Genomic DNA, 137,310 nt, shown 5'->3' with positions numbered 1-137,310 from the left:
AGCTAACTGGTTTCTCGTGTGAAAGAGTGGTCCTCAACTTTTTTTCCACCGCGGAACATAATTTTTGCGAACGAGCTAGCAGTGTTGTGGGGGGAGCTGGCACTTGTTGCTAATGCTAACAGCTAGCTGCTAGCCACTGACGTCGGAGAGTTGCGTTGTGTTGTACAATGACGGCGTAATTAACTAGCGGTTTGTTAGCATCCTAAATAAGCAAGTGAATATGATTTCAAGAGTCCAAGTCTGGTTTTAGGCCCAGGGGAGCTCGACTGTTTTTGAAAGGTCAGATCTGTGTTTTGCGTCTCTAAAGCAGTGTGAACATTCAGATTTCTTTTTTTTTTTTTTTTTTTTTTGTCAAACAAAAGCGACACCTGTTCGCCGCCCGTCTTTGACTGACAGCTGTTTTATTACTCGTCACTCTGGGAGCAGCAACGGTGGCGGCAGCAGTAGCATTAGCATTAGCCGCGTTGCCCTCGCGGAATAAACGAGATGGCAACTGTTATCACCAGTGTGATCCTGACAGTGCCAGACAGACGCTAGGGAAATAGTGAAAAAAAAAAAAAAAACGGTGGCGTGGGCGTTTGCGTTTCCCAGGGCGGTGCGCTGAATAAATAACAAAGCATATCAACCCGCCGCTGTTCCCAAGGTGACCTCACATCACGTTGCGCGCTGGACTAATTCCAAAAAAACGTCTCTCTCTTCCTCTTCAAATCAGACCCTTACGTGAAGGCCTCACTGATCTGCGACGGTCGCCGGCTGAAGAAGAGAAAGACGTCCATCAAGAAAAACACGCTGAATCCAACCTACAACGAGGCGCTGGTGTTCGACATTCCCAACGAGAACATCGAGAGCGTGTCCATCGTCATCGCCGTGATGGACTACGACTGGTGAGCCTCGTCCTTGAGCCGGTCGGACCCGCCCAGCATGAGTAGTCGTCACGACTTTTTTCTTTTTTTTTCTCGACCATCAGCATCGGTCACAACGAGGTGATAGGAATGTGCCGTGTTGGCAGCGATGCCGACGGTCCGGGGAGGGAGCACTGGACCGCCATGTTGGCCAATCCACGCAAGCCAATAGAGCACTGGCATCAGCTGGTTGAGGTAACACGCGCGCGCACACCCCCACACACACACACACACACACTTGTTGAAACAGCATTTGAAGTGAACACCTAAGCCTGACCGAGCCCTTTGGCATGATCCTGCACCGTAACCCAGTGCTTCTCAATTATTTTATGTCACGCCCCCCCCAGCAAGAAGAAAACAATTCGCGCCCCCACCGCACCACCCCTCTCCACCGCAACTATAAATAACAGCATTTTCGTTGCAAAACAAACATACACTATCAATACTCGCTGTGCACAAAAGGCAATGAGAGCACCACTGCCATCTACTGGAGTGGATGTGCAATTGCACTTTAATGTAGCACGATGGGGGGGGGGGAAAGCATGTTCCCCAGGGTCACACGCCCCCCCCGCCCCCCAGCATCGCACCCAAGGTGGCCCCGCCCCCGCTATTTGAGAAGCACTGTTGTAACCTAACCTTACCCTGAGTTGTAAATATTGAATTCCCTCTGGGCAGGAAAAAGCAATCGGTACGTTTGTGTCGACGAAGGAGGAAGCGTCACCGTCCTCCAAGCCGCACATCGTGGTGGACAGTCCTCACTCCGATTAAACGGGTCAGTTGTGTATTCGCTTCTTCTTTTTTTTTTTTTTTTTTTACTATTCTTCAGGCTGCCTGTTGTCGAGCGGAATGAGAGACGAAAACGGGTCAAGTGTGTAAAAGCTGAAGCTGGCAGCGCGCGTGTCGACAAAAAGCTTGTCATATTTGGGCGCTCTCAGGCTTATCATTTGGTGTTACACGCCTTATGCAAGTTCTTCCCATTTTCTTGAGTGGACACCAACTGCATTGGCAGAACAAGGACACGATTAACTTGACTCGTGTAAGATCAAGCGAGTTTAGGTTTGTGGTCTTGGGTTTTGGCTTCTAGTGCTTCGGGGGTGATGAAGGAATGAGTTGGATGATTTTGAGTTTGTGTTCAAATTAAGGGTCAAGTATGTAAAAGCTTGCGTGCACTGAAGAGTCTGTCAGATGTGGGCGCTCTCCGAAGCTCTTATGCAATGCCTCAAAGCTTTTTTTTTTTTTCTCCCCTACCCAGTAAACTGCCCGTTGTCGGCGGCCTAATTCTTCTTCATTTCCTCTTTTCTTTTTCCTCAGGTCCACGCCGTCTCTCCACCTCCAGACTTTTTTCCTTTTTCTCTCCTCTCATCTGTGAATACATCTTTTTTTTTTTCCATCAAAGAGAGACTTGCAGATACACTCGACGTTTTTTTTTTTTTTTGTGCTTCTGCGCAAATCTGTCGACGGAAAAATAAATAAATAAATAACACCACCACGCAGCAGCGGAGACAAACACGCCAACTCACAGTCGGTTTGCTGTATATGCGTAGTTGATATGTAGTATTTGATCTAGGAGGTGTGTGATGTGATAAACTCTTAAAAGTACATTTAAAAAAAAAAAAAAGATGAAGCCATCCTCAAGCGGTCACCTGGAGCAGGACTGAAGCTTGTGTACGGACTCTCAGAGAAGAAGACCGTATCACACAAGGTAGCGGGACCTGCTGGATTCACCGGGCCTTCCCTGCCTTTAATGCGCCCGATGCGGACCCCAGAAGGGAGGAGGACCAACGTGGTCTTCATTGATGTCAAAGGAGCCAGGACAGGACAGGACAGGACTGACTGTAGCCTGAGCATGTTACCTTGTGTCTGTCTTCTTCACGTTTCCAGTCGTCATCATGGCTTCTTCTTTTATCATTCTCGGGATTGAGCCTTGTGAAATTTTGTACCAAGAATGTGAGGGACGACCAAAAACTGTCAGACTTTGCCTTGGCGGATGCCTCCCCCCCCCCTCCTCCCAAAAAAAAAAAAAAAGGACTTTTCTTTGGATTTTTCCTTTAGAATCATCGAATCACACGTGACACGTCTGTGTTACTTTTTATGTGTGCGTTTCCGTGTTTGTTAGTGTGTGTGTTTTGTATTTGTGTGTGGGGGTGTGTGTGTGTGTGTGTGTGTGCGTATGCCTGTGTGTCCTTGTGGACTTCTGTGATCATTGCCCCCCCTCCCCCTCCCCCTCCCACTACCTCCTTGTCCTCCTGTCTTTACTTCCCCAAAATTCCACAAGCCCTGCCTCACATCATCACAAGGAGCCACATTGTTATGCGAACGCAATCCGAATGGCGGAACTTGGACTGCAGAAGTACTCGAGGGTTACGGTCGGGCTTTGAGTTGCAACTTGCTCAACTCCACGAAGAATTTTTGTCCCCATATGAATTCCATAGTTTAGGGTTAGTGCCTCGGCTTCTGTGGAGGCTAAAAGTTCAACTCCATCAAGGATTGCAAGTTGTTGCAAAGCAGCTCAAAAGTTGTTCCATTGGGGATACAGTTTCGGGGTTAGTTTAACACCACTCCGGTGTTGTGTTTCCACAAATTTTCATGGGTAAGGGTTTTTAGGTTCAGACACCACGGCTATATTTTCCCACATAAATCCCAAAGATTCAGGGCTTGTGGAGCTTTCCGGCAAAGAGCAGACGGTTAAATTGACTTCACTTGTTATCAGCAACTTTGTGTCTTGGGGACAACTTAGTGAGACGATAGTATCCATCTGTCATATAATCGCTGGAAGGAAGGGAGCTCTCGAAGGGGACGAGAGCCACCGAGTGCTGGAGTATTTCTCTGCAATAGTCTTTCAGGGATACTGATTTGGTGCAAAAGTATTGGGACACACCTAAATTCTCACCAGAATTAAACTAAAACTAAAATGCAGTGAAACTACTTTTGTGAACACCAAGTGTAGGCTTTTTCTGTGAACGTGCTACGCTCAACTGTCAATCAAATTCCGGTAAAAAAGATGGTGTGCTCAAGTTGAATTGGGACAGATGGAGTTGCTTTTAAAATTCAGTAAAACCGCTCACCTGACTGATCTTGCAGTCGGTGTAACGGCGCGCTTTCTCTCACCACGTCATGAAACCCTTCTGGCCCCTCACCCGCTTTCCTCCTCCCGGTGTCGTGTAACTCTGTCGTGCTTCGCTGTTCTGTGTGTTGTGCGAAAACCCCCGGGCGATGGCAACAAACAAAAAAATAACAACGGAATCGTTAGGTTTTTGATTCATCTGGTAAATGAAATGGATGTAAGTGTGAGTGTGCGTCATGTGACTTGTAGATCCGAATAGAAAAGTTATCGATCCGGCGGTCCCAGGGCTCCATGACGCGCCCCCTCTCGCTTCCTCTCGTCAGCTCATTTTCGACCCCACTTACTCATCACCACCACTCTGCCACCTACTTTTAAGAGCCCCCCCCCCTTCTTCCTCATCCATCTATTTCATGACTCATCTTTCCCGATCCTCCATTTTGGCCCCCACCCTGGCTGTCTTGTGGTGTTGTGAATGGTCGCGATGGAGGTCTGCATGCTCCTCAATTAACACGAATGATGTCAACTCGATGCAAAATGACATAAGCAACGCTCAGAGCTATAAAAAAAAAAGAAAGAAAAGAAAATGATGAACTCGTTACTAATACAACTAACGACGAAAATGATGATACACGGGGCAAATGTGTGTTTTCTCTCTGTGTCAGAATTAAGCTGCGTATTTATCAATTGGGATTGTTTTTTAAATAAAAAGGGTTTATTCACGAGTATGTTTTTTTTTTTTAAGCCGGGGAGCGATTGTTTCAGTCCGGGAAGAGTGAAGCAATGCTGTTGGAAATAAAAGATATGTATCATGTAGCCAGCTGGCGTCTATGGCTTCTTTTGACATGCGTGTGCGATGTGTTTGCTGCGGCACACAGCAACAAACGCACAGAGAAGACGAGAAGAAGATAACGCAATAAAGATTATGTAACGTAGAAGATGGCAGACAGTGAAGGCCATATTTTTTTGTTGTATTTTCCTTCTAGTATTTTTTGTCAGATTTTTTTTTTGGGGGGTGTATTTTTCAATGTACTATTTTGTCTGTTTTCCTTTTTGTTGTATTTTCACCTCATATTTTTGTATTTGTTTCGTCATGTTTTTTTATTTATCTGCTTATTTTTAGTTTTTTTGGTCATTGTTATTTTTTATTTTTTTAAATTGTTTTGGATTTTTCAGTTAATATTTCTTCTATATTTTTCCATTTAATGTCTTGTTTTTTGTTGTACTTTTATATTTAGTATTTTTGTATGTTTTTCCAATATGTGTGTAATTTTCATTCGTTTTTGTATAAAATATTTTTTTATATTAATGGGTAATTTTAGCTAATATTTTGTAATATCTGAAATGTATATGATCTATTTTTTACTTCTATTAGTGCAGTGTATTTAGCATCTATTTTTCCATCTAATATTTCAGTATATTTTTAATCAATATTAGGACTGTAATTGTTTTTTTAACATTGTCATATAGTTTTTGAAAAAATTCTATATTATCATCAATGTTTTTGTGTTATTTTCTGATATTTTGCCTGTCATATTTTTCTCCTATTTTCTTAATATTTTTTTTTTCCTAGTTGTGCCTTCACATATGCTTATTTTTACACCCTAATATTTTAGTTATTTTCTAATTGAGCCTTTTTTTTTTTGCATAATGTTTGAAGATTTTTTTTTTCCCAGCCCGTCTGTGCCTCTGGCTTCTGTCAGCACACCTCCAGTCCATATAAAATGTGTAGGATGCTGCCTGAAAAGGAGCACTGAGCGTATAGACCACGCATCTATATTTGTCTACCTGCATCGACCAAATGTACTCTGCATTAAGTCTGCGGTATGTAATTATTCAGTCACTTAGCCATGAATTCTTTATCTTAGCTGCATTTATTTTGCCCAAATGCAAAATGGAGCACGGCTTGACTTCTTTGCCTCCATCTGGACCCCCCCCCCAAACCCTTGATAGGATCCGTCATGTAGTCGTTTATCTCCTCCTTGAGCTGAAGATGGCCACGAGGAAGAAGAGCAATCTGGAAGGATGGCGGAAGATGACGATGAGGGGGGGGGCTGTGTGTGAGTGTGTGGGACAGAGCTGGATATAGACACACACAAACACGCACACGCACATACATGACGATGCACCACCCGAGAAGAAATATGATGGGGGGGTGAGGGTGTTATGAGGGGGTTAGCGTCTCCATGGCAACGCTCCCACCATCGAGAAGAGGGCAAAATAATCATTTAGTCACGAAGACATTTAACTCAGAAATATCTAAAATTTGCATTTTTTTTTTTACAAATAGTCTGTAGTTTTCAGTGAACATTGATGTAGAGTTTAAAAATTTTACTTTTGTTTATGGTCTTTTCCAACTGTTATACTTCATGTCATTTTTTCAGTATCAGGTTTGTTTTCAGCTATTTTTCAAAATACTTTTCACCAATATTTTGTCATTCACTGCCACAAATGTGTTTAATATTTTAGATTTCTATATTGTTTTATAAATATTTTTCTTTTACGATTTATCTATAATCTATCTGTGTAATATTTAATCGTTCTTTTGCGCCGTGTTAAAGTATGTTTTTTCTTTCTTAGATTATTCAGTGAGGTTGTTTTTCTGTCTGTTTTCCCCAAATATATTAGGGTTATGATTTTCTATTTTTCACGTCCCAGTAATATGTTTCTTTATTGTTTCCCAACATTTTTGTATTACTTTCTAACATTTTCGTTGTACGTTTTGTGTGGGACACGCGTGTATATAGACCCATTTATCACACACACACACTCACACACACACACACACGACGACCACAACTCACCCGCTCCAGAAGAAAAACGCGAAGGGAGGGGACGAGGAGGGTTGGCGTCTCCATGGCAACGCTCCCACCGTGCAGAAGAGAAAAAAAATCATTTAGTGGGAAAGACATTTGACTCAGTTCAGTGAGCTGAGAGAAGAGAGAGGGGGGAGTTGGTGCGAGGGTGTCTTGGTGGGGGTGCGAGGTGTTTCGACAACATACAGCGCGGATTAAGGCGCTGACAGGCCAGTCATTAGCCGCTAATGCTAATGTAGCTCATTAGCATAACAAGAGCAATGAATCACAGCCTGATGCTGCGACATTGCACGGAGCTTTGCCAATTACGTAACACAAAAAAATAAAAAAACATCCGTTCAAAGTCAAACCATGCAGGCCGCACTTGAAGATGAGTTTTAGCGTTATTGGCGCTCACTCACACAAGTTAGCCACTGATTAAAATGAAGTAAAACTACTGAGTTGCTGAAGATGCCAAATAGGAGGGCGTTTTGCGAGCTGTCCCACCATGCACAAAATTGAACTTTTTTTATAACTGAAATGTTACGGCTGTATATTCCTGCTCTATGGTTAGCAGTACTCATCGCTGACGCTGGTGACGCGAATGCAGGTGAATCGACTTGTGGTGCTGTCCCGCGATGATTACCTGTTGTGAACGCACCATCTGGCCCTCAGCATCCCATCTGGGCAGCGACGCCGCGGAGATGATTTGTCTCCATCACTGCGAGACCACATGACCGCCGTTTATCATCAGGTGTGTGATGCTTTGGTGGCTGGGCGCTGCAACATCAAAGACGCAAGAGAAAGAATAGCCAAATTGTTAAAAAAATAAATAAATAAATACGCAATACAACAGAGCTGTAAACAACTCAATTTTTTTCCACATCCCAACCTTGTATTGATTTGTTACATCCTCGTCTTCGCTCCACGTGTGGTGAAGCTTTATTTAATTCCGAAGAACTTGCATCTTAGCGCTACACAATTTCCAAGTAGCTTGCTCATCACTGAGACTGCGATTGATATTTTACGTCCTAATATGGTGTAATGTAATGTGTATTGATGAACGGACTTTAAATTCCCTGGTGGAGGCAGTAAACAAACTCCTCAACCCTCAAAGCCTCTTGAGTGTCAGAAATAATTTTTGAACAAGTGCAGATATTTGCTGACATCTACTGGACGATGTAGCGAGGGAGAAAAGTTTGCGGAAACTAAAATGTCCGCTAGGGGGCGGCAGAGACAGCATACCACCCCAAAATGGCGGACAAAGAAGAGCATAGACCTACGTCACTTCACCTTAGTGCTCCGCCACTTCCCTTGAAAGTACAACAAAGCGCTTCTATTAGCCATGCTGTGACAAGTCCGAGTCACGTTTTTTGGGTTATTTACTTCGTTTTTGAGTAATCCAAAAGCTTCATCTCCAGCCTGATTTATATGGCCAAAGGTTGTCATGTTGTGAAGGGACGGACGGACATTTTGGTTTGACTCGCGTGAGTTTAAACAAATCGGCGCCTGGCTAATGGCTACTATCAGTCAAGCATTTGCGTTGTTTCTCTATGTACTTTCGCTTTCAATTTGTCCATCTATGCCGCCTTTTTTTATGCGATAAGAGTTATAATAACGATCATGTGTTGTAGTTATTTTTGTAGCTATTTTTATTTATTTTTTGCCAACAGTGTCCGAAGCCAAATGCTGTCAAAGTTTTTTGTTGACATGACGTCACGGTCAATTCCCACAGTTGTTCAAGATACCTGCAAACCTTTAAGATCGTATCAAGAATATGAATGCAACTGGAGTTGATGCATTTGATGGTCCTCATGTGCGCAGGTCCACGGTGTCCCTCATGGAGGCTTCCACCAAGCCGGGCAGCAACCAAGTGGCTGATGTGGTCTTTGTCATTGAGGGCACAGCCAACTTGGGGCCATATTTTGAATCCCTCAGGAAGAATTATGTACTTCCAGCTATTGAGTAAGGCCATCATGAATAACGTTTTGTAGACCTTTATAAATAGAAGAACATAATTCATGCAATGCATGTGTTCCTGCAGGTATTTCAATGGAGGACCACCAGCGGAAACAGACTTTGGAGGCGATGTGAGTGTTTCTGCATTACCTTTTGGCAGTGTGATCATTTACTGTTCATCTACGGCTAAAATTACCACAGTCGCATTATAGCGGACATGGCCATTAGAGTAGTTTGCTCCAAGTTAAATATTTTCATGTCTTTCCTCTCTAAAATTAAATTTATTATTTAATCAAACATGTTGCCTTGGCTGGCTTTAGTGGTGATGAGTAATGGCTTTAGTTCTGTAATACGCTAGTATACTTTTGAAAACAAGACAACTTGGTGTTTTTGTAGTTTCTCCCCGATAAGAAAGAGAGGGAATTGTTTGAGCAAACAAACAACAATCATAAGCATACAGTTGTCGCTCATGCTTTTTTTTTTTCCTTCCACTTTTTCCTCCAGTACGGAGGGACTCAGTACGGCCTGGTGGTTTTCAACACGGTGGACTGCGCCCCCGAATCGTACGTCCAGTGTCACGCTCCCACCAGCTCGGCCTTCGAGTTTGTCTCCTGGATTGACAGCATCCAGTGAGTCCACTCTTTTTGCCACGCACGTGCTGTATATGTAAAAATGAGGGATCTCAAGTGTTCCCTTACTTTTCTACACAGATTCATGGGCGGAGGAGCGGAGAGTTGTAGTCTGATTGCGGAAGGCCTCTCAGTAGCCTTGCAGCTGTTTGATGACTTCAAGAAGATGCGGGAACAAATGTGAGACGCTTCATACACATTGTCTGGTTGCATACAGGCGGCAGCTACATAAAAATACAATCATAACTAAAAGAATAAGTAAATGAATTTATTAGTAACTTCCATGATGGTCATTTATACTCTACGGCGTCACTTTTCTTCTCCCATCACCAGAGGTCAGACACACAAAGTGTGCGTCCTGCTGTGTAACTCTCCGCCGTACTTGCTTCCTGCCGTGGAGAGTGTCAGCTACACGGGCTGCACTGCTGACAATCTGGTCAAAATCATCCGAGATGTGAGTTGTCCCAAACACTTGCAAATGTTGGCGTGTGAGCTATTTTTCACCTTAACGTTTTCTTTGCCAGAGAGGAATCCATTTCTCGGTGGTGGCGCCAAGGAAGCTGCCCGCCCTGAGATCTCTATTTGAGCGGGCGTCTCCAGTGGGGGGTGTTGTGGAGCCCCATCCAGACTACAGCCAAGACATGGTGCTGGTCAGGGGCATTTCACTGCCTGGTAGGTCATGCACGTGACAAAGTTGTATTTTTTAATTTTTATTTTTATATACGAGATATGTCATGACTTGAGTCAGTTACTGTTCCAGACCATTTATTTTTATTTTGTATTTCTCCGTTAAGTCAGGGGTGGGCAAACTTTTTCATTGGTGGTCCACAATGGGTTCTAAAATTTGACAGAGGTGCCGCACCAGGAGCAGACGGATGGAGTGTTTTGGTAACCTCACCTCATTGTAGAAAAAAAATACATTTAATTTGAAATGAAAGTGAACAAAATCATTACAACAATATATATGTCTTTGAAAAACCACAGTATTTAGAAATTATTCATTTAATGTTTTTCAAGTTCGGCGGGTCGGATTAAAACGACTAACGGGCCGCATGTGGCCCCCGGGCCATAGTTTGCCCACACCTGCGTGAATAATTTTTTATTTTTTATTTATTTATTTATTTTTCCCAATTTTTCTCAGTGTCGTCCGCCGGAGGTCCCGGGCCCCTGAAGCCTGTCCTTCCACCTCAGCCGCTGACTGTCAATCAGCCTCTGGTTGGGGGCCCCCAGGCGCCTCCCCCCATGAGCGCTACGCATCCTTATCAGGTGCACAGCCAGCGTCCAGCATCGGCAGTCTTAATTCACTGCGTTTTGCGTTTGGCCGCCGTTCAGCCGGGGCGAAAATATTTGACGCAGCTTTGTCTTCCTTTTTAATCCGCACGCCGACAGAATCCACCCACCATGACTGCTGCTCAGGTGGCTGCACAGATGGTTGTAGAGGCAGCCAAAGGCCAGAAGAACCGATGTGAGTTGCCAGCTGACTGTGTGTGTGTGTGTTTGCCAAGTTTCCACTTGTTTTGTCTTGTCTTGTTCTTGTTTGTGTGCTTGCTATTTAGAGGATATTCTCACCAAGAGTTTCACGCAAGAGCTGTTAATGCACGGGACTTTGCGAGTGATTATTAACATTGCAGAGACAGAATTTTTATTTTATTTTTTTTAAATCTCATTCAACAGGACAACATAAGACATGATTCAAAGGGATTTTTTTTCTTACAATTAAAAAAAAAAAAAATCAGAGACAGAAAAAAAAAAACATATGTATTCCACAATACAAAATCAATTCCAAGGGCTTTCCGAAATGAATTTTTAAAAAGATTTTTTAACTCTGTCCTGCAAACAAGCGCAATTCCTCTCATAAGTGAACAACTGTACCAGACTTTCCAACATGGCAAATTAAAATGACGAACGACGTGTTTTCCCGCTCTCCTCCAGTCGCGGGAATGGTCAGTGCGGGCTCGCCGTTTGCCGGCCAGCCGTCCATGCCGTCGCTGTCGGGGGTGAAGCTCAACCAGCCCAACATCTCCACCGTCACCACGGCCGCTCACCCCATGATGCCGCAGCAGCCGGGCGCCCCCAACCAGCAGCAGCAGGCGGTGCCGCCTCCCGGACAGCCGCCGCCCAATCAGCAGCCTCAGCCACCCACTCAGCAGCAGCCGGCGCCCAACCAGTCCACGCCGCCCACGGCACAACCCAACATGGTACAGATTTTAAACAAGTCTGTGTCCACATTGATGTATTTACGTTTGGATGTGGGAAACTTTTTTTTTTTTTTAAGTCGGGTGTGCAGGCTCCGCAAGGGAACCCCAATCCGATGGGGCAGCAACAGGTCATGGCCAACAAGATTGTGGCGTGGAGCGGCGTGCTGGAGTGGCAGGAGGTAAATCATTTTGAGGGCTTTATTTTATTTTATTTTTTAAGAGCTCAAAGTCACGGCAACCGCACACTATTGTCAACTTCACCGTCCGTCACTGGGGTGATTGCTCATTGTTCCTGAAGATGAACGGCGGCTTTCCTAGTGGGAAGTTGTCATGTTTTTTTTCTTCTTCCATTAAGACCCCCCCTCCCAAGTCCATTTGTTGTAATCGACACATGTGATTGAGGTCATGGCAGCGCTGTGTCCTCACAGGATGGACTACCGGGAGTGTCTTTTTTAGGATGAGATTATTTCCACGCCGTCGCTTCAGTGTCAACACCGTTAGGAAAGCTGCCTGTCTTGGAGGGAAAACTTGCAGAGCTCACAAGTCGCCACAAGAGCAAAGTTGGATCGACAATTAAGTGTCTTTAAATTCTTACAGATCAGGAAGGGGGAAATTAAGTAACATTCTTCATATTTTTGTATTAATTTAATAACAGGCAAAAGGCATAACATTAAAGAAAGTTCCAATAACAACTTTTAACTTTTAAATCTCTAAAAGCCCCCAATACTCGTGATCGATAATCAATACTCATTTAGTGAGTTGTATTTGCAAAACGTTGATCAAATTGTAAAGAACTATACAACAATATATTGACTCGTCCTAAAAATGAGCCGACTTCTCACGTAGAGCCAAAATAGAACGTGTCGGCGATGTTCCTCGTCGAATTACCTCGTGAAATGTTTCACCTCGTGACTTCGCAGGTGTTAGAAGAAGGGGAAAAAAAATTGTGTTTGAGTTGGACTGCGGCTTGCTCATGTTTTCTTTCTCTTGCAGAAGCCCAAAGCCTCGTCCATGGATTCGGCCACCAATCTGACCCGCTCTCTGCCGTGCCAAGTGCAGGTTAACCAGGGCGAGAACCTGTGAGTGGACCGCTTGCTCTTTGGCCACTTTTTTGTTTGTCGCTTACGCGTTTGTCTCCACAGGAACACGGACCAATGGCCGCAGAAGCTCATCATGCAGCTGATCCCTCAACAACTTTTGGTGAGCTGCTTTATTTTCAAATTGTTCTGTTGACTGCTTTGTGTTTTTTTTCACCACTTGTCTCTCTCTCTCTCTTTCTCTCTCTCGCTCGCTCTCTGTCTCTCTCTCTCTCTGTCGCTCTCTCTCCCTCCACAGACGACGTTGGGTCCTCTGTTCAGGAACTCTCGCATGGTTCAGTTTCTCTTCACCAACAAGGACATGGAGTCTCTCAAAGGCCTCTACCGCATTATGGCCAACGGTTTTGTAAGTTTCAAGATGTGTCTGAAAAAATAAAAAATAACGCTATAATATTGAATTAAAAAATAAATAAATCATCATACAATAATATAAAAAAAAAAGAATTGACATTTTTTGCCACATCTTTCGCCTTAATTCAATGGATATTCAGAAACATTTGCTTTCCACCGTATTCGGCTAAGCTTTTCTCCTTCTGCTACCAGGCCGGCTGCGTCCACTTCCCGCACACCACGTCGCCGTGCGAGGTGCGCGTCCTCATGTTGCTCTACTCGTCCAAGAAGCGCATCTTCATGGGCCTCATCCCCAACGACCAGAGCGGCTTCGTCAACGGCATCCGGCAAGTCATCACCAACCACAAACAGATCCAGAGTCACCGCGCGGTGAGTGTTAAAAGGGAGGCGCGAGGGGAGGGCGGGGGCGGTGCTCCGTTGGAGCAGAATGATAACGATGATGAGGAGGAGTTGACGTCGAGGAGCGCCGGGGGAGTTGACTGGTGTTCAAGCCGCATCGCTATTGACGTTTCATTCAGCGCAGGCTGCATTCCTGCAAGAGGCTAATGGCACTCGTGTTAGCTCAGTGACACAAGTGCTCATCATCAACCTCTCTGACTAATACAAAACTCTAAATTCTTTCTTTACGAGGCTATTTGTGCTCGTGTTTGGTTTTCAAGTGGTATTGTTTTTGTAAACACCCGATTTTTCACAGTGTGAAGGGGGAAAAGGCCAGCAGAAATGTCAGCCCTATTTTTATTTCTTTATTTTAATAATATATTTTTTTAAGAAAAATAAATGTAAAGACTCTGAATTTCGATATCAGTATCTAAATACATAATGTGATTTCCTTTATTCAAATCAGCAGTTAGGCATCACTGTTGTGTAGTTCAGTTGGATTTGGTCTGCTATAGAGCGCCTCATTGTTGGCAACGCCTCCGTGCACAAGACGGGGGAATTTTTTTATTTTATTTTTATTTATTTTATTTTCTTTTGCAAAGTCCAACTTGACAGCCAGAGTTTGGATAGAGTTTCAGGGCTGTCATTTCTGCTTTAGAGGGTCTCGTTGACCATCATGACTGGCGCAGATATTTTCCAGGCACCTGAGGCTTTAAGCACATATCTTTGCACCTCAAATATTTAGGCATAAGAAAGATGCTTGATGAAGTAGAATCAATTTAGCAGAGTCATGTAAGACTTGATTGATTTGACAGTTGAGCGGGTGTGGTTTCAGCCCATTCAGGGGACATGCACGCAGTGTTCCAGAGCGGTGAGAATGGCTTGATTTTTTTTTTTCACAATTTTGAGGGCTTGTATATGTCATGGAAATGTTGCATCAATTGGAACAAAACGTTACATTCCATTTTTTATGAGCCCCGGAATGTACCAAAATGCCCCAAAAACGGACTCTTCCTACCGAAACGGCAGCCCTGTTGCGTTTTCTCTAGCAAGGTTTGAAGGTCTAATAAACGGTTAAACAGTGCGTGTGAAGCCCAGTCGTGTAGTTGAGCAATGTTGAAAATGATAAGATTAGACAAAGCTAAAGTTGGACTGCCATGAATAATAGAGAGCTGGTAGCACAGATGTCACATATATTACATGAGACATGCCGTACACGCAGTGTGCCAATCTGCAGGGATGCAAGCACCGCCCCTTTCCTCCCCCCACCCCCCAATGGAGGTAAAACCACTTTTTCTGCTGCCTCTCACTGGAAAGTGAAGCCTGGCGCCGGGAATTTGTGACAAAAGCTTGATTTTGGTCCTCATCAGCGACCCTTTCTATGGTCTCACACTGCCTGCTCATTTGGATTGTGTGTTTGTGTGTGTGTTTTTTTTTGGGCTGCTGGTAATTTTGTGCGATATTATTGCTCAATTGAAACCACTTGTTCTAGTTGCGTGTGGGCAGAGCTTGGCAGCCAAATGCGAGGACTTGCCTTAAAACGCCAAACTCAAAGAAGTCATATACGGTGTCAGTTGCTGACAAAATGTTTCCCTGAGCAACATAAAATTTGTTCGCCGTAGCGGTCGTGAGTAAGCCCACAAAAATGCCTGGCCGATTTTTGTTATCACTTTTCAAATTCAATGAAATTGGGGTACGACTTCAATCAAGAATAAAAAAAAAAAAAAAAGTGGTATTGAAAAGGAAATAATACAAAAACTATACTGAGACTAGATTAAAATGTGCATTGCAAATAGCAGTGAGTAATATTTGTGTTTCAAGGCACCACTGTCAATGGAATCTTAGCCACGAACCCCCCAAAAAAAATAAAAAATTGAGCGTGTTGACTGAGCCATGTTGTACCGCAGTCTAACTCACGATACAGTATTATCCCGATTCTATTTGTATTGCTTGCTGGAAACGGTTGTTGTTTAGTCATCCTGCTAATTTTACATCCGGACAAAGTGCGTGTGCGTCTTGAACATTTAGAGGCAGAAGAACGCATAAAACAATTATGATCCTCCCCACCCTCTCTCTCTCTCCCGCCGCCTCTTGTGTATCATCACATATTCAGTGTTGCATCGCTAATAAAGGGCGCCACGGCAGCAGCAATCTTGAGGCATAATTAAAATTTCAATTTGCACACAGTCACCGGGATGGGCTCGATGGGACCACACGCTCCTCATAAAGCGTGATGCGTTTCCCTGGAAAGTGTGTCTGACATCCCGGGGCCGCCACTTTAGGATCTCCGCATCTTCTCGCATGTTCGCACTGCGCCGCCATGATTTGTGAGGCTCGCGCAGTAGAGCCCCCCCCCCCCGCATCATCTGACATGCTCGTTCATCATGTCGTCACATCTAAATTGCTTTCCTCTTCCTCTTTCTCCTCTTGTTCTGCTGGATGGAACGCGTTCAATTAGTTGAAATAATGACACTTTTAGGACTAATAACTGTCTGGCTTGATAGATGGCGGAATAACTTGCATAAATCTGCTACATCCTCCCGCATTACCTTTTAATGTCATAAAAGTACAAGACTTAATTAGGAATTTAGATTCCGCTTGAATTTTGCCGGGAAAATGTAAGAAAAAGCTTTGATTCTCCACACCAGCAGGTGGCAGTGTGTACGCTCTCGGGCCAACATGCTTTTGCATTTGAAAAATGGAATGTTTGACAAGTGCAGGTGTCAAGGAACTCATTTTTATTTTTCTTTATTTGCATATTTATTCAAATAAATATTGTAATATATGATTAAACTATTTTTGCTTTTTATTTTTTTGTCAATTTTTCATGTAATTTAAAAAAATATATATATATTTTTTAAATGCATTTTTACATTGATTTTGAGTGTTAAAAGCACAAAAAATCCAGAGTATTTTAGCTTGAATTCAGGTAAAAATGTGATAACTACGAAGTATCTTACAGATGATGATATGATGACTTTACTGTTCTGACAGTTGGGCGTCGGCGGCGGTCCGATGCAGCCCGGTCAAGTCCCCCCCAACCAGAACTTCCTCAACCGCCCCCCCGGCCCCATCCCCGTCTCCCACGGCAACGTGCAGCAGCAGGTCGGTGACAACAACAACAACAGCAGCAACAACACACAATCACACACACACTGCCTGGTGCTGCTGACTTGCGTGCATGTAGTCCTGCTCGCCTCCTTTAATGAACTCTTTGGTTCTTCTCCAAAACACCGCCAACACCCTTCCTGCTCCTACTCCTACTTCCTCTCCTCCTTCTCCTCCTCTTCTTCCTCCTGTCCAGTCGGTGGTGGTGGGCATGCCCCCGGTTAGTCAGGTCACTATGATGGAGGAGCAGCAGAGACAGAACAACATGGTGAGCGATTCTTACATGGACAGTTCATGTGATGTGTGCTAAGACATTTTGACAAGCTCATACGCACTTTCTCTTAAACTTTGGTGTCTTGCGATACAAGAGACCCGACTAATTAATCTTTCTAAAGCTGCATGCCAACACGCTTAATGTGCTCCTACTGAATAAATTATTGGCATACATGTATTCATAGAAAATATTCATAGTGACTTGTCTTTGTGCGCGAGTGACAAACAAGCGCCCGTAAAGAGCCGGCGGGTGTGACTCACACTTGTGAACTTTGACCTCAGATGAGCATGAGAGCCGCTGGGCCAAACAGCCAGCAGCCGCCCGTCAGCGGGGCGCCGCCCAATCAGGTGACGCAAGGTGGCCAGGCTCCGCCCCAGGGGCCTATCCTGCGCTTGGCCAACCCGGGGGCCAACCCGCAACTGCGCAGTCTTCTCCTCAGCCAGCAGCAGCCGGTAAGAATGCAGCCTGACGTTCGGCATGCCCGCCTGGGACCTTGGTGGCGGTTCAACTTTGTCATTCCCCCCCGCCCTTCTCACAGCAGGGGGGGGTGTCCCACATGCCCGGGATGATGTCGCACCAGGGACTCGGCCAGCAGATGGTCCACTCGGCTCCCGGAGCGGGCGCTCAAATGCAGGCGCAGTGGAGGCAACCCATGCCAGGTTGGACGCATTCAGTAAAAAATTCTTTCGTTCAATATCACATTCAAGCTGGGCGAGACCCTGTTCCGCGCGTCCTCATTGGAAATTCTACTTGACGAATAAATACGTTTGCGGCACTAAAAGATAGGAGTCGGGTTGACGAATACAACACATCCATTACAGTCTACAGTGGTTGACTTCTTTTTACATTTGCCTGGTAGGTAGGAATGTTAACATTTTAGGAGGACTCTTTTTTTTGTGTTGGAGGCTTGTAAATGTTACATTTTTACATTTGATTTCATTAAAATGACAAACTTGGTCCTTATTTGTGCGCAGGTCAGATGCTGATGTCTGGAGCTCAGCGGGGGGCGGTACCGCAACCCGGGATGCCCCAAGTCTCCAGCGTCATGGAGGACGAAATCCTCATGGACCTCATTTAAGGGAACTTTGGGAGCGGGTCAAATCCTGGACTTGTGTTGCCGCTTTTTGGACTCTTTTGTATTTATATTTCTTCGCAGACCTTGGACATAATTACCGAACAAATGACAAGATAGACGGGAGTTTGCGTGAAGCTAACGTTGGTCTGGTTAGATCTCACGCACACATACATGGACACACAGGAAGTAGTCGTAGTGACGCATCAGTAAACATGGCTAGGTGTTTAACAATTAATTTGACAAAATAAACACAGTCCGCTGTCTGCTTTTTTTTTCCTGTTTGCAGCCAAACTGTGTCAGCGTGTTAATTTTAACCGCTCCAATATGTCGCCCCCTCCCGCTTGGCACAGCCGTCACTTGTGGCCAAGTAGTCCTACCAGATGGCGTCGCTCGGCCGCCAATAGGGCCAACCAGGAAGTGACGTCGCCGTCCGTCACCTGGGGAGATGGTTGCTTGGATACGGCGACAGTGGGCTCTTGTTTTTGCCACTCGTGGCTTGCTTATCTTTTTCTTATTTTCTTTCCCTCCTTCCTCCCTTACTTAGATGGACATTCGGCCCCCTCACTTAGTTGACTTCTTCAAGCGCCCTTACTAGTGCCCGTTCACTAAGACCACCCACCTCGATCTCTTCACCCGCTACTATTTACCTAACTGGGCTCATTATCCCCCCTCCCCCCTCCACTACCTTTCACTAAATGTCCTTTACTAAGTACGCTTCACTAGGGAGCGGTAACGAGGCCCGCTTCACTGAATACCCCTTCGTAGGATCCTGTCACGAGACCCCCGGCACTAAGGCCCCCTCATTAGGCCCTCCTTACTCCGTCCCCCTTCACTTGGCCTCTTCATTGGGCTGTTTCTCATCCCTCGACCAGCGGCAGGTCCCTCGGAGTCCGTCTCGCCGTCGCTCCCGCCTACCTCCCTCTGTCTCGCCACCTCCGTCTTTCTGCCCCCGTCGCTATTAGCGGCTGCGTGTGCACTCCTACGCTCTGCTACGGCGCCAAACATTGTTGTCTAAGGCCCCCATTTTACAGTGCACGTACAGTTAAAAGCAGGTACCTACGGTTTCTAGTGTCGGGTTCCGGGTCTGCATGCCATGTTGCCGTCACTTAGTTCTGAAATTGAAGGGATTGGACTCCTTAATCCAGTTTCTTGTTATCCCCCCCCTTGATCACTGATAACGAGACGTCGACAGTTGGGGAGGTTAAAACGTCATTATCTTTGTGTCATTTTGAGAGCTAATATCGGCCGGTCCTATTGACAGTACCCAACTACCTGTGCATTGGTCGGGTCCGAACGGCAAAGAAATTGGACCGGTTGCCAGGGCAATTTTCCCTCTCCTGAGGTGGTAGCAGTGGTGCGACGGCAGCTGATTGAAAGGTGATAGCACAAATCAGGGACATGGGAGTGAGGTTGAACTCATGACGCTCACTTCTCCCGCCCAAATGTTTTATACATGATACTAGTGTGAGTTGTATCATCTGCTGCAAAGTTTTGTACATCCACCGTTGCCCCTTTCAACCTGCTCATCCAAGATGGCTTTTCCTGCATTGCTGGCGACTTCCGAGACAATTTCAGAGGTGAATAGGGGAAAGCCGGGCCGGGAAGTGTAAAGTTTTCTCGCCCTGTTGTTACTGTTTCACTACTATTTCAGAATCCTGCTCACTGTATAGCCCCTTTCACACTGACTGTCAAATGCCTTTGTACCTTTCACACAAAACAGCCAAATATAGAAATTCTGGATTTGGGCAGTGTGAAGGGAATTATACAGAGGGCAAGGTCACACTCAAGAGTTTGAATGGGGGGGGGTTGAAGTTGACCCGGCCGTGTGAAATGTTGGAAAGCCTGGACGACGTTCACGGTGTGAACAGGAAGCTTAACGTCTGAGACTCACTTCTTCCACCCTGTATTTTATGTCCAAGAAACTTGTGTTTATCCGACCTAATGTTCTGATTTGTAGATGTTGCTGCGTGAAATCCCAGCAATACCCCTCCCTGACTGACTCCTGTGTGAAAGGCAGAGGCTGATGGGCTCTAAAATGCCACCCGAGGCGCTTCCAGCCTAACGCCGGCGGCCATCTTTACCCAGTCCCATGCGGTATGTGCGTGTATGTGTGTATTTGTGCGTTAAAGGCTCTGCAGCACAAACAGGAAGAGGAGGGGACCTTGGTGAAAGGGGGTGGGGTGCTTATTTAAATAATGAGGCGTGGAGGGAGGGGTGTCGAGTCAGGGTGGGAGGTAGAGTGACAAGAGAGGAGGGAGACATCCGGAATGACCATAATACACACAGTGAAGTAGGGAGGAGGGAGTGTGTGTGAAAGGCAGGGGATGTTGGGGGGTGGGATCTCCACTGCACTGTTGTGTGACTGGAAATTTAATAGCAGCCACACTGAGGGAGCCACTAAACAAGCTGCTGCTGTGTGTGAGCCATCATAACGACGACGGAACCTCACTGCAGACTGCGTGTAAAGGCGGCTTGTGAAAAGAGTGTGTGTGTGTGTGTGGGGGGGGGGGGGGTTGGGGGGATTCTTGGCTAATAAGCAATTACATATTGCTCATTAAGTGCACGAGGGGCGCATGCAGCAGCCATCACGTGTTCAAACAGGAGAACAGGTTGCTCGTCCTGTTGCTACGTGGATAGCGACACGTAATAAAACCGATCCGCTCTTGAGCCGCTTGGCATCTGTGTTGCGTGGAAGGAAGCCCGCCAATCGGTGGAACCAGTCAGCTGCCCAGTAGAAGTTGTCGTCGTAGTTATTGGCCGGTGGTGGAATAGCAGTTTGCATTCCATGCAACGCAGATGTGAAGCACTTGGCACATCTGTGCATGGAGTCCTTCCTCCAGTGTGTGTGTGTTTAAGCAAACGTGTGTGTCTGTGAATGCATGCCAGTGAGTGTGTGTGTATACGAGTGTGTGTGATAGAGTGAGTGTGTTGGGCGTGAGTAATTGAGTGAGAGTGTGAACACGCAACCCTATGAGAGAGTGAGTGAGTGTGTGTGAGAGTGAACACGAGTGTGTGCGCACGCTGCACCGAGTGCGCGTGGGCGTTGCCACGGCGACCGCTCCGGTAAGCGACGTGACGCAACCCGCGGAACATGTGCGTGGGAATCGAACACTTTCACGCCGTCGCGAATAATCTTCATCAGTCTTAACCACCACTTGCTCGTCGTTGTGCCGTTCAGGGATCTCACGTGCGTGCCGCAATCCTCATCATCATCATCGTCATCGTCATCATCCTCACGGGAGAAAGAGATTGAAGGCGAAGGTGGAGAGAGAGAGCGAGAGAGAGGGAGGGTGGTGGAGGAAGACGTCCTCCCATTCGGCGAGCACTCTGCAGAGGAGCACGTCGCCGCCGCTGCCGTGAGAGCGCTCAGTGCAGGATGCGTCTTTTCCCGCCGGCATTGTCGTCATCGTCCGCCTCCTCTCTCGCCAAGGTGAGTCGCTTCCGTCCGTCCGCCTATCCGTCCTTTCGTCCATCCTTCCTTCTGAGGACGGATGCCGTCCCCCCCCTTCCCCCCCCCCCAAACACTTGTGAGCGCGCGTGTGAGGGCTTTGGTCCCACACTTGCTATTTTGCGCATCCCGCACCCGCGCCGTCCCGGCATGAACGTCCAAGAATGAATGTTGCGTGCGCGTCTGTGCGTGCGTGCGTGTGATTAAGTGTACGTGAGTGTGTGCGCGCGCGCGCATTTGTTTGTGATTGTGTTTTTGTGAGGGCGTGGGTGAGTGCATGTGAGTTTGTGTATATTTGTGAGGGGGTGCGGGTGTGTATGTGAGAGACAGTGAATATTTTTGTGGTGTGATGTGTGTATGAGACTGAAAAGTGTGTTTATTGGAGAGATAGATTTGTGTGTCTGTTTATCCAGAGTGTGTGTTGGGGTGTTTATATGATGCATGTGTGTGTTTTTTCTTGTTCGTGTGTGAATTGTGTGAGGTGATGCAGGTGTGTGTGCGTGTGTGTGAGAGATTGTATGAGTGTGTGTTTGTTGGTGTTTGGTTAGTGTAGTCTGCGTGTGTGTGTGTGTCTGAATATTGATGTACACGCGTGTTGGAAAGTGCGCGTGTGTGAGTAACTGATTTGCATACTTTCAATTCAACAGATTCAACCCCCCGCCCCTCCCACCTCCCAATGTAGTGTGGTGGTCTCACCTTGAGAGCCCCCGCCCCTTCCCTGCCGTCACCCATTAATGGCACTTGTTTGCGCCGCTAATCCGTTTCCCGGCTCGCCTCCGCCGTGATGATCGCAGGAAATTGCGCAGGCACCTTGCGGGGCTGCTGCGTGTGCGCTGGCTTAACTGTGTGAGTCAGTCGGAGGACCACCACCCCACCGTCAACCCCCCCCCCGCACCCCCATTTCCCCTCCTCCCCGGTGGAGAACAAGGAGCAGATAGATGAGGGCTTACGAAGGAATACTGTGTCTTAATGGGGGCATTGGGGTGGGTGAAAGGGGGCACTGGTGCGAGATTCTGTAAAATAGCAGGGGGGTGGGGGGGGTTATTACGTGATGTGGCGATGCAGAAAAATCACCTGGATATAAAAGTCTTAAGGATTTTTGATTTGTATCGATGGCAGCCGCGATTCGGAGCATGTGGCATCACATGCAAATGTCCTCATTGTGCCTCGTTTATGAGGCCCATTTCACGCCGACTGGAATTTAACGCCCTTTTCGTAGATTTGCTGTTCGGTGGTAACAGCAGCAACACGAAATGGGCCAGTCGAAGTTGCCGGATTTGGAGTTATCAGATTGCCCCTCTCACACTGCCAATCAGAGTACGCTTTTCCCCCCAAATCAATGTCCTGTGTGAAAGGGGGCTCACACGGAATGGGGGTGTCAAAGTCGCCGGCTTCGGATGTAGTAACAGATTAGCCCCTTTCTTACTGTCCTTCAGTCATCTTTTCTGTCATCAAGATGTGGATGTCGCTCCACCAAGGTGCCGGCCTACGAGTTAATATCAGATAAACCCCTTTCACACCACCATTCAAAATCCCCCTTTTCCCCATGTTGCCTTTCAGTTTGAAGGGGACCCATGTGGAACGGAACAAATCTGTTGTTGTAGCCCCTTTCTGGCTGTCACTCAGCCTTTTTCTCAATTGTTATTTTGTGTGTGCTAATTTTCCTGCTTTTGGGGGTAGTATCATTGATTGTCAAAATTTCTTGTGTTGATGTTCTGCATGAAAGGCTCCAAGTCAACTCAGATTTTTTTTTTTTTTATGGCTTTTGAGGTCGGATGAGACAGCCCCTTCCTGCCTGTCAAAATGATCTTTTTCTGAGTCATTATTTTGTGTGAAAGGTATCGCGACAAACTGCGCAGTTGTCAAATCAGCCCTTGAGTTTTTCGCCTCCCATGGTACGCTGCATCACATTTCCCCTTTCCCGCTGTCGATGCGGATCTTCTTGAAGTGTAGTTGAAGTCAGGCTGCCTGACTTGCGAGGGACATTTCGCTCCGACATTAGGATGCGAAGCGAGTATCACTTGGCCTAAATTTGGTGTGTGTGTGCGTGTGTACTGTACAGGACGTGAATGCGCGTGCGCCGCTCCAGCCAGCAGCAGAGGGGCCGAGATTATGGATGGCGGAAAAAGTGCCGTAATCAGGGCGGGCGGGCGAGCGAGAGGCCTGATGTCTTCATTGGGCGGCCGAGCGCTTTGATTGATGCCGACGGAAAACACGACAGCATGAGAGCGAGACTTTGTCTTTCGAGATTCGAAAAGAGGCGTTGATTAAGTTTTTAGTTTTAGTTTTTTTTTTTTTACGTATAATGGAGTCTCTGAGAACTAAAGTGGGAGTTAATTCCTCTTGCCCAATTTTTACAATTATTTAGGCATTTTGTATTTTTACCATATTGGATATAGTATTTTTTTTTAACTTTTTTTTTTTCATTTGACCTTTTAGGTTTTTTTTGAAAAGGTGTTCTACAAACTCTAATCTATTACAAAGGTCAACAAATGTTTAAATTTTTAATCTCAGATGCAAGTCAACTTTTCTAGATGTTTAATTTTGGGTGCTGATAGGAATCTGCCCTCGTATAATAATAATATAATATTTTTTTTACTTGTTTCGTAGTATTTATGGAGGCAGGGTTAGCTTCAGCAACAGTTTTTTTTTTTTTTTTTTAACCGGAAACATCATAGCTTTAAAATGACACGGTATGGTAAAAAATAGATTTTGTGCATAGTTTTATAGGTCAAAGTTCAAAAGAAAAAAAAATTGACAACGATGCTCATTGTTTTCGGGGTCAGTGACGCCATACGAGCCGCCCCGTCGTTCCCCCGGTGGTCCCGTCGGTCCCTGCTGCTTTGCGTGTCAACATTGACGCTGTGGATGGCGAGTCGCCGAGCGCACCGCTGCCGCCGCCGCCGCCGCCGCCGCCGCCGCTTGTGAGTCAACCTGCTCGCTTTCCCAAGCGCCCGGGGCGCAGTGCGGGAGCACTGTCGCACCAGATAAGACCTAATCTGGGTGCTGATGTCACGAGAGGGGCGGGGGGTGGGGGCGTGTTTGGGGGTTCGGTTTGATGTATGCACGCTTTGGACCATTACTCTCCGTTTGTTGCACAAGTCGCCGGACGCGGGGCGGGCTCAGTGTTGACTCAGTGACGTTGCTTTATTTACACGTTTTGCCCCGTTTGCACTTTTCTCCCGCAGCGCCGGTGAAGGCGTCCAAGCTCCAATTTGGCTGCTTTGTGTTCTCGCTTCTTCTTCTTCTTCTTGCGCGGCCATCTTGGAAATGGGATGTGGCCCAGTGTTGCACTGAGGAATCAGGAAAGCTAAAAAAAAAAAAAATTGGGGAATTAACCTTGTCAGCAACATCTCGTGTTGTCAGTGCCTCATTTTGGAGGCGGAATAACGGCGCCGCAAGATGGCGAGTGGTTACCGTGGCAACCGCCGACAGCTTCCATTTTGCACACGGGCAGGCGTGTAGCGAGGAGGTGTGGAAGCGGCCGAGGAAGCGAGGAACGAACGCATGCCGCCACATAACCTTCTCCCGCCGTCTTCCACTTGTCGCCGGCTGCGTCGCCGTGGCAACCTCCATCATCCCGCAGTCTCGGGGCCACGTCCTCACACGGGGCCCATGTCGATCCGGTCGCACATTAGTCAGCGCGTCAATCATCTGGGAAGAGGTCGACCGAGATTGACGCGTACGCGACCCAGCGCCATTTGTTGCTTGTTGGGGCGGCCGCTTCGTTCGGTACGCAGTTGGACATTCTTTACGAACATATTCAAGTGGATTTTTTTGTTTAGTTTTTTTTTTCTTTTTTGCTTACTGTTCAGTTTTTTGGGGGGCGTACTTGGCTTTTTATTTTGCACAAAAGGCATGTCATTAAAACCTCCAAAAACAGTAACGAAAGAAAAATGTTTTGTTTTACTTTACATTTTTTAGATGATTTTTTTTTTTTAGTTTTTGCTGTTTTTTTCTTTTTATTTACATTTTTTACATTTACTTAATTTTCTATTTTACTACCCTCTTTACTTATTACCGTTTCTTTTTATTGTGTGCTTTTTCTTTTATTAATGTGACTTTTTTCTGTTGAACTTTTAACTTATTTTTCCTTTTTTATTTTACAATTTATTTCAAGGTTTTAAATCTTGGTATTACTTTTCATTTTCCGTGTTATTTTCCTTTTTTGATACCATTTATTCAATTTGATAATTTCTCATCATAAAAAATGTTTCTTTTTCCTTTTCGTTCTCTTTTTTATGTTTACCTTTTACTTTGCTGGCGCTTTTTTGGTTGTTTTGTTTTATGTTTTAATTAATTTGATTTGTTTTAATATTTTATTTGCTGTTGTATTTTCACTTTTTAATTTGAAAAGTATATTTAGTTGTTTTTCAATTAAATATTTTTATTTTAAGCAGCTATTTTTTTTTTCTAAATTAAAATTTTTAAATGTTTTTTTTTTTTTAGCTTTTCTTTTTACTTCCTGTTCTTTTTCTCCTTTTGCTCTTACTGGCTGCAGCTTTCTTTTACTTTTTCTCAAGATGCAAAATCTTGAGCATTTTATGTTCATTGTTTTGCTTGTTACCTTTGACTTTTTTCTTTTTTCCTTTATTTATTTATTTTTTAAGTGCTTTCAGCTGATCTTGTTTCTTTCCACCAGTGTGCGTCTTTCATGTTATTGCACGACATAGTATATATAGTGTATATGAATATTTATAACTTTGTGCGACCCTCATTCCAAATGTGTAAAATGCTGATTTCTTCTCGCATTACATTTCATTTCCATATTTGCATACTTGTTCTTCCCTCGGTATCGAAGTGTTTTGTCTTATTTGATTTTTTTTTTTTTTTTTTTCTTAAGCACATTTGTTTGTGCTTGACCTCGACTTGGACTTTGGCATTGAGGCACTTGCAACTGGCGCCGTTTGTTTGAGTGTCTTTTTTTTTTTTTTCTTTTTTTTCCCTCACGTGATCGCCGGAGGCCCGCGTGCGTCTTTTCAGCAACTTTTGCATATTTCATGTGGAAAACAACAAAGACTGCTGCGCTTCTTTATGTCGTTGATTTCAATGGCACTCACGTTATCATTGCGTGCACGCACACGTGCGCGCGGCGAGAGCAGAGTGCACGTGCGTTTGCGTGAACGGTATTGATGTTTGGTCCCGGAGGGGCTTTTCTTGTGCGGGATATGTTAAAAAGCTTCTGCGGGAGCGCCAAGCGTCGTTAACGTCACATGAAAGATTTGTTTTGGATTTTGCTGAGAGTCTGGGAAAATGAGACGGGACGCTTTGGGCACACTTGAGCCTCGCTGGAGTTGAGTTACTTTTTTGGTCTTCTTGCTCGTTTTCCCTCACCTTTAGCCTCTCATCGTCTTTGTTGTCCTCAACTTTGACCTTTGTCGTCTACCTCTCAATTTTATTCCGTTTATTTATTTTATTTACTTATTTGGGGCCCTCTAATCCTTTTTGCTCTCGTTCTTGCCTTAAATCAGAGCGTCTGCGAGTTTCCCCCCTTTTTCATATTTCAAACCCCCGCCCCCGATCAAAGTCAATTTTGCCTGGCGGTTATAGTCAAGGGTTTGAAATGTTTATAAGGGCGAGCCGTCGGAGGCCGTCGATGTTCCAACGTGGACCATTTTGCACAGCGAAAGCCAGAGAGGATTGGGAAATTGTAACTCGCCGAAAAAAGTGGCGCTACTTGTCACGTTTTTCATAATTGTGGCGTATCGATTCGAATCTTTATTGGGCTTCAATCGGATTGGAATTGGAGTGAATTTTGTCATTGGAGGGTTTTTAATTAGATCTTAAGTGCATCGAGTCCTAATCGTTCATGGGCTCATAATTGGAGCGGACGCTATCGTATCGTATTTGTCGCGAATCAGATCGTCAATGGAGTGGATCATATCTGACGTGAATCGTATCGTATTGTGGAATTGGGATTGTATCACGTTGATTGAAATTGTCATTTCAGTGCCTCGTATCCTAAGTGAAGTAAATGAAATGGTCACGCTTAGAGCGTTTGCGATCATATTACAAGTGAAGCGTATCATATCTGATTGTAATTGGAGCAAATCCTCTTTTAATCGGAGCGTATCCTATCATAACTGGAGTGATTGCGCTTTCATTTCAACAAGTCGCTTCATGTTTACATTTGTGAACTCACGTCAGACCAGTTTTTCCCACCACACGAAAATCAATCAAAATGATTAACGATGCATCATCGATTGGATATTTTACAGTTGCGTATAAAGCCAACTCCCCGAGGGGGCCGTCTGGTTTTCCACATTTCAGCCTGTCGATAACGAGCCGGCGAGCCTGAGAAAAGTCGGCTCGGCGCAGATGGCGTGCGGCGCCCGGCGAGTCCCGAGCGCCGCCCCAAGGGGACGGCGAGACGGAATCGGACTTGAGCGGACGCCGTTGCGCTCGATCGGGCACGATATGTCACAATATATTTCATTATGTCACAATATGTCACAATATCTGCTATTATGGTCAGAGTCACTCCGATTAATATGAAACCGATCCTCGTTTATTGCACTTGTGCAACTGCAATTCATTTCAACTCCGATGCAGAATGATTCGATTCAATCCGGTTATAACGAGATGTGATTCAATTCACTCAAATTTTATTAGCTATGACCCATTCCTCTTGGGACATCATTAAGTTCATTATTGATGCAATACGATTCTCTTCAATTTCGATTCGATAGGATTTCCTTCAATTTCGATGTAATACGATTCACTTCAATTTAAAACCCGATATGTGAGCCATTTGTCGTGCATCCACTCCGATTAAAATCTGGTTCAATTCACTCCAGTTACGATGCTTTTTTTTTTCGCAACGATTCGCTCCTGTTATGAGGCGATTAGGTTCACTCGAATTACGGTGCGTTTCTACAAATTTATGTTACGATTTTGAATTTATTCCAACTATGGTGCGTTTCTCAATCACTCCAATTATAATCCAGTATTCACTCCAATCACGGTGTATTTCTCCTGAAGTAGCATATTATTCCCTCCAACTTTACTTTCGATTGACTTCAAATTACGGCTGCACTGCGACAGAACTCAGTCAAATTACAATATGACTCTCTCCAATTACGATATGATTCTCTTCCGTTCGGAGCCAAGCCACAATGTGCGGCAGTATATCACAATAGGAGGCAATATGTCACACTCTATGACATTATGTCACAATATGTGGCACATTGTGGCACGGCTGCCAGCCGCTGATTGAATCCATCCACTCCATCCATTAACGTTTTATTAAAATGCGTTTAGCGGCGCGCTCGCTCTGACATGATGGATTCCATCACGCCATTTTAATCAATACCACCATTGATTCGCCGCACACGCGCACGTACACACAGGAAGTGGCTCTCAACTCGCTCTTAATGGAGACTTTTAATATGTCACAGATTAAGACTGCTAATGTGTGGTGGACTGAGCGCACCAGATAAGGGTACAGCGGCTAACTGGTCGAGCGGAAGCTAACGTCACCGTCTCCCTTGTCGCTCGGTGTTCCTTCTTGTTAAACATCACAAACAGATGCCAAGCTGCACTCGGGCTATGTAAGGACACACGGAAGCGTAGCAATCACCCCCTCGCGATGCCTCACTGCCACTCCAGAGCTAGCTATAGCATCCACTTTTTTGCTACGCGACCTGCTATGCTAGCACTTAGCGAAAAATACAAGGAAACAAGTGCCGCCTTTGCTTCAGCTAGCCTCTAGCTACGCAAGGAAGCAACTGACGACATTGTCCTGCCGACACCTTGCCGCTAGCGACACCATTGCTACGTTATTGCTATACATAAATAAAAGACAAGAACACAAAGAACCAAGTGCTAAAGTCGCCTGCTACGCCATCACTCCATCGTTAGCTACATCGTCGCTATGCAAGGACGCCAGGAAGTGACTGATGCCGTTGCCCCGCGGTTTCCTTGCTGCTAGCTAAGATATTGCTTCACCGCTACAAGCGTAACAAAAATCCCTTTGAAACAGAAAGTCAGTTTTGGTTTTAAAAGAGCCAAGTGTGTCGAATCAGACCGAATCGAATTGTTAATCGAAATTGAATGTTTTTTTTATTTGACTGATATATCTTTGAAGTAAATGCTACATTTACATTAGCCTGCTCACAAGTTTGTTCATATTGTAAACTGAAAAGAAATTCATTGCATCGCGCCCTCTCGTTGTGTGCCGTCCCTTATCGAATTGAACATTCTTAAACAAATAAACCGACGAGCAAACGATTGGCTCTGTCATCGACTCAAAAAATGTCGTTGTCCTGCCGCTGCTCCCCTTTTTGAACGTTGTCGCAAAAATGTTCATGTCATTCTAAAGTGAACAGCCCCCTTTTGGTGCGCCGTTCAGTCGCCAAGTACGTGTGGCGAAGGTGCTGGTGTTGGCGCTGAAGTCATTTCTGTCTAATCTTTTCTATCACCTCCACCTCGCCGTAGCGCCTCGCTGCATGTCGCTTCCCGGGAGGTTTATCCAGGTATTCCCGCCTTAGTCGAGCGCGGATGACGGATTTGGGTCCTCGTTCACGCTCGACTGGAAGAAGAAGGAAAAAAAAAAAAAAAATCAAAGGCTTCACCTGCAGCGCGTTCTGACGAGCGGAGCGGAACGACTCGCTCGCCGTGGTTCTTTCTGGTGATTCACACGTCCGGTAGACAAAGCGTCAAAGTCTATCGGTGTCATCGCGACGCCGCTTCATCATTTTGGCCGAGGTTACGACGGCACTTTTCACACTCGCGCCTTTCACATGGACGCACGTTGGTCTCAAAATGAGTGGGGAGGACTCCGTCGCTTTCATGACACCAATAAAGTGATATGATGCGACTCCGTCCATTTGCGGTCAAATTCATTTCAATTACAATGCAACGTTATTCACTTTAATTATAAAAAAATAAAATTCGCACCAATTTTGATGCAATCAAACTCCGATACAATTAATTTTTGATTACAGAACAATTTTGATATCATACAATACGATTTTTCCAATTTCTGCCACAATTCGATCCACTTCAATTAGAATCAAACATAAATTGATTGACTCATTTCAATAATTTACCATTTATTTTATTTGCCGTGTCAAACGATTCACTCCAATTCCGATTCAATTCCCTCCAATTCGTTGCGATACGATCGACTGCAAGTAGAATGGATTCCAATTACGATGCAAGTCGTCATGTAGCGCCTTGTAATCTCGACTTTAGCGGCGCATTTGCTCTTCAGGAAGTCAAATCCTGGAGCCGGGATCAAGCACTTGCAGACAACTTTTAACCTCCTCCAGCCGACACATTGCCCATTAAACATTTAGCTCGTGTGCGATAAGGAATTCCTGTCATGCATCCAAAGATATAAAATATGTCAGCGTGCATTACGGGCCGCACGCTAAACACGCTAGCGCATGTGCGCAACATCTGGAATATTTCACTGAGATTTAAGAAAAAAAAAAAAAAAAACGTTAGGGAGCGCGAGGAAGGGAGAAAACGCTACGGAGCAGAACGTCTGTAGGCCGGGGGGCGTGTTGGGAATAACGGGAAGTGAAGTGCCTACATTTCCCCCGCTCACAACATCCAAACATCAAATTCACTGTGTCATGCGCCTGCTGGATGCTCTGCTAAATGTCACAGTTTAACGTGGTGTCCTCAAACGCACCAACAAACACAAAAGAAATATTTGCAATCGAGTGCTCAGGGGATTTTGGAACTGGGGGTGATGACGAGCAAGCGTCTAAAAAAATATGAAACAGATATTTAGAACACAAAAAAAAAAAAAAATTGTGGAAATCTTATTTGAAATCATGGCTGACAGATGTAGTATTTGTGGTGAAAGTCCGAAAATAATTTTGAGTTTACGTTTGGCTCGATTTAGGATAAAGATTTTTTTTTTTTGTTTCTTAATTAATTTTTTAATCCTGTTTCTGAACCCCAAAACAGGCGCTGCTCGGCTATCGGTTCCTTTGGACCGCACCCAGGTCACAATTCCATACTGTAAAAAAGGAGGTGTTATCTTAAAAAAATAATAATAAGTAGCTATTTCCAAGGATATTTATGTTTATTCAAATTCACTTGAGAATGTGTTATAAGACATATCTTGTTCAGATGAAAACAAGGCACAAACTTCTCCTGAAAATTCTTCTACAGAAATTGCCAATTCTGCGGTCATGTCGGTGAAAACCAAATCTGCGCTCATTCAAAAGCATTGGAATTTGCATCGTCATTATTTCATTTGTGAGGGATTATTTTTTATTTAAAAACTTGTTTTCATTCGATTAAAATCTGCCTGCTGAGACAAAGGTTCGACCTAGCTAGCTAGCTGTGGTGCCATTTTTAGCAGTGGCGGCGACATCGCTAGTAGCGTTGGTGTCGCTAATAGAGGCGTCGGAGCAAGCTTGGGCAGCATCGAACTGCGGTGGCGTTGCTAACTCGCAATATTTCACTAATTGAAAATAATGACTTTATCCTCCCCCCCGTTCCCCCGCCCACCACTCGTAACAAGCTCCAATGTTGTCTTCGTAGCGACACCCGACAACATTGTCATTTGCGGTCGCGACGCTGGTATGATGATGTTCAGGCCGTGTAGTTTGTACAAGCCTGTGTTTGGGCTGCTAATGAGCGGTGGCGGGGGGGGGGGGGAAGTTAACGGGGGTTCGGTGGGAGCGCTGCAGTGGGGATACAGCTGGATGGAGGCTGAATAGGGTTACCATGGCAACTGTTGGCGAACATTTGAATGCACAGCGAGCCGGAGCAAAGCTAGGAGAGGAAGCTGCTCTGTGTGTGTGTGTGCGTGTCGGCGTGCGGGGGTGTGTGTGTGTGTGTGTGTCAAAGGGTTAATGTGTGACATGGTAGCAGGTTAATGTCTCATCAAAGTGCAAGGTCACTGCGGTGGCTACTCGGCAGCCGCTGGACACTGCGGGGGGGGGGTTTGGCTTATGGTGGTCTACTCTCATATATATGTATTTATTTACTGATAGAGGGGTGTGGGGGTGCGTGTGTGTGTGTGTGTGTGAGATGCAGCAGTATCTTGATTCTAACGAGTTGTTCACCGGGAACAAAACGGCAGTAATTAGGACATTGCGATATCATCGATAGCACTATGTGGGATTTTATTTTTTTTTTCTACCGTGCTGCCCACCAAGTGTTGACGCGTACATCTGTCCGTCTTATATATAACGCTGCAGAGCAAAAATATCGATACCTGACAACATGTATCAAAACAGTATCATAAATATTTGATATTGATATTTTAGTGTTGGCAGTACTTGGAGAAAGTCGACCTGGTCATTGGGAAAGTACCGATACCGGGTGTCGATACTGTACCAATATCATACAGTAGATCACCAGAACAGAATGCTGATATCATGAAATATGATTATTGATCACACCAAAGTTCCCTCTGCCAACCTCTGGAACAACCATTTTTCACTTTCTCATTCCCCCCCCCCTCCCTCCTTCTTATTAATATTCAAAAATCTTCTTCTTCTCTTTCTCTTGTTAATCTCTCTCTCTATTTATACCATCTCTTTATCCCTCATCATCCTTTCACTCCCGCTTCATGTTCACCCCCCTCCCTCCTTCGTCTTCCTCCTCTGCAGCTGCTCAGTATTCATCCATTACGCCGTTGATAATTCCTTTTTTTTCGCGTGTCTTCCTTCCCTTCCATCCATCAGATGAATAATCCTTCACTCCTTCCTCACCTGGTCGTGTCATTAAAGTCTTCGTCGTTCATGAAAAATGTCGAGTAAAATGTGCCTGCGCCTGTTGCGGGTGGGCCTGCACAGGCATTTTGCATCCGGGACGCTAACGCACGCGGTTAGCTTAGCTGTAACGCAGACTGCAGGAAGGCGGGCGGGCGTCTTTCCCGAGGCTACGAATTAGCATTTTAGCTTCCTTTTGTGTTTGTGGTTTGTCGGCGGCGTCGTTGCTTAAGGCTGCAAAGGAGGCCGTGATTAAGAAAGGAGAGTGGGATGTTTTTATTGGAAATGTGTTTGTTATTAAGAAATGTGCTTCGGTTCAGTTTGCTACCATTTGGTTGGAATCTGTTCAGTTTGAATCAATTTGACTCAGTTTGATTCGCTTCTGCTCGTCCACTTTGGTTTGGCTCAGATTATTTCTGGGCAGTTCACTCCAATTTTGTTCACGGGATTTCTTTTGTGTTCAGATTGGTTGGGTGCAATTTAGTTCAGTTCGGTTCTGTTCTTTTGAGTTCAGTTTTCTTTCTTTAGCTCAGTTCGTCTTGATTCACTTCATTTATTTATTTATTTTTACATTTCTGTTCCGTTCTCTCAATTCGAATGTGTTCAGTTTGGAACAGTCTGGTTCTGTTCCCATTCAATTTGGATCCGTAAGGATTGGTTCCCTTTGTACTTCAGTTCTGTTCTGTTCAGTTCAATTCATTCGCTTTGATTCTGTTGACTTCTGTTCACTTTTGTTCAGTTCGATTCACTTCAGTTCTTTGCGGTTCATTTTACTTTTTCTTCCCATTTGTATATGTCACCATTTCCAGGAACAAAAGATTTTGAAGCCCATCACCCTTCCTCATTCAATCAAAGCAGCGTGACTTTCGAATTTGTTGGGCTTGGTGGAAGTCTGCCAAGAACAATTTCATGTGTTCGACACAATAGTTATGGACGATCTCGCTCTTTGATACGCTCTAAATGTCTGCGTTGTTTATTGTGTCGAAGGAAACGCCTTTGATACGCTCTCTTCTTCCTCTTCTTTGTTGTTCCTCCGTGGTGACTCCCGGGCTTTATGTTCCCCCGAACAACTCAAGCGACGAGGAAGAAAGGGAATAACATCTGCTTATTTGCGTCATTGAGAGTCGCCCCCCCCCCCCTAAAAAACTTGCCAATTTCGAATCAGGGTCTGAAAATGGTCCTTGAGGCTTTTGTGTCTGTTTTGTTTTGATGGGGATGTCCGATGAATTCCTTGTCAATTGGAGAAACTCATGTAAGGGCCTGATTTATTTATTTATTTATTTTTTTTCTCCTCCCAACATCGCAGCATTTGCGACGGAATGACAAAGGTTGTGTCAAACCAAAATGACTGACTTCCACTTCCATTTCGGGCACGGGTCCTTGAGACTTTGTTGTGCATCCATTTATATTTGAAGGGGGCCACTTAATTTCACGCCTATCGCTGATGCTGGTGTCAGGCGCCATTTATTTATTTATTTATTTGTCACTGTCTCAGTTGATAATAAGAGAAATTGTCCAAGATGAAAAAAAAAATGTCCAAACTTGCTATTCAATTTATTTATTTATTTATTTATTTATTATTGGTGCATTTCTGTCTGCCGACTTTCATGTCTCATCGGTAAACTTTCCCGAGGCGTAGCGGCAAATTTGCCCCAAATTGCCAATGGCTGACTTGTTCAGTTTTTGGCATGGGTCTCTTTGAGACTTTATCTTTATTTGTGCATTCTGTGATGACAGACATGTCTACTCAATTTCATATCATCGGTGAAATGGGTCGTGGATGATAATTCCGTTTTTGCCTTCCAGGAAGCCGAGTAAATAAAATGGATCATTGACGTCTTTAGCCGTCAATGGCAGTCAATGAGTTAATCTTCGCTAAATTGTTAACCTTCTTCTTCTTGTCTTTGTTGTTTATCCTCAGTGACTCTCCCGTCTTTGTGTCCTCCCCAAACGAGCATTGGCAGAAAGGGAATAACGTCTGCTTATCTGCGTCGCTCTATGCTCCCACGGCAAGCGAGAGAAGAAGCGCAGAGATCGGCAGCGGCGCCAAGGCGGCAGAGCAGCGATGTGGGATTAAGGAGTGGCGGATTGGGATCAAGGAGTGCGGCGGGATCCCCCAGAGGCTTTTCCGGACACGTGGGCCGCACCTTCGGATCGCAGCGCCGGGTCATGACCCAGTTGCCATGCGCATCGCCACGCTGACCTGCCTTCCCGGCCCTTCTTCCCCCTTCCTCTTGGCGTTGCTCTACTTCCTGTCGGCGCTGGTGGTGTTGGTCACCTCGTCCTTGTCCTCGTGCCCGGACCACTGCACCTGCTCCAACCAGGCCAGCCGCGTCATCTGCACCCGCCAGAGCCTGGACGACGTCCCCGACAGCATCTCCGTCAACACCAGATACCTCAACCTGCAGGAGAACGCCATACAGGTGAGCGGGCGTGGCGTGGTGCCTTCAAGGACACGCCCCAAACGTAGCGTTCATGAGCGAACGCTCCAAAAATCCTGAAAGGTTTTGTCTCGTCATCTGGCGATATAATGTCGGGTGTTGCGTTCAGGGACCGTCGGAAATCGTAACGTTTCTCACCCAAGTGCGTGATTGGTCCAAATTTCCTCGCCAGCTCGCTGGCACGTAAAAATGCGCCACCGACTTGAGTTTATCAAATATTCCCTTCGTTCTCCGGCAGCTTAAATATCTTTTATGCATTATTCCAGCTTTACTTTTCCGTCTGTTCTCTCGTCTCAAGTGCCGTTTGAAAAAGCCAACATTGACAAGTTGATCCTAAAATCCCAAACTGGATTGGACTGCTTCAAAGTCTTTTTTTTTTTTTTCGTTGTCGTGTATACCGCGTGTGTTTCGTTTACAGTCGAGCGCATAAAAATGCTCCCCCGGGAGAAATATGCGTGCCACTTATTGACTAGCGGCGATAAACAACAACGTCAGACATGTTCCAATTAAGAGTTTATATATTACCTATCGACTCACAAACGGCTCACTTTTGCTCACCCGCTTGTTTGCAAACCATGCAGATAATTTCAATTACAAACCGGCTCGGGTTTACGAGAGAAGTAATTACAAACACGTCGGCGTGGAGAAAAAAATTAATAAAATTGTGATTTATGATGATAGCTTGCCGTTTCAAGTTGTAGTACCGACTTATTCCTCGGGAGGCAGCAGTGAGCTCAGGCATTCTAACTGGAACATGTCCACCAAATTTGAGTCAGGCGGACAAATATTCATTTTCGGTGAATCCTTCTCACTAACTCCTTTAATGTCGGCAAAAACGAGGTCTCATGGTGCTTCCGACATTGACGTCCCATTTTCTTCTTTGCAACTTCTTCAGGGACTTCAACAAGCTGCCGCATGCACACCAAAAAAAATAAAAAATATTTCAAAAACCCACAATATTAGTTTTCCTTTGGAGCGGATACATTCCGATTCGCTCACTCGTATCCCGCAGCTCCTCTTGAAATGATTAAAAAAATCTAAAAATGTTATAACTCCTGAAGTCATCCTAGATTCTCCGGCTTATTTTTTTTTTTTTCTTTGCTTGGCTGAGGACCCTCGCGGTGAAGCCTTGACAGCTTCCACCCCCTCGCTAACACACCCCACCAACCCTCTAAAAAGCCCCCAACACCTCCCTCCCACTTCCTGCTCTACATTTGGAGGCGGAGGTGGCTCAATTCCAGGAGTGTGTATGTGCGTGTGTGTGTGTGTGTGTGTGTGTCACAGCAACCCTCACACACACACACACCGAAACCCCCCAAAGTGGAACACAATCCGTTCTGTAACGGCGCTTTATGACAAATCCTTGAAATGATCATGCAACGTTGATGCCACACTGTGTGCAACCTCCATTAGGTGGCACAAGCAAAAAAAATAATTGTTCCCGGCAATTTTGCCTTCATTTGGGAAAATTCGCTTACGAGGAGTTTGTCAAAGTCCACTTCCTGGAATTGACCTCCAATGGCTGCTTTCAAAGGAATTGTCGAACATGTTACTAAATTCAGGCCGTGGTTCCTTCAGAGTTTTTCGTGATTGACACAGATTTGAAGACGCTAGTGTGGGGCAGAGTTGTTAAAAGTAATTGATTAATCGACAAGTAATCGATTCTAAAATCGTAAAAAATCTTAAAAACGTTCAGCCTAGAAACCGTAATTCGGTATGTGTTGTCATCTTACAGGTCATCAAGTCGGATACTTTCAAGCACCTGCGGCATCTGGAAATCCTCCAGCTCTCCAAGAACCAGATCCGTCAGATCGAAGTCGGCGCGTTCAATGGCCTCCCCAACCTCAACACGCTGGAGCTCTTCGACAACCGCCTCACGCTGGTGCCGTCGCACGCCTTCGAGTACCTCAGCAAGCTGCGCGAGCTGTGGCTGCGCAACAACCCCATCGAGACGCTGCCGGGCTACGCCTTCCACCGCGTGCCCTCGCTGCGCCGGCTGGATCTGGGTGAACTCAAGAAGCTGGACTTTATCTCGGACGCTGCCTTCGTGGGCCTGGTCAACCTGCGTTACCTGAACTTGGGAATGTGCGGACTCAAGGACATCCCTAAATTGACGGCCCTCGTGCGGCTAGAGGAGCTCGAGCTGTCGGGGAACCGCCTGGAGATCATCCGTCCCGGGTCCTTCCAGGGTTTGGTTTCGCTCCGGAAGCTCTGGCTCATGCACTCACAGGTGTCGGTCATTGAACGCAATGCCTTCGATGATTTGAAAAACCTGGAGGAGCTCAACCTGTCCCACAATTCCTTACACTCTCTACCGCATGATCTTTTCACGCCGCTGCACCAGCTGGAGCGGGTGCATTTGAACCACAATCCGTGGGTGTGCAACTGCGACGTGCTGTGGCTCAGCTGGTGGCTGAAGGAGACGGTGCCCAGCAACACCACCTGTTGCGCCCGCTGCCATGCGCCCCCCTTCCTCAAGGGAAAATACATCGGCGAGCTGGACCAGAGCCACTTCACCTGCTACGCACCCGTCATCGTGGAGCCGCCCACCGACCTCAACGTCACCGAGGGCATGGCGGCCGAGCTCAAGTGCCGCACCAGTACCTCCACCACGTCGGTCAACTGGATCACGCCCAACGGTACTCTGATGACCCACGGCTCGTACCGGGTGCGGATCTCTGTGCTGCACGACGGCACGCTCAACTTCACCAATGTCACCCTGCGAGATACGGGCCAGTACACCTGCATGGTGACCAACGCGGCCGGAAACACCACGGCCACCGCCGTGCTCAACGTCACTGCCGCGGACGTCAGCGTTAACTACACCTACTTCACGACGGTCACGGTGGAAAGCGTGGAGACGCCAGGAGAAGAAGAGTCTGCACTGGTGGCTATTAACGAGACCTTTATCCGAGTCCTCCCGGTGCCAACACCCTCGGGGCATCTGTGGCCAGACAACATCCCAACTACGGCCTCCTCACTCTCCATCGACTGGTCCTCGCCCCGCGCTACCCGGCCCACCTTCACTGTGCCCATCACAGAGCCGGGCTTCTCCGGCCTTGACGACGTGATGAAGACCACCAAGATCATCATCGGCTGCTTTGTGGCCATAACCTTCATGGCAGCTGTGATGTTAGTGGTCTTCTACAAGCTGAGGAAGCAGCACCAGCTCCACAAGCACCACGGCCCCGCACGGGCCATCGAGATCATCAACGTGGAGGACGAGCTGGGCGGAGGGGCCGGCGGCCGCAGTGGCGGAGGCGGCATCTCAGGGGGCTGCGCCTTGACGCAAAGCAGCGGAATCGGGGGTGGCCAGAGTCTGAGGCGGCACCACTCGGACGTTGTCACCCTGCCACACCTGACCCGTTCAGAGCACCTCAACTACTACAAGACGCACCACTTTGGCAACAACATGGTGGGACTGGGTGTCAACAACAACAACAACCCGCTGCCTTGCTCCCAGAACATGACCATGTCTTGCTCCCAAGTGCCCAGCTCCATGGGCGGTGGCCTGGGGACCTGTGGCACCCTGCCCACCCCGGTCCCGCTACCCCAGCTGAGCCTGCATAGCTCCCTCAAGGGCCTCATGGCCAAGGGGCAGAACGAGCCTCTGCTTTTTAAGAGTGGTTCCAAGGAGAATGTGCAAGAGACTCAAATCTGAGGGAACCTGCGAGACCCCCCCCCCCCCCCCCTGTAGCCTCACATCGTCGTGGAAGGTGGGGGGGCGTCATCCCTGGACGACAGCCCCCCCCCTCCACCTCATCGAGCACACGCTCCCACCCACATTCAGGTGACAAGCAGCTCTAGTTATTGCCAAAGTCCCAAGTCGAGCCAACTGAATGGACGTTGCATCTTTTGTGGATTATTTCTACGGACCAGCCGGGCGGTCGGAATAACGGGATGCGTCTCCACTTGGCTTCATGGACAAACCAGAGCTATAAAAAAAAAAAGATGAGAAAAAAAGAACATGAAGTACTTGATATTATTATATATAAACGGTAAATATATTTTCACTGGAAGAAATAAATTATAAAGAATCTTTACGGAGCCGCCAACGTAGAAAGTGTGAAGAATATATTTAAACATTCTCCCAAAAAAAAAAAAAAAAAAAAAAATCATTGTCCTTGTCAAGATGGCCGCTGGATTAATCTATTTTCTTTTTCTAGCCAGGCCTGTTTTTGGGGGGGCAGCGCTCACACCAACAGGGTCAGCGGCGGTGTGCTGTGTAGCATCAACAACAATAATAATGATAATAATCATAATAATAATAATGATGATAACAATAATAAGCGTTTTAAGCTCACAGTGTACATATTCCCAAAAGGCTGCTCGCTACTCACCATCTTTGGATTCACATGTTAGCGTTAGCATTAGCATTGTTATTTTCACACTGTTGGCTTTTTTTTTTCTTTTTTTTTGTACACTCGAGGGTCTTTTTTAATGGACAAAAAAAATGGCAGCAGGAGCAAAACATCAGGATTGGAACATTTTGGAAGGATTACTTCACTCGCCAACGGCGGTTTTCCGAAGGTAAGCGGCACTCGTCAGTGGGACAAAAAAAAATAAAAACTGACTTTTTTTCTTTCTAAAAAAAAAAAAATAATTAAAAAAATGGACAAATCAATGAAAAAATATAGAAACGTCTAGATCTCTTTTAAAAGAAAAAAAGAAAATATTACGATGATGATGATGATGATTGAGTGTTATTTTTTTTCATTTTGGTTTTTTTTTCTTAATTTTTTTAAAAGTGTTCACTTTATTCTTGTACTCTTCTTGTTCTTGTTCTTCTAATTAGATAATTCCACGGGTTCTAATTATGGCGACAATGTTCTGTTATAGCCCAGGTAACTTTGGAAATTAAAAAAAAAAACTGGCACACAAAGTAGCGGCAGCTGGATTCTCGTGGCTGCTTTCTTCTTGATTTTTTTTATTTGAGTTTTTTTTTTTTTTTAAATATATATAATTTCATGTGCAATGTTTGTTGTTTTTATGGCATCAGCAAAAAAATGCTTGACAAATTAGCTCAGCCCGTCTCGCGAGCAAACCTGCTTCAGATCGAGTTCTGCTCGATTTCGGACATGACTTTTTATGTCTGCCTTGTCACGATTGACCTTTTTTTTTTTTTTTAAACATTCACGGAGGGAATTCTCCTGGAATTACTTTCCAAAAACATTCACCTTTTTTTTTTTTTTTAAACATTGGCTGTTTTTCATGTTTTTTTTTTGTTTTTTTTAGCATGGCAGCAAAGGCCTGAAAGTCAGCATCTTGTCGCCAAGACGACGCGCTAACAAACTCCGCCGCATCGACCTCACCCGCTGCCCATCCCCCTTCCAAATCCTCCTCCTCCTCCTCCTCCTCCTCCTCCTCCTCCGCCGCCACCGCCGCCATCATCATCATTATCATCATCATCAGGTCTCCTTGGCAACTGTTGCTGCTGCGACAGTCCTCATCAAGGTGTCTCCATTCGCTCCATCAACTCTGCAATAGACTCCTAAGCCCGCCCCCGCTGACCGCTGATTGGCTCACATCGCTGCTTGTTTGTGGCTTTGCGGTGACGGCCATTTTTTAGCACCGTCTTGTGCAACACACACACACACACACCCGCGCCGCATCAACTATTAGCATATTGCCCTCAACTTATTCGCATATTCTTGCATTTGTATCGGAGAAAAAGCAAAATTTTCCCCACAATGCATCAGGATGGCAAGAGTGTATGTTTGTGATTCCTTTTTTTTTTTTTTTTTTCATTTTAATTTTTTTAATTTGATTTCTCCCAATTTCAAATTTAGCATCCAAACATAAATATTTTCATTTAATTTGTCTAAAATACAAAGAAAATATTTGGTTGTTAAAAAAATAAAAATAAATACATAAAAAAATTGCAGCTATGCATTTTTCATAACGTGAAGTCATGCATGTTCCACAGTGTTTTGCAATTTTTTTTTTTTTTTTTGTGCGTGTGTGTGTGTGTGTGCCACTGGGTCAACAAACACCCTGATAAGCCGCTATCCTCATCATCATCTTCATCTTCATGGTCACATTTGATGCTCGTGGATGTTTCTCTTCACTAATGACAGTCAGCTGATGCAAACTGACGCTCGCGTTTGTCATCTCACACACTAACTTCCTGGTTGATTTATTCATGACGACGTGGGGGTGTGTGAACTTTGTCGGAGGAGTGTTGTCAGCAGAGGTCACCGCAAAGCTGTCACCTCACTTCCTGCCAAGGTGTCCTCCATTAGTGAAGGGACGACCGTCGCCTAGTTACCGGGCGCCGGCGGCAACCGCATGTCCGTGCTGGTCGTCTTGTCAGCTTGGTGGCGGCTGGCTCGCGTGTGTGTGTGTGTGTGTGTGTGGTGAATTGTTGCTAGGCAGAATAGGTTGAGGAATAAAATGGGCATGCGTCAATCACACCCTTGAGACTTTTTCATGCCTAATTTTAGGAAAAACATGCCCACTAAATTTCATTTTAACTGATGTTGAGGTTTAATTTTTTTAAGAGGCGCAGCTGATCGAATTGGGCTACCTGAAATAAACCAAAATTGGCAACTTCCTGTTCAGTTTGGCGTATGGGTCCTTGAGACTTTTTGGTGCGTCCTGTTCTGATCAACATTTGCATCCAATTTTGTGTTCTTGGGTGAAACTGCCTTCGCGGGCTGATTATTTTTCTAACTTTCCAGTTAGCACGACTGAGAGGATTTGTCCAAAAAATGGCTGCCAAAATGGTCAACTTCCTGTTCAGTTTGGGCCCGGGGTCCTTGAGACTTTTTTGTGCATCCTATTATTATAAACGTGTCCTCCCAATTTCGTGCACATTGAAAGTGTTGTTCGGGGCTGATTTATTTGATTTTTGTTCTAACTTTCGGCAAGGATGACTTTGGGATTTTGTGGTATTGTGACTGCTTGAAATCAAAATGGCTGCCTTCCACTTCCTTGAGACTTTTTCATGCGCGGTGTTATGATGAACATGTTCATGCAATTTCATATCACTCGGTGAAACTGGGGTCAGGGGCAAATTTAAAAAAAAAAAATGTCCCATGTGGCGTTACGAAAGGAATTTGCCTTCAGCGCCCGCTGCACGGCGGCTAACGATGAAGTGAAGAGGAATCTGTGACGTGACGAAGCTCTCCGGGCTTTCTACAGATGTCCGACGTGGGCGATGAAAGGTTTTTCCCTGGAAATGGCCGCCACCCCCGCCGCCGTTGCCGCTTTGGGACGTCACGCTCGAGAGTGGAAAAGTGGAGCTTTTGTGGGCGGGAAGGCGCTGAAGAAGCCGTGACTGGTTTGGGATGTGCTGAGCCAGCTGCTTGAGAAAAGCCGCGACCGGGCGGGCGAGCGGGAACGCCGGCGCCGCCTTTTTGGCCTTTGAAGTGTAAATGACGACGTGGCGGAGCGCCGTACGGAAGCTTCCGCCGGCTGCGTTGATGTAAGCCGCCGTTGTGATAATGGAGCCGTTTGCTGAGGCCGAGGTCACGCGCGCGCTACGCAAGGCCAAAAGGAGCTTTGAAATCCCGTCGCTTGCTCCTGGCTGTTGAGGTTTTGCTTCTTCTTTTTTTTTCCGAAGAAGAAGAAAGCAGGAAACGGTTGTAAAGCGTCATCAAGATGAAATCAACTTTGACAGCCCATATTGATTTTATTTTAGCACTTTTTGTCGACGCCCCCGCCGGTCAGGCGCAGCATTTTCTTCACTGCAGAAAGAACAGATTTTAAAACAACCAGAAAAAAAATGTCATGTAATGAGGAATATGTGACGTATTTGTTTATTTAAAACAAGTCAAGATAGAGAACCTTTAGAATTATATTTCCTTAAAAATTTGCTAAATCGTTCATTTATCAATTCTTACAACCCCCCCCCCCCCCCCCCACACAAAAAAGTCAAATGTTTTGTTTGAATGGGAACGAGAGAATTAATCTTGCTGTTGTGTGGTTTTATTTTTCAAACCAAGGTGCTCCTGACAAAATTTACATTTATTTGCGTTTGTGATGTAATGTGCAAAATTCTTTCTGCTCAACATCCCTCAACATCTGAACGTCACGTTTTTATTTATTATTTTTTTCAGGTTTCTGATCAAATTTTAAAATATTAATAATTAAATGAAAAATATGTTTGTTTGTATTTGTTGTTTTTTTTGGACAAAATAAAAAATAAATAACATATTTTTGACAGTTTTAGTGATAATTACTAATCATAAAATTGCCAATGTGGAGTAAACATTTCAAACTGGGCAACTTTGCAGCACGTCATCTTGGTAAAAACCGCCGAGGAGATCTGCACGTGTGTGTGAGTGTGTGTGATCTGCATAAATGTGTGTGTGAAGGAGGAAGGCCGCCGCCTCGCTTATATGTCACCCAGCGCCCCAGGAGAAATGACTCTTCTCCGTGCCCCCACTGGGGAGGGGGTGGGGGGGTTAAGGGAGGGTATTGGTTGTAGGTGGGGGTGGGGGGCTACGTTTCTCACGCCCCCTCCCGCTCTCCTCGAGTCACAAACGTCCACATGCCAGCTCGCTCGCCCCCGCCTTCTTCTTTCTCTTTCATTTTCCGCCCACCTGCAGCCTCGAATTCCGTACACACACGCATTAACGAATGCACACGCATGAAGACGTCGTCTTTGCTGTTCTACGCCAGTCCAGTATGTGGCAGTAATGAGCAGATGGTCTCTTGATTGTCCCCAATGCAAACAGATTTGAACTGCCCAAATCACTTCCTAGATGTTTTTTTTCTTGTTTCGTGAAACTAACCAATCGTGTTTGAGAACATTGTTGCCCACATACGTGTAATTCCATCAAACATTCAGCAACTTCTCTAATCTGGTTGTCGTAATCCCGTTAGACGGGTGCAGGATTACGCCTCCAGTTTCCGCGCGCGACCACGAATCCACGTGACAGCCGCGCTTTTGCCAAAAGGCTAAGGCGACGCCGCGCGCTAAACTGATTATGCAAAAATTGCGTCACCGTGACAGACGTCAGCGAGTGAAATTCAACTAGCGGCAGCTAGTCTCCAAACTCAAGAGTTGGCGGTTCAATCCCCCGTCCAGTGTGACCATGTCGGGTTGTCCTTGAGCAAGATACTGAACAGGCGGTTGCTCCTGCTGCTGCGTCATCAGTCGGGAGATGATGTAACAGTGGCGAGCGCCAAGAGTAGCCGAGGTAGAAAAGTGACAGGACCATTTACCGTGTGAGTTGGGGGGGGGGGGGCGGAGGGGGGCACTGCCCCAATAGAAAACAACCCTCAAGTGTTGCATTGCAAGCGAGTTGAATCGTGAAGTCGTTTGTGCCGTTGCTGCATTTAACTTCGACACGCGTGATTGGCCAGCGGGGGGGTGATGGAAATGTCAATCTTCGCACATGGTTGGAGTCGGAGTGATTTCTCACATTGGAGGAGAGGACGGATGAGGCGGTGGCGAGCGTCGTCTGGAGGTCAAGGTTGGCGACGGCAGTCTTTAAAGGTTGTCAAGGGCGGGCGGCACACGCACACGCACACGCACACCTCCATCCATCCGTCCGTCCAACTGTCCCTCGTCATCTTCTCGTGGTTGGTCAACGATCCTTCCTGATCGTGTTTGCGTGTCCGTCGGAAGGACGTCTGCTTTCCCGCCGGGGACACGCAGAGGGGGGGGGGGGGCGAATGTTGAGAGATGAGTTATCGATTCGACAGGAGGACGACGACATGATGCCGCTCGGACGGACGGACGAGCAAGAAGAAGAGAGACTTTGATTGTTTGTGTCACACAAGCTTGCAAAACCTTGCACACGCATGTGATGTGACGCGCCTTCGTTGGCACGTGTTAGGGTTAGGGTTAAGGGTTAGGATTTAAGGGTAGGGTTTGGAAGTAGGGTTTCTATTGTCTTAAAAAAGACTGAATCTTAAAATAATAAAGTTTAATTAACTTTTGTGAGAATAACGTTGTTTTTTATTAATGAAGAATAACAGATCCTATGAGAAAACAAACAGGTTGTATCTTTAAAGGAAACTAAAAGTGGGAACAAAAACTTCAATTTTTCAAGAATAAAGTTGTATTTTGCTCAACAATTAAAACTGGCATTTTCTTGCATGAAAAAATTTTTCGTAAAAAGAAAAAAAAACACACACAAATGTGAGCGGAGCGCCAAGCTGTTAACGAGGAGCAAATTCTGTATCGGTTCCTTTGATGAGTGAAGTGGCATTAGCATTGTTCACACGGGCCTGGACTCCCACCTCACCCCACCCCATCTCCACGACTCTCTCCTGCGGCCACCGCTCGCTGCAGTGTTGCCGTGGCGACGCAGAAATGCGGGAACATTTCCGCACTTCAGACACGACAGGCCAAGGATGGAAGGAGACATACGGAGGAGAGGAAGGAAGGAAAGAAGGAAGCGAGTAAGGGAAAGGTTGGCCGGAAGGAAAGCTGGAACGACATGTTGATCAGCAGGCTCCTATGGATTCACCTGCTGCGTTGCCATGGCGACGAGCTCACTTGTTTACCCCCGTGTATTGTGTGTTTCCCCCCCCTCCCACACCCCCAATCCTCCCTCACCAATCTCACCGTCCTGCCAACCTGCCGCAAAGATCCGCCGCCACTCGCCCGCTCTCTTTCCGCATTCATTTTATTGGCAGGCAGCATTTCCATGGAAACATCCGGAAACCATGGCAACCCCATTTGAATCAAGCCAAAGGCTCTCACACAAGTGCCATACTCCACTTGATGCATGGCTTGCTCGCATTTGCTCGCCGTGTCCTCCCTCGTTGGCGGAGGCCGCCGACACGTGACGACATCAAGTTGCCGCGACATCCAAAACAAAATCCCAATCATTGATGAAAGGAACGAAGAATATCACTTTGGGTTCACAAGCTTTTACATGCTGTTTTTTTTCCCCTGAACTATTTATTTATTTATTTTTTAGTTTGACTTATTTTAACCCCCCCCCCCAAAATTATTTTTTAGTACTACGACAAAGGAATGATTCCTTCCCCACCCCATCCCAAAAAAATTCAACCATAGATTTTTCGTGAAAATTGGTGTTTTGTTTCTTGGAAACAAATACTAAAAAAAAAAAAAAAAAAAAGAAAGAAAGACATTGTTTGTGCAGCTGCTGACGTGAAATTGGCCCGCTTGTGTGAATGGAAATACCTGAAGCCATTTTCCCTTTCTCACCGTCTATGGGGGACAAAAAAAATAAATTAAAAGAAAAAAAAAGAAGCAGCCTAACAGAAAAGCAAAGCCTGAAGTAATGATGCAAGTAATAATGGTGATGTCATTATTGAACACAAAAGCAGATGAAAGCGTGTGCGGGAATGCGCGGCGTTTGCTGGCTGGCGGAAGGAAAACATCATTAAGTGGCAGACGTGAGAGAACACTTTGAAGAACATCAACACACACTACGTGCGTCGTTGATTGTGTAAACGTGTGTTGAAAGTTGCCGTCGGTCTGAAGTGATGTCGGCGCGCGCGCACGGAGACGCGGTCTCCTAGCAACCGAGCATCCGCGACTAGCATGTGTGCGCTCAGGTGGTGACATGCTGTTCTTCTCTTGAAGCCCTACACGGTGTGTGCGCGTGTGTTGTGCGTGTGTGTACGCATACTTTTATGTGTCAATCATCCCTCGGAACATGCCCCCCGCTGGCTTTCAGGTGAACCGTGATGGGGGCGGGGGGAGGGAACAAAAAAAAAAAACATTTGCAGTGTTGCTGCACTGCAGGTGTCTTGCGCGACCATTCAACAACATTTTGTTCCCCGTTTGTCATTTCGGCGTCGTCAAAACATCAGCAGACGTCATGCGTGTCAAAAAAGGAAACGGCATCATCTACTGTACAGTTTTATTTGCCAAATGAAGCGGAAAAAAATATGGAATTTAAACAATCTAGGTAAGTGATGTTTTACTTTTTTTAATTCTGAAAGTCGGTCTGGTCACTTAAGTTTAATTTATATAAAAATGTACTTTTATTCAAATTTACACAAGAATATTTAAAGTTATGTTTAATACCTCCATAATGTTATACTGAATTAAAGAAGGAATTTAAAAAAATCAACCAACTTAAGTTGAATTTGACATTTTTAGGAAAAGCGAAATAAATCAATTTGAAGTAACTGTTAAATTAAACTAATTGAAATAAATTTAAAAAAAAACTCATTGAAAGTAATTTAATGCAAATTTTAGGAAACCTATGATTTATAGTCAATGTACATATACTTTAAATAATTTTATAATAAAAAACATTCTCAATATTGTTTTGTAATAATTTTTAGAATATAATATAATTTTGTCATTCATATTAAAAAAAAAAAAAAAAACGTCTTTTAAAGTTTAACTGAACAGAAATTTGAAGCTTTCACATAAACGCTGTCGACATCTCAAATGATCGGAATTTTCCATTTGTTTTGATGATCCAACACGATGTGGTTGTTTTGGTCGGTGCGGTCACGTCTGCGAGGGTTTCGCCGTCCTCCCTCTTGGCTGCGTCGTGTTTGTTTTGCGGCCGCGCGAATTAGCGCTAATTGCTTAGCTTAGCGGTGACGCGGGAAAGAGCGGAGAGAAAAAAAAAAGGGAGCGAGAGCGATAGCTAATTAGGCCGCTGTTGTTGGGGTGCCTTAATGAGCCTCTCATGTTCCGCGCTAATGAGACCCCGATACCCGCCGCCTGCACCAATGGGTCAACACCGAGTGTGTGCGAGCGTGCGTATCAGGGCTTTATTAGCTTATAAGAAAAAAAGTGGTGGGAAGCAAGCAAGTACAAATCCAAGACTCCCTTGACTTCAAAATTGGAGCAAGTTACATGTTGCGCATTTCAATAACTTTCTTACAAAAGTCTGTTAGCTTAATGGTAACACACAATGCAAACTGGCATATACAGGCTAACGAAATTAGCATCAACGTCGTGGTGTCATGCCTCTTCAAGCAACGGGTATCTGAACACAAAAAGTGCAGCAACACATGAAGACAGGCAATACTAGAAAGAAAGACGACGGCAGCAGATGTACTTGAAGAAGTTTATATTCAAACAAAGATGTGAAACTAACAGTTGCCGGCGCGTGAAATCACAGTCGGGTCACTTTCTCATTTCTTCACCTCTTTCTCCTTGACCACTGTGGAAGAAAAATGACGACCATGATGATGTCACAGCGAAGAAGGAAGCAAGTGTTTGATGATGTCAAAAAGCAAAGCTCAAGCTGCTATTTAATACTCAAAATCACATTGGCTCTATTATTGGGATGAGCAATGAAAAATGTGAGTGTGATTTTCCACAGTGCAGCTAAGCTAATCATTTTCAAAATTTTACAACAACTTTTTGCAACCTATCAAAATTTTAAAAATATATATGAACAAAGCATTCAAACAAAAAATGTTTTCAATATTTCTTTTAAATTGATTTTTATTTTCATATGCCTCTAAAATTAAATTTACACCACCCAGTACTTAAAAATGTATAATTAAAATGCTTAAATCAATAAATAAATATATAAAATCAACCCATCCAAAAAAATAAAACAGTCTTTACGATAAAATGTGAAGGAAGAAGAAATTAAAAACAAATTTGTAAAAAATTAAATGACTTTAGAAGAATTGAATGCATTTAAATGCATTTTAAATAAAAACAAATGACCTCTAAAGCAAAAATGTAAAGCAAAAAAAAGCTTACACAGAATTTGACATCAACTGTAAGTACAAACATTAAATATTTTTTTCGATTTCGAAAGAATTTTATTAAATGTCTAAAAAAGCTTTTTAATTTAGACATTTTAAAATTAAAGTAAAACATTGACCTCATATGAATTTAAAAATAATCAAAACACTTTGGGGAGGAGTTGTTAAAAAAAATAAAAATAAAAATAAATCTCAAGTCTTACCTCGAACCTCCAGCTTGCACTCCACCTCGTCCTCGCCGAGCGCGTTGACGGCCTTGCAGGAGTAGCGGCCGCCGTCGTACGGGCTGGGTTTGCGGATGTTCAGCGTCAGCACGCCTTGGTTGTTCTGCATCAGGAATTTGGGATCTTCGCCGATGATCATCTTGTTCTTCATCCAGATGATTTTGGGCTGCGGCGGGAAGACACGCGGGACTTGAGCCAATGCCAATATGCGGCGTCTGAGGCGCGCACGTACCTTGGGGTGTCCGCGGACGGCGCAGCTGATGGCCGTGGTGTAGCCCGCCACCACACTCCGATCCACTAGGGGCGCTGTGAACTTGGGGGAAGCGCTCTGGTCTTTCTCTTTGAAGGGTGGAGGGTTGTAGTCCAAACCTGGAGGAAGTCAGGCAATGGTACAACAATTTCATAAATTGGTGTTCTTGTGTGTGTTGTTTTTTTGCAGAGTTTTTACTTTCTAACAGTGAAAGTGTTCACTTGCTCACTTTGTGAAAATTAGATCGCTATTTTCCAATCTGAACCAGAAGACGACGTGAAAAAAAAAAAAATCAAGATTTTTTTTTTTAAATATATATAGCAACAAAGTCATGTCTGTATTTGTATCGATCAGGTCCCGTCATCATTTTCCACTTGAGCATTTCCAACGCATGACGTTTGACTCACCCGTCTTGCAGATGAGCGCCGTGTTGCTGCTGATGCCGGGCTGCTCAGAAAGGCCGCACACGTTCTCGCTGAAGACTCGGAAGGAGTACTCGTTGCCCATGACCAGGTCGGACACGGTGCAGTTGGCCCGGCGGTTGTGCTCGTACACGGTGAACCAATCCTGCCGTGATTGGAGACACATTAACACAAATTTTTTTTTTTTAAGAACTAGAAGAATTGGTGGAGTAGGCGGCAGTTGCCAGTCCAACATGGCTGCCGCGGCCCACCTTGGTCTTCATGTCGGCCTTCTGAATGGTGTAGCCGATAATCTCGGCATTGCCGTCGTCTTTGGGCGGCTCCCACTCCAGCGAGGCGTTGAAGCCCCAAACGTCGGTGACGCGCACCTCCACGGGCGGGCCCGGCTTTTCTACATCAACAAACACACGACAGCCATCATGTACTTTTTTTTTTTTTCGCAAGATGATTACAGAGCGGGGGGGATCTGGCGCATCATCCTCTCATTAGCGCAACCTTCTCAAGCGTCAAGTATGAAACCTAATCCCGGTCTACACACAAATAATCCTGTGGCGTAATCCCGCTGACCTGTGAAGAGATGAGGAATGAGCCGGCGGTCAGGATTAAAGCCCGTCTTTGATGACTTGGAGAATGAGGAGTTGCGATCACGCGTTTGAAGACGCTCGCGCTCATCCGCCGCCGCGTTTCCGACACGCGTGACGAAGCGGCGACTCACCAACGACCTGGATGCGGATGTCGGCGCGGTCCTCCATGTTCTCGATCTGCACGGCCAGCGTGTACGTGCCCGAGTGGAGCCTCTCGGCCGAGCGGATGAAGAGGATGGAGTCCACTTCGCTGGTGCGCGTCCCCACGCTGCGGTCTTCCAGGACTTTGCCGTTTTTGTACCAGTTGGCCACCGGGCGAGGTTTACCCTAAAAAGATCCAAGGTCAAAGATTCGCCATTTTTTTTTATGTCTCTCTATTCTACCTTTTTTCACATTATTTCAATGTCATCATCATCAAGCCCAAAAGCCAAAAGCTCCATCTGGGCTGAAAGCCAAAAATTCTTCAGTGCATTTGGCACATTTGGAAAAAGAAAAGAAAAAGACGTGAAATCAAATATTAAAATGGGCAAGTCAGCAGTTCTAAATCTGCCAGTCGTTTCTTCACCGCCACTTGACCTACTTCGTGCCAACGCACTGATTTTTTTTTTTTTTTTTTTTTAAGGGGGGTGAGGTATTTTTGGCTACAGAGTCTACTTTTAAATCACAGCAAAACATGTTTTGTGAGACTTAAGAACAAGATGAAAACAGGAGGTTACTAGAAAAGATACCCTCCCAGAACCTTAACTGCAACCCGACTTCAAACGACTCAAAGCAGATTTTTTATTTTTATTCTTTTTTTATTTTATGTCGTTAGCGTGACTTAGCCAGGTAAGACCGTTTGCAAATCGGGCCTGGCTACAGACAGAATAAAAACAAAGCCGAGTAAAGGCCAACACATGCAACACACTGTAAAATGTGACGCCGTTTCAAATTTACATAATACATTACATCATAGCAAGTTGAATAAAAGTTCCATGAGCAGAATAAATGAAGTGGCTTTTATTAACTCAATCACTACTAGCCAAAAAAAAAAAAAAAAACGTGTTTTGCCGTCAATGGTAGTGAACGAGTTAATTGGGGCAGAAGAAAACGAAAAACGTCAGCGGGCTCTGGCCAGTGAGCGTTTTCGAGCTAAACATGGCGATGACATTTGAGAGGCAGGCTGACCTGGAAGGGGATGACCAAATTGACCTTCGCGCCGACGACCTTTACCAGTTTGGTTCGCAGCTGGCGCGGCAAGCGGATCTTTGGATGTTCTGCAGACGAAAGATTCATTTTGATTTTTTACGTTTTTTATCTTCACTGGACGGCGACGTCGCTCGTCTGACCCATGATCTCTCGGATGGTGACGGGTTGGGAGAGCATGGCGGGCGGGCTGCGTCCGGCGATGTTGACGGCCACCACCCTGAACAGCATCTTCTCCCCCACCGGGAGATCTTTGACCCTGTACTGGTTCTTCTCCACCGGCTCCTTGTTGGCTTGCACCCACTGGTCACCTGAAGGCGATTGCGAGGCTGCTTAGCTCATTCATGCGCGTGCTTTTTTTCCCCAACTTGAGGAACAAATGCTGATCCCAACACATTTTGATGAATTATTTATTTTTTTTCTAATTTCAATTTCAGACTCAAGTCAGTTCGAGTTCAAAGTAAGCATGGTGAAGCAGCATTTAGCCGTTATGCTGCACACAAATGGAATAAGCTCCCAACTTTTCTTTTTTTTTTCCTCACACCTTTGACAATTCTCGTCCAAACAATTTAAAATCTTTTTTTTTTTCTTTTAGCTATTTTAATAAACCATTTTTATTTCTTTTTTAAATGTTTTAAGTTTTCGCTTTAAGTGTTGCCTTGCCTTCACTCAATCAGCTATTCTGTTTCGAATCTAATCAGCGCTAACCATTAATTATTATTGAGGTACATTTTCTTACTTTATGACCCCCATTTTCATTTTATCTCTCCCTCAATAAAGCTTCATGTTGGGGATTACGGCCTCATTTAGCGTGAACTGATCGCCTTCTATTTGACAAGTTGCACACTAACAATGCAGTCTTCGGCTCCTCACGCTTTCGTAGAGAATATCGTCCCCCCCCCCCATTGAATGCCTTTTAGGGTCAAGTGCGCCCAACTTACTTCCTTCTTTGCAGTACTCGATGATGTAACCGTCAATGCCGCCCGGTCCCACTTTCTCCGGAGGAAGCCACCGGAGAGCGCAGGCGGAGTCGGTCACGTCCTCCACCGAGAGGCGAGTGGGCTCGCTGGTGGGAGCTGGCGGGAGACAAAAGTTTTTTTTTCGCATTTGCTGCGTTTATGTAGCGCGTGGATCGGCTCTATTGCGTCAACGTGACTTGGAGGAGTGAACAATCGAGGTCGCCGGCGCACCGATGGGCATGAAGGGCTTGGAGTTGAAGCTGGGCTGCGAGATGCCGATGCCGTTGACGGCGAACACCCGCATTTCGTAAAGGACGCCCTCGATCATCTTCTTGGCCTCGTACGTTGTGGACTCGTACACGTCAAAGTTGAGTTTGGTCCACCTGGACGAGCCGATCTTCTTCCTCTCCATCAGGTAACCTGATCAAGACGTCACAATGTGAGGCGGTGTTGGGTGCCAAGATTTTCTTTTCTTTGATTTTTTTTTTCCACCTTTAACGGGCACGCCGCCGTCAAACGCGGGAGGCTCCCAAATGATGGTGGCGCTGTTCTCGCCCACCGAAGTGCATTTGACGTTCTCGGGGGGGTCGGGCACATCTGGCGCGCCGACGAGCAGGCAGCGCACGTACAAAAGACAGAATGTTGGATTGTGTCAGGTGATCCAATTAACTGACGTAACTTATCAACGTAAAAAGGTGGCGTCCGACTAACCGACGACTTTGACAAAGACCTCGGCCTTATCCTCTCCGGCAGGGTTGCTGACGGTGAGCGAGTAGAAGCCTTCGTCGCCCTTCTCCGCCCCCTGGATGACGAAGCTGCTCAGGGTCTTCCTGGTCTCCACGCGGACCCTCCCTTCCGCCTCGCTCACCATCTACGGCGCAAGTCCATAAAACCAGACCCGTACTCGGACACCACACGAGTGGCCACCCGCCCCCTCCGCGCTCACCTGGTCGCCCTTCATCCAGCAGACCACGGGCGGGGGATCCCCCGAGATCTCAACGTCGAAGCGGAGTTTGTTCCCGGCCACCACCGTGATGGTGTTCTGGCTCCCGGTCCCGCTCGTGTCCAAGTGGATCTTGGGGGGGTCTGTCATGTGACAACGGACTCGACTGAATGCTACCGTAATAATCCGCTCATTTCTGCTTGACAATAATACATGATGCTGTTAAAAAAATAATCACTTATAGGAAGGTAATCAAAGCATTACTACTGAATAAAAACAGACAATTCTTTTGATACTTGTATATTATTGCTGTAATTAATACTCAATAGTTATGGAATGATCCATGAATTGTGACCGACGTGTACGAAATGAATCCAATATTTAATCATTGTAATCAAGAAATTCCTGCATATTGGTATAAGAACATGGTAGTTATAACTGATTAATACCTGTGTAATAACCTAGTAATTACTACGGAATACTTTAACAACTGAATAGTAATAAAATTATCAAATACTCAATTACTCATACTACGATAAAACTTTGTTAACTACAAATAAAGTTACATAAGTATGAGGGACTCACCTTGTCTGGGAACATAATCAATCTTGATTTCTGCAAGAAAAGAACACATGAGTCAGCTCACATTTGCCAAGAATAATAAGACTTCAAAACGATAATTTGCTGGCTCACCCAAGAAGTTGAGCTTGGCCGACAGGGAGAGCGCGTAGCCGTCGGGCACGAAGGTATAATCTCCCACGTCGGCGGGCTTCACGTCGCTGATCGTCAGCTTGTGTGTCCTGGAGACATGGCACCGTTACCATGGAGACCGCAGTCACTGCTCGAGCGGCAATTAAGCCACAGAGCCGAGACGTTCTTCTGCTGCTTTTTTTCCCCGGCAACAAAATCAGCCCAAATGATTTTCACCTTGCATGACCGCTGTCGCCTTGGCGTGTCTGCGACGGCGGCATCACGCAGAGAAGTCGACGACCCTGCGGGGGTCTTTCTGCATGTGCTCTTATCTGTGTGTGTTTGTGCGTTAAGAGGCTGCATTTTTGCAGATTGCTGCCCAAAAATGGGTCAAATGCAAAGAGAATCATTCGTCCGATGTTTAGAGAGAGACATTACTGTGGCCCAACCGCCGATATTCATAAGTTGTCTTTTTCCCTACCGGTGCGACGCGTGTGACTCAGATGCTTTCCAGCGGGACGCCGATGCCTTGCAGTGCATCTCAGATTCGTTCAAGAGCGACCGTGATACCCATCACAGCCCCTCCGCTATCTTCCGGTGTGATTAGCGCGACTCACGATAGCTTCCAGGGCTACACCAAGACCTTGCAGCATGACTAATGCGACTCTGATTCCTTCCAGTGTGACGCCCGCACCTTCTAGTGCACCTCAATGACGCTCTAGTGCTGCTCAGATACTTTCCAGGGCGATTCGGATACCTTCCAGTGTGACTCAGACAACCTTGCAGTGCAACTAGTGCAGCTAAGATACTGGATGATATAGCGCAACTCAATTACCTTCCAGTGCGACTGATAAATTAAGATTGGACTCAGATACCTCCGAGTGTACTCGTTACCTTCAAGTGTGACTCAGCCACCTTCCGTTGTGGTTTAGTTACTTTCCAGGGCAACTCCGATCCTTTCCAGTGCGACTGAGACCTTCCAATTGGACTCAATTAAGTTCCAGTGTCACTCAGTTGCCTTCAAGTGTGACTCAGATGCCTTTATGTGTGACTTGTAACCTTCCAGTCCACCTGAAATGACTTCCAGCATGACACAGTTACCCTCTAGTGCAACACTTAACTGCCTCTGGCAATCAGTTTCCTTCCATTGTGATTCATTTTACCTTCAATTTTGATTCAGTTTCCTTCCAGTACGTTTCAGTTACCTTCCAGTGCAAACCAGTTAAGTTCCAGAACGACTGAGACTTTCCAATTGGACATTTATCTTCCAGTGCCACTCAGTCGCCTTCAAGTGTGACTCAGATACCTTTTGGCGTGACTTGTAACCTTCCAGTACAGCTGAAATGACTTACAGCATGACACAGTTACTGCCTGTGGGAATCAGTTTCCTTCCATTGTGATTCATTTACCTTCAACTGTGATTCAGTTACCTTCAAGTGCGATTCAGTTACCTTCAAGTGTAACTCTTAACTGCATTTGGGAAACAGTTTCCTTCCATTGTGATTCATTTACCTTCAATTATGATTCAGTTTCCTTCAAGTGTGATTCAGTTACCATCCAGTGCGACTCTAACTGCCAGTAAGACTATTTCCTTCCATTGTGATTAATTTACCTTCAATGACATTTCAATGCGACTCAGACACCTTCCAGTGTGACCTCAATAATAACAATACCTTTCAAATTGACAGCCGCCTTCTATTGCGATGCGACTCTACCTTCCAATGTGTGTCATCCTGATGCGCTCGCTGGGCTGCACCTCCACGCCGTCCTTGAACCACTTGCCCGTCACCTTCTCGTCAGACACCTCGCACTTGAACACGGCCTGCTCGCTGGCCTTCACCGTCAGGTCGGCGATGCTTTGCAGGACCTGCAGTTCCTTGTCTGCACGCAAAAAAAAAAAAAATGCAACGCAAATTCGTCCTTCGCTTTCCGAACACGACAAACTTTCCTTTTTCTTGCAATGCTGGAGGAACACTGCAGAGATTCAGCAGCGTAGCGAGGAAGCCAAAGCCGCGACCCTGTCATCAGTTTCGGCCGTGTAGAGCAAATTACCCTGACGGATAACGCCACGATAGAATTGAGCGGTATTAATTACGGCGGTAACTAATTGATGAGCTTCCACGCTTGTCCGAATGGAAAACCTCAACACGTCGCGACGACTAAGCTAATTGAAATACCTGTCAGCAAACTCCCAAAGACGCTGACAGCCAATTAATTTGCGTCTCGGCCCCCACGTCGGCTTTCACTTTGGTTTCATGGACAATTTGATGCGCTATTTTTGTTTGGCATTGAGTACCGCGGAACACTAGCCGCTTGATTCTCATCTTTACTGAAAAGTAGATGTGCGAGTCAGTCACATATGTGCGAATTATAAATAAGACTCGGGTCAAAAACTTGCGCTTTCAAGGAAGACCCAAGTTCCCGTGACAGAAATCAAGCTAATCAAGTCGAGTTTCCAACAAGTTTTTTTTTTTCCTTTGAGAGATGCGGCTCGTAAGCAACCGCGGGAAAAAAAAATACAGTTGCTGACTTCGCCGAGCTGCGAATGAAAAACGGAGAGCCTGAATCCAGTTTTGAGGCTCTATCCATTATTTTGCGCTCTTATTATTTGTAACGGAACCGTAAAAACATGTCACGGATGTCAAGGAAGAAGCCTGCACTTCAGTCGCTTTCGGACGTGCTTGATGTGTGGCGGGCCTGAGCGAAGAAAATCGCAAGTCGTCAAAATGATCAGCAAATAACGTACGGAGCCAAAGGCTAACCTTCCACTTCCAGCTCGGCTTTGGATTCCCCGCCGTTGGTCAAGGCAAAATAGGTGCCGATGTCCTCCTTGGTGACGTCGTTTATGACCAAAATGTGCTTCTTGCCGTCCTTCTTGAATCGGTACCTAGAAGCCGCGCTCTCTTTGGTCAGCTCCACGCCGTCTTTCATCCTGAAGACAAACGCGGACCGGTTGAGGATCCTTGCCGTCACCCAAAAAAAAAAACGGTCGCTCACCATTTGACATGCGCCCCTTCCTCGGAGACCTCCACCTCGAACTCCACCTTCTCTCCCACCACCGTGTGGACGTCGTCCAGAAGCTTGGTGATGGTCACCGGAGGCTCTAGCGGACGGTCAAACAGATTACTACATGCGAGTATTTTTGGAGAGGCAAATTACTCCGACACTCAAAGGCCGCACGCATTTCAATTAGCGGCTGTTGATGGATTTAGGCATCGAAATAGAAAATCCATCGATGCGTTTTTTTGAATCACATGCTTGCGTTGTTCAAGTGGCCGAACGATGACGCATTCGCTCACTTGTGCTGCACAAACGCAGCTGAATTTAGTCGTGATAAACGCAAATGTTTGATTTATTTCAATTGCATTATTTGTGCATTTTAATTATTTGTAATCGCATATGATTCGATTGTGATCAATCGGCACTGCGTCAGCTACCTTTGACGAAGACCTCGGTGAAGCATTTGTCTTCGCCCACCACACACTCGTAGGCCGCGTCGTCCGACAGGTTGCACTTGTTGATGGTGAGCGTGCGCCGGTTGCCCACGCTCTCGAACACGTACCTGCCGCACAAAGACCAACGCCGAACCGTGACGTCACGGGGAACACAGCGGAGCGCGCCACGTTGCCGCGGCGACGCAGTTTACCTTATATACAGAAAACCGGGCGACAATTGTTTGGAGCAAGGCTGATATTTTGAGCAGCCAATCAGCAAGGGAAATGTAAAATATTAATTTTAAGATGGCATTATGGTTATATTTTTCCTCACTACTTTTTAAATATGTACGGTGCTGCGTTTTTGGATGTTTTAAAATTTTGTACACGTAAAGACAAAATTAATTTACATACAATATTTCATTTACGTACTACTAGTGATTCATTTCCTGCTTTTTTTTTTTTATAAATTATTTTATGGAAATACTTTTTTTTCAGTAAAAATGCTTGACAATGCCAATTTAAGTAAAATGTCCTGGAATTTATTTATCTACTATTTTAAAGTAATGAAATAAATTTTAATAATTAATTTCCTTTTTTTACAATTATTTTAATTAAATCTAACAAATTTAATTTTTTTTTGTATAAATTAGTTTCAACAATTTTTATAGTGAACAATAAAGTCTGTTATTTTATTATTAATGTATCAAAATCTATAATCTTTAGAATTTGAATACGGTTACACCAAAATTCTACATTTTAAACCCTGAAAAAAACAAATAAAAATAAATAAATAAATAAAAAATTCCAACCTATCCATCATTAGATTGTGCACTCAACATAATGACCTCTAAATGGTGAATTTTCTTTTCAGTTGGAGTTCTCTCTTCCTGCCATCTTTCGTCTTTGCTGATTGGCTGTAAGACAATCGTAACGATGACGATGCTGATGCCGCCTGCTCACTTGGCCGACGGTTTGATCTCCTGTCCGTTTTTGAGCCACTTGATGGGTGCGTTGGGGTCGGCCACCTCCACGCTCAGCTGGATCTTGCGGCCCTTGTCCACCGAGTAGGCGGGCTCCAGCTTCTTCAGGAAGGCTGCGGGCGCAACACCCGGTTAGACCGCCGCCACCTCGTCTGTCGCCGCCTCGGCCCCACCCCGCCTCACCGTCGCTCTTCTTGGGCTCCACCGTCTTCATCTTCTTCAGCCTCGTCAGCATGCCGCGAAGGTCGGTGATGCCGTACTCGAAGGCGATCTTCTCGTAGTCGCACGGCTTGGCCGCCTTCAGGATGTCCCACACGTCCACCTCCTTGCTCGTGGCCTGCTGCTGCTTCTTCTTCGCCCTGACGAGGCGAGCGAGCGGCGTGGAGGGCAATCGGGTCAGCTGCCGGCGGGCGAGGTAAAAAAAAAAAAAAAAAAAAAAAACGGATTTGCCGGATGTACCTATTTTTGAGCAGGGCGCTGAAGTCCAGGTCGCCGGCATCCTCGCCTGCGTCGCCACTGTGTGAAAAGAACATTTATGACGAACCGCACCGCTTGCCCACCTTGCACTACTCGCAAAAGCACAAAAGTGTCTGTCGCGACATTTTTCCTTGCAGTTTTTGTTTGTTTTGAATTTTTTTTTTTTTTTTTCACCGCTCGCCCGCCTTGCACACACCCCCTTGCTCTACTTGCAAACTTGTACAGGAAAGATGCTTGAATTCACATTTTCTTGGAAGTTTGCTTTTTTTGGTTTTGTCTGGTTTTTTTCAGTTCTCTTCTTTAAAGCGTGACATTATTTATTTACACTAAATTTATTCCTCATTGCTTGGCCGCTTTGCACACCCACTTGCTCCACTCACAAAATTTTTTACAAAGATGACGGATTGCACCAACAAACTACCACAAGTGTCTTTTTCTCTGTAATTTTCTTCTTTTAAAAAAAAAAAAATCGATTTATTTCGGCTCAACTTTCTGAATCACGACTTGCAATCATTTTAAACACCGACTTGCGCTGCTTGTGAAACGAGAACGATGCCTGGAGATCCATCCGATCGAAACACCTTAAACCGTTTTTGAATGTCACATTTGTTTGGCACTCGATTTCTTTCTTGTTCTCGCTTTTTAAACATCTACTTACGCTCAACTTGTTTTCCTCACCGCTCACCTCCCTCAAAAACACCCACTTCCTCTACTTGCGAAGCGGCTCGCAGCAAACCATTTAACCGGCTGCTCATCAGTCACCATCGTGCAAGGTGACAAGTGCATACCGTTCAGTTTTGTTTTGTTAAACGCTGTTTGTTTTACCACCCCGGTAGCCTCAGAGGACCCAAAAAAAAAAAACCTCAATGGCGATATAAATTCCGAGCCTCTCTTGTGCCTGCACGGATGAGCGCTCCGCTCAAGGATAACACGCGCACTTGATGGTGGTGGTATAATCCCGGAAGGAAGGCAAACCCTCCCCGGGGAACGATAATAACCTCGTCGACGGGACGCGCCAGCTCGGCGGTCGGCTGAGCGTGAAAACGTCGGCGCGGCCTACTGTACTTGAAGGCCTGTGGGAACCTCAGATAACCTTCGTGCGAGGAGGAGGGCAGAGCGGCCGCTTGACTAAGCTGAGGATGGCAAGCAATTAAAAGTATTTCGTCAACTTATTAGCCACATTATTGGACGCCAGGGTGATATTTTAGGCATTGTGCTTACTAATCCATGAGCCTTTTTATTTATTTATTTTTTTAAGCCTGGGGCATTGTACAGACTCTGGTTGACCCGCGTGTCTTGATTTAGGCTCTCATGGAAGCTCCTTAGTTTGTCAAACAATGTTTTGAAGCTTTTTATTTTTGTTTATTCTGTGACACAAACGCCAAAAATGCAGCATCTTCAACAAGGGGCTGGGAAGAGACAATTACAAGTTACGAGAGCAGCAACTGACAATTGTTTTTTTAAATCAATTAATCGGTTGATTATTTTTTCAATTCATTGATAAATCAAAAAAAAAAAAATTCCAACCCTTTCTTAAAAAGAGGACATTATTTAGAATTGTACAGAAAAGTGACTAGTTTGATCTATAAGCTGTCAGAAAACGGGCAAAAATCTTGATGTCGTTTTCCAAAGTAAAAACAAGTAAGAGGCGGAAAGAAATCGAGGCTGAATCCCAATTTTGATAACTTGGCAAAGTTTTTTTATTTTTTTATTCCTTCCCAACTGAGGCAAGGTCGATTGTTTCAGATGTCATATTTCAATTTCTTGAGACGGTGAATTTTTACTGCGCAGTTAATTGCTATGAAATAAGTCTGATTTTTTTTAATTGAACGACCATAATAAATCAATTTCCACCAATATTCAGATTTTCTAAAGATGTGCCTGTATTTCTATATATAATCTTATGACGTACACACCAAAATTCTCTGAGCAGCATCAGTCACGTTTAACCTTGCAGGCTAATAAATCTGACTTCCAAGCAACCTTTCGCTTTCCATTTCCTCCTCCTCCTCCTCTTGGCGTTTAGCGATATGAGGTCTGTGCAAATGATGTCTCCGCCATCGCGTCCGCGGCTCAATATCGCGCTGTCGCTTCACATGCTGCGCTTCTCGTCTTCAACGAGACGCGCTAACGAGGACGGGAAACGAGAACGAGAAACGTGCAGATTACTGATACCGGGACGCCTGCTGAAGGTGGTGAAGCTGATTTAGCAACGCGACGTAAACGTGACCCGAGAGCTCACAGCTGAAGCTAAAACTCGAAAGCCACTTCACATACTGTATATACAGCGGTGCCTTGAGACGGGTTTAACGCTTCATAAATCACAAAAATATGACTGTGAACTCAATATGTGATGGACTTGTATGATGACATACACAACAAATTGATGGATACGTTTGGAAATCAGAAGCTAGTAAATTGCACAACTATTTTGCAATTCATTTTAAAAGGGACGACTGGTTAAAAAAAAAAAAAAAAAAAAAAAAAAAAAAATCACCATACCTGATATCTGTCGTTACATTTGAAGATAATTTGCAAGAAACACAAAGTCGACACATCATTTGCCTTCACGGGCCACATAAAATGATGTCACGGGCCAGATCTGGCCCCCGGGTCTTAGGTTTGACACCTGTGCATTAATGTCATCATGTGACATGTCTACGATTGGACGAGTGCGTCAGCAATCTGCCGGGAACTAGCTTACTTTGTCCCAAATGACTGAAAGAACCGCATTTGGGTTTTGGACGGGACTTTTACGAGACGGATTATTTCGATCCATGTGTGAGGTTTCAAGTGCGTTACACCATGAACACACGAGTGACAGACAAATAGATAGAGCCTGCATGAGATGGACGGATGGACGTCGGGCACTCACGATCGCTTGAAGGCCTCCAAAATGTTGTCCTGCTGCTGCTCTTCCACAGCTGGAAGCAAAACAGAAGAAATTAGAAAAGCGCCAAAAAAGAGACTCATGACCTCGGGAAATGACGGAATAAAACGCGCACGCGGTTATTATCTGACAAAGTTGGTTAGGCAGCGGAAGCGGCCGGATGGAAGGCGACGGTAAGGCGATGAAGCGACGCACCCTGCACGGAGACCTCAAAGGTGCAGCTGTCGCACTTGTCCTTGGAGGTCACCTCGCAGCGGTAGCCGCCCGCGTCGCCGTCCACCACTTTCACGATACGCATCTCGTACGTGTAGATCTGGAAAACAAAACAAACCAGTTTGAAGTCAGACGGACGGATTCTCGCCTCACGGTCAAAGTCAAGATGCTGGCAAGCTAAACAATTCATAGTTGGGAAAACTATTGGAGTTTTAAAATGAGGCCATTTGGAGATGCGGGGGGGGAAAAAAATAATAAAAATAATTCCTGCTTTTATTCGGGTAATAAAGCCCTAGTTTTCCTATGATTCAATTTTCGTCCGAGCATTTTGTAAATTGTATTTAAAAGGTTCAATTGACTACCTAGAGCAGGGGTGGGCAAACTTTTTGATTGGCGGGCCACGATGGGTTCTAAAATTTGACAAAGGGGCCGGACCAGGAGCAGATGGATGGAGTGTTTTGGTAACCTCACCTCATCGGATAAAAAATATATATATACACATTTAATTTTGAAAGCAAAACAAAAGCATTACAACAAAATATTTGTATTTCAAAAATAAAAATTTTTTTTTCAAGTTCGGCGGGCCGGATTAAAATGTTTAACGGGCCGCATGTGGCCCCCGGGCCGTAGGTTGCCCACGCCTGACCTGGAGGAAACTACCGAGCAAACGATCCACGTCATGCGTTTTTCCGACCTTTGTGTTCCTGTCGTAAGTCTCCTTGAACTGCAGATGCTTGCCCGCTTTGCTGCCCAGGTCAAGCCACTTGCCCTTCAACCACTTCATGGTGGGCTTCCTCATCAGGGAGGACGAGTCCACTTTGGCCAAGAACGTCACATCCTGGCCTGCTCACACAACACGCATCAATCCATCAAACCACACTCGGTATATTTGACAACACTTAAAAAGAAAAGTGATTTTGAGCTTTTGTCCAGACCTTTGATGGCGGTGGCGCTCTCCGGCTTGAGCGCAAACAGGCCAGTCAGCTCGAACGGCTGAGGGTCCTCGCCTGCTGCGACCTCTGCCAGGGTGACAAACAAACATACGTTACGGCTTCAACAAAGAAAATTCCATTGAAGTCATACAAGTTGATTGTGCAGTCCTAATTCTCATTTATCTTTCTTTTTGGACTACCAGATTAAGATTCAATCATCATGTGGTATTAGCGACTGATGCTATCGCTAACGCTACAAGATGGCGGCTAAAGAGTCGTTCTAGGTGAAACAGCCAACGATAATTCCATTCAAAATTGATTAGGTGACTAGCGTGAGAGCACCCAACATTTGGCAAGTGTCCACGCTCAAATTGAACAACAACAAAAATCATCATTGTACATTGAGGGGGTACAATGTGTTGTCAGTGATAGCTCTTGAAGGTTTTTTCTTTTGACCTTGAGCCCCAACGATTAGTCCTGTGGGATACAGTCAGTGGGGATTGTATCAAAAAAGAAACCAAAAAAAAACAAAACACCAACTGCTATTTTAAACTTTTGAGACATGCAGTCAAGCATACAGAACAGTTAATTAACTAAAAGGCTCATTTGAGGACAATTGACCACAATGAGGGACGACTCAAATCAACCTTTCAAGAAGGGATGTCAAACTCATTTTTAATTGCGGGCCTCATGCTCGTTATGGTTTTTCACTGAGGAAAATCCACTGTGACTGTGAAGCCATATAAATGTATGCCTTTATATTGTCACATACAAAAGAAATTGATGGAAAACTACTTTTGAAATCAGAAGCCAGTAAAAAAATAAATAAAAAAATGTCCGATCAAAAATTCGGGAGATCTTTTAAAGGAGTTCTCAAATGTTATTAAAAGTGAAGACAATTTGCGTGTGCGTGATGGTGTTTTGTTGTTGGCCGACGCCATCTTACCGTCGCTTGGCTCAGAGTTTGCTGAGTGAGAGGAAACATGGATGCCAATGAGGCGTGGCAGCAGCGGGAGGAAAACATTTGGTGACAAACACAAACACGAGCAAGAAAGCGCGAAGGAAGCCAGCGAGACTTACCTGAGTTCGACTGAACGTCAGCGGATGGACGACAGGCAAAAGCGAACATTTTCACATCGCATTTTGTTAGCCGACAGTATCAATGGCAACTTTTAAATGAATTTCACATTATCAACAAAAAAGAGCAACTGCTAATCTTTAACCCCTAATCCGAACACGGACCGCAAACCCGACCGACCCAGTCCCCTCTAAAATTTATGCTTGAGTTTTATGTAATGCAAACACATACCCACACACACACGCACAACCGCACTCCATTTGATCACAAGTGACTTTCAAGTTTTACTTCAAGCTCCCTGAAAGTCAAACAATCGTCATTCGGAACACATTTGTAGGAAAAAATACACCCCAAAAAAATCCCACCAAATGAAACAAAGTCACATGTCACGAATGCAAATATCACAAAGGAAAAAAAAAAGGCACATTTATGGCGTGTATGCATATGCAGTGTGTGCGTGTGTGTGCGTGTGTAAGCGTGTGTGTGTTTTCCTAATGGCGAGGGCCAAGTAGATGAATGTTTCATGTGTCCTTCAGCTACCTTTGTGGAAGTCTGCAGTCCGGGCCTTTGATCACTTTAGTACTAAACTTAAAAAGATCTGGAGGGGAATTTTGCATTAAAGCAAAGTATTTCTGGAAATCTCTTCTTTTTTTTTTTTGTATTCCCCTTCTTACCCTTTTGCCACCAAAATGTTTTATTCCTGGCATCTGACAATAGCAGTGGGGCGCGTGTGAATACGCGCGCGCGTGTGCGTGTGTGTGTGTGTGTGTGAGTGAATGTGAGACGCTGGAGGAAGAAGGAAGGCTCCTTAAAGATGTTTGGAGATGTTTGCCTCGCCAGGCAGGAAGCAGCTAATCGCTAACGAGCCCCCCGAGAGTCACAAACACCTTTTTGTGCGCTCACCTTGTCGGATTAAGACGCGCTCGTGTTAGCCAGGCAAAGTCTAATAGCGGATGAGAGCGAGAGCGTGCGCGCGTGCGGGCGCGCGCGCGAGCTGTCAATCCAGATGAATTAGTGCATAAGAAGGTGCAACGATGAAGAAGAACGGTGATTTAGATGAACACTCACAACCAGATTTGCCTCTTCAAAGACTCACTCTGTGTGTGCGTGTAAATGATTCTGAGGATTTTGTGTGCGTGCGTGTGCACGTGTGTAAATGTTTCTGACTGTATAATCCAGTGGGTAAGAGTGTGAGTGCGAGTGGATGTAATTATATGTCTGTGTTGGAGTGTTTTCGTTTCCGTGAGAACGCGTGTGTGTGTGTGCGCGCGTGTGTGATTTAGCGGATTTTTGTGCGAGCGCGAAGTAAGCGAGTACGCGTTCCTGCGTGTGCGTCTACACTAGTGCAAGTGTGTGTGTACGCGCGTACATGATTCAGTGGTATTTCCAAACTGTATGAATGTGTGCGTGTGCGCAGGTGTGCACGTGAAGCATGCAGGCGCGTGCAGAATGCGTGCGTGTGATTCTGTGGCAGTGTGTGCGCGAGTGCACGGAAGTGTGTGAACAACAAGTGAACGTATGGATTTGCATGTAAAGCGCACCTATCGAAACGCACGTGCAAGTCCATGTGTGTGTTTGCTTATTTTCGTGCGCGTGCAGTTTACATGAATGAGTGTTTGTGCAGCGGGGGTGGGTGCGTTTGTTCGCATTTCACTCTCAGCATGAGAAGTGCACGCACACGCACACACGCGCACCCCCCGCCCCCACACACACACACACCACAGGTTGAACGCTTATTTTCTCACCTTTGGTTTCTGAAACAGAAACATAGACAAAAAGATTTCAGATTTGAATAAACAAACGCGTGATGTAATTAACGTCACTCTATGTTGAGCGATCCCACTCACCAGCAGGTGGCGCTGTTGTAGCTTGATCACCATCACTGGCTGCAATACAACAAACAAGAATTGAAACGATAATTGCATTGATGCCAACAAGATAAACCACCTTCAGCAACAATTGGACTGAAGAACACCAAATGGAAGCGTGGGGACTTCAACAAAAGTCATGTGAAAGCACAAACACGTCACGTTATGGTAACTCAGTCGTGAAGGGCGTCCAATGAGACCGGAGGTTAGAAGGATTAGGACACGTTCGGTTTAACATATAAATCACGCTGACAATTTCACATCTTGGAAGCTGAAGAGAGGTGGGGCAAAACCATTTCAAAATAAATAAAACTATCTTAAAATGAACTTTAAAATCTGAAAGGGAGGTCAGAATTGGAGTTATGTGCCCCCCCCCCCCCCATACAAGCTCCAGGAGGTGCGCAGCAGCATTTTGGACCAACTGGAGACACTTGATGGAGGTCTGGCTGACTCCAAAATGAAGTACATTACAATAATCCATCTGAGATAGAACAAAGGCACGTGTTTACTTTTTTTCTAAATGCTGCTGTGAAAGGAGAAGCTAGACTTTAGCCAGCTGCCTGAGATTTAAAAAAAACAACTTTAATTTCATTTAAAATCCAAATTCACTCACTCATGCACATGAAAACCACTTTAGGACACCAAGTGTTCCCCACGCAGGTGTTCCTAATATTGTGAAACAAGTTAGACAGTCGTGGGAAGCAAACGGGGAAAATAATTTTTAAAATATGATCCGCTCGGCCACCTCCTCGGAATGTTCCTCCCTAATCTCTGCTGACATTTCGCATCTCGTCGGAGTCCAACATTTTGATCATGCATGTACAGTATGTCATGGTAACTGTAGCCGGGGTAACACACCTGTCTCCTGTGTGTGTGTACATGATGTCACCCGAGCCGTCCAAATCTCCGCTAACCAGAAGCAGACTGCGGCGTGGCCGAGCGACAGACCATTTGGCGGTATCGGATGCCCTCTGCCTGCACTCTAAAAGCAACGTGGTGCCGTTTTGCCAACAGCGTCGTGTGTTCATTACGGAGCAGACGGATGCGAAGATCACCGAACCTGTTGTGGCCCGAAAGTTTGCTCATTCTCAACAAGGATACGACATGTGGACAAAAGTATTAAATATTAAGCTCAGTCATTTCTTAAACTGGAGTTGAGTTTGATAATTCAGTCCCTAGAGGACATTTTCGTGTGGCATGATGAAACTTGATGATAGGCATGTTTATCAGGACAAAACCAACCAAAAAAATAAATAAATAATAATAATAATCCACGTCTAAAAAGAGAGCAGTTTTACTTTAAAGATGCCTTTTTAGGGACACATCAGCCACCCAGGTATTTTTTTTTTAAAATACAGTCCCTGAAGTTAGTTTCACTTAAAAACATTTAAATTAAAATTAAATTAAAGACATGAGTAGACCCACCCACCCAAAAAAAAAAAAATAAATCAAGAGGACATGCTCCAAAATATGCAAGTAATTTTGGTTTTAGGAGGACACCAGGACTTTAATGAATAAATGAATAAATAAATCCAGCTCGCAAAGCCATTTTTAGTTAGCCACATGAAATTTGGTACCATGTCCATCATGAGTAGACCCACAAAAAAGTCTCAAGGAGCCATGCTCAAAAAGATTGACATTCTGCCTTTAAAAAAACAAAAAAACTAATCCAGACCCAGAAGCAAGTTTCACTGGGAAATTTGGTACACGTCTCTATCATGAGCAGCCCCACAAAAAAAAAAAATTCAAGGAGCCATGCCCCAAAACACACAATTTTGTTTTTGCTTTTAAGAGGACATTATGACTGAAGTGCAAAGTAGATTTTTATTTCATATCCAGCCCCCCTTAAAACAGTTTTACCTAGCAACATGAAATTTGCTACACATCCATCATGAGTAAACCCACAAAAAAAGTCTCTAGAAGTGGCAGGAAAGTGTGATGACCCAAAATGCGACTAACTCAGCTCCATATGGTTAAACACACACTCGACCAGGTCCCTCGGTAATAATTCCTACTTTGCCAAGCCGAGCGGCTCCCATGCCGTTGAAAAGCTTACGCTCTTCTAAAAGCACAAGGTCACCGTCGTGGCCCGGCAGATGAACACCCTTTTGGCCGAGGCTCACTTCCTGTCATTCCGGTGTAGCGTTACCTCATTCCCAAGCCGTCGTCTCGTTCCAGCGAGTATGCGGCTGGCATTGATGGATGACGGGCAGATGGAGAATCAAAAGACAGACAAAAAGAGACGACAGGTTAACTGATGGATGGAGCGTTCCAAAAACTTCCTCGGGGGATGGAGACAATTCAAAAGTAGCGTTTCGTTTCTAACATTTATTTATTTTTTTTAGAGGAACTCCAATTATCAGTTTACAGCCAGGCCGTAAAATGTAATCTTCACTTCACAACCTTTTTATCCCACAAGCCTTCTAACCGCGTCCCGTTCATTCTCTCATAAATCCGCACGGGAAGACGTCCCAGCCCAAATCCAAACAAGCCGTAATTCCTCTCATTGGAGCCAAACAACCCGCCATTGGCGTTCCCGAACGGATCGCATGCCTGACCGAGGCGGAATGCCGGCGAGTGAGCGCGTCCAAGACCGTTAGCGCCTGTTAGCGTGGCCAGAACAACATTTGTGGCAAGACAAACAACAACTTTGGAGCTTTGTGATATGAGCTGGTATGATCCGCTCTGTGCTTTTAAGGTCGCCGTGGTAACGAAATAGTCAAACAACCAAGCTGCATGTTCAAGTTCACACGCAACGAAAAATATTTTCTCTTCATTTTAAGTCCATTTACATAAGCCTCTCCTGGAATAATTGGAAAATGTTGTCCTGTTATTCTGTTTCACACGTTGGTAGGAATGTCGAGACCCACCAAAAAAAAAAAAAAGTCCCGAGAAGCCATGCCTAAAAGGACCCAAGCAGTCTGCTACTTGCCTTTGAAGCAGCCACCGTCAGTTTGATGATTAATGAATTCAACTTTCATATTCCGTTCCAATTGCCGCATTTCAGGGTTTGCAGATAAAACGTGTCCTAATTGATTAGTCTGACTTCCTTTTTTCTTCCCTTTTCTTATAAAAATGACGGTATGGATTCATGACATGATTAAAAAAAACTGAGAATTTTTTTTTTTTAAAGTAGGTCATCCAAACATCATTTTATTGCATTCCGGCTGACTTTCCCGAAAATTGTAGGAATGTTCCAAAGTGGCGATATGGACAATTAACGCAGAGACGACAGGTGTGTCCTAATCCATGACAAAGTGCCTCTGAGAGAAGGCCGTGATGTCTTTGGCGACCAAACATCCTGGTAATAACGACGCTCACTCTCACCTTGTCAAATGATGGCCAGCGCCCGAGTGCCGAGAATGCCGGCGACGCCAGCGGATCAAAAAATAGATCCCTTTTTCAAAGCTATCGGACCTGCGGTAAGGGCTATGTCGGTCACGCCGCGGCGCGACGGACGCTCGGACTCGTGGGGGCGCGCTATGGGAGACGCTTCCAAAGTGATTCCGTGGTTAAACGGGATCTGTTTGGAATTTTAGTCACTTAAAAGCAGAGGCCGCCTTAAATCTCACCGGACTGGCGGCGGTTAAAAATAGACGCTAATTAGCCTACTGTGCTAACATCCTTCATTTGACAACAAGTTTATGATTGTCGGAGGAGTTCACAGCTGAGTAAAACGGGAAAGACGACGTTTATGGGGAAAGTGCAAAGTTAATTTACACAAATTAAGATTGGTGTTTTAGTCATTCAGATAAATGTTTCTGCTACGCTTTGACCAAAACAAATTGACGGGAATTTAGCATCTCTCATCGGTCTGGAATGCAAAATTGACATTTGGGAGCGATCAGTCCATTTTTGACGCACACCTAGAGAAGGTCAAATCAACTCTGAAATGGCCAACGTGGCAGGCTTCCTGTAACTTTTTGAGCATAGTTTTTTGGAGACTTTTTTGTGGCTCTACTCATGTCAACCAAATTTCCTGTTCCTAAAGTAAAATTTTGGCGGATGCTCCTGAGCAGTAATTGCATGATTAAAACCAAAACAGCAGCCTTCCTGTGATTTCTTTTTTAACTGTTTTTTGAGGGTTATTCAGGACAGACATTTCCACCAAATTTCATGTTGTTTGGGCTCCAGGCTCTGAATTTTAAAATGGATTACCTGGGCAGATTTGTCCCAGAATTGGTCGCTTTAAACTAAAATGTCAGACTTCTTCTGCCGTTTTGAGACTTTTAGGTGGGTGTTCTTGCGATGGACACATATGCCAAATGTCAAGCACCTAAATGAAACTTAAAACGTTTTGGAGGGCGCCATTAAGCAGAAATGGCGTATTCCCACCAAAATGGCAGACTTTGTGTCATTCCCGGGTGAGGCATTTTTTTTATTTTTATTTTTTTTTGTGGGTCTCCACATGATGCACACATCCAGTAAATTTTGTGCTCCCAAGTAAAGCTCGCTTACGGGGTTGTATTTTTAAATCATTACAGAAGTCACCACAGAAATTTTGCTGAGTTTTTGGGAGTATGCGAACATCCTCAAACCATCGTCTTATTTGGCCAGTGGGTGCACGGGGGGGGGCGTCATCGCACTCAAACGAACGCCTTCACCTCACACCCCAACAAGTGCCCAAACTGGCCAAGTGACTCCATGCAAGAGGCCTTTCGCAGCTCTCACCTGTCGCCGGGCAGGATGATGATCCCCTGCCCGATTAGAGAGGTGACACCATCGAATGGGCGCAGCCTCCAGCCGTCTCCTCACACCTCCCTCAACTATTCTGGTGGCTGTTTATTGGGCTGTGTGCCCCGTTACATATACTCCCCCCCCCACACACACGCCCCCTATGTAACCCCCAAGGGAGTCACATGGTCTGGTTGAAGCTAAGGAGGCCAGGAGGGCTTCAAAGCTGAAACGGTGTGATAAACTTCAAGCACATTCAAAAACAGTGTCTGGTTGAAAGATGAGGAGAATCTCAGATGTGGGATGCTTAAACACCCCCAGATTTTTAAGCGATCGTTTTATATGGCAGTTTATCGGAATTAAGTGTCAGGAACCTTCGGTGCGGTTACAAGTTGTGCCGCTAATTTGTGCCTGTTCATATCATTGTGAATTGCGGTTGTTTAAAGATTTAGTATTACCGAAACATTGAGGCTATTTGTCATTCGCCCGTCTATGGCGTTTACAAATTTAGTATCAAGGCTTTGGTTGGAATCATTTACAGAGGCACCACGGATTTAACGTTTTTTTTTTTCTTTTTATTTGCCCATCTATGGTCGGTTTTCATTTAAACGTGTGTTCATCCTCAGCATATTTAGGTCATGCAGCCTTCAAAATAAAAGCAGTTTCCGCCCAATTTCTTCGGCCACATGGTGACTTATTTAGACATTGCACTCAATAAACCCGCATAAAATAGTTTGCGTGCGACTGATAAATTGGCCACCATGTGGCCAAAGAAAGTGTGGTGAAATAATAATGGTGTGCTTTTATTTTGAAAGACAGGCTTCCGACAGGATGTGACGCTGACGTTGCCCCAACTTGCAACGTGATCAAAACGTTTTTGGTATGTAAAGTTATTCCAACCAAACTGGTGCCACTGTGTTTGGTTTAGTTGAACATTTCGGTGTTAAAACACACAATATTTAATTCCTTTTTGGTTTTGTGTCCGTTGTACTGTAAACTTCGAACGGCAGTGACAACTTGAGACGAGCACACTGTTTTCTATAGGAGAACTGCGCTCCCAAGAGTATTTTTCTTAAAAGTGATGTCATATGATAGCCGCCTAATTTTTGAGAGGAAGCGAGTGAGAACGGAGAATGGTTTGATACATTTAAATGTGTTAATACGTGTGAGGTCTCGAATGCATCCCCACGATAAACGGGGGTTTGCTGTAGACCAACAAAGAGGTGGAATGAACAACTACATTCCACAAAAGGCGGCGAGAGGATAGGGTGGTTGCACCTGCCTTGGCAGAGGCCTCCCCATCCATCCATCCTCCTGCAACGGCACCTCGTCTCATGTTTCGAGCTGTGATTTACGCGCCTGTTGGCAAAAGGCGGCGACAGCGCATATTTTAGTCTCCATGACAGCACCAACATGCGTTACGGCCCCCACGGCGTGATCTCATCACACACCAGGTTATTGTTGAATGTGACACCTCGCGCTTTATGACCACAAAGATGAACAAATTCGACAGATTTCATTCACAGCAAGGCGACACGTCAGGGATTTGCTGTCCAAAAAAAATCGGATGCATTCTTTTTATTATTAAATCATTAGGTACCCCAGCGTAAGCGGATCAGAGCCAAAGTAGTCATGCTCCAAAGATGAAAAAATATATTGAAATACACCAATGCGTTGGACTAAAAAAATATATATATTCTGATATTTTGACTAAAATATCAGATAAGAAATATTGGGGGGGAATAAAATTACTTTTTTTTTTAAATGCAATAAAAAACCTAACAATTAAAAAATAAAAAACTATTCAAATGCTCTTTTTTATTAAAAAAAACTAATTATAAAATAAGTTAAAATACTAAAGAAAACTGAACATACAAAATTTATTTAAAAAAATACAGTTTACAAAAATTAATTGAAACAAAATAAAACAACTTTTTTTTAAAAATATTACAAAAACTATTGTGAAAGGGAAAAAGGCATTCATTTTCTATTGCACTTGTCCTCATTAGGTCCTCAGGAATACAAAATTAGACAAAACAATTCTATGGAAAAAATACAAAATTACCCACAAAATATCTAAATAAAGAGACTAATGTTAGACAATGAAACTGACAAAATAATCGAAAATGTAAATTAATAACAGATTTTTGCAGAAAAGTCACGAAACAACATACGCACAAATTCACCAAATTAATAGAAGAAATGCAAAATCACCTTTGATGATTGGTCTGGAAAACCTCACCAGAATTCAACCACATTCAACGTCTACGTTTCAAAGCCATCTAAATCCCTTACACTCAACTCTGACGCCATTTGAAACTATAGGATACAACATGCAATTTCAAATCCTCTCTTAAGCTGCGCGTTTCCTGCCGGGCCTGTCGGGAGTCGAGCGGTGCAAGGTGATTGACAGGCTACGTTAGCGGTTAGCTGTTCCTTTGTGTCGACATGCCGGCAGCTTTGGTGCGACATCTTACCTGGCTCCTGGAGCTCAGGCATGTCTGTCACAGTCACTTCCAAAGCGTCTTCGTCGCGTGGGGGATCTGCCTGCACTTCCTGCTCCATCCCTTTTTATCACCTCACCTCACCGCCTCCTCCTTCCTCCTCCTCCCGCCAACACTGCCAGTCATCTCATCTTTGTGGAGTGACAGAGCGCTTGTCACCTGAAACCTTGGCAGCGGCTCGGAGAGCAGAAGATCAGGGCCGCCAGGAGACGTCGCCCGCCCCAAAGGAGTTCCTCATCCGAGGTGTTAACGACCGCCGCGCTAATCAATCAACGGGGGTGACGGAGGCCTCGCGTGTGTTTCTGAGGTCCAAAATAAAAAGAGGAAAATGTGGAAAAGGAGAACACGGGCCTGCGCTCCAACAATGACATTTGTGTGAGCTGGGAAATGTGTCATGTCAAGGATCTCTTGAGTTCTTGAGGAGTCGGCCTGTACACTCTCTGTGACCTTGAGTTTTTTTTTGTGATTCTACTTATTATACACATGTCTACCAAAGTTCAACTTGCTACGTGAAATAGGCTTCACGGGTTTAATTTTCATATTAAACCCTTGGAAATTGTCATAAATTGTCCACCTTCAAACAAAATGGCAGAATTCCTGAATCATTTCAGGCATGCCGTTTTCTGAGGTCTCCTTTTTCACAACATGCCATTTGAACACGCGACATAGTGAAACGATTCATATAAAAATCGACATTTACATTCATAGTAAGAATAGCGCAGCTGTTTGAGGTGTTAAAGAGCGGGATAACACCTAATCGGTGACCAGATACTTCATCTCAAATTCTGCAAAAACTACGTGAGTCAGCTACTTATATATAATCCCATTCCTTATTAGACGTTTTATTACACTTTAAGACATGACATCATCCTACTTCTCAGCTGCTTTACATCTAATCTTAAGTGTTTTAGCGCTCTATAGCAAAATGTTTTGTCGCGCAAAGATGTGTTTTAATGTATTTTTAATGTATTATTAAATCCATGTATGTTTGGTTTATAAATTATTTAAACGCTATTTTTTGGGTGGGGGGTTATGGATTTTATTTTTGGTTATTTGGCGACCTCTATCAGTCAAGAAGGAGAGGTGCACCATATAATATGATCATGAAACAGTTATGCTTTTAATTTGCTCGCTCTATAACAAGGATTTAGACTTTACAACCTATCCATTAGCTATTTTATCGGTTGTTTTATAAATTATTACACGGAAACAAATACGTAATTATTTATTTATGTGACTCTTATTATAATGGCATACCGGAAACGCTAAACGTTGTATTTGTTTTCCGCGTTATCAACGGCACCTTGGATTCTTTCAGGTAAATAACAATTTATTAGAATCACTTTGGTATAAAGTAAATCGTTAACCAGGATAGAATACGAGTCGTTTATGTGGGAGACTCTTATTGCGAAAGAGACCAGCGGAAGTAATAAACGGGGTTCCGCGAACGCTGCGTAGCCCTTGCCTGCTTGAACCCGTCCGATCTAATACAAACATGCAGCTTTTATTTTCCCTCAAAACAACATTTATTCATTTTATTTTATCGTTGGTGTGCGTGAATATAGCTTGGTGCAACAATGGCAGGAGGGTACGCGTGCGTCGTTTTCAAATTGTCGCTTTTGATCTTCAATGAAGCCGTCGGCGATGTGTGCTAAAAGGCTAACGACACCTTCACGTTTTTTTTTTTGCACTTGCAGGTTGGCGATGTCCAAGATGCAGAATTCAGTGATTTCTCCGTGCCTCTAGAACATTCTTTTGAAGTCGGTAAGGACGTTTGACTGTTTTTTGCGATTCTGTTGCGTTTGTTCGTTACCTAACGAAACAGCTTCATACTGCTAGGGAGAACAGCCTCGCAACCAGACCTCATTCAAAAGTATTCAACTTATTAATAAAGTAGTCTGAAATTGACTTACCGGCTTTACCGGGCTACATATTCACGAACTCAAGACTCTTGTCTTCAATTCGGCGTGCGTCAGTTGTAATTCACGTCTCTATATCTCTCTCATATGTCCTGTCTTATTTACTTTACACCCTCACGATTGAACTGTCGCCGCCATTTGAAAGTGCCATAAACAGGTGCGCTTAACTGGGAACTCTCGCGCGATCTCTATCCAGATGACGTCGGCAGGTTTCGGGTGCGTGGAGCGCTCCTGCTGAAAGCCGGCAGGGAGCCCGGAGTGTCCCTGAATCAAAACCAACTAACGCAACACGACAGAGTCAAGCTCAAAGTAAGTAAAAGTTAATCATTAGGAGAAAAAAAAAATTCTAAACTCAAACCCAACCCTAATTTATTATTTAAAAAAAAAAAAAAACTTTCTTTAAATATAACCTCCTCTACAAGTGACCCACAACATATAAAGTTTATGCACTTTTGCTTTAATATGTTAATATTGCTTTGAAACCTGTTCAAAATGTCTGACAGGAAGTGGCATCAGTGGACGGTCTGTACCGAATCCGAGTGCCTCGGGTTTCGCTGCAGGCTGACAGACAGACGGAGCGGCAGATGGACGGATACCTCACCGCCTTTGTCAGAGCTGTAAGCCTTTCAGCAATAATATCAGCAATTGTGTGACCAAACAAGCTACTTTTTTTTGTTTTAAATTATCCTAATTTTTGTGGGGTCATGTAACCTGCACGTTTGCCCATTTGATCAAGCCATTCAATCGTCTAAACTATTCCACTCATTCAGGACATCTTGAGAAATGGAAACTGGTACTTATGATGTAAACGGTTTTACTACCACTGCTGAAAATCTTTCTGAACAGTAATTGTCATCATGATGTTCCTTCTGTTCAGTGCGCCATGGTGGAGTCCCACCTGAGCGACGTGATCACACTGCACACGGACGTGTCCGGCACGCTGATTGGCGTTTCCATCGTCACGCTGCCTGGGGCGTGTACAGGGACGGACGTGGAGGATGAAGTGGATCTGGAGCTCTTCAACACCACGCTCAGCGTCATGGCCCCCGTCAACGCGCCCGGGTCTGTTTGCTTCTCATTTCTATGTGATGATTTCTGACGTCGTGAGTAACGGGCAATAATAATTTGAATCGGTACAATTGCTAAATCAAATAATTTGGAAAGACAATAAGGTCGACAAAAACTTCGAGCTAATGGTAACAAAATATTATGATTTTTTTTTTTTTTTTTTAAATCTCTGTATTATTTTGTGTCTTGCGTTTCTCTCTGTTGCGCGAGATGCTCCCCTCCCTTCTTTTCCTCAGCCGTCTCTACCCGTCGTCAACGTTGCGTTCCCTTCAGAATTTGTCGTCTCCCAGCACTCAGTGGCACATTTTTATTCTTTTTGATTTCTAATTGCCGCAAATTGTCCTCGCAGGCCCGAGACGGCTCTGTTCCTGGAGCGCATGGAGCAGGAGACGGAGAAGAAAGGCAAAAATCCACAAGAGCAAAAGTCTTTCTTCGCTAAATACGTAAGTGGATCCCCCCCGCCCCCACCTTGTCCTCAGAGCGTTGCTCGTCTTTACCTCTCGTCAAACTTGCATCTTTTTTTACTTCCCCCGAACGTGCCGCCGAGATGGATGTTTATGAAAGCGCTTCCCAAATTGCAGCTGTCAGTTGTAATGCAAGACCTGTGCCTGAAGGTGGCGCCGTGTGGTGGCCCTTGCTGCACCTTGCTGACTGTTGTGTGCCGCTTGCTGTGCTGTTGTGTTGCAGTGGTATTTGATACTGGGAGGCGCAATCTTCCTCATGGCCTCCAATTCGGCACAGCCCCCAGCAGGGGGAGGCAGAGAACAGAGCTGAACCCCCCCCCCCTCTCAGACTCGCTCACTGGAAGTAAACATGAGAATGCTTCATTGTGGCTCCTCCCCCTTTTCCTCTTCTTCATCCTGCTCATTTCCTCACACAGTGGCCACCATTGCTTCGGTAGTACTCACAAGCAGAAAAAACAGGCGTAAGGAAGGAAATGCTGTCTTGGGGCACCTTTTGTATGTGCTGCTGTTTTGGTTAGCGACAGAGTGACATGACGTGGTGGTGGTGGCGCCTAATCTCATCCACCTGGGTGCTGTCAATTCATTAATTGAGCCACGGCGTCATTTACAGCCAAGGCCACTATTTGAGGAAATATCGCGCTTTTTAACAATATAAAGATCGACAGTTTCTAACTGGGAATGATTTTTGCAGAGGGACTTGAGTTAATCATGTTCCACTTAACCACTACCAATCCACTAACATCCTTCTCTTGTTCTTGTCTTGAAGCAACTGGACTAAACCAACAAATATAATGATTTGTTTTCCAGTGGATGTACATCGTGCCTCTGGTTCTCTTCCTGATGATGTCAGGGGCTCAGGACCAATCAGGGGGCGGGGCCGGCGGCGGCGGGGCAGCCAATGGCGGTGGCCGATAATCCGTTTTGTTTTTTGTTTTTAATTCTCATGAGCTGCTGTACATGAGTGTTGAAGTGATCTTTTCATTTGTTTGTAATACTACTGTGAACAAAATAAAAGTATTTATGAGCCCAAGATTGAAGTGGTTTGAGCTGACGCCAAGCGGTAAGGTAACCTTTTTAATTTTAGATTCTGAGAACAACGACTAAACATAGTTTGTAACTACATCCGCATCATATGGAGCAGCATAACATACTTTCGGAGATATGATATGACATCATTCAAAACGACTCAAGTTAGGGTATGATGCAACATACGTGTCATAGCTCACAAACAACACATTTGTAAAATGCATTTAACAAGGCCAAAAAGCATAATTGTGTTAGTACTAGAAATTACAATAAATTTTACACCAGTGGAAGTTGGTCCGTTTGGGGCAGCGGCCCTCCTAATGCACTTCTTAGACCACCACTATCATGTCATAAAATTACAAATATGCATAATTATGTGGCAATAAAAATGGAGAGAGTCTTATTCTGTTTTTCTCTTCCATTATATCACCTCCAATATTAATATTAATATGGAAAAAAGAAAATCTTAAAGCTTCTTTATAGACGCATCATAATTTTAGGCTCCTAAGAGCTAGCTAGCTAGCTAACTGTGTTTGGTACTCAAAACTAGCTAGTCGTTGCTGCCCTGGAAGTGTTGAAGAAACCAGCCCTCAAAAATATTTTAGGGGTTGAAACGAGCTGCAGTGTATATGTGGAAGCTATTTTGGATTTAAAATCTCCATCTTTTGTGACAACAGTCCTGGAACTTTTCCGACAAATTTTATGGGGTCGAAACAGGGTTGTATAAGGGTTATAAGCCTTTAATAGGGTGGAAAATGATTGTTTTTCTTTGCTGTCTTGTAATTTTTTTTTTTTTTTTTTTACATTTTTGCCGATTTAGCTTTGGCAACCAATCATGAGGGATCATAGCTAAGGGAGCTGCCACCAGGCCGCATCCTTGGCAGCAGCACACAGGGAGCACCCAGGATTTAGCGGCCATTGCCAGGAAAACATGGTGGAGGGTTTTCGCGGGGTTACGTCCATGACAGCTCCTAAATCTCCGGGGCCATGCGGCTCAGCGTGCCAGTGTCGTGACTGAGGCTCCTACGGCAAGGTTTATGTTGCACTAAAAGCCGAGGTGCCCGTTGGTTTTAGCCAGCCACTAAATCTGAGCACCTTAAGCTAGGAGTCTTTGCATTTGCTTCCAAGAATACATTCCTGTTTGGGATTTTTTAGACTAACACAGAAAGGTGCTAAGTTACTGTACTTTAAAAGTAAAAGTCTAAATACAAACATGATTTTTTATTTATTTTTTTTATCCACAGGTTTGAAGTGTGATTTTTAAATGGAAAAAGACGAATTAAGCCGAAATTATGCTTTGGTATTGTACAAGTATTGTTTTTCAACATTTTCAAATTATTAGTGGCAAAAGTTTGATTTTGCACGTCTGTTTTTGATTTGATTTTGACAACAATTGACAAATAAGTGAGACTTCTTTTGTCCCTCCAACCCAAAAAAAAAAAGTCAGCAAGAGCTAATGAAGCTAATGACGGGGCCCGTGTTTCATCTTAAGCTGTGCTACAAACCTTAGCAGTTATTGGAGATGCTCAAGGCGCTGCGGGATAAATGCGGCCAAGCGCAGGTGGTAGGGCCGGCAGCTGGCTGCAGTCACTCAAGCCAAAAGCATCCGTGCCGCTGATCGCGATCTCCATTTCACTCATAGCGCCGGCGTGTTAGTGTGTAATCGGGCAACACGAGAGGGCCGCTAACGCTGGCTGCCGCTTGTAAACACAGGTCAAAGGTCAGCGGCAGAGGTCCGCCTGCTGCGCTCGTCGACCGCGTCGCACGCTGCGGCACTCATAACTGCACCTCATTAAGATGTCTCGGCTCCCCCTAAAGGACGACGAGATATTCACATTAACTTGACACGTTAGTAACACAAACATGATGCAGGCATCCAAGAGTTTAGGGTTTTAAACCAGGGTCAGGGTTTCAAAGTAGGGTTTTAAACCGGAGTTAAGGTTTCTCGAAGTAGGGCTTTTAGTCAGGGTTAGGGTGTTAAATCTGTTTAAGGGTTTCAAATCAGGGCAAGGATTTTAGAGAAAGCTTTTACCAGTCTTGAGGCGATGAGCAGCATTTTGGAGCAACTGGAGACGCTTGATGGAGGATTGGCTGACTCTAAAATAAAGTGCATTTTGGTAATCTAGTCAAGATGTGACTAAGGCATGAAGTAGCGTCTCGGGTCTGCGTGTTCAAATTTGGGCTACAAGCCCCGTGTTGGCGTTTCGATGAAGGCGCCAAATATGCGGTAAGGTTTTAAGCGAGGGTGTGTCTTTGAAGGCAGTGTGACGTCAGACGGCATGATTTTACGTCATGCTCTATTTTGAGCTCTGAACTGCTTGTTTGGGTTTTCCGGCACATGCTGCGTCCACGTGTATGCAAATGAGCGAACCCCACGCGCCCCGCCCCCCAACTCTTCATGCACGGGCAGGGCATCATTTGACACCGTGTCGAGTTGTGACGGGGGGGGTCCTGCGCAATTTCGAACACCCACCCATAGGCCCATCTGGGAGGTAATAAGAGGGCTCCCCCAGGGGAGCGTCTCAGCACACTGGCTGGCGCCCGACCTGACAAACCTGAAAGCACAAGCAAGCGACATGCCCGTCCCCAAGAAAGCAGGTAGGAACACAAACGCCACCCAAAAAAAAGAAAAAAAAAAGCCATTTTGGATTCTGTTTTTAAATTGATAACCATGCTGAAGTCAAGCGTCATTTTTACGATGATTATATTGTAGCCTTGCAAGAATTTTTTTTTTATTTTTTTGGGGGGAGAATTTTCTCCAACAAAAACTAGCATATAACTCAACCCAATTTGATCGTTAAAGGCTGATTTTAAAAAAAATGCTACGATAATAAAATTAAGAAATTAATTAAAAAGTTGTATTGAAAAATATTATCTTTGTATTATTTTAACAGAAAGGTTTTTCTTAATCTTATGAGAATGTATTTGAATTCCTAAAACATTTCTAACATTACTTGTATACATGTCACATTTTCACCCAAAACACACAGAAAAGTTAATTATTAAGAGAATTCCAATTTTTAAAACATCAACTTAATACAATTCAATGATAGTTTTTTTTTTTTACCCAGAAATATTTTTCTATAGTTTTTCTCAAACTCAATTGCGGTAAATTTCCCCAAAAAGTTTGTGTTTTTTATGTTAACAACTTCATGCTAGAAAACTATTAAATAACTTTTTTGTTTAAAGTCATGTATTTGCTTTAAAATCATATTTCTTGGTTAATTCATTGTCTTTTTTAAAATCCCAATTTAATAAAGACCATTCAATACAAAAATTCTGCAGTAACAATAATAAAAATGTTTGTTGGGAAAACTTTGTGGAAACCGTGTCACGATGGCCCTCATTTGAGTCTTCCAGGCAGCAGTTCTGAGTCCTCATCCATCATGTCAACATCGTGCAGAAAATATGGCCGAGGGCCATCACTTGCGCAATTTCCCGATGTGTAACGCAGGGGCACGTTATTCCACAGCTTGTGTATCCTCCGCCGTTAGGAAACCATCTGAACCCTGACTTCTTCTCAGCGTGGTTTACGTGATTTTCTTCAAGAGGAGGAGAAACTTGAAAACCTTGAGAATAAACCTTGGTGACATTTCGGTAACTCACGTGAGGGAACGTTGCCAGCGTGGCTTTTGCGGCCTCGCGTCGCGTCCCGTTGTGTCGCCAGCGAGGAGCCGTTTGAAGCTCGTTTTTATCCCGCTAGATTAATGAGCCGTGTTTTCCGAGTCAACATATTTTGGGGGGGGCCTCCTCCATCGTCTTCTTTGGCTTTATCCGCCTACCGTCTATCCCATCATTCGCATTTCTCACCATCTGAGTGGATTTAAAAAGTCTACACACCTCTATTTATCTCAAATGCCAGGATGTGCATAAGTTGTGCTGGATAAAATGGTCAAGAAAAGCCTACTAGAACAGCTGAACTTTATTTTAGTTTAACATGAGTTTGAATGTTATTGGTTAAACACGAACACAGCTGCTGTCACGCAGTTATAAGAGGGTGTGCACACTTGTGCAACTACATTACTTAACCTCTTGGAAAGATTTATTTGTTCTTCTAAAATGCGTTGATCAAAATTATTTTTGGAAAAATAATTATTTTTTTTCGAAAAATCTAGCTTTTTTTTGCCTCAGAGAAAAATGTTTGCTAACAATGAATAATAAGAATAAACTCACAATCTCATGAGAATTAAGTTGTACTTTTTTTAAAGGTAAAAAAAGTTCTGCAAGAATTTTTTTTTTTTTTTTTTTACAAGATGTATTTTTCTACCCACAAAAAATTGAAATTAAATCCCAACAACAGAATACTAAAATAATACAATAAATTACAAAAAAAAAAAAAAAAAAAAAAATTCAAAATGTTTCAGGTAACAAAAAAATGTAATGATGCAAAAAGAAACAAAACGGAAAAAAAAAACTAAAAGGTGTTCCTCATTCGACATCGCGTTAGCTGGGCAAGGTCACTCAGTGGACGGGGCTCGCTCGAGACTCGCCGATGATTTGTGTTTTTGCCGTGTCGTGTTGCCATGCTGAGCCGGCCGGTGGAGCGAGAGGCGTCAAGTTATTCCATCAAGTCTCTCCTTTCATCTCGGGAGGAGAAAGACGAAGAGGCCAAGCCTCACTGGAGCTGACCTTTGTTGGCAAATGTCTTCATCGCACGCGTGGAACGTTTCCAAAACGGCCAAGCAGATCCCATAATCCTCGCTCGTCTTCCGCTGCTTTCATCAAAGGTTGCGACTCATAACAGTAATAATATTAAATTAGATTCATACGGAGCAAGAAAGAATTCATAGTTTAAAAAAAAAAAAAAAACATTATCTGAACCGCTTTACAATTTAATTTAAAAGTCAGACTCAAATACAAAAATAAATACGATTTTTCAAGAAAATTAATCGGAGTCACAGGAGAACAATGTTGAGGAAATAAATTGTTTTTAATTCTTAAAAATAAAATACTGCAAGAATAAAATTGGAATTTACAAGCTGCAGTTGCGGCTCTGCTTGACCACGTCAAGGTATTACGAGTACCTTAAAAGCTCAAAATGCTCATTTTGGCTTGCAAAAAATTGACCAAGTTGGAAAAATTCCCAAGTTGGGGCCCTTGTAGTTGAAGGTAGCGCCTGCAACAACTTTGATTTATGTCGTGCGAGTGAGGCGTCCTGCTTTTAATTGCTCTGATAAATGACGGGATCAACGGCGGATCTCGAATCTCAGCGGGAATGCCGGGATCATGCCAGGAGGGTCCTGGAATCAAAGGCCGCTTGTTAAACACTCTCACGCCATTTTGAGGAAAGACATGACATCGCCCCCCCACCCCCACCCCCACCGAGGTGATCCTTAGATCCTCCCCCATGCACCACATTTGACGATGTCGGCGTTAAAGACATTTGGCAGGTTAAGGTTTCAACAGCCACTTTAGGAATTGGTCACTAGGATCATTCAGAGCACATTACCAGGTAGGATTACAGCCAGCTTTAACTTGATCATAAAACACTTTTCCTACAATAAAAACAAATATTTTTGAGGCATGTGTGGAACTCAAGTGAGCTCGGATTATACAATTGTTCAGCCGTGAGGGCGGATCCAAAGATGGCATTTGTAAATTTCTCTTGACCAAAACTTCAGTTTTGTCATGGTTAAGCGCTGGAGAGTTTGTTTTTTTTGCCATCCAGGATTTGATTCCTTAAATAAAGTGTGAGGGGAAAAAAGCATTCATTGGACTGAGGTCATCGTGGGACATGTATGCACAGTCGGGTAACTTTGGACTGCCAAAAGGGAGAAGACACAAATAGTACAGGACCTCAAATTGATCCCTGCAGCACACCACATTATTTGACAGTCTTTCAAGGAGCATGTATGTAAATTTTATGTATTTTTTAGATACATGAAAGTCTGTTTAAATAATATAAAAGTTGTAATCTTACAAAAATAAATGAAGAAATGCTCAGATTTTTTTTTCAAAGAATAAAGTTTGACACTTACATGAACAAGGTCATTTTTGAGTGTGTGTGCACATTAAGTGTTGATCGAGTTTTGATTGCATTTTTTCCTCATTTTACAGGAAGCAAAAACAACGGGGCAGCAGGTAAACAATTTTAAAAAAGAATTACATAACTGTGAGACAATAATCCATGATAATTAATATCTACATTCTTTTATGTCTCTTCAGAGAAGCTGCCGCCGTATGAACCCAACATCCCCGAACCAACCACCAGGGCAGACTTTCTCAAACGTCAGTCGCTAAATACTGCAATACAATTTAAAAAAAAAAAAAAAAGACTTTCACTTGGATAACTAGCTAAATAAACTCGATTTCAGCCCGCTTTTTGCCAAAAAGTTCTGTGCTAACCAAATACGACATTCCAGTTCTGGACAACACAGTCCATGCTAATAACCACTGTTCAGCACTAGCTAGCTTGAGGCGCGGGAACAACCGAGCAAACTTACACAAGTCACCACACTAACAAAATATTGCCATAACTAGAAAAATAGGACTATGCTAACTAGCTCTGAGATAAGTAGCTCTGTAACCACAGTGCTATGCTAAATATGGCTATTGTCATAAATTTTGCCCACTTCCCGTCCAGACTGGATTCCGCTGTCTTTAGACGACAAAACGGCGCAGAAGCTGCTGTGGATCTCAGAAAACGGAGCGAAGGTGGCGCGCACGTCCGATGCCGTCTGTCCGTATCCCAACAGACCAGAGCGATACGAACACTCACCACAGGTTCCTTTATTTTTACCGATCATAAAAAAAATTTTTTTAAAAACTGTGTGACTGACCTGCCGTTCCCGTCCAGGTGCTGTGCAAGGAGGGCCTCCTGGGCTCGCGCGGCTACTGGGAGGTGGACTACGACGGCTGGGTGGTGATCGGCGCGGTGGCGGAGAGCGCCCCCCGCAAGGACGGCCCCTGCGGACTGGGTGAGAACACCACCTCCTGGGGCGTGGGCTGGTCGGGATCTTGCTACCAGGTGTGGCACAACGGCGAGAACGTGGACGTGGACCTGCCACTGTGCCAAACACTCGGCGTGTACGTGGACCAGCCGGCCGGCATCGTCAAGTTCCTGCTGGTGGAGGGCGAGGGCGACAAGGAGGTGCGGTTGGTGCACAAGTTTAAGACCAGCGTGCAGGAGAAGCTCTTGCCCGGCATGTGGGTGGGCACAAACTCCTTCTGCCGCATTCGGAAAAAAGATCAGTGAGTTGCTCGGCTGGAGGCAGGCGGGTGAAACGAGCGGACATTTAAGGTGGAACAAGCATGTTGATGCCCAAATGTTTTATTATATTGTGTATTTTTGCTTTTTTTTTTTTTTTTTTTTTTAGAAATAGGTTTAGTTGACTTTTTATCTTTGCATGTGAACTAGTGAGCTTGTTTTACATATTTTAGTGTGCTAAATAAAGTCAACTTCCGTATAAAGGAAATAACTCTCTCCCTTGACAAAAAAAAAAGCATTTTTTTGTTATCTTAACTGAAGTTATTTTTCCAAGGATGTCACATTTTTCTGACAACAGTCACATTTTTGAGAATTATTACATACAATTCTGAGTCGACTTTTCATATACTTTTTTTTTTCAAGGAACAGAATTTTAAAATTAAGCCATTTTTTTTATTCTAGAACAAAAACAATCTTACAACAGTAATGCTTTTTTTCTTGCTAGAAGATAAATTTATACATTTTGAGAATAAAGTCAAATTTTTGAGCCCACAGTTGGAATCCCCCCCAACAGAGAAAGTTGTAGTTTTTAAACAAAAAATGCACAAAAAGCGCACGTCGTCTCACTTGGTGTTGCTCCTTTATTTGAAACACAAAAGAACTTGGAGAACATCTACCCAAAAGTCACTTTGACTTTCTGTCCCAACTTTTTCCCGTCTCACTTGTGTCAGTCTCAGTCATTCGTTCACTTCAAGAAATAACAAACAAAAAAAAAACATTTGAAGTACAATCAGTGGATGAGTCAGTCACCGTTTTTGCAAAGTACAAAGAGGCAAATATGAACGTCAGGACATACTGTTTGATGAATTTTGAGAGGTGCTGCTGGTATGCCAACATTCTCAACATTAGCTTTTCACATTTTCATCTTCAAGGAGAACAAATGTTTTTGAACGAGGGCCTGACGACGCACCAAGAGCGATAATTGTTGTTCCCGTCCGTCTGCTTCGTGCTAACATACCAGGACACGCTAAACCACGTCAACAATGACGGAAGTAGCGTCACGAAACATGAACATTTCAGACGACGAACGTAAAGGTAGCCACGCTTAAAATCATTTGTGCCGTATTTTAGCAACAACGATATTGTGAGATAAAGCATCAAAATCTTTATTTTTGGTATTTCGGTCTTATCGCAGCCTAATAGAAATGTCTGCTTTGAAGAGTTCATATTTTGTGACTTGTAAGCTAATTAGCGACAACTTTGGTTAGCTAACAATCTTCCCAGCTGAAAACCAAAGCATGTTTTACTTTTAGCTTAGTTTTGTGTGACAAAAACAGATGTTGCCGTGTTAGCTAGCCACATGCTTGCACATTCGATGCTAAGCTAACTTTAGCAGGGCGAGAAGAGATGCTCGTCCAATGTTATCATTTTGTGGAATAAATCTTTTTTTGTAGCCATCGTTCAGGATGGCGGGCGAGCTAGCGACTTTCTAGTTTAGCTGGTGATTTCCCAACAATTACGAGCAACAACGAACAAAATATTTTTACTTGAATTATCGCAGAGGTCATGAAGAAAACAGACTGCGTATTTTGGAGCGTTTGCCATGTCAACGCGTACTCTCGCTACGCTAATGTAAGCAACTCACAGTCACGCTAACGCAATCAATTTTTGTGTCGTGTGATTCTGAAATGTTATCGTCCTCTGGAGAACAAACCGTAAAAAACATCGTTAGGATGCTAAGCAAACGCGAACATATTACAACCTAAAGCGTAAATTAGTGTTTTAATTGGAATTCTTTAACATTTTAAACGTGAAACTGTTCTACTCACATTTGTGCACTCAAAAAAAAAAAACATGCTAGCTTAACATGGAGCACAAGTGGTGTGGACGACAAATTAGACCAAAAACACGAGGAAAGAAACTGTCGCCCCTTAGCGTAGCATTTCTGAACATTCCAGATGCGCCGTCAGCCATTTTGTGTTTTTTTTTTTTTTTTTTTTAGTGTTGCATTACCTCGTCGAATTAGCGAGCGATGAATGGAGGTGCATTCTCCCCCCCCCAAACACAGTTTTCACCGAGCATACGACTCTCGCCCCCCCCTCCGCTCGCACTCAGTGCTTGAGCGAGAAGTCGCCGGTGTTGACGCGGGGCCGTGGCAGGCCCCCGAACATTTCTGTCCCGTCAGTGGCCCCGGGGGCGAGAAGGGCCTTCATGCTGGCGGCGATGTGCTCCAAATCAGCGCAGCCCACCTGAGGGGACACAAACGAACCAAGAAAAAATTTCAGAGGCATGCGTGTTGAAAAAAATTTTAAAAAATGAAGTTTTAAGAAGTTATGCCTAAAGAAACAGAGGAAGTCGGCCATTTTGAATTAAAATGAAATTATAATATTTTGAAGTGGGACACTTCTTCATCCTCCCTTCACTGATATTCCCCAACTCTTTTCAGCTTCCTGACGCAGATGTCATCAGCGGTCGGAAGACGCGAGGGTGCCGTCACAATGGTGTAAAGAATGCTCTCTTTGTTTGCGTCTTAAAACCGATCATGTGACACCTCCGAGTCGACAACATAAAAACAAACAAACAAGCGTTCCCTCTATGTATGCGTCCCTCGCCAGAATGTGTGTTTTTACCCGTTCTCCGCTGTTGCCTTCCCCCGGCGCCGCCCGGCCCCCCTTGCACCCCCACACGGGCACAGAGACGGGCAGCGAGCGGGCCAGCGCCATGGGGTGGGCGTGCCGTGATGCGTGCACGCCGTGGTGGCCCACGGCCATGCCGCGCGAGGGCGGCGGTGGAGCCTCCTCGCTCAACGAGCCTGCGGGACAAACAGGAAATGCGTCAACGGGCCGCCGGTGTTCGCGCAACAGTGAGCGGGCGCGGGGCGGGACTGACCGTCGGTGCTCTCCTCCTCACCGTCGGACTCAAAGAAGGGCTCGCAGTCACGAGACAGCGAGTCCTCGTCCATGGAGAACACGCCTGAAGCACAACATGGGGGTCAGTGATTTTTTTTTTTTAATTATTATTTCTGGATTATTTCTAGTTTCTCATATTTATTTTGATAGTCTAAAGAGCTATTGTTTTTTTTATTCACTGGATCATTTGCACTTGAGTTGTATTTTTTTTTTTTTAAATCCTGTGGATTATTTATTTATTTATTATTTTATGTATTAACGAGACGAGCAATCGCATTAATTATGATCCTGTTGTCTTTTTTTAATTTTGTGGATTATTTCGGTGTAAAACGCTCATCGCGTCCTGACCTGCGCTCTCATTGCCGAAGGGTCTCTTCTCGTCCATGTCCTCCTCTTCCTCCTCGTCTTCCTCGTCGTCATCCTCACACTCTTCCTCCAGGTCGACGATGCCCGAGCGCTGCCTTCCCTGCCGGGTGGCCTCCAGAGAGCTTTTGTCACGTTCGTGCTCGCCATTGTTGCCCTGGCCCGGGACGCCCCCGGAGCTGTAGATGGACGGGTAGTTCTGCGAGTACAGTCTGCTGTTGGGGCTGACACTGCCCAGCACGCCGTCACCGGTCACGTTCTGCAACCGACGACATGTATGAGGCCGGATCAGAGGAAAAGCTCCGCTTTGGCTTCACAGAACGCCAATGACAATCATATTATTCAAAACCAAGTTTTGCTCTTCTCTTGAAATGCATTTTTTCCCACAGTGTGAACTTGCATGAGTGTCCGCAGAAATAATATAAATATTTATTTATTGACAAATAATGTAAAAATAAGTGATCATAAATACCTGCTTTAAATCTTGGATAGGCTTTAACTATGCAAGCATATAAATAAATGAAAAAAAAATGCATTTCAAGAACATTTGAAAATCCATGTAAAAAGTACATAATGATTTCAAATCCAAATTATACACCTGAAATAAATAATGTGACGATTTTGACATGGTGAAGCATGCACGCAGCTGACTCACCCCCCTGCGCCCGGCCTCCGACGTGAGATCCGCGTCAGCGTGGCGCGTGTGCCTCTGCGCCGTCAGCAAGGTGGTGGAATGCAGCACGCCAATGTCGTCCATGTAGCGCCGCGCCGACTCGGCCAAGAAGCCCTGACCCCAAACGCCGTACGAGAACTCGCACTCCCTGGGAAAGCCGCCGCCGCTCTCCCACTTCTTCTTCTTGGTGACGTCCGTTTCGGGCGCAGAGGAGCGGAACCGCTTGCACGCCGTGAGGATGGCCAGCTCGCAGCCTGATTTTTGGCAGTATGCGTCGGCGGCGGCGAGGAGCGCCACCCAACTGTCCCTGTGGTTGTCTGCAATCTCTGGCTCGGACGACTTGGTGATGGAGGCCATGATGTGGGTAGGTAGCGTGCACGTGTGTGGAGTTCCTTAATGGTGTAGCTTAAAAACAAATGCTGCTTACTTGCTGGTGTGTTTTGGTTCTTGTTGTTTTTTTGCACTGGTGATGATGGACAGGGAGTTTTTTAATGAGGCACTGGGTGACTGAATGATATGGTGCAGTGACTGGATGGTTTCTTATCACAAAAGGGAGCCAGGGGAGAGAATAAATGGTACCAAGTTGCTGGTGATATCTGCAGAGGAGGGGAAACAACATGTAAGACAACTAACAGGCTCCTCACTAAAAACAACAGCAAGCGACAAACCCAACCCCACAAAACAAACTAATTTCAACGTGTGATAAAGAAGACGTTGAGTGCTAAGTCGTTAGTCACCCTAAGTTTACGTTGACAGTAGAATTATCAATTAGCTTCTTGGGACACCTGTGAGCCGCTTTGATATGACAAATCACGCACTAGGTCTGCTTCAGGAGCACTTTCACAACAATCAATGCTAACGACTGGCGCTAGAGCTAAACTGGATCTGAAATCGCCCCACTCTCCGTTTCAATGCCACGCCGTGCTTCGTGTTGGCACGTTTGTCCACTTTCAGTGCATTGCAACGAGGCCTCCGGTGGCTGCTGGAGCTGTCGTTGCTCCTGCTTATTTAATAGCCACGGTTGTTGTTGTTGTTGTTTTGTGCAGACTCCTCGTGATGGAAGCCTCGATTCACCACCATTTTCAGGCGCCTGCACGCATCCGACACGCGTAGCACAAACGGGCAAAAACGTGTCGAATGTTCATCTACCTGTTCGCTTTCTTTCCTCGCGAGTTGCCACTTACTCGTCGCGGTTAAACTTGACTTTACTTCGTCAAACGTGCTGAGCCTTCTTCACACGATCCTCTCCCCTAGCTAGCTCGTCGTCACCAGCGGGAACGCTCGCGAGGACCCGAGTAATTCCTTTTGGAGGCTTCAAAGTAAAACATATGACGTGATGGTTGTGTTGAATGGAATCACATCAAAGCGGTGATATATAATCTACTTGAAATGTAAATCGCTTCTGAAAATGTAAAATTGACACGTATTGACATATCCCGACATTTGAAGGGGAAGAAATGTGAGCTATTAATGTGAAAGCAAGCGTGTTCCGCTTGTGATAGCACCTGTTTACAGTCTTGTCTATGGAGGGTACCATCTACACGTGACAGGGGCGGGCTCGTATTCGCGTTAGTTCCGCTTTACGTGAACGCCTCCTGCGCAACCCACCAATCAGCTTCTTGCTTCACATCACACGCTTTCAATGTTCGCCGTCTCCTCTCCTGCGAGTTGACGAACCTGAAAACGGATATTAACAAACGCGAAATTAAATATCAAAGTGCATAAGCTCAAATAATAATAAAGTAATTGATAAAGACGTGAAACGTTGCACGTGTGCTTCTTGTACCACCTTCTGCCACGCGTGCCAATTAACTTCTTACTCACGTGTCAACGTGTTTTAAAAGTTTGATTAGTCTCCTAACGCTTTGTCAAAGGGAAACGTCATAAAACAAGATCTAAAATAACATGGCAGACAATGGCCATGATGGCGGTCTGAATCATAAATTATCGTCTGAATCATAAATTATCTGTGTACGTTACATATGTATTAGGTAGGACAAAAGCACCGTACATTGCCAAATAATGCAGATTAATTTTGGGAAAGCAGAAATTTGTTTTGCACAGCTTGCATTGTCTCATGTTGATGACGTTCGCCCGACAGGGGCGGGTTTGGTGGAAATAGGATGCCTGACGTAACATTTGTTTTGGGAAAACGAGCGTAGACGAGTGTAGTCTAGTAACACCGCGATCAGCGATTCAAGAATGGAGCAAAACGGTGATGATTACAAGGTACAGGCACAACTTTCTCTCGCCCCTTTTGTAATGGTCCGATGATTAAAAAAAAAAGCGTCACCGTTGAGCGTGGTCGCTCGTTGTTGAGTGTTAGCTCTTTTTCGACGTGTTAGCTAGCTAACCGCAGTGATTTCAATGGAGAGAACACAATAAGCGGCGTTTAAATCGTATAAATACACCGAGTGGCTTGACTTGGTGGCTGTCTTTCATCGAAGTTGACACGCATAAAGCGCATTCGTCACGAGACGAGTTGTGACGTAACTTGTACGAGCTGCCGAGAGCATATCACATGATGCGTTTACGTGACCAAACACTTGTCGTAAAGGATGTCACTTGTCGTTTACTTTTGGAATTAGAATAAAATATGAAGTTTTCGCTTTATGTGTTAATCAATATGTAATTTAGGAAAACCTAAGTTTACATTTGTGGTACTTTATTAGAGTGTAGCTACCTGTTAGTATAGCTACCTTTTAGTACTACATTGTATTTATGATCGGATTACGTGTTGTTTCCACACTGGACATTATTTTGCACAATGTAGACCAATGTTTCAAAAGCATTATTGAGCCAAGATAAATATGTTGCATTAGAAAAATCTCAAGGCGCACCCCCGCCCCCCCCAAACAAAAATTAACACGTACTTAAATATTGATGAATACACGTTTTAATTTTGCCTGGAGAAAGAGCGGAACATTGTTCAGCCTGTCACCATACATCGCTGACAAAGATAGATGAGCAAAGATAAATCATTTCTAATTAATTATCATTTCCACGTGGTGTAGCTATTATTGTGAATGTCGGGTATATATTTGAAGGCTTTGTTTTGTTTCCTCAGTTGATATTCGAGAAGGAGGGCGTGTACCTGCACACTAACGCCAAGAGGAGCAACCAGGACACCAGCATCCCGGGTTTCATACGTATTGTGGAGCGGGTAAGGAAAGCTGTTGTTGTTGCCATGACGCGATGAAGTAGTATTTTGTTTCTTTGTTCAGGCTGGCATGCCGGCTTTAGAGTGGAGTCCACTGGAGGATGCGGGCCGCTGTGCACCCGCTGTGCTTTACTCCAAGAAGGTGACTTTTTATATGAATATGACAACATTCAAATGATAGAATTTAACAGTGTGAATTTTGCCAATCAGGATGGAGAAGGAGGCGAGGAGGACACCAAGTTTGACCCTGGCTATGAGCCAGACTGGGCGGTCATCAGCACGGTGAAAAAAGATCGGGAGCACGCCCCCCTCCGAGAGACAGGTGTCGCTTAAAAAACTTTTGAATATTACAGGCAACATGTTATGCTTGAACAATTACATTTTATTTTCACTGTCTGGTCTCTATCCCTTTTGGGAGGTGACTAATGGCTTGAAAGTGGCTTTGGATCTTCCCCAGCCTACCTCTCAAATCAAGGGAAACTCTTATGGGAGCTGCTTTGTTAAAGAGAGTGACTCTTTGCCGTGCAGGTCAGCGGTCATTTTCCCTGCCGTTGTCGGAACTTTACTCACTACGCAGGGCCCGCTTCTCCCTGGGCCGCAACTTCCTGGTGTTGACCAGCAGGGGGGGCCACCCGCTGCCTCCCTTGCACTTCCACCGAGGAGGCAGCCGCGAGCTCCTGCGAGCGCTCAGCCGCTACATCGTCCTGGACCAGTAAGTGCAGATTCACTCACTCTATGTCACATGATTAGATAAAGAACATCACTTTTTTGGGGGGGGCGTTGTGATGTCATCATCAGGTCACCGGTGGATGGTCGTCTTTTCCTGGCGTACCCGCAAGATCCCGGTGCACTTTCACAATCCTTTGACAAGCTGCACCTCTTTGACGACGGAGGCGCCGATCTCGTGTCGGTAAGATGTGATTTATTTTGCCAAAGTTTTGCTGCTCTGTCCAATGACACTCCACCAAACAAAATTGTAAAAAAAAAAAAAAATCCATGTTTTGCAAGAGCATGTAATTATCATGTCACGATACGTTGCTAGTCTGTAAATGCTGTTAGTTTGTTCATTAGTTGAAATAAATAAATGCTGTATGTTCCCCAGAGATTCATCCACGATCCCTATGCAACAACCTTCGGCGGCTTCTCCAAGGTCACCAACTTCTTCAGGGATGCCCTTCGGCCACCGGAATCCCCGCTTCACCCGCGTGATGCCCGCAATCCGAGCTCGGCCCCGCAGCTGGACGAGGAGCCCGGCTTTGAGCTCATCACATGCGTAAGACGGACAGCTTCCCTCCTGGCCACCATCTTGCGTATTTTATTATTATCATATTATTGTCACGAAAACCAGAAAAAAAAATTAAGAAAATACTTCATAGCCCCAGTCCTAATAGAAAGTGATTATAAGAGTATTTATATGTATAATAAAATAATATCTAATATAAATAGTTGCTACTTCACAGATTTTTGTCAACCCCCCCGAGATGCAATCACACAACTAGAAATAATCATCAAACATGACATGTGAGAATCTATTGGGCAGCTGTTGATTTTTTATTATTATTATTTTTTTATTTTATTGATTTATTTTTACCGGCAGGGTGTAGAGCTTGGGCCCAAGCCGATCGTCAGCAGGGGGCGACCTCTGGACGAGTGGGAGGTCTTTCTGGACCCCGAGGGGCGGGTCAAGGACCCTGAGCGTGTCAAAGAATTGGTCTTCCGGGGGGTGAGCGGATGCGATAGTCATCATGATGAAATAATTTTTATTTTTTTTTTCGCAACATGACTCGAGTGTGTGTTGTCACAGGGCATCACGCCATCGCTCAGGAAGGAAGTGTGGAAGTTCCTGCTGGGTTTTTACCCGTGGAGCAGCACCTACAGCCAACGACAGGAGATCTTACGCCTCAAGACGTTAGTTCTTAATGACAGATTTTTTTTTTTTTTTTTTGCCTTGGCGGAGGTCCAGTCCATCACAAGACGGTCGCTTTTTGTTTTTACGTGCTTGCAGGGACAAGTACTTTCAGATGAAGATGCAGTGGAAGTCGGTCAGCGAGGAGCAGGAGATGAGGAATTCGCTCCTAAGGGGCTACCGCAATCTGATTGGTTAGTGGTGTTGGTGAAGCAGCATGTGGCTCATGAGCCAAGTGGGATTTCCCAATGCATATTACATCAGACATTTTATTAGATTTTTTTTTAGCCCACCAATTTTTGAATAACTGAGTTTTCCATGAAAAATAGAACTTGAATTGTTTTCCAGATGGTTTCACCATCACACCCTCTGTTACTTAGTAGAATTCATGGTGGATTCAATAACTGTGAGCTGGCCCGGTCCTAACGTAGCAAAGCATCCCCAAACCATGTCGCTTCCACCTCAGTTGTTATCTGGTTCTGAAACACTGGACTGGTGGCCAGTCCAAGTCAAGTGTTTGTTTCCTTCTTCCTGTACGTCAGCGCGCATGTGTGTGTGTGTGTGTCTTGGCAGAACGCGACGTGAACAGGACGGACCGACACAACACGTTTTTTTCAGGCAACGACAACCCGGGCCTGGCTCTGCTCCACGATGTGCTGATGACTTACTGCATGTTCAACTTTGACCTCGGTGAGTGAACAAACGCAATCGTCTGCAGTTTGCGTTCAACACATTCGATGCCAGCCAACTTGCACTCGTCACAACCAGACCGATTTTCACGGACGATGCCGATTGTGTTTTTTTTTTGGGGTTTGGTGTGCAGGCTACGTGCAGGGCATGAGCGACCTGCTGTCTCCTCTGCTGTTCGTCACGCAGAACGAAGTGGAGTCCTTCTGGTGCCTCACCGGATTCATGGAGATGGTGGTCAGGAGACTACATGCATACATGACTCCTCCTTGTCCTCCTCCTCCTCTTTTTCTTACAATCCTCCTAGCTGTCCACCTTGTCCTCTCATATTTTTCTCTCCCCCCCTTTCTTTCATCTCCTCCACCTCTTCTTCCCATCTTTTTCTCCTCTTTGCATCCTTTTTCTGCCCTCTGTTCCTCTGCTCTTCCTCTTCTTTTTATTGCCTCTTCCCGCTGCTCCTCCATGTGAACATTACAGATTAATTGTGAGCCTTGTTCTCTGCTCCTCAGCACCACAACTTTGAGGAGTCCCAGGAGGCCATGAAGCAGCAGCTCCTTCAGCTTAGCGTCCTCCTGAAAGCTCTGGATCCGGAGCTCTGCGACTTTCTGGGTAAAATTAACTGGATCAGCAGCGGAACTGTTGAAGACTAACGGTAATTTTTTTTTTTTTTTGTTTTGTCTTGTCAGACTCCCAAGACAGCGGCTCGCTTTGCTTTTGTTTCCGCTGGTTACTCATCTGGTTCAAGAGGGAGTTCTCCTTTGAGGACATTCTCATATTGTGGGAGGTGAGCTCCATTTTTTTTTCATGCAGGACATTTTGAGACCTTTTTGCGGGTTCACTCGTGACAGACATGTCTGCCAAATTTCATATTCTAAATAATCAATGCAAGGAAGAGGAGCTTCAACTCTAAAATGTCCCCTCTGAAGCAAATTGCAAAAACATTTTTGCGGGTCTACTTGTGATTTTTCAACAAATTTCATGTCGCTACCTGAAACTGTCTTCAAGGGCTAAATTCCCAAAACAATTGCTAAGTTTTGTGTTTTCTGGTGTTCTTCAGGTTTTGTGGACTCGTCTTCCTTGCCCCAACTTCCACCTTCTGATCGCTTGCGCCATCCTGCAGTCGCAACGAGGCGAGCTGATTGGCTCAGACCACGACTTTAACACTATTCTCAAGGTTTGTGCGTATTGTGTGAGATGAATATTCAAGAGAGTCCTCATCCTCATCGCTGGAATTTGTAACACACAGCATATTAACGAGCTGACCATGAAGTTGGACCTACAGAGCTCTCTGCGAGGAGCAGAGGCCATCTACCTACAGTTGCTCCAGTGCAAGGTGAGAACCACATTTGTATGAACCCCCTTTCACACAGTTTGACCAGATAATTGGTGAATAGGTGGTTATAAAAGTTCAGAATTATACTTTTTATTTTTTTTTTAATATTGCGCTATAACAATATTCAGTCATATTCTTTATCATCTCCAAAGAACGACATTAGTGACATTAGTGACGTACTGAGGAGCTGTGACCATCTCCATGTATGCTCGTTTGCATTGTACTGCCCTCTGGTGGCCAAAAATCTCACACCAGAAGGAGCAGCACAATATCCGTTGAATGAAAGCAAAATTTTTTATTCAAAACAACCACATAGCTTAGCCTTTCAGTCCGCTAGCTTAATGCTAACGCTAAATACGATCTAAGTTGCGCTGCTATAATTATTAAAGCAGCTGTGTCAAAATAATTTTTGTGGATGGGCCAGATCATACTTATGGTTTCCCTCGGAGGGCCGTTATGACGTTACCGCGTACCGAAACAAACTGATGGGTTAGCGAGTTTTGAAATCAGAAGCCAGGAAGTCATTGTTTGTTCAACAATTTATTTTAAAGGGGGAGTATTGCTAACAAATTAATGACCATATCTCAGATCTCAATGTTGTTAAAAGTGAAATAAATGTGTTAGAAACAGGAAGTTGACACACATGATTTCCCCTTTGCGGGCCACATTAAATCGGGTCGCGGGCCAGATCCTTGAGTTTGACACCTGTGTCTTAAACCAACAGACATTTGAACACAAATAATAGAGCAACATATAGACTGGCAATATAACAGTACTCAGTTATATATTCTTTATCCTCTGCAAAGATCTGTTTGAAGTTGAGGCACTTTTTTTTCAGGTGTCTATTTCAAAACATTCACGCACACGCAGATGCGTCTTTATGAATGCAACCTGAGCCCAACTCATTTTGTAACCCCATCTCCTTGTCATTTGGTGACCCCCAACCGCAATTCCAGGATTTGCCCCTGAAGGTCCAGGAGGTTTTGGGTGTGTACGTGCCATCAAGCTCCTCCTCCTCCGATGACGACAGCCCCGACTTTGAGTGCGGCGACCGGCGGCCTTCCCCCGGCCAATCACAGGCCACCCTGTAAATAATTCCAACCAGCTGACATGAAGATATTTATGAGTGCTGACAAGTATATTAACTGTAAGCCAGAGAGGCGTGAAGTCGAGACTGTCCAACATGTCCACAGCAGCGGGCGACGTGAAGGCTGTCAGTGTGTTCATCTTCCTCCTCCTCTTTCTCCTTTTGATTGAAGCTGCTGTCTTTTTACATTTTACACTAAGTTGTTTTTCACCCGCTGCATCCACCTAACTAAAATTTAAAAAAAAAAAAAAGGGAATGAAATGAAGAATTTTTTTTTTTGTGTATTGTGTAAGGTCGCCTTCCCTACAGGCAACCCTATGCAACCTGGTCACCTTTTAACCTTTGTACTTTTACCATCTGCTCATTAGTACCAAATAAAAGGATAATGATGCACGACTTTGTCTTTTTTGTAATAAGTGTACATAAGCAGACGTATATCGTAGCTATGATATATAACAGGTGTGGGCAAACTACGGCCCGGGGGCCACCTGCGTTTTAAACGTTTTAATCCGGCCCGCCGTTGTATTTAATTTTTAATAAATTTTTTCATTCAACATTTCAATGTACATTTCCACCCGCCAAATGAGCACGAGTGTATTAAAATCTCCAATTCAGTGGATTATGATGTCCGATTGACGAGGGCTTAACTTGTACGTAACAAAATGTAAATTGTGAACAAAGTCTGAAAGACAAAATGAATTGAGCGTGTAATCCCGTCAGCGTCATCGGGAGAAAATAAGGCTTAAAGCTGCGCACAAGGCTGCCGTCTTTAAAGTGCTTTCAAAGCAGATTGAGTTTGAATGAGGCGGTCACCGTGCGGCAGTCGAGTGAGGTCAGGCCGGGGTGGCGACGTTTGGGGGGGGGGGTGAAACCTGGTGACAGATCGCGGGCCTGTTTAAGCGGCCTGCTAAATTCATACGTGGCAGCTGTATTCAAAAGTGGGTGGAGGGCCCCAATGGGGGCGGTGGCGGGTCCTGAGAAGGGGGCGCGGCACCCCGCCCCTCATTTTCCGGCTCATTTCCCGCAACATTAGGGAACAGACATGCTTTTTTCACGAGTGCCATTCAACTCGCACACAGACACCTGCTGTTACTGCTGGTGTGTGTGTGTGGGGGGGTCTGTGGGGGGGGTGTATGTGTGTCAAGTGGGGTAGGTCAAAACCAGTCCACAAGTTAAGACACCACACAGATGGCAGTGGTGTTTATTTACCAACTTACTTCAATCGTCACACTTCACATTTTGAGTCGTTTTACCGTAAAGCTTCCATGGGCTTTTTCTACATTTCCAACGTCTGACTTTCTGCTCAGCTTCAGCGTCTTTGAGATGATTTGATGCATCTTGTCATCTTAGACGTGTCCACCAAATTTCATGTGGATTAGTAATTTTTTTTTGCCTACATTTCCCACAAATAGGTGCTTCAACTCAAAATGACTTCCTGTTCAATTTTGGGAATAAATCCAGGAGGCTTTTTTGAGCTTCCCGTCATGATTAACCACCAAATTTTATGTCCATCGGTGAATCTGGTGTGATGTGCTGATTTTCTTCAAATTTTTGAGGGGGCGCCACTAAGGCATGTTTACCCCATAGGGGCTGCTTCAAACCAAAATGGCTGACTTCCTGTTCAGTTTTGACTTTTGTTGTTGACACGTCCACCAAATTTTATGTTTGTCATTGAATCTGGCATCCCAAATGGAAATAACATTTTCGAACTTTCTAAACGTCCCGATTGTGTTTGTACACCTGGATGGAAGTTTTAGCAAAAATCATACGTAGAGGATGACCATTGCCCTTGTGTTGTTGTTTGCGCAAACTTGAGTGTGATTCCAGTCAAAGTGTCGACAGCCTTGCAGACTGATGTGAATGATTGACGAGGATTACTGAATTATTGATGGCCATCTCCAATCAAGTCGGGCCCTTCTGAAAGGTGAGCCCGTGCGCGGCCGCTGAATGCCACCTGTAGCCAGTGAGTCAAATACAAGCTGCGATGCTGCATTGTGCGAGCCCCCCGGGGGGTCTCGGGGGAACGCGTGACGAGCCGCGTGCGATGAGCGCGCGACAAGTGCTTGTCCATACGCTGAGCGCGTGCAAAGCAGAAGGCAGAAGGCCAGGGCCTGGTGTCTTGACACTGATTTGTAAAGAGAGACAATACGGCTCATTGACCCGAGGCTCCACTGTCTGTTGCACATACCTCCATCACGGCTCTTTAAACAGCAGCAGATTGCAACAAGCCTCCATCAGGAGGGGGGGGGGCGTATGGAGCGGGGTCGCCAGGGGGGTCGGAGCCACGCTGCTTTGACAATGAGGCCAACTTTGATGGAAATGTCCCTTTAAACGTCATCCCGGGACTTTTATTAAAGCAAGTTGAGACCTAATGAGATGTATTAATATTGATTAGCACTTTTTCCAACTCTTGTTTATTTCTCAAATTTGTGCTTGTTTTAGTCATGGTTTACGTGTGGTATATAGTGCTAATCGTGGCAACCTCGCAACACTTACTGTAAAAAATCTACAAAAAAATACAATTTGAATTTAGAAATGATTTACTCAATACATTTAGAAATTAAATATTATAATTTTTATATCAAACACTTACTTTGTTCGTTTAGTTATTTTTAAAAAGAGAGAATCTCTTATGCGTGCATTTGAAATATACAAATTAAAAGTATTTATCAAAAAATGTATTTAAATTAATGTATAATGTAATTGTGACAGTCACTGTCAATCTCAAATTTGGAATTATTTATGCACAAATAAACTTTCAAACACTATCATTTTTTTAAATGATCACATTTATGTATGGAACGCGAATAAAAGACAAAATGTACTGTCTTCAAATACCAAATGTATGTGTTTATTAATTATATATATATATAGTATATATGAATTTATTAATAAATAAAAGCACAATATTAAAACATTTATAATCAAAACAAGATATAATTAATAATTGTTTCCCATTACAATTGCACTTTTAAAAAATTTTTATGTTTTTTTTTTTTTAGTCAGAGATGCAAGTTAACTTTTCTAGATTCTTTTTTTTTATTAGTTTAATAATTACTCGCTTTACATGCAAAGGTCAAAATATTAGGAAGCATTTTCAGGATGATGCATTTTACTACTAGTTGTTGTTATGTTCTTTGTATGTTTTATAAAACTTTGTTACGGCTGGGGCTGTTTTTTTTTTCAGTGCTCTTAAAGTTGAGATGAATAAACTTTCAGTGTCAATCAAACAATAGAATGACATCCTCACATCTTATTGGAGGCCGTACCTAATGAAACGGCCCGTAGCCTTCCCAGCCCTTTCGTGATGTTAAAACAGAAATTTGTAATCTTCCAAATTGCGCTGGTCGCTAACTAGCAAAATGCCATTAAGTGCCCCCCCTCGGACCCTCTCTGGTCCACGGTGGCGATGTAAACAAACACCGTGCCGCTATTGTCATCCATTCCCATTGTCAGAGAGTGGAGATGACCTTTTTCTTCTCCCTTTTCACCGTCGATCCCAAGCTGTCGCCCCGCCACTCCTTCTCTTGTCTGTGCCGTCGGCCGTGCTCCGCCCCGGCCCCCCCTCCTCGCCGGCCCACCTGTTGACGCGATTGTCTTCTTCATACTTTATGTCACTGGCCAGAGGCCCCGCCCTCTTTCAGACACTCTTTCTTCCTCGCGCCTATAAAAGCAAGGCAAGATTTTTCTCCTACTTCACTCTTGACATTTTCTTAGCCAGCACTTTTTTTTTGTTCACCATCATGCAGACGGACGATAGAGGTGTGTCGCTGTGGTGCGAGGAAACAGAAGAGGACTACCAAAATCAGGTCGCCGAGGGAGCAACGGGGTTGAGGGGCCACGGAGGTCAGCTGCGAGCCGCCTGGGACCCGTCGGTGTCGGGTAGTCGTGTGATCCAGAGGTTGCTTCACGTGGAGGAACGATACGCGCCCTCGCAGCTCTACGTTAGTCTCATTCAGCAGGAGCCCGAAAGACGGGAGGAGCTGGCCAAGTGGACGCTGGAGGTATGGAGACATCGGATAACATCACCGCATCTCTCATCAAGTCCTCTCGAGTATCATCACTGTCAGGCGGAAGCCTCGTATGTCCAGATATGATCCATTTCCAGATTTTTTTCACAGATCGATACAATCGGTCTGTCCGCAACTGGTCGTCTGTTATTTTTTTATTTTATAATTTTAACCGACTATTCTCTTACACGCGGAGGCTATGCTGCGTTTTGTCCCCTCAAGATTGAAAGTCCGGAAGGATATACTGAGTGAGATTACATTTGAATAAACCTGCTTTCCTTCCCTTAAGTCCCCTCTTGTCTACTTTCCGCCCGTTATGGCGGTGAGGTGAGAGGAGAAGTGGCAGTAAAACAGGCAAAAATCCAGATCTCAAGGGGTCCTCGCCGCTCCCCCCCCCATCTCTTCTGTTTGTTTATTTCCCACCCAGCCCCTTTCACATCATTACATCCGCTCATCTCACACGTTTTTTTCTCGCCGGTCAGGTGTGCTGCGATTGCGGCTGCGATGAGGCCGTGTTCCCGCTGTCCGTCTCCCTGATGGACAGGTTCCTGTCAGCCACGTTGTCCACGCCCGTATCGCCGTACTGCCTGGCGGCAGCCTGCGTGCTCATCGCCTCCAAGCTGAGCGAGTGCGACAACATCACCTCGGACGCCCTCTGCACCGCCGCCGAGTACAACTTCATGCCCGCCAACCTTCGGGTGAGAAACTTCAGGATCACTCTGCACTGCCACTTGTTGCTAGGCAGAACTCAAATCATGTCTGCTTCACTGGCCATATAATATACATATCGTGTATTCAAAATTTTTTTTAATGCCAATCTAGTATTCCAGTGCTATTTGCAATATTCGTTTGACAATTCAAGCGGTGCTCTGTATCAAATATAAAATAAAATACAACGTAAATGGACCTCAACACCTTAATCCTCTTGTCCCGCCCCCTCAACACGACAGGAAATGGAGCGCGTGGTCCTGGCCACCCTGCGCTGGGACACGGCGGCAGTGACGCCTCAGGACTTCCTGCCGCACTTCCTGGCATCGCTTGAGGAGAGAAGCGAGGAAGACAGCGCCACCTTGAGGCGACACAGCGACACGCTGGCAGCCATGTGCGCGTGCGACTCGCGCTTCCTGGGGGTGCCGCCCTCCCTGGTGGCTGCCGCCTCGCTCAATTGCGCCCTGCGGGGCCTGGGCGACAGGGGGCGCTCTCGACTCCACCTGCTCAGTTTGACGCTGGCCGAGCTGTGCCAGGCGGACCAGGTGAGGGGTGGCCAAGCTTCTGATTGGCTCACACGGTTTTCGAAACTTGAATTGGTTTGATGGCTGGATGGATAGATAGATGTCCTCCCCACCTCACAGAAACACACACACACCCAAAAAAAAAATACGTGATAGATACAACAACCAACAAAGTAAAAACAAATCAAAACAATATTACTGCATATAATTTTGCAGAACAGTTTGGGAACACTGTTCTAATGGACTTTTGTTTGGAATGTCAGGTGGTGCTGCAGTACTACAGCGATCTGATCGAGCGCGCCCTCCGGCAGCGCCTCAGCAGAGGACCGGCGGACAAAGGCGACGAGATGGAGGACGAAAGAGCCGGCACACCCACCGACATGAGAGAAATCGATTTTTAAAGCCCCATCACGGCCAAATTCAAAGTGCGGACCAATCAAAAGCTGTCATCAGTCAAACTGATATAAATTATGACCTCCATATAGCATATTTTTATATACTGAAGGAATGAAGTCATTGTGCTGTTAATTTATTTTTCCCATTATTTATTTGTCAGACATGTTTTAATATGTTCCTTGTGCCATATTTGAACTATTTCTATTAATTTTATTATGTATGTTATGTATGTTCTTTGTGTATTTATACCATCCATCCATTTATTTATTTATCATGTGCAATTGTTTACCTTTTATGTTAATTTATTCAATATGCCATACTTATACGTTGTTTTAATGTACTGAATGAATCAATTAAATTAAAAAAATCTATTTTTGGAAACAATTAAAGCCATTTGAACGCCCTTTGGACTATATTGTTGATATGCATTCGTTGAAGGAAAGAAAATGAATCAACTGTCCTGAACATTACTTTGAAGCCCTTATTAAACAACCACAGCTGCTTACAGTGCAAGCAAAATTGACACTTCAAACAGGAAAAAATACAATTAAAACAGTAAATTGATAGCGACTTAAAAGGTAATATAAAGTATAGCAAATAAAAATAGTAAAAACATTGAAACAGCATAGAAATATTGGACAGTGGATAATTATCCCACATTGCAATATTATGCCACATACGAATTTTGTTGAGTGAAAGAGAAAGTCAAGATGAAGAAAAAAAACGCACTTGCCACAAAACTTTCCTATTTCCGTTGCTCATTGAATGCACCACACCAACTCGGCCCCACATGTTGATGACGTCATTTCATCCGCTACCAACCGGACTCTGATTTTTTTTAATGCTTCCTGGAGCTTGGCCAACGGGCAACCTGTGGTAAGAAAAATCTTATTTACCACATTTTAATCTTTACTTCTTTGCGATTTTTGTGATGTCAATTATGAGCTATTGGAACATAAATAGTCGAGCTGCGTATGTGGCTCTTCGCGTTGCTAGTCGTTTGTGTCGTTTGACTAAAGCTAGCAGGCTAGCTCGCTTCAATTCCGTAAAACATTTGAAATATATTGCATATTCACAATACATTTCTGGGTAAACTAGAAATCGCACCATGTAAAGACGTTATTACTTCTGCTTCATAATTTGGTCCCCGCTGTTTTTGCCGCAGCGGGTAACCACACGTCTCTTGAAAAAAAATAAAATAAACAAACAGCGTTGCGCCAAACTCCATTGATGAAATCCGAAATTAGCAACGTGTTTTGTGATACTAAGTCGTCTTACTTGAGAAATTTTGAAAAGATTGAATTGATTCGTCAAAAGCATGACTTATATGTGAATTTGACGCTTATTATGACCACCAGCCACCATGCCTTTGCGGGAGTGTGTGCGTGTGTGCGAGCCAGTGTGCGCGCGCTCGTGCATGCACACTACAAAGTACTAGTTTGGATATAGTTAGTCGCTCAAAAGTACTAAAAAATGAGCGTTAATTTAACTTTCACCACGATAGAAGCAGGAGGATGAAGTTGGAAGTTGGCTGCCTGCTGCTGCTACTCGGCGTCTCTGCGTGGTCAGTGCCCATCGACCGCAAAGAGGTCCACCAAGAAGTCAAAGATGAAGAACAAGTGGAGAGCATGGTATGGATGTTATTTCCATCGATGACTTGCTCCTTATCTGACACGCTTTGCTGATCAGGACACGGGTCTGTACTACGACCGATATCTCCGAGAGGTGATCGAGGTCCTGGAGACTGACCCTCATTTCCGCGAGAAGCTGCAGACGGCCAACACAGAGGACATCAAGAACGGACGCCTGAGCAAAGAGTTGGATCTGGTCAGCCACAATGTCAGGACGCGTCTCGATGAGCTTAAGCGGCAGGAGGTATCGCGGCTCAGGATGCTGCTCAAGGCCAAGCTTGACAGTACCAACACGCAGAGTGAGTCCAAACATGCCAGAGGAACTGTAAAAAATATTCAAACTAATTTAGTTCATTGAAAAATGTTTGACACCTTAATGGATGTAAAAGAATGTTCCATCTTCTTATACATGTTGGCGTGCATGAGACACTAAAGTTGCTTTTCAGGTCTGCAGATGGACCACGCCTCCCTGCTCAAGCAGTTTGAACATCTGGACCCGCACAACCAGAATGCCTTTGAGGCCAAAGATCTAGAGCTGCTCATCTCCACGGTGAGAGTCGTGAAGCTCATGTTTGTAGTCCCGCAGAGTGATTTTTCTTCTTGGCTCGTGTCTGCAGGCCACCAAAGATCTGGAGAACTACGACGCAGAGCGCCACGAGGAGTTCAAGCGCTACGAGATGCTCAAGGAGCACGAGAGGCGCGAGTACCTGAAGGGTTTGGACCAGGAGAAGCGGGAAAAGGAGGAGCAGCGCATGCAAGAGCTCAAGGACAAACATCGACAGCACCCCAAAGTCAACGCTCCCGTAAGCGTCTCGCGTCATTCATTTGTTACTTTTCAAACAGGAAGTGCTTCATCTCTCCGCTTCCTGTTCCTCAGGGCAGCGTGGCTCAGCTGAGGGAAGTATGGGAGGAGACCGACAGACTGGACCCCAAAGAGTTCAACCCCAAGACCTTCTTCAAGCTGCACGGTGAGTGAGACCTGCCTATGTCTGACTTTGAACTGATCTTTTCTGCTCTTGACTTGGTTAGACACCAACGAGGATGGCGTTCTGGATGAGCAGGAGCTGGAGGCGCTTTTCACCAAAGAGGTAAACCAATCTGTGCCTTTCACACAGAAGACGAAAAGACCGATATTGCTCAACTTTCACAACTCTGTCCCGATGTTTTGTAACATCCTCACACATTGGTGAAGGCAGAATAAAATGACGCCCATGTCACTCACCAGGCCAGACTCCACTCAAAGCCACACACACTCAAAGTCACAGATACTACAGGAGAATGTGAGGATAGTCAAGTGAAAATCTGTCTGATGTACCTTTGTGACTGATCGGTTCCTTCTGCGCCGAGGCATGGCAGCCATCCATTTTTAAAACCAAGGCTGACTCAAATATATCGAACTGAACTATTTTCACTCATTGTGTAAAAAAGAGTGAGGATGCGGCGGAGGTTTACGACACTTCTACGACGGTTGAATTACGGCGAAAATAAAAAAAGTCATTTGTGGACATTTTTAAAGTTGACAATATTTTGATAAAAATTGGTTCAAAATTGTGAAAGGGATTTTCTGAAGAAAAAAAATTAATGATGTGTTAAGTGACGCAATGACATGTTCTCCTAGCTGGAGAAAGTGTACGACCCCAAAAACGAGGAGGACGACATGATGGAGATGGAGGAGGAGCGGCTGAGGATGAGGGAGCACGTCATGAAGAACGTGAGTCTCGTCTCTCGTCATGTGGTTTGAGCTATCAAAGGTCGCCATTTCCTTCTTTCATCCCCCCCACTGTTGCTGTCCCTCAAGGTGGATGTCAACAAAGATCGTCTGGTCAGCCTGGACGAGTTCCTCAAGTCCACAGAGAAGAAGGAGTTCAACGCCCCCAAAGAATGGGAGGTAAGCGCGGCAGAAGATGATTTGCAATCTGGGCGTTTTGAGTTAAGACAGCGGTCACGGCACAAATTAACGTTGTATCTCAAGGCACTACTGTATCCGATCCATAATGTCTCCCCTTTTTGGTCTCCAGACACTGGACGCCAAGCCGGCGTACACCGAGGAGGAGCTGCAGCGCTTCGAGGCGGAGCTCCGTGACAAGGAAGAGGAGCTGAAGAGGAGGGCGGACACGCTGAGGCAGGAGCAGGAGCTGCTGAAAGAGCGAGGAAAAGCTCTGGAGGCTCAGAGAAGGGAGTACCAGCAGGTACCATCGCTGCTATGTCGTTCTCGGGCTGGCCGTTAAATCATCACCAGCTTGACTAGAATGTGCTTGTCGTTCCAGGCCGTGCTGGAGATGTCGCAGAGGAAGAAGGAGCAGCCGGCAGCCGAGGGACAGCCGCCCGCCAGCCCTCAAGGAGAACTTCAGTACCAGCCTCCACAACATGAAGATAAAGGTGAGCATGCTACGCTACAAACGAAAAAGAGGTCATTCTTCCCCGAGTTGGGGAGGGGGGAAAAAAACATCCCTCTAATCATAGGAAACAGAATTATAATAACAAAATAAATATAAGGAAAATAAATGTGAAATGCAAAATAAATGATGCAAAGAAAGTAGTTGAATACATAATTCATGATATGAAAAATGAAATATTGGAATTATTGTAGTCTGAATTGCCTTTTCAAAACTAATCAGATAAAATAAGGCAATATAAAAATATTAAAATGATAAATATTAAAAGATAGAAATAGCAGATAAAAATGACAAGTCATATGATGCAGGAAAAAAAAATAACAGATTAAACAGTAAGATATGCGTCTGAGAGAGCATAGTTGTGCTACCATTGTCGGAACGACGTAAAAAAAAAATACTGTAATATAAATACTTAAATAATAGATACTCAACAAAAATACTTGACAAATTATTAAAATAAATAATTAAACAAAGGTGCAATTACAGCTTTTGCCTTTACCGTGGAGAGGTTTTGCAATTGCGACAGTTTCTCTCCGATAAATATGAATTTTATTTACATTAGTTACTAAAAGGAAAAAAAAAAAGTGTTTCAGGCTTTTGTTTAAATGTCCCGCTTGAGTAAGTCTCCTTTTGTCTCAGCAGGAAAAGTTGCTGTTGTGGAAAATCTTGACGATGCCCAAATTGAGAATAATCTGCCTGCCGAACCACCGCAGAACCTTCCTGTGCACACTTGAGCACCACGCGCACACGCACACACACACACATTCACACGCACCCACACGCATACACACGCACACACACTCATATGATGTGCACTGATATGCATTAGGGGTTGTACAGACTAGTCGACTTGACGAGTCCACAATGACGTTTGGAGCGTGTCGTCGACAAGTCGCTTTTTCAGAGTTTTTGGGCTTGAGGAGGAGGCGAGAGTCGCTCGCTTGCTGCAACCGGTGAGTGTGTCTTGTGTGATTTGACTTATCTTATGCAGAGTGTCCCAAAGGTCACTGTTCACTTTTTTTCCCCATTTCGATTGAGTCAATTTTTGTAAGCCTATCATTCGCTTACGCCTGCTTTTGGAGTTGGGTTTGTTTCAATACCAGAGTCGCTAAAGCTATAGCCAAGAAATAGCCTTCTACATGTCCTTTCTCGGATGGCGACCCCAAGTGGACAAAAATAGTACCTGCATGGCACAATGTACTGTATTGATGTTTGGTGATGAAGTTAAGGCATGAAACTTTCAAATACAAGATATTCTTCGGGGTGAACCAGAAATTGGAAATAAATAGAATCATCCTGACATCGGATGAGTGCTTCAACCAGCCCTTGTTGCATCTGTGCTCTTTTTTTTTTTTTTTAATTGTACTGTACTGAGAAAATATTAATGCCGTCATTTGCGACTCGTCGACTCGACTTGCATCACGTTAGTGTCGACTTAAAAAGAAAGAAAAGTGAAAAGTCGTGCAACCCCTAAAACATGAAGAATTGAACTTAAACTATTGTAAGTGTTCTTTTGCTGTGGTGAGATTAAAAATGTTCTGTTTTATTTCGAGTTGCTGTCATTTTAAATAAATTCTTAATTTATGTCCAAAATGCACTGAATTCCTTGCTTTTATTGATTTTTTTTTAAGCCCCAATTGAGTGTTGACGTTTGAATTTGAGCCATTTGAAAAATGTTCAACATTTTCCTTTTTTAAATGACTGCTTCACACGTGTATTGCATGGAAGGTTCTGCAGGTCCTCCCAGTAAATTGATGGAATCAGTAAATTGACTTTCAGGAAGGAGGGCTCCTCATCTCGTCCTGTCACCTCCCGCTGGGAACGCCCACTTTTGCTGAGATGCGTCACTCAGAACTTTCTTCGTGTCCGGTACGCATATTCGCAACTACGTTGATAAATGTTTATTTATCTTAATTATGCTTTTTTGTTTTTTATATAGGATTGAAATTTCAATTAACAAAGGTCAAAGCTGCTCTTTATTTTTAGTCTACTATCTTAAAACGTAAAAGAGAATTTGGCTATTTTTCTTTTGACACAATAGTGTCCATTTATGTTGTTGGAAATGTTTTGTTTAAAGAGAACATGACGGAATTTCTTCTCTTTCTCATTGAGTCAATGCCCAGCCTTCGCTCGGCTCTTCATGGCTGTCGTCTTTTGCCTAGCTATAGTTATACAGTCGTCTTATGTAACTTTGAAATAAAGGAAAATGCATATACTAGTGTATTAATTACAGTATTTGTGAACAGCAAAATGTAAAATAAAAATAAAAATGCAAAAGTACAACCTATTAATGAGACCGCTGACCCGTTTTGTGTGTGAACGTGTTGAAAAGAAGCAGAAGGGGGTCAGCGTTGACTTATTGACGTCATCTTCCAGGTGTTCGAGATGCAGGGAGGGATGTGACAGGAAGTGGTCAGGTGCACCGAAACGTCAAGCCGATGGACGTGAACTGTTGAGCGCGGCTTTCAAAATAAGAGTATTCGTTACTTGTGGACGTTACACTTAAATTCGTAGCATGAGGGAAGACAGCTCGAATAGCCTCCAGTACGCCCGCGACCATCGTGAGGATAAGCATTTTGGATAATTGATGGATGGATGGAACAATGATAATATTACTCATAAAACCTTTTTCATTCAAATGTAGAATGTGTTTAAAAAAACAAGGTTAAATTATGATTATTATTATTAAAGGAAAATTCATTTTTCTCTTAAGAATTGAGGTGGATGTATGCAACGAGGGCTTGATTTGGATGAGGGATATCAAAAATTTATTCAGTTAAATGATAAGAAATATAACGATTCAAAGTTGGACAGTATTATACTACGAAATTGGTATTTTTGTTAGAAAACTTGATTTTATTGAGTGACCAGCTGACTTGAATAATTGTAATTACAAATTCAAAGGCTCCTTGAGTCGTCGAAATTGGCTGGATGGATAACGCAAAACTTGGATCCTGACATTATAAAATATTGAATTGAAGTATTGCACATAACTAAAAATGCTTATAATCCAACATGCAATTGCTTTTCATGGTTGCTCATGACTTCACGACTTAAGTTTCTAAAACGCGGGTTTGCCATAAAAACAAACGATTTGAAAATAGAAGTGCGTTTATTCATCTAACGTGTGGTGTGCTCTTATTGTGACATCCCCGGATGTTGCCTTGGCGCAGAGATTCCATCTTGACACACCTCCCGGGTACCGTCGCTCCCATCTCGGAGGGAGGAGATGTGGATGTGGATGTGGAGCGGGCTGCTAAGTAACCTCACCGGGCTGGGGCTGGGACCGTGGACAGCCGGCTGCTACTCCGCCACCGGCCGAGACTGAGGCGAGAGGGCCTCCTTTTCTCCCCGTCCTCGCTGGACCATGACACCGGTAAGAACGAGAAGCCGCCGCGGCGACACCAGCGGGCCCCGGAAATCATCCTCCTCATTTTCACCATCATCATCATCATCATCATCATCACCATCATCATCATCAGCATCAGCAGCAGCTGTGGTGGCGGTCGTTCGACCGTCCAGCTGTTTTTATGGGCGGGCGAGAGGGGAACAGACGTCGGGATATTTAGCCCAAATGACCATTTCCACCATTTTGAAATGTCATCCATGTCTTAATTAGGCCTCGTCTTGGCGACAGGATGATTGACACCTCCCAGTGTTACGCCACGTCTGGGACCATTCGACGGGCCTCCCCCCACCCGTCCTCCCTGGCAACAAGAACACCCTTGACTGGCGCATTTTCTCACCACAAAATGTCGTCTTATGCGAGGCTGTGAATGCCGCCATTCGAGACGTCTTTTCGCGCGCACGCACAAGCCTCATCATGACAACGCACCCCCCCACCCAACTCCTCCCTTCCCTCCATTTCGCGCTCTCGGTGGAGTTATCGCGAGATTTCGCTTTCAGCGAGCACTTCCTGCTTGAGATTTTTTTAAAACAGATTACAGATTGGGATGGGCCCCGTTTAAAATTCTCCTTGGCTGACTTCCTGTATGCGTACAGTGAACCCTGTATAATTGCAGTACGGAATTTATTTCTTCGCAGATGTTTTGGGGAATCTATCTTATCTCCCATTTGCTGAAAAACTCACCTGTTAAGTCAAAAGCACTTTAGTGCCAATAAACTACACGGTCTGGTTTCACAAATGTACTTCAAACTAAAATTGCAGTTTTTTTCCTTCAATGTGGGGTCGGGCGGTCAAAGTATTAAGCGTTCCTGCAGTATTTGCTTTGTTCAGTGCGCAACAAGAAGCTATGAGCATCCGACACTTCCTGACCGAGAAAACATTGACGTGGACTTTGCAGTTTTTCTCATGATATTAATGATTTATTCTAACAAAACTTAGTATACAACCTATTTTTCACCAAATGATTTAAAATCTTTTCTAGAAAAATAACTTAATATATACTTGATATTTAAACTTTTCTTACTTTTTTTTTTTAATCCATCTTATTTTTCCTTGTAATTTCTATTCACATTGTGATTATAAAAATACTTCCTGACAAAATATTTTTTCTGGTAATAATTTGAAATATAGATAAAAGCCAGAAAACCAAGAAAGCATAAAAAGCACTTTATACACACATGTGTGTTCTTGTCCTTGCAGGTTCCTTTGTGGTCTTGCTAAAGAACCTGGGCCGGGGGTCCGAGGTCCTTCTCCCCCCCTAACCTTACCCCATACCCTGCCGGACCACATCTCCCACCCCACCCCCCACCGCCAAACAAACCCTAGACAGGCCTCAAGATGATGTGTGAGGTGATGCCCACCATCTCAGAGGACGGGCGCGGCGGAGTTGGCGGCGGCTCGTCCTCACCGGCGGGATCCGGCAGTGGCCTCGGCGGAGGTATCGGCGGTGGCATGAGTGGTTACGCAAGCCGGGACCCCCGCGGCGGCAGTAGCGACGAAGGGGGTAGCACAGGCAACCTGGAGTCGTTGATGGTCAACATGCTGACTGAGCGAGAGAGACTGCTGGAGAGTCTGAGGGAGACTCAGGACAGCCTGGGAACGGCCCACTTGCGACTTCGAGAGCTCGGACACGAGAAGGAGTCGCTGCAGAGGCAACTGTCCATTGCACTGCCACAGGTGGGAACCAACATGCCCCCGCTTTTTATGAATGCTGCTGTAATATTCATCATTTTTCACAAAGGATAAAGAATACATGGCAGTGAGTCGTTATATACTGTCTACATGTGTTGCCGCACCACTCATGTTCAAATATCTGTTGATTAGAGGTTCACGTCTACCGCTATAGTGATGCTAATTTTGTTAGCCCGCCAATGGCATTATTTGTTAGCATTAAGCTAGTGAACGTTTGTGCACAGTTATGTAATTACTGTATTTTTTTGTTTGCCATTGTCCTGTTCCGCCACATTTGGCCCAAGCTCAGTGAATTTGCCTGATAGAGAGAACTCACAGTAGTAAAGAGAAAAAGAAAACAAAAACACAAAGCGCAAATATAAATCATTTTGTGGCGAGTGGAGTGTGTGGAAAGTGTGTGATGAGCTTCGCACTTTTTTTTTTTTAAACTGGGCCCAAATATTCTCCCAGAATCCTTTTGGGCCCACAATTGGCCATCTGTCAGACAGTCGTCCTCATTATTTTTTTTCAACTTCTGTTCCTTTCCTAAAAATAGTGTAAAAAAAACAAAACAAAAAGCAAGTGGGATGTTCGTGACTTCAGTCTGCAAGTATTCATCCACGCCGCTGTGACTTGGGTTTCTGAACTGCCTCTTTTTCTGGACAACAAGCTTACTTGTCAAACTGGATGACCACTGGTCCAATTTGGGACATGTCTGAGATTTTTTAATTTTAATTTATAAATAGCAATTCCTGACCAAAGTCTGCAATGGGCACATATTCATCCGCTGTGCTTTGACTCAGGTTGCAAGAAGAGTTTACTGGCATAATTAGATGTAGTAAAAATGTCGGACAAGCGTTAACATCGGCCCAGGTCAATCCGAGTGGCGTGTGTGTACGTGGCGTGTCGCGCTTCTTCTCTTTGTTGACATGTCGTCATGGTTACCAGCCAATCACACCAAAGGCAATTACACATAATTGCACAATTTGACAACAATTCAACTCGACTGCTGTCAGTCAGTCAGGGCGCTGGCCCCTTTCCCGTCTCCCCCGGGCACTTCATTTTCATGCTGAACCCACACACACACACGCACACCGTTTGTGTTATTGTGCAATGAAAAGAATTTTAGGATCAACAGATTATTTGACTTCCTCTTGGCAGCTAGTTTCAGAATGTGAGGATACTTATCATCATATTTATATATATATATATATATATATATATATATAATAAAAATATTTTCATGTCCAGTATCATTATTTTGTTTATTTAAATAAAAGTCTCACAGGTAAATATAATAAAAATAAGATATCTTGGTTAATCCTATTGCAAAATCAAGTGCATTGTTAATAATTGTGACCTGTCGTTACATAAAAAAGGAATATTAAAGACAAAGATTCCACAAAATTAATTCTGGCCAATAAAAAAAAATAAATAAATACCAGTTCTGAATACTGCCCTCTTGTTGTCCCCACAGGAATTTGCGGTGCTGACCAAAGAGCTGAACCTGTGCCGGGAGCAACTGCTGGAACGGGAGGAGGAGATTGCAGAACTCAAGGCCGAGCGCAACAACACACGAGTTAGTACAACTCTTATTTTATATTTGGAATTTTTTAACTTTGGTGAATCAAGTTGTTTTTTGTTTACTTTCCTGTATTTAAGCGCAGTGTTGATGTTCAAACTGTGCATAATGTTTCAGTGGCTTGCAATAATATTCAGCGTTTGACAACCACGGATGTGTTCCGTATATTTCAGAATATAAGTCGCTCTGATATATAAGTGTGTAACGTTAAAGTTGTGTCGTTCTCGTAGCTGCTTCTGGAGCACCTGGAATGTTTGGTGTCGCGTCACGAGCGCAGCCTGAGGATGACGGTGGTGAAGCGGCAGGCGCAGTCACCCGCCGGGGTCTCCAGTGAGGTGGAGGTCCTCAAGGCCCTCAAGTCCCTGTTTGAGCACCACAAGGCCCTGGACGAGAAAGTCCGCGAGAGGTTGCGCGTGGCCCTGGAGCGAGTGGCCACGCTGGAGGACGAGCTGCAGTCGTCCTCGCAGGAAGTCGGTTACGCGTCGTCTCTGCTGCACCCTAACCGGATCCTTGTAGGCGCTCATCACGTGTTCTCTGAATGTTGTTGTAGGTGGTGTCTTTACGTGAGCAAATCAAGCGACGGCAGCAGGGACTTGACAAAGAGGTCTGTTCAGTTATGCACACAAAAAAATCAATCCCCTTTTCTGTTTGTGATGACCATGTGATTTATTTCCTGTGGTGCCAGCGTCTTCCCAACGGGCCGTCGTCCATCTTGGATGAGGGCGAGGTGGACCGGCAGCGCGAAGGCGAGATTGAACGGCAGCGATCCGAGTTGGGCCAGCTCAAGGAGAGGCTGGCGCTCATGTGCAGACAGGTACCGCACACGCACACACTACAACTCATGCCTGATAGACACAATACCGTGCGCAAATAAGTGCTCTGTGCAGTGACGTTTTCGTTGTGCCACTTGTCAGGTTGGCGAGATCGAGGAGCAGCTGACGTCTGCCAGGAGAGAACTGACACGATCTGAGGAAGCCAACCACAAACTGCAACGAGACGTCAAGGAGGTCACGTCACACTTGACCCAAACATTTCAGATACACTTTTGTCAGAACAGCGTGTGCTGGAACCCTTTTTTTTCAAACCCTGACCCTTCAATCTTAACTCAGGCTGAAATCTGAAAATCCTGACCTGGACTTGAAGCCCTAATTTGATGTAGCCGTCGTGCAGTGTGTTCATTGATTGGACAGTAAATGTCGAAATGTGACGTTGGCGTTTGAACTTTTCAGGCTCTATGTCAGAGAGAAGACATGGAGGAGAGAATCACCACACTGGAGCGCAGGTGCAGTACGTTTTTCTGTATGTAAAAAGCTCCTCGTCCTCCTCGCTGACGTCCCTCCTGCCGCCTGCAGGTATCTGAGCGCCCAGCGGGAGGCGACGTCTCTCCACGACATCAAAGACAAGCTGGAGAACGAGCTGGCCAGCAAAGAGTCTCTCCACCGACAGGTAGAGAAAACGACGTTGCCGTTAGCACGCACAGCTACATGCTAGCGCCGCGTGCTAAATGCGAGGGTCGGTCGACAGAGCGAGGAGAAGAACCGTCAACTTCAGGAGCGCCTGGATGACGCCAAGCAGAAGCTGCAGCAAACCTTGCAGAGGGCCGAGACGCTGCCTGAGATTGAAGCGCAGCTGGCGCAGAGGGTGGCCGCCCTCAACAAGGTACCAAAACAACAACAACACAAACGCATCAATGACATCAAACGCCAGGGATGATGTCAGTCGCAAACAAGAAGGCAGGATTTCTTTTTCATCAAGTATGAAAATGTTATTGAAAATAATGCGACATAGTGTAGCATTTTGATTTTGATGAGATAAAATGACACAATATTCCACAACTGAGGGACTGTCTTCATAGGTTGGATCTCAATCAGTATCACCCAGTTGGCCTGAAAGAAAAGAAAGTGTTTCTTAAAAAAAAAAGAAATGTGTGCGATTCTGGTCTAAGTCCAAATCAAATCTGTTGATATTTCATGAAAGATTATTTTTTTAAAAAAGTTCCACTTATACTAACATACAGAAGGCTATTTCGAATCGGAGTTTTCAGAATCAGAATGAATTCAAGTTTATTTTGTGATTTTTCTGTCATCTGCGACGCTCACCTTGTGGGGAAGTTGGCCCCGCGTTGCATTGATGTATCAGAAAAAAGTTCTGAGAACAACAGCGGATGTGCATGCAATCACTGTCAAAATATTTCTACGTTATTGTGTGCCAAAAATGCATGATAGGATCCTTTGTATGGACATCGTCTTCAACGGGTGTTGTTCAAGGTCGTCGGCATTGTACGCGTGCGTTTGAAACGGGGCCTTGCTTAGTTCCACCGAGTGGTGCCAGTGGACACGTCACAGAAGAAGCTTCGGCGTTTCCCGAAAACGTTTTCTTTTCTCTTTGAGGCTTGCCAAAAAAGAAACAAGTCACGCTGCCAAGCGGCTTCGACACACACAAACTAGAGCGATGCGTGTGCAGGCAGGATGGACGCATGACAGCATGCTGATGCCTTTCCTGCTCCTCCACCTCCTCCTCTTACACCTCCTGCTCTTCCTTCTCCTCCCTCGTCCTCATCCTCTGCCTCACTTTTCTTTTTCTTCGCATTCTCCTCCCCTTCTTCTTCTTTCTCCTCGTCCTCCTGTTTATCTTCGTCCTGCCCTCCGCATCCTCCTCATCTTCTTTTTCCTCCTCCTCTTTCTCCCTCCTTCTCATCTTCCTCCCCTTCCTCCTCCTGCCACCTCCTTCCCCTTGTCTTGCTCCTCTTCCTCTTCTTCCTCCTCACCTTCCTTTTGCTCCTCATTCACCCCCCCCCGCCCCCTTCAGGCCGAGGAGCGCCACGGCAACTTTGAGGAGCGACTACGTCAGATGGAGGCGCAACTGGAGGAGAAGAACCAGGAGCTGCAGAGGGTGAGTCACGCTCGGCTCGTCCACGCCATCGCGACCGTCGCGCCGCACAAAGGCGCTCTCGTTTTCTAAAGCGAAAGATGGCAATCTTGTGTGGAACGCAAGGCTTGTCATGAATGCTCCCAATCCAGCGCTCCTTCATCTCCTTTTCTCCTTCCCTTGCCCCACGCAGGCCAGGCAGCGTGAGAGGATGAACGACGAACACAACAAGCGTCTCTCGGACACGGTGGACAAGCTGCTGTCCGAGTCCAACGAGAGGCTGCAGCTGCACCTCAAGGAGAGGATGGCTGCGCTGGAGGAGAAGGTGAAACCCCGCGACCAAACCAAAAAAGACTTCTTGCGTGTGACATCATCGCTCATTTGCAACTTGAGAGGAATCGCAAAGCAATGCCTAAAGAATCAAATTACTGGAAACTGGTTCGCGAAAAGAAACGTTTTTTTTTTTTGGGGCAGGAAGTAAAAAGTTAATTGCTGAGATAATGTAGTTGCATAAGTATGCACACCCTTTTCTATCGAGAAACGTGATAATCACATGCAATGTGCCACCATTTGAAGGGCCTCCGCTGAACCCCAAATAAATTGAAGCTGTTCTAGTAGGCTTTTCCTGACATTTTTGCTATCCACATTTTCTCACTTGTTCATTTTTAATTCCTATCTCCAATATTTTTTTTTATTTGATTCATACTGAGCATTTGAACACGGGTGTGTTCATTTTTTTTATTTTAATATCCACTGAATCTATTGTGTGCATATTTCTGTGAGGTTATCATCCAATATGTTGTCCATATTCCATTCTCAAACCTGTGATCTTGCAGAACGCTCTTTCCGAGGAGCTGTCCAACATGAAGAAGATTCAGGACGACCTTCTGGCAAACAAGGTTAGGCTCCATCTGCCCTCCATATTCGCGTTCAGATTTTTACGCAGGCTTTTTCTTTTCTACCTCTCAGGACCAGCTCATTGCAGAGTTGGAACGCCTTCAGCTGGAACTCGATCAGCTGAGAGCCAGGCCCGGAGGCTCTTATTCCAGGTGGGGAAAAAAAATCCAAATGTTCACTAGTGGTTTGTCATACTCATTCTGTACTTACATTCTTTCTTGGACTCATACGTTGTCTTTACATCGCGATCTCATTCCCGCCTACGGCCGTTATAACAAAACCTTTCATCCGCTCTCTTATCTGGGATCTCTCTAGTCGATCTTTGCCCGGCAGCGCTCTGGAGCTGAGGTACTCCCACGGGGGCGGCTCCCTCCCCATGGGCTCCACCACTCACCTGGACACCTTCGGCAACGCCTCTTTGAGTGGCAGGCGAAGCCTCCGAGCAAGATGGAGCTCGGCCAGGGAGGAGTCCACCAAGGTGGGTTTGGAAAATAACCTCCCTTTTCACTTGTGTATTTCTACTTTCTATTGTCTTCATGTCAGAATTCCCACCCATTGATTTGCATGCAACATCTGGGATGACTTTCAGTCTAGTACTTAAAGTAACTGATGCACAAATACGACGTAAAAAATATACATAAACAACAAGAATGGATGTTGCTTTAATGTTCCCGTATTTGTGTCTGCTTGTCTTCTCAGTACACAGACTGGGAGACGGGGGCGCTGCTGGGGTCCGGCTACGACCACGACGTGGATGTGGTGTGCTCGGACGACGAGGATGACGGAGACCATCGCTTCGGGTCCGAGCTGCTGTCACCCAGCGGACAAACGGATGTACAGACGCTGGCCATCATGCTGCAGGAACAGCTGGAGGCTATCAACAAGGAGATTAAGTAAGATGGAAGGGAATTAAAGGTATACTAGGACGGGCTGAATATTGGCGCCTAAATAATTGGTATGGATATAACAATGACAGTCAGTACATCAGTACAGAATTTCTTTTCTGGCATGTCTTGAAAATGCAAGCTGATGTCATTTTTCTGATTAAAAAAAAATAATAATAAATTGATCTTGTTATTGAAAAAAATGGACCATCCTTACTGGATGATCCCTTTAAGCTTCCTGGCTACATGCTAAGCTATGCTGAGGAAACTGTTTTCCAAGGCTGATCCAGGAGGAGAAGGAGAACACGGAGCTGCGGGCCGAGGAGATCGAGAGTCGTGTCAGTAGCGTGGCCCTGGACAGTCCGCCCATCCCGCCCTCCTCGCTGGGGAGGGACGGCATGGGGCGAGGCTTCATCCCGTCCTCCATCACCTCCTCCACCCTGGCCTCGCCATCGCCGCCCAGCTCGGGGCACTCCACCCCGCGCCTGCCCCACTCGCCGGCCCGTGAGAACGACAGACAGGTGCCGTGGGAATGAACTTGTCATAATTATTTTCATTTTGCTGATGATCTCCAATTCAATACTATTGTGCCACTGTTTAACATTTCAGAACAACAAAGACGACGAGCGGTCCCTGGCCCTTCTCGACTCCACGCCACCGCCCACGCCGCGGGCCTTGCGCCTGGACAGGATGACCCTCACCCACCCGGGGGCCCTGCTGGACGACCCCCGCGAGTTCCGCAGGTACGACATGGCGACGGGCGTTTCCGCTTTTCTGATGCGTACTCAAGGGTTTAAAAGTTGGGCTCCCTTCAGCTTGTCAGCAGATGGCAGCAGCTCCAACAGCAGCCAGGACTCCCTGCACAAGTCCAGCAAGAAGAAGAGCATCAAATCTTCCATCGGGCGACTCTTTGGGAAGAAAGAGAAGGGCAGGATGGGGCAGCCTGGACGGGACGGCTCGGCCTCACTCGGTAAGTTGATGTGGGAAGTGCCGTCGTGACTGACGTCAACATTTTTCAAAGAAAGTCTGCAGCCGCTTTGAACTTTCTCTGCCTCCACCAGCATCAACGCCTTCTGAAGACCTGGCCTCCGGAGACCCCATAGGCATGAACAAAACTGGTACTTTGGGTCCGGCAGACAAAGACCGGCGCAGCAAGAAAAAGTGAGTGGCATATTTCTCTTTAAAAAAAAAAAAAATCATACTTCATATCTCATATTCATATACTCAGGCACGAGCTTTTAGAAGAAGCGTGTCGCCAAGGTTTGCCCTTCGCATCCTGGGACGGCCCCACTGTGGTGTCATGGCTAGAGGTACCCCATTTTTGTTGAAGTCGCCCTGCTCGTGTTCTTTGGCCTCACCCTGCCGCCGCCATTCCTTACTTGCAGCTGTGGGTGGGCATGCCCGCCTGGTACGTGGCGGCCTGCCGGGCCAACGTGAAGAGCGGCGCCATCATGGCCAACCTGTCGGACACGGAGATCCAGCGAGAGATCGGCATCAGCAACCCGCTGCACCGCCTCAAGCTGAGGCTCGCCATCCAGGAGATGGTGTCCCTCACCAGCCCCTCGGCGCCCGCCAGCACTCGCTCGGTCAGCAAACACTCCACACACACAGACGGAACATTCTGTGAATCATTACATCAAGGGGAGGGGATTAGTGTGAATCGGCATGTTTCTTCTGGACCAAAGCACTGCAATGTGACAGAAAAAGCAGAGTCTTACTTCTCAGACAGTTGAGCAGGAAATAGTTAATAATTTTGTTTTCAAGCTGTTTTCAAAACTTTGATTGGTTAATAATGCATAAAAATGACATAAGGACAGACCAGTACTGTCGAATTGACGAATAATAAACTGTACACAGGTGAAAGACATTAATGCTCATGGAAAACAAAACTTCCAGTAAAACCGTCCGAGAAATAAATGCAGTAAAAACAAAAACAATATAGTGCATATTGTAATGCAATAAATGTCAACATCTCGAAAATTTTTTTAAAAAGCTTGCACGGATTTTCCAACTGAGGTCTTCCAGTAAATTCCAAAGGAGAAGCTCAAGTTTCGACCGGACTGTTATGAATAAAAACATCAAAAATCCTACATTTTTATTGTGTGCCTGTTGAAAAATGTCATAAAAATCAAACTCATACTCTCATGGATTTACTCTTTGAGCCTGACAAAATGAGCAAATTGATTCCAGGAAATCTCAAAGGCAACATGTGACATAATCCAACCGGTAGAAACCTTTGAATGTTTTGTTTTATCATCTCACTGCGTCGCTTTTTGTCTCCCCTCGGGCTGCAGTCGACCAGTAACGTTTGGATGACCCATGCCGAGATGGAGTCCTTGAACGCAGCAATCAAGCCGCCGGTTAGTGCCTGTCATCCTTTATTTGTTCGATTTTCAAATTTTAATTTTAGCATTTTTTTTACATTTCTAGCTATTTAATTTTGCTTGTTATTTTATTTTTTAAGATCCATGTTGATGAATCTCCTCCCTCCTCCTTTTCTTCTTCTTCTGTGGTTGTGTCTCGTAGTGTCGAGCATCTTCTTCTTCTTCTTGTCCCTCTGGTTGCTGTTTCACTGTGAACCGCTTCCAGCTAATTGCCCGTTCACTAACACACTCTTCCTCCCTTTGTCCTCCTCTTCCCCCGGCTGCTCCTCTGCTTCGCCTTCATCCCCTCCTCTTCCTCTTCCTCCTCCTCCTCACCACCACCTCCTCCACCGCCACCTCCTCGCTCTCTCTCTATCCGCCCCTCTCTTCTCCTCTTGGCCTTGCAGGAGCTGAAGGAGTTCAGCTGGGATCAGGTAAGGAAAAACACAATTTATCCATTTAGTGTGCTCAAGGGCTGCCTTTGCTTTTTAAAATGGCCAGGACAGAATCCGAATCAGAATGCCCTTTATTGTCATTGTACTCATTGTGCAACGAGGTTATGCACAGCAAATATTCGAAAAGTCCATTGATACGAGCCGACTCCCCGTTTAGATTCTGGCGTACGGCGACATGAATCACGAGTGGGTGGGCAACGACTGGCTGCCCAGCCTGGGCCTGCCGCAGTACCGCAGCTACTTCATGGAGTCGCTGGTGGACGCCCGCATGCTGGACCATCTCACCAAGAAGGAGCTGAGAGGGCAGCTCAAAATGGTGGACAGCTTCCACAGGTGACAGATGTCAATGCGGTGTTTGATATTACATTCAGAAGGTGGGGCAGATGAGTTGACGCTCACAGCTTGACCTCATTTCTCGACACCCCTCCCGCTCCTTGAGCTCCCATTTTGTCCCGTTGTCTCCCACAATGTCCACTATTATGGTCCATTATACTTCATTTTGACCAATACTGTCCCCGTTCGTGTTTCGTTAAGTCCAATTGTCCTTTTTTTTCCCATACTATCTAAGTTTTGTCCCACAGTGCCAATATTCACCTTTTTTTTTTCTTTTTCATGAAGTAGTGTAGTGGAAGTGTAGTTCCACTCAGGTGTGCGTCTCCAGGCCTGCTCACAAGGTCGAGGCGGTCAAAGGGTGTCAAATGGTATCAAGACAACCCCCTCCCTTGACCCCCCACCACCCCTCACCTCTCACCTCTCCCCTCTGCTCCGGTAGGGTGAGTTTGCATTACGGCATTATGTGCCTCAAGCGCCTCAACTACGACCGCAAGGAGCTGGAGAGGCGGCGGGAGGACAGCGCGCACCACAACAAAGGTGAGACGATGCCCCCCCCCTCCCCCACCAACAACCTTCACACTCGTTCCCCGTTTTATAGACCTCGTTTGGTTTCTCATGCTGCGTAATTGTCTCGTTTGGAGGAAATTGGGTAAACCTTTCGCATGCGGTGTGATGGAAACATAGCAGCGCGGGCTGCTGCATGTCTGCGGTGAAGCAGCGTGTGGCTCATTAGCCGATCTTATTTAGAACGTCCTGTTCTGAGTAAACAGTTGTATGTTTTAAGATTTTTTTACAGTGTTGCCTTGAGATATGAGAGACTCAACTGAATTTTTCCAAATATGAGCCGTATCAGTATTTTTTTTTTTTTATTTGCTTCAATTTAAGAGCGCTTTATTGCCGCTGCAAGCTCCAAAAACTTCAGTCACACTCAACATGCTGTTGTTGTTTTTTTTATGGGGAGGCTGGATGGAACTGATTAATGACATTTCCATTTATTTCAATACATAAAGTTGATTTGAGATGGGTTCATTTTGAATTATGAGCATTGTCAAGGAACGTGCATGTGCAGATTACTTATTTGACTTCAGTGCCAGTGTCAAAAATGTTCAACTTTCAAAATAGTCGGCGATTGCTTTCAAGCTTTCAAAAACAAATATTTTCCTCGTTTCGTATTACAAAATTATTTGTTTGCAAACCATCATTTTTAGTGCTTTGTACGTTAATTATTGCTTTGTTAATTATTTTTTATAACAATATCACTTTGGCTGTTTGTGTAGAAAACATACCAAGAATGTTCAGACAAGACTCCCCAGCCAGTTAATTAGGTAATCCTGTGGAATCTTATCTTTTCAACGCATTTGTAGTCGCACGGTTCCGGACATAACAAGGCAGCATGTCGAGGCAGGACTGCGATGATGTCAGAGGATGTCAATGTATGCATGCGTTGCCCACGGAGAATCGCACACTTCGCCATTGATGTCGTTGAACGGCGGCCAACTTGTTAACTTTGAAAATGGCTTCCAGCCATGCGGGAATCGTCGCAAGTCTTTGGTTTGTCGCCGCTTTTCTTGCCTTTCATTGCTGTCATCATTTTAGAATTAAGACACTTGGCAAGTAAAACAGGACATTGGGGGAAGGGTGCGGGGAGGAATCGGTAATAAAGATAAATATCTGGTTATTTGAGTTTGTTTCACTGTAGCCTCTTTGCAGTTTTCCATCTTTTGTCTTTCACACAAAACCCAGAAGCAGGATTTCTCACGGAATCCCATGGTAACCTTCCTTTTTGTCGGTATCCCCCCCCCCCCCACCCTCCAGACGTGATGGTGTGGTCCAACGAGCGCGTGATGTGCTGGGTGCAGACGGTGGGCCTGAAGGAATACGCCGACAACCTTCGTGAGAGCGGCGTCCACGGCGCCCTGCTGGCCCTCGATGACACCTTCGACTACACCGACCTGGCGCTGCTGCTGCAGATACCCAATCAGAACACGCAGGTAGGTACATGCCTCGGATTGTTGCTTTCAAGCGTACAACGCTTTTCAATATAGATGCTGCTGCTCACGTTTACTTCGATATACTGTAAATAGAATCTATTTTTTATACGTTGCTCATATTTGGACTATATACGGATAGCTTCACAGTCCATACAGTTTATACTCATGCAGGATATTAAGTGATAATTGTGGAGCTTTTGCAAAATACAACGTTTTTGACTATTCTTGCTGACGCCATCGCTAATGTCCTGCAGGCCCGGCAGCTCCTGGAGCAGGAGTACAACTCGCTCATATCCATAGGAACCGAGAGGCGGCCCGATGAGGTCCGTCAAACTCACAAACCCAACACTCAGTCACACTCAAACAACATCATGCAAATGCAAACTCTAAAAAACACATAAAATAAAACCACACAAACACATAAACACGCACATATACACAAACAATCTACACTCAAAGACTGACACACAAAATACACAACCTCACAAAAACACAAAAAAAACCACACAGGCACAGTGAGACTCTCAAACACCCAATAGCCACAAAAAGACACACACGCTGATGCTGAGAGTGAATTTTGGTTGCAGGACGGCACCAAGACGTTCACGCGCTCTCCATCGTGGCGTAAGATGTTCCGCGAGAAGGACCTGCGGGGCGTCACTTCGGACTCGGCCGAGACCCTGCCTGCTAACTTCCGTGCCTCCGCCATCGCCACGCCCTCCGTCACCCTCAGGAAGGTCCAGAGCGACGGTGAGTTGGCGTCTCACGCCCTCGCCTCCGATTTGCCAATCCGTCGGGGGCGAGGCCGTTTTGAGCTTTGAGCCGCCGTCGTGCGAGGGCGTGACTCACCAGCACGGAATGAAAGGAATCAGTCCTCAGGGGCCTGGAGGAGCTCCATGCAAACTATTATTAGGAATTATTAAGATTATAATTATTTCCTTTGGACAGCAAGGAAAAGACATCCAGTCTAACGTTTTTCTTTTAAGGAGAGTTTCGGATCGGATCATTTTTTTAAGCCAATTTTCATACGAAGGGTTATTTGTGCCAACATTTTTTTTTTTTTTTGCGCCCTTAATTAGCGATTGATAATTCTGAAAATTCTGGAAGAGGGTCAAGACAGGCGTTTACACCACGACACGCTGCCGGTGTTATAACTTCAAAATTAAAGTGTACCAAGGCATTGATGTCCATATATTATTTGGTAAGTAAGGTTTATTTGATTTACTATATTTACTTGAGTTTCAGCCCGACTATAATGAGATAAATAATAAATTCGGATCAAAGTGTAACAAAAAAAAAACTGTTTTTTTTAAACGTACACCGCTTTGTATAATAAGACTAAATATTGAAATGGTGAGCAATTCACTAAATAATGAGCTATAAATCACATTTGTTAGTTTGTTGTTCTTTTCCAACGCTTTTGTATAATTAAACATGTGAGGGTCATATTGATCTTATTGTTGTTTATGAGAAGCAAACACAAAAGGAGGATTAGGACATTTTTATGACCTCTCATTCACTAAATATGACCACCACGACTCAACTTTATTTATGGATTGCTTTGACAACCACAGCTGTAACACAATGTGGTACTTCAGATCAAACTTAAAACATACACCGCCGTAACTTAAACAATAATAATGATAAGAATTCTAAAAGTAAAAATAAGTGAGCTGCTGGAGCTGGATAATGATAGCCAACTAACAAATACCTACCAACTAGCATTCATTTTTGGGAGAAAACGCAGTAAGCTCAAGCTATTTGCTAGTGCTACCTAACAATTATCAACTAACTTGCTGTACTTTATACACATTTGTTGATGCATCCATTTTGAGAAAACTTGAAAAATAACAGCTATAGCTACCACCTCGCTTTCTGTAGCTAACAAGCTAGCTAGTTTTTTTACACATCATGTTAATTGAGATGTCACATAGCTGGAGCGCTTTGCTAGCTTTCTGAGGCTAAATAGCAATTAGCGTTAGAATGTTACCTGTATTACATGCTGATGACAATATTGTTCGTTGTGCAATTTAAGTCCTCGAAAATGTCGATCTTTGTCAAGTTTTTTTTTGTCTTTTTTAAAAACAGCCTCTGTCTCAGTGCTTTCCATGCTAGTGTGGCATTATCCCAGCTGTGGAATTCCCGTTTCCTTTCTTAAAGGAAACAGTGATGACAAGGTGTAGGCAGTCTAAAGTACACAGGAGGGACTTTTTATCCGCTGTTTTAATGGAAATGCCTGAGGAAGGGTCAGTGGGGTTTAAATGCAACTGTGCATGTGTGTGTGTGTGTGTGTGTGTGTGTATCCACAGCCAGCTCCAATGCCCGGGGTGAATCCGCCTCCGTGAGGACGTACTCGTGTTGAGACCGCGACTGAGGTGAGAGAGCGGCCGACCCAAGCGCTCATTAAAGTGCTGAGACCCCTTTCGTTAGCGCGACCAGATGAGATGGCTTGCACATGTCTTTGTGTAGTTGTTGTTGTTGTTGGTTTCAAGTTTTCCCCGCTGCTGCTTCGTTCTGGTGGTGGTGTGATTTCAAATCAGTTGATGTTTTGATGGTGGCCATTTCAGGCTCAATTTGGCTTTTTTCCACGTATCCCTCAAAGGCCTCGTTCTAGAGATTTGATTGGATTGCTCCCAAATTTGAACCATGCACAGTATACTAAACAGACAGGTGATGCTAAACAAATAAATAATTATACTTTTTAATGTGATGACTCGCCATGAATAATAAAACTCAAAAAAAGGATGTTAACCGAACGACTCACGCGTTGTTCTCCACAGGGGGCGCCAATCACACTGGGAACCTCCGACTCACTGAAGAATGGCTCGGGAGAAGAAGGAGAAGAAGGACTCGCACACAATACACTCAACTTCAGGCTAGTTACAGTAAACTTTGAGCATTCTGCAATAAGACAAACGGGACGAAGATGACCTGATGATTCCTCAATGTTTTTCTCTGAGAAAGAAGTCAAAATTTTCTCTCTGTGCCCCCTCTTTGTTCAACAACGCGAGTAGCGATGTCTTTGTTGCCGTCAAAGGGGGTGTCTGAGCATCCCCAATTGATGTGGCCAGTAAAAGATGTCGCCCATTGAGCGGCAGACCACATCACAGCCACGCCGCTCTTCTGCTTCCTTTTGTCTCGAGCACCTTGAAAGCCGATCCGACTTCCTTTGAAGGCATCCCATAATAATGGGCTTGAAAGGCTCTGAGTGAGGGAGGGCGCCATTCACACAGGCATCGGGTTCGACTGTTTCCTGACTCTTTCACGCAGTAGAGCGCAATGTAGAGCCGGAGTTTATCAACCTGTGCCTTTTACACAGAACCAAGAACATCCGATTGACACCGTCGACGGCTTTCATTGCGAGCAGCCTGGTCAACCTGGAGTTCTGTGTGAAAGGTACTGAAGGCAACTTGGTAATTTCACGAGCATCCATGTGAAAGGGTTTAGTGGAAAACTCATCTGTTGTAGATTCAATTTGAAGCCACCTGTGCCTTTTACACAGTCCAATTGACAAAAAAGTTGACCCATCTAGTCTTTTCCCAGTGTTGGTGTTCTGTGTGAAAGGTACTGTTCTTCTAAGGTCGTATCAGATGTGGGACGTAGATGCCCGTACTTGAAATGGAGTAGCAGAAAGTTGGAATGGCGGTGTGAAGACGGTTTTGCGTGGGAACTTTTTTTTTTTCCGCGCCTTCAATGGCAAAAACTATTATCCCCTTTCACACAGACATGTGCGGCGTTCTGGAAGTCGATGCGGCATTTGTCTATATGTGCCTTTTACGCGCACCACATCAGATAATCCAATTTAATCATCCATCTGATGACATTTGGTGTCTGCGTGTGAAAGTGCACACAATGGCTAATGATCGCTGTGTTCTAAATAAAAGGCCAAGCCGGAAAAAGAACACATTCTACAGCTCTCATGTGGCAAATTTTGTGGGTTGTCTGTGTGAAAAGAGGGGCTCTTTACCAGTGCGGCGAATTTGGACGTACATTATGTGGACAATCAATCAATTTATCCATAAACTCGTCTGAATTGTTCTAATTGAGGAATTTTGGACAATTGTTAAGGGTTCACATCTGCGGGAACAGTTGTGCTTCGAAATATTAACTGTTTGGGGATTTTGGGCAAGTTGTTGAAAGCGGACTCCTCCGTTGGGGAAATGTAACGGTGAACGATGAATGACGGGAGGGGCCACAGAGACCTAACAGATTAAAAGGAAATGGACGGACAAAAGAAAAGGGACAGGCAAAAGACGCTCATTTTACACACACACACACACACACAGCCAAGCCATAAGAGAACTCTCTGGAAGGGGGTGAGTAAAGTGATGAGTAGGAAGCCCAGGAAACAAAACCTTTAGCCTCAGTGTTTACGATGCATGTCTTAAAAAAAAAAAGAGAAAAAAAAACATAATGAGATATTTTCCGTTTTAAACTCAACGGTGAAGATAATGAGGTGTCGTTCAAAAAAAAAAAAAAAAATAACAGATTAAAAAAAATACATATATGTATGATACATCTACAATGGGGGGGGGGATTTGTAAAATGTGTGAAATTTTTTTCAGTTGTATTTTTGATTTTTTTACGACGACTATTTTTCTTTAAGGTATGTATTGGATAAATGTATGTACATGTACGTTATTGTTCCCGCTCGCTCTCATTAACACGCATTCATTTTGGGAGCTAGCCTGAAAGGTCGCGAGTCCAATCGGAAGGCGACCGTTCTGCTCGCTAGCGCTGCTGTTACGTGTCCATTCAGACGACAGGTCGTGCTATGATTGCACATTTCCATGATTAAAAAGTGATCGTAATACCAAACTGAAGATATCCTGTATGGAAAATGAATAAATATCATGAAAATGGTGATGTAAAAAGAAGAATAAAGCAATTCGTTTGGATTTGCTCATCATACAAAAGTGGCTCTTGGTTCTTACGACAAAAAACAGACTAGTTTCACAGATCGACACGAAAGTCTGAGATGATGGGAAGCATGAAAAAGTCTCACGGCCCGTATTTCTCACGCGTATGCTGGCTAGCTTAGCCATGTCTCAATGAACAAAAGATGACGCAGACGTTGATGAAGCGCGAGCATTTATTGTAAAGATGCTCCCCATCTGGTACAGCATTCATACGAAGCCTCTGTAGGGGGCGCCGCTTCCCCCCCGCGGAGAAGCCAGCTCAGACGCCCATGCCTGCCGCCCGCAGCTCCTCTATAAATACAGGATACAAGCTCCAGACATACAAACGGACAGAGACATACAGTGCTTAACAAATGAAGGTTGAAGCCACAGCTGCCTGAAATGAGAGGAAAATTTGGACTTTTTCTGGTTGATTTGAAAGCTTTTTTCCAGCCGTATTACAGTCGAAAAACATTTCAATTATAAAATGTGTAAAATTCTTTTTTTTTTCTCCTAAACAGTTGTTGTAAAGTCGGACATACACATGGACAGAACATTTAAAATGACAGTTCATATAATTCCACCTTTGTTTTAGAAAAAATTGTTTTATTTAAAAAAAAAAATTGTCATATTAAAATAAAAAAATATTTTCTGCTGCTTCGGTTTGATCAATTCTCCTAAAATATTTATTTTCCCCAATTACAATTTCATATTCTGACTATTCCAAATACATTTTCCCATAAGTGCTGTTTTTTCTTTCTTTCTTTTTTTTGTACATTATAACTTGTAAAAAATAAGAAATGAAAATCCACTGGTATAATATTTGCAATTATTATTTTATAATTACATAGTTTTTTTTCTAATGTAATTAAAAAACAATTCTTGTAAAATCACAACTTATTCTGTTATGATTTTTTTGACATCTTGTAAAATTCCTAATATTTAGCATGTAATATTTGTAAAATATTAACATTTCTGTAAAATTTCACCCTTCCTTCTTAAAAATTTGTGATTGGAAGTTCCTTCGATTCCGGAACAGAAAAAAATGTCTTGATGAACCAATGTGCTTGAAATGATGTCCAACGATTGTGACGGCTATTCTAAGACTGCGTTTGTTAAGCACTGTACGCACACACTGACTGGTGAAGGAATATATTAATATCAAAGTCATACACATGCTTACGTACTAATAACTTAGGTTATGAAAGATAAATCGTAAAAAAAAAAAACATCTCTATATACTATGTTCTGACGAGAGGTCTTTGAGGTGTCGTACAGTTATCCCCGCCCCCTCCGGGCCAGCGCCTCTCGGGCCACGATCTGATTGGTTCTGGAAAGCAGCACGCAAACGCAGGACGAGTCGATGCGGATCCACCTCCACCCCATCAGGTTGTTGGCGTCCTTGGTGAGGGCGCGCACGTACGACTTCTTGGCCTTACACTCGCTCACCCACTGCTTCTTGTCCACGCCTAGGCAGCCGGCGCCCGCCACCCCGGTGGGCTGCGACGACCCCCTGACAGCGGGCCCGTGGCTCGTCTGCTGCTCGGCCTGGCGGCAGCGGGTCTCGTAAAAGTACTGCTTGAGCGGACCCGTCTGGGTCTGGATGTCCTGCAGGACGGTGACCACCTTTCCCCGTGAGTCGACGGCCGTCTTCTTGTCCGTCACCCAGATGCTCTCGGCCTCGCATACCGACTTCTCGCCCCGACGGCGGTCCATCAAATGTGAGCGTTTGTCCCTCCTGACCGGGCGGTCTGCGTCGGACGCAAATCCCGACACGTTGCTCCATGCAAGACTCCGATCGCCGTGACCTTCCGTGTGGGCGTCGTCCAGTTCCACCGCGTTGTCCTCCAGGAGGCCGCCCTCCAGCATGAGCAGGAGGGGCGGGTGCTCCGGGGGCGACGGCGACGAAGAGAACAGGACCCGTGGGTGGGCGTCCAGAAACATCTCGTCCCCTTCCAGGAGTCCCTCCATGATTCCCAAACCCGCCTCCGGGGTGGCGTTGACCACACCACTCGCGGGCTTTGGTGTAGCACCCCTCGCCGTGGGCCCCCTCCTGGACGCGTTCCTCAGCTGCTCCGCGGAAACTGTCGTTGCCGTTCCTCTCGGAGTCCTCGGCCCAGCGGATGCAGGACTTTGGATTATCTGGGTTTCCACCTCAGAGACTTGCGTGGGTCCATTCGTGGAGTCCAGGAAACCGGCGTCTACCCCGCCGTGGTCTTGTCGACTGCGGTTCTTTCCCCCCTGAGCGGCACTCCTTTCCGGCGAGTTCTGGATGCGGTTCTCCGAGGCGATCGCATTGTAATCCATTTGCGAGGCATTTCCGTGGGAATTGTAGTCCACGGCGAAGCGACGCCGCTCGTCGTCCACGCTGGCGGCGGAGGCGATCCTGGACACGGGCTTGTGAGGGAAGGGCAGGGCCGAGGCGATCACCATGGCAACCAGGGGAAGCCAGTGCATCACTCCCAGGACGTATCAGCTGAGCGAGCGAGAAAGACACCCAGAGAGAGAGAGAGAGAGAGAGAGAGAGTTACTTGAGGAATGTGCTTGATGTCATTCAGCTAAGTGGCTCAATTAAGATGTAAAACGGGGCAGATTTACGGGAGGAGCTCAAGCAAAGCGGGGGCCTTCAAATCTTGGCACAACCTGTGGAAAAAAAACTCCACAGACTACTCCCAGGTCGTCCTCCGCTTCCTTCAGATCAAGATAACAAGCACACACTCAGAAACTCTCATACACACTTTGACTAACACATCTCACACAGTACTCAAACACACTCTCACGCACTTCCGCATGTGCACTCTCTCTCTCACGCCCACACACTCACTTTCACGTATACATACACACAGACTCTCACACAAACACATTCTCACACTCAGCCACTCTTACACCGACACACCCCTACTCTCACGCAAAAATGTTCACTTTCAGGCACACATTTCAGTCTCACACGACACTCTGACTTACACTCTCTCATACCCTCACACTCTCATGTCCTCGCACTCACATGTCTCACTTTTACCTCTCACACACGCATACTACATGCGATCACATGCGCGCACACTCTCAATCAAACGACACATTCTCACACTCACAGGCACTCTTAAATACACACTAACACGCACGTGTGCACACACTCTGAGGGGTTGACCTTGAAAGGCGAGCCAGTTTGGAATGTGTGCAGGTTCAAAACTTTCCACATGAAAGCCACCAAAGAAACATTTGAAGCTTTGAACGTCATTTTAAAAGGTTAATTGACGGTTAAGGTCTGCACGGAAAAGTGATTGATTTGTGATATGATTAATATGAGCACTTGCACTTAAATAGTCATGAAGCAGTAAGATGTATAGATTGCCTTTTAAGGAGCCAAGAATGCTTATTAACTCATTCGCGACCAGCCGAGTAAAAAAAAAAAAAAAAAGATCTTTGACGTCTTTAGCCGATGGCAGTAAATGAGTTAAAAAAAATAACTAAGTACTAAAGTGAAATAAGGGATCCTGATAATGTCACCATAAATCTTGCGCACAACCCGCACCACCTAAACAGCAGCGGTGGCATCTGTAAAGCAGATGACAAATTTCTGCTCAATGCTCCAGTTAACGTTTACAACATTCCAAACGTGTCGCTCAGTTGACACTTGTCAGACCTCGCTGCACTTGCTCCTTCGGCCTTAGCGCCGGTGTCGTAAGGAAACGTCAATCGAGACCCGATTAGCTAGGTGACGAGGTGGACAAGTCAAATAAGACACGCCCGCCAGACAAACACCTTTGATGCGTCACATCACGGGGAGCCAAGTCAGGAGTCAAAAGGACAACCACACACACCAAAGCTAACAGAATAATTAAAACTAAGATAAAAGAAAAAAAGTACTATATATGAACTTTCGGGGTTGATTTGAAAAGTATTTCTTTTGATATTGTTGCACATTGAGTACATTGAGAATTGACGTTTACCTTACTTTATCATCCAATAATTATTTTCCCCTTTTTTTCCTACAAATATTCCAAATATTAAAGAAAAAAAAAACGAATACTAAAACTAACCTAAAACGAAGCATATTTGAAGAAATAAAAGCGACCTAAAAATAAATGGAATGAAACAACAAAAGTCAAAGTGAAATAAAAACTTGAATGAAAAATCCAAAACGATTACAACCCGGAAACGCGCTCTCACACTCAAACCTCTGACACACATTTAAACTCTCACATGACTGACATGCACACGCACTCACGCATAATCTCACACGCAACTCTCAACAAATAAGACACTCCCTCCTAGCACCTTTGACACGTGACATCACAGAGATAAAGTCATGAGTCAAGATGACGTCGCGAGCATGCGTGCGTGAGTCAGCGAGAACGCATGAGCGCAGAGGAGGCGAGTTTATGGGAAAGAGTTAAAAAATAATTCATAAAAAAAAAATTGGAACGATGGGAATGCTATTGATGCAGCGTTCCTAGCGAGATGGTCTCCTCAAAGCAATACGTGTCAAGGATTGGAGCTTGTGGAGTAGTGCGTGCACACAAATGTTTTGTCAGTCAGCGAGTTTGTGTGTGCGTGAAAAATCAGCGTGTTGACAGGACTTGAAAAAGTCTTGTGTAAACCGCGCCCTGCTGATGAAACGTAGCATCAACTTCCTCTGTTGTGTTCCGCCAGGAAAGCTCCTTCACTGATGAGGACAATCAGCGTTTGATTTGTCGTTCATTTGACATCATTGTTCGGAGCGTTTCTATGTTTCGTGTGCCAACTGGAAATTTGGAGCAGCGCACAAAAAAGATTGGTTCGCACAACTGCTCATTCAGGGCTGAATTAAAGTGTCCCAAAAATTTCTGCCTTGAAACGGCGATTGATAGTATCTGATGGAATGCTTGATAGCATAATCAATTCTAAAAAGATTTGTGAGTGACCGCTCTAGTTATTATTGATTATTAATGACATTTTTTTTTATGTTAACTGGGAAACAGAAAAATAATATGCAATGCTACATTTCTTTAAATCTCTATCATTGTTTACATTTTTTAAATGATCACCTATAAAACGTTCCTAGAAAATCACAATGCCCCATCAGCGGTGAATAATGTTTGTGTTTGAGGCGCGGACGCCCGCATACGGATGGATGGCTGCGACCATCAGCGCCGACGTGACAGGTAAGATGATCCCCTCACTCGTGTTTTTATTTGATTGTATATTCCAACTAATACAACGTCAAACCGGTAGCATTTCGTTTTTGGCAATTCTCCATCATTATCTGTGTGTGTGTGTTGTAGTCAGGTGTGTTTGTGACGCAGTAATCGAAGGCTAATCCCGGCAATTGACACACCCCTCACACACATGTGACACAGTGTGTATTTGAGTGTGTCACACTGAGTGTTTTTGTGTGTCTTGCTCAACAGTTGATGATCAGCGCGCTCCATTTGCTCCCGTCACACGCTTGGCTGGTGCACGCCTCAACAAAGACCCTCCACCGTGTGAGTGCATGTATGTGTGCGGTAATGTTAACATGCTCCCAAATGCAGGGTAAACAAACACGCCACCTCACCCGTCATGTAAAAAACACCTGTGAATTCCAATTTGTGTGTTCCCATGAAACTTTAGCCGTGAGCGTAAGCATTTTCAACTAGATTAATATTACAAAAGACAAATTTGAGTGTTGTCTTTTATGCCCCAAAGAAATTGCCCAAAAAAATTTAAATTTGGTTCTGAATTTGGTATTAAGGTATTCATACTAATTGTTATTTATTAATACTTAATTAATACTAATTAAAAAGGCTGATCCGATTGGCTGTAAAAAAAAAAATGTAAATAAAAAAAGCAATTCTGAGTGTGACACATAGCAGGAAAAGGACGCTACGTCCCAAGCTAGGATGGCCCAAAGCAGGAACATACCTGGCAACAGCTAGTGTGCCATTAGCCTGTTAGCCTGCTAATCCAAAATGACAAACCATCTGACAGCTGCTGAGCTCCGTTGTCCTACACTAATCCGCACACTTTCATCTGAAACAACCTGGGAGGCAATTAAAAAAAAATAAAAACGGGCACAGGCAAAATATTCAGGTAATGGAATTATCCAGTGACAGTTTTTGGCATGCGCAATATGTGAGGCCACACATGAATCGGTTTTCTATCGGCATCTGCATTTTCTATCGGGGCCCTCCGTTAAAGCTCGGAACAATAAAACTTCACACACCCTCGACAGATAGGCGACGCTACAATACGAAGCGAAAGCTTTCTTTTTTCAACACGCATCAAATTTGATGATTTTTTCGAGGATTCACCACCAATGAATCCGCAAAAAAAAAAAAAAAATATCCACAGAAAATGGGGAATTCCTTAGTCTTGTGAAATCTTGCGTGATGACTCCGGAGGCATGACATCCCTCGAAATGTTTTGGTTGAATTCCCAAATGACAGATGGTCATGTCACAACGTCATCAGAAAGTCACAAAACTCGCCAACCCTAATCAAATAATCCAATCCGGTCTCGCAAAATGTCCACACGCGTGACATCTCACCAGAAGAAAGTCATATGGCACCTAACTAAGTACTTTTACTCTTGCCTGTGACACGTTTGCGTGCGCCAATTACAACCAAAAAACATGCCAGGAATTTGAGTGTTGAGCCGAAAATGTCACCGCCTTCTGCTACAAATAAAAAAAAAATCTCAAAAGTCACAACTGGAAACAGAAGGTACCAGAAATAACACTATAAAACTGTAATGACATGTCATTTCTCTCACTTTGCGACATATTTGGACTTCAAAAAGAACACTTGAGCCTTTTTTTCATCACTACATTGATCTGTGCTCAAAGTTGCACAGTTAACTCCTGGCATTAAATTATAACTTTTAGCAATAAATAAATCAACTTTAAAGTTGCCTACCACTAATTTCTAATTTCTAAAAATTTCTTGCAATAAAACAGACATGTAATAACACATTTTACTCTCTTTTATTTATCTTTTCTATAATCAAGGGAGTCATTTGGTGTTTAATGTTTGTTTTCCTAGCACAGGATGCGCGTAACATTAAACAGCATGAATATTGAAATTATGAAAAAAAAAAAAGATTAAAAGTTGAAACATCCATACCGTTGAGGTGAGATCCGGACCCCGCGTCCTTCCAGCTGACACCACATTGATTCCCAAATCCTGATCCGGTCAGTCGCTTAACTGGTTTTAGTGGGAGAAAGTAAAAAAAAAAACACTCTCGATAACGCACGCGCGCTCGTATCTATGTTACTTTGAAAGGTCCATGACATCTCATGAGAATCCTCCAAATGATGAAAAATAAATAAATAAATAAAAAAATCCAATGTGGTGTAGGGAGAAAAAAAAAATAAAGTCCGCCTGCTGTCCGGGGGAGCGCACCCAAGCAAAGTGACAGAGACAAAGTGCTCAATTAGCCCCGAAAAGCAAGGCAAGCCAACTTGGCGTGACAGATTTCCGGCGCCTCGATGCCTCTCCAAAGAAGGCCAAAGATGAAAACATTCCTCGCTTCAAGAATGCGGCGGTGGCGAGCTGGACAAGTTGGCCAAAATGTTGGAAGAAGCTCCGCAACTCCGCCTGGCTGCAAAAGCAACGCGCAAAAAAGTGAAGACGGGCTTCGGCAAGCTAGCACTTGTCGAACACATAACATCCGGGCATGGCTATCAAAATAAAAGTATATGCATGCTATACGACCAGGGTTCAGCGTCATTCAGTTAAATTATATTTTGCGTTAATCTTACTATTCAAATCAAACATTTTAATTCAAATGAACACAATATAATGCACAAGTTCGACTCTTGCTTTTATTTTACTCTTTTCCGGTGTTTAGCTTCGCTAGCTTGACGTAACTACTTACCGCCCGGTTTAATAAAGAACGACGTTTTCAAGATGTTACTTGTTGAGAAAACATACAAGACAAAACTTAACAAGTTGCACATGTGAAAAAATAGAGCGAGTAGACGGTTTAATTAGGATGCATTTCCCTCTAATTAATCGAAAGCAGTTGTCGCCCGCCATTTTGTTTGCTAACAGCAAAGACGTTTTGACAAGCACACAATTGCGTGACTCAAAATAGTTTACCTTTTTTTTTTTACTCCCCCTTAGGCCGCCAAGTAGATTTCCTCACCGCCCACATTTTTTATTAGAAAACGATTAACTTAAACGGCAGCTGGAACGTTGGCCTGCATCCAGGTGAGTGTTTTTTTTTTTCGGTTTTATAAGTTGGTAGCAAGGCAAATTGTTCCAAACAAGGTGGTGCCGTTAGTGACAACGATGCTACACATGATCAATTTACCAAAACTTTTGTCCTTTTTCCTTTCTCATTCAGCTTTGTTTGTAATGTACACACTTGGTTGGTTCTACTATGAAACTTTTGCTTAAAAAAAAAGGGAAGGGAAGCATAGGCTGTTAAGTTGAATCAATGATGATGTTGGCAACAACAAAATTGCTGCTACTTGTAAGGTGGATATGTTATGGAAAATTAAAGAGAAAGTGACATTTTTGGGATGAGAAAACTGATTGTCAGGGAAAAGACAAGTGACAGTCGCTTTCAGAAATCAGAATGGAGCGAAGATTCTGAGATAGAGAACCGATTGAAACCTTCAGACTTTTTGCGAGAAAGCACAACAAAATATCAGGAAAATATCTTTATATGGGATTAACTAAAAGGCACTTTAAATGGTGGAAGGCGTGCAAACTTGCGGCCACATTATGTCAGTTGTTTATTTTTTAATATATTTTGCTCACCAAAGGATTTTTTTTTTTTAATCAACTTTATTTATCGAGTTGTGCAGGATTTTGAAATAATTTGTCACGGACTTGTTTTTTTTTTAATCACAAAAAAAAAAAGAAAATAACATTGCATTTGAACAGGGGTGTGTAGATTTTATTGCTTGATGGAGAGCGAGCGAGCCCAGCTTTGTGATGTCTTGCCATTTTTTATATGCGTTTAGAACTATCTGGAGCTCAAGGTTGTCATAAATCATTTAATTGACTTTTTTTTTTCCAAATAACTTGGACCTATGAGTGATGAACTACCTTCAAACACAAGACCAGACAGCCGTCCATCACAAAACATTTTGTTGATTTTTGGGGAATGTAGCACCGTCGGCGAGACGAATGTGCTGCCAAGAAGGACGATTTACATTCTGCAAGCGCATGTAACGATGTCATTGCCATTGGATTTTGGTTGTCGTCGTAGCAAGGATGATTGGATGCCGCCACGGGCGAAGCGCAAAAAGGCATTGATCTC

The 137,310-nt window shown here is 44.7% G+C and overlaps 12 protein-coding genes and 1 long non-coding RNA gene across 21 annotated transcripts in view; 9 read left to right on the top strand and 4 right to left on the bottom strand.

Moving 5' to 3' along the window:
- syt3 (synaptotagmin III) overlaps positions 1 to 4,779 on the top strand; it is a 19,938-nt gene extending 15,159 nt beyond the window's left edge. The window contains exons 11-14 of the mRNA XM_088316981.1: positions 713 to 884; positions 968 to 1,097; positions 1,578 to 1,674; positions 2,214 to 4,779. Of these exons, the coding sequence (XP_088173107.1) occupies positions 713 to 884; positions 968 to 1,097; positions 1,578 to 1,670 (395 nt within the window). The 3' untranslated portion in view covers positions 1,671 to 1,674; positions 2,214 to 4,779. The remainder of the gene's footprint in view (positions 1 to 712; positions 885 to 967; positions 1,098 to 1,577; positions 1,675 to 2,213) is intronic.
- Positions 4,780 to 8,052: 3,273 nt separating this feature from the next.
- Positions 8,053 to 18,090, top strand: med25 (mediator complex subunit 25). Of its 2 annotated transcripts, XM_088317931.1 has the most exons (20): positions 8,053 to 8,245; positions 8,583 to 8,723; positions 8,803 to 8,848; positions 9,222 to 9,346; positions 9,428 to 9,526; positions 9,680 to 9,800; positions 9,871 to 10,018; positions 10,488 to 10,612; positions 10,736 to 10,811; positions 11,279 to 11,544; positions 11,622 to 11,723; positions 12,538 to 12,623; positions 12,687 to 12,744; positions 12,880 to 12,987; positions 13,185 to 13,361; positions 16,365 to 16,475; positions 16,675 to 16,746; positions 17,034 to 17,204; positions 17,291 to 17,411; positions 17,727 to 18,090. In XM_088317931.1, the coding sequence occupies exons 2-20, from the start codon at positions 8,599 to 8,601 to the stop codon at positions 17,828 to 17,830; spliced, it is 2,241 nt and encodes a 746-aa protein (XP_088174057.1). In that variant the 5' UTR covers positions 8,053 to 8,245; positions 8,583 to 8,598; the 3' UTR covers positions 17,831 to 18,090. The 2 variants fall into 2 exon arrangements, with proteins under 2 accessions (XP_088174057.1, XP_088174058.1); XM_088317932.1 differs by lacking the exon at positions 16,675 to 16,746.
- Positions 18,091 to 19,667: 1,577 nt separating this feature from the next.
- Positions 19,668 to 42,517, top strand: lrrc4ba (leucine rich repeat containing 4Ba). 2 transcript variants are annotated; one of them, XR_015846692.1, is made up of 5 exons: positions 19,668 to 19,921; positions 21,006 to 21,257; positions 34,878 to 35,379; positions 37,133 to 39,927; positions 40,633 to 42,517. XR_015846692.1 is itself a non-coding variant. In XM_088317598.1 (4 exons), exons 1-4 carry the CDS (start codon positions 19,917 to 19,919, stop codon positions 39,056 to 39,058), a joined length of 2,685 nt encoding a protein of 894 aa, XP_088173724.1. In that variant the 5' UTR covers positions 19,668 to 19,916; the 3' UTR covers positions 39,059 to 40,487. The 2 variants fall into 2 exon arrangements, 1 of the variants encoding a protein (XP_088173724.1); XM_088317598.1 differs by lacking the exon at positions 40,633 to 42,517 and having other exon boundaries at positions 37,133 to 40,487.
- A 5,909-nt stretch (positions 42,518 to 48,426) lies between these two features.
- Positions 48,427 to 64,165, bottom strand: mybpc2a (myosin binding protein Ca). The gene is made up of 27 exons (XM_088317243.1): positions 64,147 to 64,165; positions 63,204 to 63,287; positions 62,963 to 63,111; positions 62,251 to 62,368; positions 62,041 to 62,089; positions 59,148 to 59,204; positions 58,872 to 59,047; positions 58,669 to 58,801; positions 57,709 to 57,833; positions 57,269 to 57,374; positions 57,034 to 57,203; positions 55,987 to 56,152; positions 54,275 to 54,381; positions 54,167 to 54,196; positions 53,585 to 53,724; positions 53,350 to 53,509; positions 53,131 to 53,235; positions 52,870 to 53,058; positions 52,621 to 52,755; positions 51,823 to 51,990; positions 51,662 to 51,750; positions 50,626 to 50,821; positions 50,162 to 50,301; positions 49,896 to 50,055; positions 49,471 to 49,607; positions 49,218 to 49,404; positions 48,427 to 48,455 (listed from the first exon to the last, which is right to left on the bottom strand). The coding sequence occupies exons 3-27, from the start codon at positions 63,065 to 63,067 to the stop codon at positions 48,427 to 48,429; spliced, it is 3,177 nt and encodes a 1,058-aa protein (XP_088173369.1). The 5' UTR covers positions 63,068 to 63,111; positions 63,204 to 63,287; positions 64,147 to 64,165.
- A 1,154-nt stretch (positions 64,166 to 65,319) lies between these two features.
- LOC148322378 (uncharacterized) lies at positions 65,320 to 75,454 on the bottom strand. Its single transcript, XR_015846615.1, has 4 exons — positions 75,238 to 75,454; positions 73,298 to 73,626; positions 66,126 to 66,164; positions 65,320 to 66,032 (listed from the first exon to the last, which is right to left on the bottom strand). It is a non-coding gene; the product is annotated as an uncharacterized LOC148322378 (long non-coding RNA).
- emc10 (ER membrane protein complex subunit 10) lies at positions 74,741 to 77,805 on the top strand. Of its 2 annotated transcripts, XM_088316538.1 has the most exons (8): positions 74,741 to 74,912; positions 75,022 to 75,088; positions 75,440 to 75,552; positions 75,747 to 75,860; positions 76,121 to 76,305; positions 76,661 to 76,754; positions 76,999 to 77,118; positions 77,583 to 77,805. In XM_088316538.1, exons 1-7 carry the CDS (start codon positions 74,820 to 74,822, stop codon positions 77,083 to 77,085), a joined length of 753 nt encoding a protein of 250 aa, XP_088172664.1. In that variant the 5' UTR covers positions 74,741 to 74,819; the 3' UTR covers positions 77,086 to 77,118; positions 77,583 to 77,805. The 2 variants fall into 2 exon arrangements, with proteins under 2 accessions (XP_088172664.1, XP_088172663.1); XM_088316537.1 differs by lacking the exon at positions 76,999 to 77,118.
- A 2,530-nt stretch (positions 77,806 to 80,335) lies between these two features.
- Positions 80,336 to 85,290, top strand: LOC148322376 (E3 ubiquitin-protein ligase TRIM16). The gene is made up of 5 exons (XM_088317369.1): positions 80,336 to 80,399; positions 83,859 to 83,882; positions 83,967 to 84,029; positions 84,385 to 84,524; positions 84,598 to 85,290. Exons 1-5 carry the CDS (start codon positions 80,378 to 80,380, stop codon positions 84,994 to 84,996), a joined length of 648 nt encoding a protein of 215 aa, XP_088173495.1. The 5' UTR covers positions 80,336 to 80,377; the 3' UTR covers positions 84,997 to 85,290.
- A 276-nt stretch (positions 85,291 to 85,566) lies between these two features.
- On the bottom strand, positions 85,567 to 90,190 carry akt1s1 (AKT1 substrate 1 (proline-rich)). 2 transcript variants are annotated; one of them, XM_088317894.1, is made up of 6 exons: positions 90,078 to 90,190; positions 88,876 to 89,489; positions 88,206 to 88,479; positions 87,838 to 87,921; positions 87,579 to 87,760; positions 85,567 to 87,197 (listed from the first exon to the last, which is right to left on the bottom strand). In XM_088317894.1, the coding sequence occupies exons 2-6, from the start codon at positions 89,248 to 89,250 to the stop codon at positions 87,060 to 87,062; spliced, it is 1,053 nt and encodes a 350-aa protein (XP_088174020.1). In that variant the 5' UTR covers positions 89,251 to 89,489; positions 90,078 to 90,190; the 3' UTR covers positions 85,567 to 87,059. The 2 variants fall into 2 exon arrangements, with proteins under 2 accessions (XP_088174020.1, XP_088174019.1); XM_088317893.1 differs by having other exon boundaries at positions 90,043 to 90,170.
- A 783-nt stretch (positions 90,191 to 90,973) lies between these two features.
- tbc1d17 (TBC1 domain family, member 17) lies at positions 90,974 to 97,457 on the top strand. Its single transcript, XM_088317811.1, has 17 exons — positions 90,974 to 91,122; positions 91,961 to 92,056; positions 92,118 to 92,195; positions 92,264 to 92,375; positions 92,582 to 92,765; positions 92,852 to 92,963; positions 93,156 to 93,326; positions 93,651 to 93,776; positions 93,858 to 93,961; positions 94,059 to 94,153; positions 94,533 to 94,649; positions 94,783 to 94,883; positions 95,156 to 95,255; positions 95,333 to 95,430; positions 95,704 to 95,820; positions 95,893 to 95,979; positions 96,936 to 97,457. The coding sequence occupies exons 1-17, from the start codon at positions 91,096 to 91,098 to the stop codon at positions 97,068 to 97,070; spliced, it is 1,860 nt and encodes a 619-aa protein (XP_088173937.1). The 5' UTR covers positions 90,974 to 91,095; the 3' UTR covers positions 97,071 to 97,457.
- A 3,331-nt stretch (positions 97,458 to 100,788) lies between these two features.
- Positions 100,789 to 102,874, top strand: ccndx (cyclin Dx). The gene is made up of 4 exons (XM_088317506.1): positions 100,789 to 101,070; positions 101,559 to 101,774; positions 102,027 to 102,329; positions 102,572 to 102,874. The coding sequence occupies exons 1-4, from the start codon at positions 100,810 to 100,812 to the stop codon at positions 102,707 to 102,709; spliced, it is 918 nt and encodes a 305-aa protein (XP_088173632.1). The 5' UTR covers positions 100,789 to 100,809; the 3' UTR covers positions 102,710 to 102,874.
- Positions 102,875 to 103,471: 597 nt separating this feature from the next.
- Positions 103,472 to 108,324, top strand: nucb1 (nucleobindin 1). 3 transcript variants are annotated; one of them, XM_088317494.1, is made up of 12 exons: positions 103,472 to 103,580; positions 104,209 to 104,335; positions 104,394 to 104,634; positions 104,782 to 104,885; positions 104,953 to 105,138; positions 105,213 to 105,303; positions 105,365 to 105,423; positions 105,954 to 106,046; positions 106,134 to 106,223; positions 106,354 to 106,524; positions 106,603 to 106,714; positions 107,371 to 108,324. In XM_088317494.1, the coding sequence occupies exons 2-12, from the start codon at positions 104,219 to 104,221 to the stop codon at positions 107,463 to 107,465; spliced, it is 1,359 nt and encodes a 452-aa protein (XP_088173620.1). In that variant the 5' UTR covers positions 103,472 to 103,580; positions 104,209 to 104,218; the 3' UTR covers positions 107,466 to 108,324. The 3 variants fall into 3 exon arrangements, with proteins under 3 accessions (XP_088173620.1, XP_088173619.1, XP_088173618.1); XM_088317493.1 differs by having other exon boundaries at positions 103,490 to 103,580; positions 104,212 to 104,335; positions 107,374 to 108,324; XM_088317492.1 differs by having other exon boundaries at positions 103,491 to 103,580; positions 104,212 to 104,335.
- Positions 108,325 to 109,924: 1,600 nt separating this feature from the next.
- ppfia3 (PTPRF interacting protein alpha 3) lies at positions 109,925 to 128,097 on the top strand. Of its 3 annotated transcripts, XM_088316871.1 has the most exons (31): positions 109,925 to 110,107; positions 111,338 to 111,814; positions 113,286 to 113,387; positions 113,621 to 113,860; positions 113,941 to 113,994; positions 114,076 to 114,204; positions 114,305 to 114,397; positions 114,620 to 114,672; positions 114,743 to 114,836; positions 114,915 to 115,049; positions 116,199 to 116,282; positions 116,452 to 116,583; positions 117,095 to 117,157; positions 117,228 to 117,307; positions 117,471 to 117,633; positions 117,855 to 118,048; positions 118,320 to 118,560; positions 118,649 to 118,782; positions 118,855 to 119,009; positions 119,101 to 119,200; positions 119,268 to 119,349; positions 119,425 to 119,625; positions 120,334 to 120,399; positions 120,810 to 120,836; positions 121,015 to 121,190; positions 121,630 to 121,727; positions 123,006 to 123,181; positions 123,436 to 123,504; positions 123,769 to 123,931; positions 125,491 to 125,556; positions 125,962 to 128,097. In XM_088316871.1, exons 2-30 carry the CDS (start codon positions 111,476 to 111,478, stop codon positions 125,541 to 125,543), a joined length of 3,696 nt encoding a protein of 1,231 aa, XP_088172997.1. In that variant the 5' UTR covers positions 109,925 to 110,107; positions 111,338 to 111,475; the 3' UTR covers positions 125,544 to 125,556; positions 125,962 to 128,097. The 3 variants fall into 3 exon arrangements, 2 of the variants coding, with proteins under 2 accessions (XP_088172997.1, XP_088172996.1); XM_088316870.1 differs by having other exon boundaries at positions 113,941 to 114,204; XR_015846635.1 differs by lacking the exons at positions 123,769 to 123,931; positions 125,491 to 125,556; positions 125,962 to 128,097 and having other exon boundaries at positions 120,566 to 120,836.
- Positions 128,098 to 128,544: 447 nt separating this feature from the next.
- ntf4 (neurotrophin 4) lies at positions 128,545 to 135,639 on the bottom strand. Its single transcript, XM_088317407.1, has 2 exons — positions 135,162 to 135,639; positions 128,545 to 130,555 (listed from the first exon to the last, which is right to left on the bottom strand). The coding sequence occupies exon 2, from the start codon at positions 130,534 to 130,536 to the stop codon at positions 129,358 to 129,360; it is 1,179 nt and encodes a 392-aa protein (XP_088173533.1). The 5' UTR covers positions 130,537 to 130,555; positions 135,162 to 135,639; the 3' UTR covers positions 128,545 to 129,357.
- Between the last annotated feature and the right edge of the window lie 1,671 nt (positions 135,640 to 137,310).

The sequence above is a fragment of the Idiotropiscis lumnitzeri genome, chromosome 15 (assembly GCF_059441095.1).
Source record: "Idiotropiscis lumnitzeri isolate Australia: NSW breed Sydney's pygmy pipehorse chromosome 15, RoL_Ilum_1.0, whole genome shotgun sequence".
Taxonomy (NCBI): Eukaryota; Metazoa; Chordata; class Actinopteri; order Syngnathiformes; family Syngnathidae; genus Idiotropiscis; species Idiotropiscis lumnitzeri.
The sequence above is the reverse complement of the archived record's forward strand: the minus strand, read 5'-3'. Positions and strand labels throughout refer to the sequence as shown.

Bases quoted from the DNA above. Each gene is read 5' to 3' on its own strand.
- akt1s1 (XM_088317894.1), bottom strand. From the start codon at position 89,250: ATGGCCTCCATCACCAAGTCGTCCGAGCCAGAGATTGCAGACAACCAC. The intron at 88,480-88,875 runs GTGAGTCAGCTG...CGTCGGTTGCAG, and splicing joins CGGAGGCCGGGCGCAGGGGG to AACGTGACCGGTGACGGCGT. The intron at 87,761-87,837 runs GTCAGTCCCGCC...TTTGTCCCGCAG, and splicing joins TGAGGAGGAGAGCACCGACG to GCTCGTTGAGCGAGGAGGCT.
- ntf4 (XM_088317407.1), bottom strand. From the start codon at position 130,536: ATGCACTGGCTTCCCCTGGTTGCCATGGTGATCGCCTCGGCCCTGCCC.
- lrrc4ba (XM_088317598.1), top strand. The intron at 21,258-34,877 runs GTGAGTCGCTTC...GTTTATCCTCAG, and splicing joins CCGCCTCCTCTCTCGCCAAG to TGACTCTCCCGTCTTTGTGT. The intron at 35,380-37,132 runs GTGAGCGGGCGT...GTCATCTTACAG, and splicing joins TGCAGGAGAACGCCATACAG to GTCATCAAGTCGGATACTTT.
- LOC148322376 (XM_088317369.1), top strand. From the start codon at position 80,378: ATGCCCGTCCCCAAGAAAGCAG. The intron at 80,400-83,858 runs GTAGGAACACAA...CTCATTTTACAG, and splicing joins GCCCGTCCCCAAGAAAGCAG to GAAGCAAAAACAACGGGGCA. The intron at 83,883-83,966 runs GTAAACAATTTT...ATGTCTCTTCAG, and splicing joins CAAAAACAACGGGGCAGCAG to AGAAGCTGCCGCCGTATGAA.
- emc10 (XM_088316537.1), top strand. From the start codon at position 74,820: ATGCAGCTTTTATTTTCCCTCAAAACAACATTTATTCATTTTATTTTA. The intron at 75,553-75,746 runs GTAAGTAAAAGT...AATGTCTGACAG, and splicing joins ACGACAGAGTCAAGCTCAAA to GAAGTGGCATCAGTGGACGG. The intron at 76,306-76,660 runs GTCTGTTTGCTT...TTGTCCTCGCAG, and splicing joins GCCCCCGTCAACGCGCCCGG to GCCCGAGACGGCTCTGTTCC.
- ppfia3 (XM_088316870.1), top strand. From the start codon at position 111,476: ATGATGTGTGAGGTGATGCCCACCATCTCAGAGGACGGGCGCGGCGGA. The intron at 117,634-117,854 runs GTGGGTTTGGAA...TTGTCTTCTCAG, and splicing joins CCAGGGAGGAGTCCACCAAG to TACACAGACTGGGAGACGGG. The intron at 123,932-125,490 runs GTGAGTTGGCGT...GTGTATCCACAG, and splicing joins CAGGAAGGTCCAGAGCGACG to CCAGCTCCAATGCCCGGGGT.
- nucb1 (XM_088317492.1), top strand. From the start codon at position 103,546: ATGCTTCCTGGAGCTTGGCCAACGGGCAACCTGTG. The intron at 105,304-105,364 runs GTGAGTGAGACC...TGACTTGGTTAG, and splicing joins GACCTTCTTCAAGCTGCACG to ACACCAACGAGGATGGCGTT. The intron at 106,525-106,602 runs GTACCATCGCTG...TTGTCGTTCCAG, and splicing joins AGAGAAGGGAGTACCAGCAG to GCCGTGCTGGAGATGTCGCA.
- mybpc2a (XM_088317243.1), bottom strand. From the start codon at position 63,067: ATGAGGAAGCCCACCATGAAGTGGTTGAAGGGCAAGTGGCTTGACCTG. The intron at 62,090-62,250 runs GTGCGTCGCTTC...TTTTGCTTCCAG, and splicing joins CTTTGAGGTCTCCGTGCAGG to CTGTGGAAGAGCAGCAGCAG. The intron at 50,302-50,625 runs GTGAGTCGCCGC...TTGTTGATGTAG, and splicing joins CATCCGCATCCAGGTCGTTG to AAAAGCCGGGCCCGCCCGTG.
- med25 (XM_088317931.1), top strand. From the start codon at position 8,599: ATGGAGGCTTCCACCAAGCCGGGCAGCAACCAAGTGGCTGATGTGGTC. The intron at 16,747-17,033 runs GTGAGCGATTCT...CTTTGACCTCAG, and splicing joins AGCAGAGACAGAACAACATG to ATGAGCATGAGAGCCGCTGG. The intron at 17,205-17,290 runs GTAAGAATGCAG...CCCTTCTCACAG, and splicing joins TCCTCAGCCAGCAGCAGCCG to CAGGGGGGGGTGTCCCACAT.
- ccndx (XM_088317506.1), top strand. From the start codon at position 100,810: ATGCAGACGGACGATAGAGGTGTGTCGCTGTGGTGCGAGGAAACAGAA. The intron at 101,071-101,558 runs GTATGGAGACAT...CTCGCCGGTCAG, and splicing joins TGGCCAAGTGGACGCTGGAG to GTGTGCTGCGATTGCGGCTG. The intron at 102,330-102,571 runs GTGAGGGGTGGC...TTGGAATGTCAG, and splicing joins AGCTGTGCCAGGCGGACCAG to GTGGTGCTGCAGTACTACAG.
- tbc1d17 (XM_088317811.1), top strand. From the start codon at position 91,096: ATGGAGCAAAACGGTGATGATTACAAG. The intron at 91,123-91,960 runs GTACAGGCACAA...TTGTTTCCTCAG, and splicing joins AAAACGGTGATGATTACAAG to TTGATATTCGAGAAGGAGGG. The intron at 92,376-92,581 runs GTGTCGCTTAAA...TTTGCCGTGCAG, and splicing joins CGCCCCCCTCCGAGAGACAG to GTCAGCGGTCATTTTCCCTG.